General features: G+C 35.9%; 5 protein-coding genes across 7 annotated transcripts; 2 read left to right on the forward strand and 3 right to left on the reverse strand.

The window, feature by feature from the left end:
- Positions 1-9500: 9500 nt before the first annotated feature.
- Positions 9501-10859, reverse strand: Smp_031220 (solute carrier family 35-related; the record flags this gene model as incomplete). Its single annotated transcript, XM_018800069.1, has 1 exon — positions 9501-10859. The coding sequence occupies exon 1, from the start codon at positions 10749-10751 to the stop codon at positions 9501-9503; it is 1251 nt and encodes a 416-aa protein (XP_018653919.1). The 5' UTR covers positions 10752-10859.
- Positions 10860-45490: 34631 nt separating this feature from the next.
- Smp_139080 (bestrophin-related) lies at positions 45491-57346 on the reverse strand (the record flags this gene model as incomplete). The annotated part of the gene is made up of 4 exons (XM_018800070.1): positions 45491-46274; positions 46395-46480; positions 56585-56955; positions 56992-57346. The coding sequence occupies 4 exons, from the start codon at positions 57344-57346 to the stop codon at positions 45491-45493; spliced, it is 1596 nt and encodes a 531-aa protein (XP_018653920.1).
- A 329-nt stretch (positions 57347-57675) lies between these two features.
- On the forward strand, positions 57676-58437 carry Smp_031250 (hypothetical protein; the record flags this gene model as incomplete). The annotated part of the gene is made up of 2 exons (XM_018800071.1): positions 57676-57888; positions 58384-58437. The coding sequence occupies 2 exons, from the start codon at positions 57676-57678 to the stop codon at positions 58435-58437; spliced, it is 267 nt and encodes an 88-aa protein (XP_018653921.1).
- Positions 58438-70221: 11784 nt separating this feature from the next.
- On the forward strand, positions 70222-111972 carry Smp_139090.1 (putative rab6-interacting; the record flags this gene model as incomplete). Of its 2 annotated transcripts, XM_018800072.1 has the most annotated exons (22): positions 70222-70332; positions 71572-71665; positions 71703-71824; positions 71864-72169; positions 73810-74026; positions 75358-75534; positions 78046-78306; positions 79097-79180; positions 82670-82928; positions 85760-86307; positions 88067-88101; positions 90829-90978; positions 92033-92185; positions 94452-94722; positions 97178-97364; positions 98267-98537; positions 100489-100607; positions 101648-101751; positions 106647-106721; positions 107843-108064; positions 109784-109956; positions 111769-111972. In XM_018800072.1, exons 2-22 carry the CDS (start codon positions 71584-71586, stop codon positions 111970-111972), a joined length of 4020 nt encoding a protein of 1339 aa, XP_018653922.1. In that variant the 5' UTR covers positions 70222-70332; positions 71572-71583. The 2 variants fall into 2 exon arrangements, with proteins under 2 accessions (XP_018653922.1, XP_018653923.1); XM_018800073.1 differs by lacking the exon at positions 70222-70332 and having other exon boundaries at positions 71372-71665; positions 71703-72169.
- A 7353-nt stretch (positions 111973-119325) lies between these two features.
- Smp_031270.1 (hypothetical protein) lies at positions 119326-125795 on the reverse strand. 2 transcript variants are annotated; one of them, XM_018800076.1, is made up of 6 exons: positions 125673-125795; positions 122095-122287; positions 121969-122052; positions 121719-121873; positions 121391-121678; positions 120143-120302 (listed from the first exon to the last, which is right to left on the reverse strand). In XM_018800076.1, exons 4-6 carry the CDS (start codon positions 121827-121829, stop codon positions 120291-120293), a joined length of 411 nt encoding a protein of 136 aa, XP_018653925.1. In that variant the 5' UTR covers positions 121830-121873; positions 121969-122052; positions 122095-122287; positions 125673-125795; the 3' UTR covers positions 120143-120290. The 2 variants fall into 2 exon arrangements, with proteins under 2 accessions (XP_018653924.1, XP_018653925.1); XM_018800074.1 differs by lacking the exons at positions 120143-120302; positions 121969-122052; positions 122095-122287 and adding an exon at positions 119326-119857.
- Positions 125796-144179: the final 18384 nt, after the last annotated feature.

Below are 144179 nucleotides of genomic sequence, written 5' to 3' on the forward strand. Positions count from 1 at the left end.
GAAACCATATTGAAACTAAAGATGTAGTTGAAGATAATAAATATAAATAGTGCTGGTGAGACTTTCAAAATAAGTTAATTAGTCAGCAATATCTCCCACTCTATGCCCTATGATTAATTTAGACGCTGATATAGATCAGTTGTGAATAAAACTTTCTCATTTAAAGGGAGAGGAATCTATTCCAAACTTTCATGCACTTGAAGCTTTCGATCCGAACGACAGTTCAGAATATCTTACAGCAAACGTTTGCTTACTTTTATTTATTCAGTAGTCACAATGAATACTTCCAAAGTCAACAAGTGTTAAAAAACATACAAGATACATTTGTTCGGTATTTGAGGTATTATTGTAAGTGAGAAAAATGGGTTGACTTCTTTCAAAATTCAAGGTGCCTGGTGTAGCTCGCTCTTTAAAAGGACCTAAGTTGTGAATACATGGCAATTTCAAAGTATGGTTTGTTAGCAGAAACTGATCAGTTATGGTCTTCTACGCAGACAAAATACAAACTTTTCCAATCTGTTTAAATAAAGTATGACATGAAAAAATACATAAGTGTTACATCCTAGTGAAGATTAGATTATAGGTAGCTTTTGTGAACTATCAGTGGACTAATATTATATATATTCTTATTGTATAACTATTCAGTTACTGGATTATGTATATCTATCTTCCTCTTATTATAAGCTTCATTTTGACCTAGAGACTATTATTATACGATTTACTGTTCTTAAATCATAGTCAGCTTACTAATTACTGTCTCCCACGATCACAGTCACTTTTTGGCTTGATCTGGTACAGATGTCTTTTCCTACCTTATAGTGTGATGTAATTCATTCGGCTTGTATACAAACCGGGTATGTTTGAAATAAATGATTTACATAGTTGAAGCTGTTATTGGTGTTCTGGACTCAACTGGCACGGCTAGGAGGAAAGAGGACCAATAAGGATGCCAGGCTGCTCATACCGTTCGGACGTCATTGGTTTGGTGCAGTGCTAAAATTGAATAAGTCGTATTCCGATTGGCGAATAAGTGACGTGATAATTAGCCGGGCTTAAAGTGAAGACAATAAATTAACTGTTAAATGAAACAATTTTATTCACTTTTCCTCCTGCCTACTGAGCTGTTCACCAAGATTCACTACTAGGCTTCCTGAGATTTTCTCATTGATTCCATTAATAAAGGTGCGGAGTATTATTTTTGAAAACAAGAATACATTTTCCTTCTATTATTCTTCCAAGTTATGAGGTGTTGTTAAATAAGGTAAACAGCTTGTGTAAATATGAAGGAGATGAAGTTATGGGAATAGTTCCCTTTTATGGCCTACGTTACAAATTGACCTCAATCAAATAAGTATTGATCGGTTTTTATGTTCTAGTATGAGACTCAGTGGTGTGCCATCACGACCCTATCTGTTAATACTTTACAAAACTACAACAGATTGATGTGAATGAAGTTTCATCCATACAACACAATATTGAATCTAAATCATGAAATGTACAGAGCAGTAAACTAAAAAATTACTGTATATAATGTAGTAAGAACTTTACAAACGATATCGAAAATGTGAAGCATAAGGTGATATTATTTTAAATAATATTATGTAATTACACAAGTTATCCTTAAATCTGACTTAGTTTTCTCGACATTATTCCTTTATTTTATTGTTATTGAGTTATTTTGTTCCAGCATTATTTATGGTAGGATTGCGGCTAATATTTTAGACACTATATTGATTAAACTGATTCCTCTGTGATTATCACAAGGGGATTTTTGTCCTTCCTTAGAGACTAGAACGATCATGAATTGTGACCAGCCAGATGGGATTACGTCCACGTCTAACACTCTAACTAAGATTTCAGTTAATTTAATTGCTGAAACTGGACCACCATCCTTAAAAATCTCAGTGGTTAGTCCATCAGAGTTAGACGCTCTCTCTTGCTTGAGATTGTATATAGCCTTCTCAACTTAAATCAATTTTCCATTCAGGATGCTTGAAGATGATGAGTAACTGAGGTGTGACTAAAGGTAACTTGAACTGTTCTCTAAAGTGTTCTGCATATCGGTCCATTCTCCTGGATCAAGAGTGAATGATAGCATCCATTTTTATCTGAGATAGTTTCACTAAGAACCGGAATTTAAATAACCGTTTCCTTGACGGTTTTTCGGGGGTCACCAGGTCAGACAATGCTTTCCTTATGTTTAAAGTTGGTACTTGCTAAAGAGAAACGGTTATCTGAGCATACTTGAAGAAGATGATTACCATTATCTGTTCGCTGAGCTGCAATACTCTATGATCCACCTAAGCGGCTTTCGTTTTGGTTTAGACTACCTATTTGTGCATTAAAATCACACGCCGCTAATAATACATCTGGGCGTCCAGCTTATCGAAAAGTGGGAGGCTTACTGTAAAACCAACCTCTTACTTCATCTGAACTACAATCAGCAAGAGCGTAGACACAGACAAGGAAGAGGCGTTGGCGTGTGTCTCTATCTCTCCGAGTTTTTATTGTACAGTTTAGTTGGACAACTCACAAGTGACTGTCTATTCGAATCCAGTTAGGAGAGTCCGTTGTGCTCTTAAACTTAACAGTATACCTACACCAGCCAAGTCATGGGGAATATCAGGAGGAACTCAAATTACACGAAGGGTAAGTCGCACTAGTTCTTCATGTTGACAGGGTGAGGTCAGATGCATAAACGTACTTAGATCTTGAATGTGTATTCCAGGGATGCAGCATACATCGATGGAACAAGATTCTAGAGTCTTATCTAAAGAAGCCTTTCAGTGGCCCTGTATCTGACTCCAGTTAAGTCGTATGCTGATTGTTATCGAAATATACATGCCGCCAACCTTTGTATATTTTTATTGACTTAATTCGCGTTAGAGAATAACAGAATAAACTATGTTAAATACGAGAATTAATTTTGAATTCGTACATTTCGCACACTCATTAATCCGGACAGACATTCAGAGAGACAGAGTAAGGAAAACAAATCGAGATCGCTTGAGGCTGGTCACACACGGACTTTCTATGGGACGTTTTTGATGTGCTAGCTCCTCACTTGTACAGGTCTTAACACAGAAAACAAAATCTCTGGGCAATGTAACGTGTGAAATTTTCAGCGTCGACCCTTTAAAACCTGTTGTGAGAAGGCAACAAAGGAAACATCGTACTTCTGTCACACCCCTTAACAGTCAGTAATACGACTTCGCACTCGAACCTTAAGATGTTACTTTTGGCCTTATCGTTCCCCAACTATCCTGTCTGGCATGGTAGGGCCGAAAATAAAATACATTCTAGACAACACAGCTCAGTAGAGTCACGACAATGTGGGGATCATACCATCAATATAACGATATTGTTTCAACCACTAATTACAAAATTGCACTCTTTTTTCATTTTTTTGTGACAGGATTGTCCTTCATTGATATGATCCCTTTTAAAGTCTTTCGCATACACAGAAACATCACTGCACAACCACATTGTACATTGCACCAATTCTTTGATAATAGGTGGTGTTTGAAGCTAATTTTAACAAGAAGTTTACGATTTTCTTCGTAGACATTAACCCATAAAACCAATCAAATTCGTTGTGATTCAATTCGACAATAAAATCAAGGATACAGTAACAAAATGTCGTGTAATTTATGGCTGCGATAACTTAGGATTCTACTGGAATCGCACTGAGATTTGATTCAACAACCAATTTCGTACTTCAGCTCTATTCAATTAAGTTTTGGGTAGCCAGATAGTATCACCGGTTGTTATTTGTTTAAAGTTAGATAATAAACTCGTGACAAAACCGCAGTTTCTAACGTGAAAAGCTATTGTGGTGATCGGATACTTTATTGTTCTTACAGCAGAAGTAAAGACAATGTGATATTGTCATTCAGCCTCTTGAATAGTGATTAGAGTGACAACTTATCTCACCGGGACAAGTCAATTTCTAGCCAATGATTAAAAAGGTTAAATTCTGAGACGGAATAAACTCAAGTTGTGAGTTTTCATTCAACTATTCAAAAGCCCTTCCTAAACTTGTGATATTAGCCCTATCGATAGACTCTTTCAAAGGAAAACTAGATCTTCACACAAATATTTGCTATAAGGATTAACAGAAGTCAACCACCTAACATTAAAACCCAAGACTTGTTACGGTTCACAAACTTATTTAGATAATCGAATCTATCTCATGCTACTAACTAATAATACATAGTATTACTCAATACGAAAATCCCAGGGTAGTAGTAAATAAATTTGGGATGAAATGAAGATATTTAGTGGACAGCATTTCACGTACTTCTCATGATATTTTTCTGTTTAATGTACATTTATGACTACCTAATTGAAAAGTAATGTAGTGAACGAGAACACAAGTGGAGACAATTGAAGGCATTTAAACACGTAATAACAGAACACCTTAGTAAAAATCTGAGAACCATACAGCAAATACTTTGTTTGCAAAATGTCAATCAATTATCTCAAACTTGACCGTCCCTTCGTTTCCACAGCAATCTTTATCTGTTCTTGTTCTCTTCTCCTTCGAACTTCTTAACCTTTTGTTGCCAGGTATTTCACTTTTGGTGGATGTACATACTACTTATATCTATCGACATCAGTAGCACACATCACAGTAATACTGATTGGAACAATAGTTAACAAACTCATTTCATATTATTTTAGTCTGTTCAATTTCTATATTGATTTATTATCAGAGTTAAATGTTGGCAGGGAGTGAAAATCTGGACTCGCGATTCAGATGAATGTACTTACATCCCATACCAAGACTCGGATTCAAAACTTTCTCTTTAAACAGAAGAGCTTTTACTACGACGCTACTGAGTCCAAACAGCCAGTAGTTTGTTCAAGGGGCACAAACTTTATTTGCAGAGGTTCGTACTTTCCTGTCATTGATGTACATTATCAAAGAATGATCTAGTGGAGTCATCAATAAAAAACAAATATAAATCTTTACAAATAAACTTTAGGTCGAATTGTCTTAGATTGGATATTACTGTCTAATTGCTTTCTTGCATTACACAAGCTAAGAGGAATTAAGAAAAGACGCTGGAGTTGGATAGAATATATATTGAGGAGATCATCAGACTGCATCATGAGGCAATCTCTATCTTGGAATACCGAAGGCCAAAGAAAAAGAACAAGACCCAAGAACAAATTGCGTCGGGATTTGGAGGCAGACCTCAAAAGAATGAACATCAGTTGCGAACAATCTTAAAAGAGAGTCCAGAACAGAGTTGATCGGAGAATCCTAGTTGACGACCTATGCTCCTTGACGAAGAGTAACATTAAATAAGTTAGTTAGCAAGTAACCTAACGCAATGTAAGTAAGTATGTAATCACATAATCTCTTCCAATATTTATATAATAACTTCTATGTATACTTCTAATTTGTACTACATTTTTGTTTCTTGTTCTGATCACAGATGCACTTGTACATTACGCTGTCTTTCATCGTCATAATTATTTCATTGACAAAGAACATTTTGCTAGGAAACTGCATGAACTTGAATGCTGAACAGTTTTATAGATTGAAAAACTTTTAGGTTTTAAAATAAAGATTTTCTGTAAAAAAAAATCTTGCGTTAAAATGGATTTTTTTTATAAAGAAAAACATAAAATGATTAGGAGATAAATCGATTTCAGCATACCTGTGATGACAATTGACACACAAATGTGGCGTATGAAACATATGATATGACTGATGGGTTAGATGAATATGAATGCTTTAATATATATTCAGATAATTTAAATTAGCTTTCTAATATAACAGATGCTTTAAATGTTTCATCTTTTTTTTCACATATAATTCGAGAATACATCATTATGATAATAAGTCTAATCATATTATATCAGAACTAGGATTAACAACCTAGAATAGAAAATCAGATTAACCCTAGATAATACTTCATTCAACACAGTTTCAAGCAGTTGCCCTCAGTTAGTTCAGAGTAGAAATCATCAATAACAGGAAGGGAAATCATATATTTAATAGTTCGTAGGCTGTGCGTGCTTGGTCACGCTCAGTGGCCAACCATAATTTACTTTCACTACGATATATCACTATATCATTAATTTCATTATTGAGCAATAATATTATTGGCATTATAACTATACTTCGGTGTTATTCCCTTCACTAGTAGACATTACTAATTTCTTTCATCTGTAGTAAATTCTAATATATATTTCATTATCAGACTACTTTTCAATAGGATACGCTGAAATCTATTAAATCATTACAGTGAGTATATATGCGAAGATTAATAATGATTTATAATTTCTCGTTGCTGAGATTCAGGATTGCAAGTGATCACTCTCTGACGTCAAATGAACATCCCGAATAGATTACTTTCACATAACTTTCATAAATGTTGATACATTCAATATGTGCCTAGTAATGGGATTCAGGACGCTCATTTTGTCTTATTAAGGACTAGTCACCGGTATACGCCTTCGTCCCACTGTTTATATTCACACTGATAATCTTTGAGGATGCACATGTGGTAATAGAATGATCAAGTGTAGTCCTGGATATCAACAACAGAAAAGTACTAACGTTTACTAATATTCAACATCATTTCACTACCTTACATTATTCATTTTGAAATTACTTTTCTCTCAGCTGAACAAAAAAAAATTTATAAAGAGTAAACAAAAACAATTTAATTTTTCAAATCATTCAGTTTTCATCTTGGTGTAAATCATTAGAACTGAACAATTATTGCTTTAGTGACCTTATGGAAGAATATATTGATTTTCTGTACGGAATGCGTTTTTTTTATTCAGAAGCTTTACAGACTGAATATATATATATATATCTATTTAAGTATGTAGACAAGCCATTGATTAGCTGAGATTGTTATGATCTTCAGAAATTAATGTAATAATAATGACAGTAATCAAAGATTAGTTTATTATCTACAAACTAAAGCCAATCTGAAATTCACTTAGTATTGTTTGTTTGGATCTTCCCATTGATGTTTTTAGGACTGCAATTGGTCAGTCTCTAATTGGCATATGTGCATACTGTGAGTATTGCCTCGATATAGCCTAAATTCACAAGCATGGTAAGCAAAGATGGATAGTGGCTAGCAGCCAATTTGAGTGAATTTCGTTCACCTTAATACAAATATGAACTTAAAGAATGCACTAAATTGACTGTTCTAATTTGGATTACTCTCACCGTGATAGTCTACACTTATCCGACCGATTGAAGACAGGAAAATGCTAGAATTATTAAGATAAAGGGTTAGGTGGTTGATTAAATATTTGCACTCCATACAGATGAGTATTCTTTCAATAAAAGCAAATGAAATAAATTTTAATGCCAAATTACAATAATATTGAAACATATGTGGGAAAATAGTAATTCTCTAGAAATTCAAAAAAATTAAAGGTGCTTAAGACCATTGAACTTGCTAAAAATGTCCGTAAGTTTATGACTTTGTTTTTGTGAGAATTTGTGAGAACTAAATGATATTTACTTGCTAAGGATAGTGTATTGGAAGAAAACATAAAGCTGTGGTTTTTCTTCTTGAATTTCTCTCACTTTGATTACAAATTCATACCAAAGACAACTTCAAACTAAGACAATTACAACACTCAGGGATTTCATGGATTGGGGCAAAATTTTGTTTTAACTGCTTCTACCTTTTTTCCAACTTAATCCGAAACCAGAAAATGTAATGTGTAGTGCTGTGCTTCGCTAATCGTTCACCTCGATAACCGTTATAATACAAATCTTAACGGTGCATAAAATCGGAAGGCAAAGAAGAAGCGGCAACTACAGTTTTAGTAACAAATGACGCAGGTCAGAAAGTTATAAGCACATGAGTAAATATCAGCGAGCGAAACAAAAACTACACGTATTGGAGATGGCGGGTAAGCCAACTCACTTTAATCAAGCGTTAATCAATATTTATAGTCAGACAAGAGTAAATGACAGACATGTGATAAATAGGATAAGAAGTGTACACACGCATACGCTCATATTTCTATATATAATCGTGATCAGTGGTTAGAGACTTTGAATGATATGAATCAAAGTCGTATGGATAACGCGAGTGTATCCATTCTTTGTCTTTCCCCAAATTATCAAATTCTGAATTCTCCATAGCATTTTTTCGAATTGTATCTTAGATGCCTAACCTTTCCTATTACGGCCGGTACTGTTACTACCTCTACTATTCATGGATTCGGCCTGACAACTTCATCTCTGTGCTAATGGGTATGGCAACTTGAACCGATGTATATACATACACGTTCTACATTGTAACTGAATGACTGACTGTGTAATGATAGTCTTCTCAACTAAATAACTCTTTGAGGTTAATCAAACAGTATTTTTATGAGCTGTTTTATTGTGTTGACTCTGTGATTTTAAAACCTAACCAAAGACACATGAAATCTATTGAAAAAGATGGAGAACGTAATTTTTAATCCTGAACTTCTTCAGCCTCCATTCTGTTCTGAGAAGCCGTCTTTGTTAGAGACACTTTTTTTTGTAAGAAACACCACGCTCCCACCTCATTACCAATAAAGCTGAAGCATGAAATCTCTCGAGAGACCTTTTGTTCCTACATCTTCCCCACTGACTTACCTGAGGTAATAAAACCTTAAGAATTGTTCCAGTCGATATAGTTCGAGTGATTCAAGACAAAAAACTAGAAGCGAGTGACACGTCACGATATATATATATATATATATATGAAATATGTTTTGTCCAAGTATTTCGTGGAGTTAGTCATAAAGATTACCAACTGTGTTAAATGAAACAAATAATTATAACATAATCTAACCACTGTGTATTATTGGTATTTCAAATATTGAAATTCGAATATTAGCTAAGTACTAAAGAAGAGATAGATTATAGCTAGCAGTGAAATTCAGGAAGCGGTTTTCGTCTTATTTAAGACGAGTCGGCTGGATGTAGTTGCATTTCAGTGTTGGTTTTTACATCGAGACTCGAACGCGGTATATTTTGCTTCAAACACCAAGAGCTTTATCCATTCTTTCTGTAAAACTCTTAATGAAATATTTATATTGAGACAATTTGCACAAGTTGTATATATGCCAACTAAGAGTGATCAAAATCCAATCAAGAATATGAACAACAGAATAGCTCAAACCTTTACATATTAATTAGACATAATAAAAAATGGTTTTACAAAATCTGTGCATGAATACATTGCGGAACAGCACATATACTTATACTAAGAAATTTAAGCGTTTTACGTGATGAAAACAACTTTAAGCAGATCACGATTGAACTTTAATTAATTCATGTTTAATAAAAACTAAATAATTCTATACAATCACCGAAATTCATATCGATAAGTTAACTAACACAAAGCAATTCATTCATGTATATATATATATATATATATATATAGAAAAATAAGTAAACATAAATCAGGGGAGAAGAATAACTTTTTTTTCATAAACAACCAAAAATTTCTTTTAAATTTTCATTAAGTCGTTGATTATAACTTAGTTTCCAAGCGGAAGCAATTCGATCGACAATCTTTTTTATCAGTAATAACTGGTTGATTTACATTGAATAGACCAACGCCGAGTAAAATTATTAGAAAACATAAAATGTATAAATAATGAAAACTATGATGAAATATAAAAATATCCATCAATACAGCATAAACATCGGATGTAAGTAATGATAAATTTACTAGGACAGCAGATGAACGCATTAAAACTAGTGGCATTAAAGAATATAATAGAAACATTGACAAAGCATAACCAATGAAACAACCAATAACTTTTGTTAAATCCATAGACGTAACATTAAATAGTATCATGCTTATTGAATGTTTTTCAAGTGAAACAGTATAAATTAATGTTATGATTGATGCTATTAAACCAACACAACCAAGAAATTCTACAATACCATATTTTAGTACAAGATATTGTTGTAGAACATTTGATAATCCATATGAAATAGCTCCAATAATAACTAAGAAATCACCGAATATCATTTGTTCAGCAGTAAATAACTGATTGTTTACAGTGTTATTATATAATTGATTCAAATAGATTTCACTTGTATTGTTATGATGAACAATATTTTGATTTGATGGTTGTATAAAATAATCTGTGAGTATCATACCAGTAGCACCAATTAAACATGAAATTATTCCAATATAATGATTCCATGCATAACGATATGATAAGAAAAAATAACTTGATAATACAACTGTTGGTATAGAGATACAATCTAATGATTGAATACTAGTTACACTTGTATAGGCATATGCAGTTACAATGGACCAATTAGCATGAACATCAATAAAAGCAATTAATGAATAAAAGCTGAAACGAATTAATAATGTTCGAATAAAATTTCTCTCAGAATTAGGTATAATAATAATTTGTTCATTGTCAATAATAGAATTACTATTATAATTTGTAATGGTTCTATTATTGGTATTGTAATTTAAAGTATTACTAATCGGTTCATTTCTACTGTTGGTACTATTATTAGAATGAGATAATTTCTTGTATAGATTAAAACTAAAATAAGGAACTCCATAGAAAAGAAATAATAGAAAATAATGTGGAAAATTTATAGCTAATGGTAAATTTATATTATATCTAGAAAGTACACCATTACATATTGCAGTTAAACCAATTAGTATAGATAATAACTGTCCTGATATTATTGGGATACATGTCTTTTTAAATTGGACCGGAAGAATTTGTTGAACTTGATTTGTTCCCATAATGTAAACTATAAAGTGTGTAGATTACGGATACAAAGTCGTCATTGTGATCAACAAAAAAAGACCGTTGGGATTTCTTTGTAACAGACCTAGTTCCACAAAAAACAAAAATATATATTATCAGTATAGGGTTTTGGAGATTATTGAGCGTTAATCAGGACTGTGAACTGATAAATGCTAGATCACCACTGAAAACTTGAAATCACTGGACGATCGACGATCGCGCAATATCGCGGATTGATCGAAGTAAGACATTACCATTGTTGGATGCCGGCTAAGTGGTCTAGCGGTTAAGCGTTCGCGCACGATATTTTAAACTCCGCCTGTAGCGCCTCCGGGGGCTACTGCCGGTCCCAAACCCGAGTAAAGGAGGAGGGTTGGGCATGGGGTTAGCAACCCAATCCCGTCGAAAACTAACTCTCTAAAATACCCTAACCAGAAAAAAATATTCAAATCATTTACACTCTGCCCTGGGAGCTGGACGATCTTCGCTTAGAAGAGTTATGACGCCTCATGGTGAAAGCCGAGTTCCTTCGGAAGTCATGAGGCCGATGCACCTTCTAACAACCAGGGCGACATTTTTTATAGGTACATGGAATGTACGAACAATGTGGGAAACCGGAAGAGTCTTCCAAATTGCTGCAGAAATGAGAAAATACAACCTGGAGGTGCTTGGAATCAGTGAAACACATTGGACACAGGTTGGACAACAACGACTATCTTCAGGAGAACTTCTGTTATACTCCGGTCATGAAGAAGAAAATGCCCCACATACACAAGGAGTGGCATTGATGCTGTCCAGAAAAGCATAAAATGCACTTATTGGATGGGAATCTCATGGACCAAGGATCATCAAAGCCTCCTTCGAAACAAAGAGAGAGGGCATTACAATGAACGTCATCCAATGCTATGCGCCTACCAACGACTACGATGAAGACACTAAAGACCAATTCTACGATAGGCTGCAGTCGATCTTCGAGAAATGCCCAACCAAGGACCTGACCATTCTGATGGGAGATTTCAATGCTAAGGTTGGAATGGACAACACTGGATACGAAGACGTCATGGGACGACATGAACTGGGAGAAAGGAACGAAAATGGTGAAAGATTTGCAAACCTATGTGCCTTCAATAAACTGGTCATAGGTGGCACTATATTCCCACACAAACCCATCCACAAAACCACATGGACTTCACCGGACCACACCACACAGAACCAAACAGACCATATCTGCATCAACAAAAAGTTCAGGAGGAAGATGGAGGATGTGAGAACCAGGAGAGGAGCTGATATAGCATCAGATCACCATTTGCTGGTCACCAAGATGAAATTAAAACTTAAGAAGCACTGGACAACGGAGCGGACAACATCACAAAAGTTTAATACGGCCTTTCTTCGAGATGCTGACAAACTCAACAAATCCAAGATAGCCCTCAGCAACAGGTTCCAGGCCTTTCATGATCAACTCAGTGGAGAGGGAACTACCATGGAGAGCAACTGGAAAGAGATAAAAGAGGCAATCATTTCAACATATCAGGAGGTTCTGGACCACAAGAAGTACCATCACAAGGAATGGATCACTGTTGATACACTGGATAAGATTGAAGAAAGGAGGAACAATAAGGCAGCAATCAATACCAGCCGAACAAGAGCAGAAAAAGCCAACACACAAGCCGAATACACAGAGGCAAACAAGCAAGTGAAGGGGAGCATCAGAACCGGCAAACTTAAATATGTGGAAGATTTACAGCGGAAAGAGCTGTAAGAGAAGGAGATATGAGGCAATTGTATGACACAACAAAGAAACTCACTGGAGATTACTGTAAAGCAGAACGACAAGTGAAAAGCAAGGAAGGCAAGGTAATCACCAACATTGAAGAACAACGGAATAGGTGGGTAGAACACTTCAAGGAACTCTTGAATCGACCAGCTCCACTGAACCCATTCAACATCGAAGCAGCACCCATGGACCTCCCAATCGATGTTGGCCCACCAACAATTGAAGAGATCAGCATGGCCATTAGACAAATCAAGAGCGACAAAGCAGTGGGACCAGACAACATTCAGGCAGAGGCACTGAAAGCAGATGTAGTAGCGACTGCAGTGATACTCCACATTCTCTTCAGTAAGATTTGGGATGAAGAACAAGTACCAACAGACTGGAAAGAAGGACTTCTGATCAAGATACCAAAGAAAGACGATCTCAGCATGTGTGATAACTACATAGACATCAGTCTTCTCTCAATACCAGGAAAGATCTTCAACAGGGTGTTGTTAAACAGAATGAAGGACTCGATAGACGCCAAATTTCGAGACCAATAAGCTGGATTCCGTAAGGATCGATCGTGTACAGACCAAATCACAACACTACGGATCGTTGTAGAACAATCAATTAAATGGAATTCATCACTCTACATCAACTTCATAGAATACGAGAAAGCATTTGATAGCGTGGACAGGACAACATTATGGAGGCTTCTTCGACACTACGGCGTGCCTGTGAAGATAGTCAATATCATAAGGAATTCTTATGATGGATTAAACTGTAAGATCGTGCATGAAGAACAGCTCACAGTCTCATTCGAGATAAAGACGGTGTTAGGGAAGGTTGCTTACTCTCACCCTTTCTCCTTCTCCTGGTGATCGACTGGATCATGAAGAAGTCAACATCTGGAGGGAAGCACTGGATACAGTGAACAGCTAGGATGCAGCTGGACGATCTAGACTTCGCAGATGATCTGGCTCTTCTATCACATACGCAACAACAAATGCAGGAGAAAACAACCAGCGTATCAGCAGCCTCAGCAGCAGTAGGTAAACATAGACAAAGGGGAAAGCAAGATTCGCTAACACAACACAACAAGCACCAATCGAATCACACTTGACGGAGAAGCTTTGGAGGATGTGGAAACCTTTACATATCTGGGCAGCATCATTGATGAGCACGGTGGATCTGATGCAGATGTGAAGGCGAGGATCGACAAAACAAAAGCAGCATATTTACAACTGAGGAACATCTGGAACTCGAAATAATTGTCAACCAACACCAAGATCACAATTTTCAATACAAATGTATAAGGCGGAAAGTTGGAGAACTAGGAAAGCCATTATCCAGAAGATATGTGTTTGTTAACAGTTGTCTAAGCAAGATACTTCGGATCTGTTGGTCAGACACTATCAGCAACAAGTTACTGTGGGAGAGAACAAACCAGATTCCACTGGAGGAAGAAATCAGGAAGAAGCGCTGGAAGTGGATAGGACACACTCTAAGGAAATCACCCAACTGCGCCACAAGACAAGCCCTCACGTGGAATCCTGAAGGTCAAAGGAGAAGAGGGACACATTACACCGAGAAATGGGGAAAGACATGAGAAGAATGAACAAGAACTGGATAGAACTAGAAAGGAAGACCCAGGACAGAGTGGGTTGGAGAATGCTGGTCGGTGGCCTAAGCTCCATCAGGAATAACAGGCTTAAGTAAGTAAGTAATGATAATTTAGGTCCTGATTTCGAATAACTTGTGAGAGATAGAGGGTGCGCACTGTTGAGGATTCCTAGGTTCACAATGCTGGTCTAACATTCATCGGTTCATGATCCTAATTTTTAAAAGAATCTATAAAGAAAGCTACAAAGTAGAACATGGTAAAAATATAAACCAGTTCAACTAACTACTGTTTCAATCTATGCTACAAAAAATTGAAGAGCAAATAAATATTTTCTGAAGTTTAATTTTTACTTCGTAATGGAATTCAATGGTTTTTCATGAAATAGGAAGGGTTACTATGATCGAGAATTGTCGTGGTATTTAATGCAGACATGATAAATGAACCTAGATGTATATTCATTTTGGAATGCGATATATGACTGAGCATATGACTGCCAAGTGCGTTAATTCAATTCTATCGCTTAACTTGTGATCAGTTTTGTGATTAATTTGAGTGCCTTATATATGTACTTTCGTAAGATTAATTTGTCTGTTTACTTGTCTGTCTATCTATTCGTTATTCATATTCACCATATTGATGAATAGATTCTAGAAACACTGACTAATTGACACTTTGAACAGTTTATATTCATTTCAACACAATAAAGATTAGATTAGTCTAATGCAGTCCTGAATTTTCAGTGTTACTTATATTCCAATACAATTACTGGTACCGGTGCCAGTGTCGATATAAATCCGATTTAATTACAAAGAGGTCTAATTCTGGAGTTATTCCATCACTATTACTATTTCAGTTCACTTGTGGCATCTTGGTACACTGATGTCGACAAAAGACCAACTCCAAGAAGATTGAGTTTATGCAGCTTTGGAAAATAGATTAATAAACCTGTTAGAGCTGATGGGGGTATCATTAGTAAGGTGAAAAAAGCCATACGCTCGGGGTCACTTACGCAAATAATCTGTTGCACACAATAGTGGGGCGTGTGAAATAAATAGGTGCACAATCAAGTCAAGGAGTGGTTTAGTAACCATATTGATTGTATACCGCGGACCTAGTTGCCTATAACATATCTTGTTAGCTGAATCAGACTCAACCCAACACTATTTAAATTGCTTTGGTGAGAATTAATGGAGTTATGCTAATGTTAAAACTTGGCGTAAACAAACAAATTAGATACCAGAGTGATGGAGGCTAACAGTGGATGACCACTGGGAGATAGTAAAAGACATCATTCCGAATACCATCCAAGACAATCTGCCTCAGAGTAAGTACACATGCGAAAAATGAAGATCCTGGGTTAGGCGACGCACGGAACGCTTGCTACGGGTCAAACGGAGAGCCTGGCACAAGTGAAACGTCCCCCTGAGGGAATCTGGTCGCAGCTCTCACCTGACATTCAGGAACAGATGTAACATCAAAGTCTGGAGCGAAAAGAGACGTGTTCAGACCAGGCTAGCAGCTAAAATGCAAGCTAACCCTAAATACCTCTGCAGATTCATGGTCAAAGGATCTGCTCTTTTAAAGGGCCAAATGGCAATGATCATACTAACTTGGAGATGGCGGAGATTTTCAATACCAACTTCGTAGACCAACTAAACCAGGAGCCTGCGAGCGCAGGACACCTCTCAACTCAAGTGCCAGTTAAGGGTCTGGGATACATCCGACGAACTTTCGGGCTAGTATTAAAGAGCCTACAATCCCTGCGCCCAAGAAAGTCATCAGGTTGCAACAACATCCGGCTAATAATCCTGAAACAGTACGCATAAGCCATCCGCACATTAGTATGTTACCTGTTCAGATACTCAATAGATTCACACTGACTCCAAAAAGAAAGGAAGCAAGACACTCTCCAATCTTCAAAGGGAGGGGTAGGAAAAGGTCTATCTTTTTCCAAACTAGTCGCATTATACCAATACTGTCGAAGGTAGTGGAAGGACTGATCGATGAACACACATAAAAAACAGTATCCCCTATGAAGCCCAAAATAGGTTTAGGAGAGGCAGGTCATGAGCACCCAATTTTCTCATAACATGGGAAACTTGAACGAACTGCTGAGACCATAAGATACCGGTTTATGTAATATTCCTTGACTTCGCAAAAGCCATAGACACAGTACCTCATGTACTTCCCATAGCAAAGGTTGAAAAGATAAATTTGACTGACCTACTCTTATCCTAACCCCGGAACTACCTAGAGAACAGGACGTCTCGTACCGAGGTAAATACAAGTGGGAGACCCCAACACCAGAGATTTCACAAGGAACAGTCCTAGGTTCACTCCGGCTGTTAATCTTTATTGACGATCTATTAGATGAAATTAGCTCAGTGGCACTGATTCATGCAGACGACGCAAAGATCTGGAGGTCCATAATGAGCGAAAAGGATTCACTTGAGCATCAAAACGACTTAACAACAATGAAGGAATGGGCACTAGACAATGGGTTTAATGTAACCTGTAGAAACGTTGTATCATGAACATTCTGCCTTATTTGACACAAAGCACTCACACCTTCCACGGAAACCCTCTTCTGATAATCCCCTAAGAGCGTGATCTCGGGGTTTTAACCACACAGAGCCTAAACAACAGTTCGAATTACACAGATGATGCGTTGAACGCAAACGCAACCCTCTGCTTTATGAGAAGATAGATTGGTTCAATCACTACAGAGTTGTTCTTAACACTGTTTAAAACGTACCAAAAGCCCCACCTTGGAGTCCACAATGTTGTTGCACATCTTCCCAAAAAGAGATATAAATCCCTTACGCCAAGCAAAGAGACGGGCAGCCAGGTAGTTGGTGGGTCTAAAGCATAAATCTCACGAGGACAGACCCCAGCACCTGGGATTGTTCTCGCTGAGCTACGGAACAATAAGAAGTGATCTGACAATGACATATGACATACTAAGAACGCCAAGTCACCCAAAGAGCATCATCACTAGGTTCTTCCATATAACCATAGAAAGATTGCACATCAAATAGCAAACACCCAGGTACGCTCTCATTTTTCTTATTAAGAGTTGCACCCATATGGTATGCTTCCCCAGCCGAAATGACCGCAGTCCTTTCAAGCGCTGGAAAAAACATTGTTTTCGAATATGTGTTTGAACTCAAGGAACAACGCAATCTATCAAAGCTAGCGCGTTTTATTCTATTCGTCCAAGGAGCAAGGATCTCTACTTAGAAAAATTTCGTTGAGAGTAAAAACTGAGAAGCAACTAAAATATTGATTTTTCCACTGACAAGAAATTCACTGATCCTAGGAGAACCTTTAAATTTGTACGTCATATAGTACATATGCATAAACTCTTGGAGTTAAAGACAAAATCTTGAACTAAAATATTTCTGTGCCGTTAAGACAAAAGCAAATTTCAACGAAAATATAAATTTCTACATAAATTGCTAACATTGTAAAACACCATTGACTCAAAAGTAATAACTCGCCAAACTTACAAAATACAATGATTTTGAGTGAAAATTGATACCAGTTTCAAACCTTCTTCAAGAACCGTTCAATACCCAATAACTTAAAGTTTCAAAAGGTTGACATAGTCGAGTGGAATAAAAGGAACTTTTATTTGCAAAGCTCCCACGACGATAGTACATTTTTCGCTGATTTCTTCAGTTGGAAACTTCGATATATTCTTCTTTAATCATGAGGACGGGTCAGTCGATTCATATTAATCCTTGTGGTTTATTGCTAGGAAGATTCAAATTTGCCCTGAAAGTGTCAGCAGAAAGTGATGATGTTGAGTGTTCTCGTTGAGAATTCCAGTAATTCACACTCAGAAATGGACCCTCAGACGTGAAAGATTGTATCTCAATTTTTGAACTTCCTTGGAATGTCCTCTCAGGTGATTGGTACCAGATGGAAGGAAAAGATAAAACGTTATCGCCAAAATCACCGTTCACTATAGGGTGAGCTACTCTTAAATCAACTAATAGCATGAGATAAGATAATTGAAATACGTTAAGCCTCCTAGTTTGTCTTCGTCAGACAGGGCAGAGCGACCATTCACCATTTTGGTCCCTTACCGTAGAACTCGTTCTTGTTTATCCGCCTCATAACTGAAACAGCAACCCACTGTTTGAATACCGTATTCCAAACGCGATCTCACAAAAGTCGAATATAATACCCTATACGTTTCTTCGTCCAAGAAATGAAATGAATCGCGGATAGACCATGAAACCCTGCAGCCTCTGGTGGTGTCAACCTTATAGTTACTTGTAATCCTGAGATCGCTGGTTATATTATGACTGCTACATCTTTATAGTCCATTACTTAAAGCAATACAATTTCACTTATTGTGTCACAGTCATTTATTTACATCACTGCACTGCTGCTAAAATTGACTTCCAATCACCACATACACATCCATTACATCAGTGAATTGGGGTCGTCCTCTAGTATCATACCATTTGTTATACAGTGTATAGGTCTCTAAATCTTGGTGTTATCGGAAAAGTGTAGAACGGATGAATTTGCGACGGTTGTTAAGTCATTTGCACAAAGTTAAAAAGGAGGGCCAAGAAGTGTATTCCTTCTACACGGTTTACAATGGCCATCCGAATAATCTTTTCCATTAATTTGACAACTACACTAATCAGGCTAACAAGTCGGTAGTTACTAAATAAATCTCTGCTGCCGTCTTACACACTAGACTGATTATCGCGTCTTTCCAGTCTCTGGACTGATTAAACTGCCACAGATCATAGATCCAGCGACTACATCCAACAGCGCTTTTATAATCCTAGGATAAATATTTTCAGGAACACTGGACCTATCTGGTTTGAAATGTTGAAATAATCTTAAGATAGTTCCGTTCACAATAAAAACAGAATCCATTGACAAGCCACTTCAATCACAATTAATCGTTGACCGTTCTTTATTTCTGGTAGAAAACAATTTACTAAGATATTCTGATAAAACCTAAGTGTCTTCGGCATCATCTTTTGCCGATGTTGACGGATTTTTTTGTAGCAAAGGTGGTGGGATTCCATTACTTCTCTGAGTTCGCCTCTTTGTAAACGAGAATAGCCTATTCAGACCATTTTCACAATCCCTAACCAGCTGTTTTCATATGACTGTCTAATCTCATTAACGCTTTTTAAGCATTCCTAGAATCACAGTCACTGTATCTATACTGTTCTAAGCCTGTAAAGGTGAACATATATTCTAATGATTTTTCCTATGTCTAAGAAGTTTCTTGGCTCCTTAAGTAATCCATGGTGGAAAGTTATTTGTTCTATGCGGTTTTAAGTACAGTATATCCAAGAATTAGATCAACGAGGGATACAACGAAAATAAAGAGGTACACAATGACAGGCTAAAGGTCAACAAAAACCAATCAAGATCGAGGTTGATGGGACAATCTGTGAGTTATATGTGGAGAAATTCGAACACTTTACTTCTACCCAAAGTTTGTACTGATGATGTTGTTCAGAAGAACAGTGGAAGGTCCAAGCCCATATTTATCTAGCCCAGAGAAAGAGACTACAATAAAATAACTCAGTAAATATTACCATCCAGTGTTCAATTAATAAATGTTCAATTAATCAAATCTTAATTACATTAAATAGTTAAATTAACAAAGGAAGTAACTTTTAGAAAATTCACGTCTCTGATAAACCAAAGGTACTATTCCTTCCATTCTTAATAGATAACGTAGAGCTCGTTTGTAAAGTAATACTGAACTGTGTTAGATATTTAAGACAGTAGTATTGAGAATAGTAAGCTTAATAACTTGTTATATCAGTGTTTCTAGTTTTGAGGATGTGCTTCAAAGAACGACCAAAAGCTGTTCAATTTCTGTCAGGCAAAGTATTATAATCAGAGGAGGAATGAAACAATATGGTAGTTGTCGTAATCGTAATGTCGAGGAAAACAAATTGGTGTTGTGCGTGAGAATCGTCGAAACGTAGAAAGAACAACTACAACAGAAAAAAATCAACATTTTCCACCTAATCTATGATGAAAAGAACGGTAGCTGGAAGAATTAGGCAAATAGTTAAATGGGAAAAGTGTGTACATAGAGGGATTTCTATACACACACACACACAAACTTCCAAGACGTATCTTACAGTGTATATTTAGTACTTATCTCTATATTAAGTTTGTACCACCATACACACTTAGTTACTTCATTTTCGATACTTCGATTGATATGCATCACTGTTCAAATCTTGAATGAAAGGCATTTTGCACCTTTTCAAGGGAATTACGTTCCTCAGAAAGTAAAAGTCGTCTTATCACAAGCCACTTGAAGATTTTACAACAGTTGGTACCTCATGATACCTGTAACTGCCCATACTTCAGTGTCGATGTGAACAAGAAATCGTGACATTCGATCTATTGAATGTAAAGCGATATTGGTTCGTAACCATGTGATCTTTGAAGCTGAACATATATCGTTACTGTGAAGATTTATATCCAAATCACAACCTTTATAGAAGTTCGAAAATGGTGAACCCTGAAACAATCGTTCGGTAAGAAACGACTGAGCCTTAATAGAGAGTAGTAACATAGAACTAAACCACAAATTAGTGATGCTAAAAAGTACAAGACACACATAAATTATGGTCAACATAGAAAGGAAATTTATAAACTACAAAGTACTGGCTATTAAAAACAGTAGTTTGATCGCCTATTACAAAGTCAAAAATATTTTGATGAGTTGCTGAAAAAGAAAATTCAAGTGATTAGCAGAGAGAACTTGAAGATGGCGTCGAGTCTCGAATGACTATGATCACCACTACGATAAGATTGCGCACCAGAAAAACGACTTGGTTCCTTTGATAGGCTGTAATTAGTCCAGATAAAGTATATTTATTGGCGATCTCGTGGGATAACGAGACGTGTCAAAGAGTACAGGCGAAAAGGCAGAGCGTAAGAATGTTCGAACGAACAAGATGGACAACGGAACGAGAAGTGATCTTGATACAGTTAAACAACGAGTACAGTAAAACAATCACTGGTACAATTGGTTAAAATAATATTTGTTTCCATTATACCAATCGCGTTCTCGTCGAGAAAAGCAGGTCACTACAAACTGAAAATATGAGCCTGATATTGAGCGAAGACTAAATGAATGAGAAGGTACACAAAATACAATACGAGGAACTATCGATAATACGAGTTTACGAAGTTTGCTATACTGTTGTCACTACCGAAAAGTTTGCAAACACGATCTGTATCACATTTTATGAGACAAAAATCTAGATCCCAACATGGATTCCCATCATTAAAAACTACGACTGAGAGTTCAGGTTAAGTGAAATTGTGGTGTCTGCTGATTCCTTAGTTATTTTTCAACTTAATTTATTACATATAAACTGTTCAGTTTGTGTGGTTTGACGCCATTAGTTTTGGTACAATTATATAGTCGGGTAGCAGAAAAAGATCCCATATTTTAGACTGAATATCAGTATGAACTCTCCATATGGAACGTGAAGACATGTTAGAATGTGTCTTCGCAAGGGCCAGAGAGGAACGATAATACAGCTAACAAGTTAGTATCCCTGTATTCCTAGTAGCACGTGCCCATTAATATAGGTTACGACGGAACTAAGCATACTTAACTCTCTCTCTCTCAAAACTGACAAGTGATGAAACTTTGTGGGATATGTTGTACACCATATTAAACAAAATCCTTTGAAATGCATTCTTAAGACCCTGAGCGAACAGAAAACTTCACCACGTATTGCACTGCGTTTACATGGCAACGGGTGATACGCCTGAATTTCATTTAGGAGTAGGGCGAACTTTCATTACAAAGTGTGTACGTGAAAGGAGAGGTGGCTTACATGCATTCACACAAAATATCCAAAAGTAATCTAACAATAAGCTTGAAACGTTTTGCAGCTCAATGACTAAGTGTTGTGTTTTTGGACTTAATAGATTTCATTATGTGACGAATGATACCGTTCAACTTATGTTGGTAAAACGTAAGAACTTATGAAGACATATACACTGTACAAATTAGCACATAACGAAAGAGTCATAATTGGTAGATAGCGCCAGTAAATACAGTTTACATCCGAGTAATACCTTATAAATAAGTGAAACTCAGACTTTGTCCTTAAGAATCCTAGCAGGTGAAAACGGTTGGTTCTAGAAAGTGTTCTACGAGCACTGAGTTTGCGAATGGTTGGTTGAGCAGATATTAAAGGTGAATTCTTCACCGTCTACTACTTTCAGTCTACACACTATGTCAATAACGACATTGAGGTTGACTTGAAAATTCATAAGCGAAATTAACTTCTGTTGGAAACAGCAAAGAGTATCCTAAGGCAGAATGGGACTTTAAATCTCATCATTGTATTCCCTGAAAGGCAAGGATTATACTCTTGTACATTTGTTGGTCGAGGCTTCCAATCTCGGTTCAGATATACCTAAGCGAATAACTACATACAGGCCTGGAGTTCACTATACGACGAATTCTTTTCCTTTACAAACGGCTTCAAACAGACTTTACGAAGTCAGGTGGGTAGCTAGAAGTTATGTAAGGAAACTAAGGCTTGGTGGAAAGTGACGAAACCTGGACTACGATACCTGAATGAAATGTGACCATAGGTTTTCTGGCGTGAATACATATCAAACATCAATAAAACAACCAAATTAGTTATCTGCTATTTCATTATGACACAGGGCTTGAAAATGATGTTTGAAGAAAAATGAAAACAAAAAGGTTTGAATATGGTATGATAACTGGTAATACACAAAGCTATCCGATTTGTACTGTAGTAGCAACGTATGGATCAGTGTTGAAGTAAGACAGAATACATGCATTTATAGAATCTTGAAAGGATTACTTTGGCATTTGTATAAGCCCTCTTTCCATATATGGTATGTTAATTCCTGCAATTAGTCGATCACGCAACTGCACAAGAAATCGATCACCAAAATTACGCTTGAAAGCTTCTTTCTGAAGTATGAAGATAAATTCCTCAACCTTTTGGTTGTTCTGAAGAATCGTCCAATGAGATTTCACCCTTTCGCAGCATTCGAAATTTGTACACTTTACATGATTTAGCATTAGTTCTTTGAGAGTTTTGTTGGGAAGTGAAGTAGGTTTATCTGGAAATGGAAAATACTTTAGTGAGCTGTAGGCATTCCTTTCGATGAAGGTAAGGAAACGAACCACAGTTTAATTATCTTTAACATACTTGTTGTTAATATTACAGATTCCAAGCCTTTTTTTGGTAGCTATCGAACGGTTCAGAATTTGAATATGAATCAAACTGTGCAAACACAGACCTTATAACGACATCAATGTGATAAGTAGAAATATTCGGATTTCTTCGCCAACTAAGAAATCCCGAAATAGTGCAATTTAAGGCAGGCAGAAATGGATGAACATAACTAGACGTATTATACTCCGAATTCGTATTACGCGCCCGATATAATACATAGGAATCACCAGCTAGTACAAATACCACAACCGCCGAAGCTCAAATAGGAATCCGGATTTCTGTAATCAATTGTACATCTCCTTAGGTTCATCATGTGTTTGACCGGTTGTGCATCGGTTATACACTCTGCATAATCTAGAATTTACTCATTAGTATTGCAATTAACAACGGAAGTTGGAACGGACTCATCTGAGTACTTATAACGTATTCGGTTGCTGTAACTGGCTTGCATATGGACCATGGATTTATCAACCTTTCTAGCAGACCTTTCGTAGGTTGTGAAAAATCAGTTTGTTGATAGTGTGTAACATAAGACAAATCGATACTACCAATGTCAACAATGAAATTAAGAAAAAAGCCATGAGACAAGTATAGTCGCTTACGGAAGCGAAATGATATACTTGAAGTTGCAAATGAGGATAGTATGTGGTTACTGGAATCACAGAACTTCAAAAGATCTGAATTACAAGGCTGATTATCATTATTTGCGAAATGTACATTAATCGTTTAAAAATCCCAATCATATTAAAAGACTAATATTTGAACGAAGAATATGCTTTTCGATAAATCCTCTTCAGGTTCTACAATTATATATCCAAATTAATAATCCGAAAAAATGGCCAAGTTAAAGGCAAAGTACATCGTTTAATGCATGTAAATTTAGGAATGTCAAATCAAATAGAATAAAATTGTTAATGTTGATATGACTCATATAGAACGTTAACTTGAATCTGTATATATGTAATGTGAAAATTTAAGATCTGTGATCAGAATATAAATATGGGTCAGATAGGATGACAGAGAGCTATGATAGTGCAATTACAATTCGATCAAATGGAAGACTACATTGTGTGAAAAATTAGTAAGACGTAATGAGGAGGGATCAATGCGATGTGAATGAATCATGTTTAGGGGGGATTAATAATGATATTTAACCAATAATAATAATAATAATAATACAAAGATTTGTGAATAAAGATAAGAGAGACAATTACATTTGACTACGAAAGGTCGTAAGTACATAGTCAAATTAGGTCATACAATAGCTAAGATGATTGTTCATTAATTGGCCTTGTGGTTGGCCAAGGGAGGAGTATGGGTTGGAGATATTTCTTCTGTACACATAGCTCCGGTTTCTTCATTCTAACGGCTACTGCCTCCGCCGTTTGAAGGACTTTAAGTCTGACAAGCTTAGGCAAAAAGTTACTGACCCTATAAATAATTGAAAAAGATTGGTTTATACTGGCACTATGACCAGTTTGTACTAAATGGGCCAAAATCGAGCTGTTTACTTTCCTCATCAGACCTTTGCTTAGCCACTCTGGGAGGTGTTCACGAGCACGAAAATGTAAATTCCTAGAACTTCGACCAATATAACTTGCTCCACAGGAGCAGTCGAACTGATAAATATAAAATGAAGTGGTCATTCTAGGAACTTCATCTTTAAGCCTCGGTGTCACCATTGGACGCGTAGAAAACACTAAACGTAGTTCACCTGCGTTGAAAGATTTTTGGATAGATCTGCGTAATCTCTGAGCAAGTATTTCGCTAGCGGCATCCCCCCTGAATTGTAGGCGCATGAACAAGGACTTTTTCTTGACCGTTTGGAATTCACTTTAAAGATCATATATTTAATTATAAACTTTCTGGGATACCCGTTCTCCCTCAGAGCATTATGCAATGTGTTTAGCTCATTGTCAACTACATCCGCCGAACATATAGTGCGTATTCGATAGCTAAGGGTTTTGATTAGGTTTCGTTTGTACTGTAGAGGTACAAAGCTAAGGAAGTGTGTATACTGTCCAGTCCACGTACTTTTTCTGTTCATGTTTCTTCTTAACGATCCATCTGATCTCTTAGTTAAGAGGACGTCCAAAAAGGCTATTCGGCCACCACTCTCTTCCTCCGATGTAAACTGGATGTCTGGATACACTTCGTTAAACTGCCTAAGCACATCTTGTTGTGAAATATTATCTTTACACAGGATGAATGTGTCATCCATATACCTGCAGTAAAATTTGAATTCTTGAATAATCTTTTTCAGATGACCGTTCTCTAGTTTAGCTAGAAATATATCAGCTAGTATAGGGCCCAGAGGTGAACCCATTGCCACACCATCTGTTTGTCTAAATATTTCACCGTTGAATTTGAAATTTACATTCATGGTGCATTTCAGTAATAACTCTTTCAAGACATTAATCGGAACTGTAGTTTCAATTTTATTTTCAATCAGTTGTTAAACGATGTACTTTGCCTTTAACCTGGCCATTTTTTCGGATTATTAATTTGGATATACAATTGTAGAACCTGAAGAGAATTTATCGAAAAAATGTACATTAGTTTTACAAACCAACTTGATATATCCGATCTTGTCATAATAGAGACATTAGGCATGGCGAGATACACATGGATCACATGAATGACGTTTACTGTCATAACCAGACGAGAATAAATAAATGGTAACCGTTGGGAATAACTTACGGTCTAATATTATACGTACATTCTTATTATATGACTATTAAGTAACTATATTATGTGCATATTCATATTCCCTTTACTATGAGCTTTTGTTTGACCTATTGACTGTTATCATACGATTAACTATTCTTGAGATATTCTTAATTTATTGATGACAGTTTCTCACAGACACAGCCACTTTTGGCTGGATCTTGTACAATTTTCATTTTTTATTTTATGGTGTGATGTGGTTGACATATAAACCTAGTATATCTGAAATATATGATTCGTAGTGCGGAAGCTAAGGTTGATGTTGTGGAATTAGCAGGCAGGGCCAGGCAGATAAAGGACCAATCGGAACTCTGGGTTACTAGCACTGGTGTATGTGTTTCATTAATTTGGTCGTAAAAGTCAGCGTATCCTTAAATTTGGCAGTCGTATTTCACGATATCGTTTAACTAAGGACATAACATTTACCATGTGATCATTCACTATAGGGGATCACTTCTTTGTTGACTCGTTTGCGATTTTTCGATGAATTGGTTCCCGTGTTTCTATGAGCACTGGGACCGCTATCAACCAAACAGGAACTTCAGCCACGAGGAATGAAGGAAATCTCAGAAACTCCCGCCTACCAGAAACCGAGCTTACTCACTGCCTCATCGTTATAAATGCTGTTTTAAGTTCTAAAAATGAACTTTTAGTTTTTGAATCAATTTTTTTCCCAAATTCGTAGTTTTTATCCCATCAGTCGAGCTATGACGAAGTTGTGTCTGGAACTGCACTCCGAAATTGCGTTTCCAGATCTGTTTCTGTAGTTAAAGTATGAAGTCTTTCGCTTCCAGGTAATTCTGTTGTACCATTTTATAAGTTTTCGATCTTTCTCTGCATTCTTAGCTGGCACACTGCATATGACCTGGTAAAAATTCTTTGAGAGATTCACATGATAATAAGGTCGGTTTGTGTGAAAAAAACAGATTACTTAAGCAGATTCTTCGCATCTTTGTCAATGAATGTCCGAAAACGGGCTGCAATCTATCATCTTCAATATTTTTCTCAGTCAAGTAACAGCTTTCAAATTGCTCAATGTAGCAGTCACAGACCACTCCGCATGAATTGACTTTAAATTGTCCATGGCTTGGATGGTGCTCGCAACGACAGTGTGATAATCAGAAGCCAGCTCTCTTGTTTTAACAAGGTTGGTAAATGTGTAAAGCCAGTTGATTACGTACCATGATTTTATTTAACCACTCGTCAATCGATCTGGATTGCTTGAAGGATTTGGTTTACTTTAAAATAGTATCCAAAATTATGGGACAATAGTTAACATCATACATCCCGGACAATCCGCCTAGGATTTAACTTCTAACACTCTGACCAAATACCTGGAGCTGTACGAAAACAACAAGAAGTGAGCGCAAGAAAATCCACTGGTTTATACAAGCACATGGTAACGATATTAGATATTGGTATCAGTTCATAATCTTAATTTTTCAGAAAATAGTTTGAGCTATGACCTGATTAATCGAATTGTTCTGCTTATTTCAGAGACAAAGGTTAGACATTTTTTGTTGTAATAAATTACTACTGTTTATCTAAGGGGACTGCTATTTTGTTTGGCGCCGTTTGATTGACAAAGTTTGTAAAATTGATAGTATAAACAAACTGTCTAATGAATAAATAAACGCTTTTAGTGGTGCTTAGCACTTCAATCAAAGCCCGAACTCACGCATAAACTTACTTTTTGATAAGCGGTGGAGATAAATTAGGCAAATATTTATATCTACAGAAAAAAAACAATTCGTGATGATTTAACAGTTCTCAATTCCTATAAGTGACTTCTTAAATTCAGGTGACCTGAATAATTTGACTTATTGATTTAGCAAATAGACCAGGTAATCACTAAAAGCCGTACATCGCTTAGAACATTGTCATCATCTACATTATAAGTAAACTAATAAGATTCTAGTCAGAAGACATCGCTGTTCGAATTATTCAAGTTTTTATGCTAAAAGGCACAGGCAATTCAATAAAGATTGTAAAATGAAATTTATATTCCTTAATCTTAAACTGCTTTTATTTTTAACAGAGACTGTAAAATTCTGTTAACGTCTACAAGACTGAGATTATCTATCTCATTTGGCACATGACCTCAAAGTAGAGATGTGAAAATGTTATCAAAACTCAAGTCTTGTTTGCTTTTGGTATTACAAGAATTATTTTAGCTATTCCTGGAGGTTTTAATTTATTGAGAATCCGCCAGCCAGCCACACCTGTGTTATTGTTTCCATTGGAACTCAAAATTATCACCCATTAGCAACAAGGACTTTCCAGTTCAGTGTCAAAACAGAAAAACAGTAATAACTTTAACAACGATCAACAGCTTTCAAGAAGGTGTTCATCATGGCTCAGGTGTCTTGTTAGTAAAAAATAACCTATAAGCTTTAAACTAAGCCTGAAATACATGTTATAAAAAAACAGATGTATATTTTTCCTATTCTAAAGCCGACACGGATTCGCTTCAAGGAAACTCAACGTGTACATAAAAAACAGCTCAGAATCTAAAGAAACAAAGACATTTATCAGCAGAAACATTCGAAATAAAGCCTTTCAAACATTTTAACCAAAACAAAAGGATAAAACGATCGTGACTATTAATGCTAATGAAAAAAAGTAAGAGTTATTGTGCATAAAGAATATTGTAGTGTAATAGTGATAAGACATTTCAAGGTGGAGAATTAATTGGTTACAAATAAGATAAAAATAATAGAGTTGGTTTTTGATGCAAACTTACGTACGATTCAAATTGTACCTCGAATCATGTGTGACGTGGTCCTCATGGTAACGAAAACTTCATTAGCCTAAACTTCGATTTATCTCACCATGAACTTAACACACTCCCACATACTCAATATCTAAATATCTCATTTCTGTACTATAACCTTTTAAAAACTGGATAACTAGTTCAATCACATGCAAATATCTATCAAGGAGATGTCTATTTTATATCTATTTATTTATGAATTCGTTTAAACTATTTTTAAACCCAACTCTTTTCACATACTAAAAATAACTGCATATGAAACCAACCACATGTAAAAAGTGAATAAAAACATAGAATCCAAATACTCTGGAATCTCTCAAGGCTACCAGTTTAATAACCCCTTACTTTTGTTAAATTGATTGGTTTATTGAACTGAATCATAGGACAGTCTGCAGATGAAAACAAAATTATACTATACTAATGACTTTGAGCGACTTAGTTAGTTTGTCACGGACTAGATGATACAATGAACAATTTACTACATGAAACCCAAAAATTTAAAATGTTCAGTCAATTTCTACACGATTAACAAATTTATTAAGGTTTGTAATAAGTTCATTGGTACTAAGATCAAAGCAAGTTCGATTTCAAATCTCTTCCGTATGACTAGTTTACTTTACCTTTAGAAAATTTGATAGGTCGAAGATAGATATTTAGTAGTAAACACACTACCTGAACAACATGTGGTGTGGACTACAGTTGTAGGGTCGGTGAAAAACTTTTATGAACAATGACTCAGTGATTGTAACTAATACGCTTCCCAATTATCCGCATAAATGGTAGTCCCCGATTGCAAGCACCATACATAGATCAATGATTTCTCTGTACCGGTTAGGTTATAGTGTATGAGGATCTTCTGAGAATCTAAAAACACTCTTGACTACATCCTAAATCACATCAAGTATGCTCAATGATTAATTATCATTTCAGATATAATCTAAGTCAGGAGCAAGTGTTCCTCGTAGTTTAGCTTTCACATCATGTCGTGCTCATTATTTGGTTGCACAGAAGATATATTTATCAACTTTAAACATCTTAAGAACTAGATATGAGGAATTTCCATGTAGCTCATAATAAGGTACAAGCCATGAATTCTAAATCTGGTTGGTTCTTCGTTACGGAATAGTTATACCTATACCTATATCACTGGAAGATCGTTTAGTTATATACTTATAAAGAACACTCAATCTCTCTCTTGTTAGTCAACATATTCAAACTCATAATCTATAAATCAATTCAGTATCAAATTATTCTTTGCCGTAAGTGTTTTTCTCAGTAAGACAGCCAAACTTGTAACAAAAAACTAAAACAATCAATCTAAAAAAGAATAATATGTTAATAATTTTGCACTTAGGTAATTCTCCACTTAGTATTCTTCTGGATCAATGCTGCAATTTTAATTTGTTGTCAAGGTACAGCTGAAAAATTACAAAACATACTAAGATGATATTCATTTGAAGCATTTCCCTAACTTCCACACAAAACTGTATTATTATTTTAGACTGAGTTGGTCATGATAGATTTCATCACTGTAAAGTTTTCTCTAAAAAATCTTGTGTTCCATTAATGAGCGCATAGGTTAAACAGAAATTTCTCAAACTTGAGAATCTATAAACTGAATGTACCATACAAGCTGAGATGATGGTGGCTGGCAGTGGGATCCAGGACGCTAGTGTCTTCCTATTTGGGATGAAGCTGCATCCCAGAGTTGATATTCACTCAGAAACTCGAACCCAGTACCCTTCGCTTCAAACGCCATCGCGTTATCCACTTAGCTACTGAGTCCAGATAGCCACTGCCTTGTGCAAGGGGTTGAAGCTTAATTCATTTACTTATTGGTTGCTTGAATCTTCCCATTGATGTTTACAACTGTTATTGATCAGACTCTTATTGGCATATGTGAATCTTGTACGGATTACCTTGATATTGCCCTCAGTCACAAGTATTATAAGCAGAAATGGATGGAGGCCAATAATTTCAATTTCAGTTCTAAACATCAGTGGGAAGGTTCAAGTAAACAAAACAAAAATGAGTCGAATGCACCATAGTTAGACATGCTATTTTCACAAAGCGTCATAATAAAGTTCAAAATGTAGTTGTAATACTTTATAAACTCTTGAATCCTACTAATCTAATGCGTACAACCGAATATTCGTATCATGACATTTGATTAAAATTAAGCTACAAATAATATACGCTCAGTTAATCGTTAAATCACATGGTAACTCATAATCGCTTACATGTATATGCACGTGTGTACACACTTATATGTGTTCATTGATGTTATGTTCCGATGTCACTGTCACTATTCAGATTGCGTGTCACATTGCGCAAATTATTGATTCATTGAAGAAGCAACTTCCAAAGAGTGATAAAACGTCAAACATTCTTGTTTTTTTTCCATTTTTTTAAAATTTGACTGATATATATCGATTTCGTTATCAACAAACTCCCCAATGTTCAGTTGTAAGATGTAGGAAAAAAACCCTTTAATATATTTAACCTATAAATGAATATACTTATTCACAGAGAATCATCTCATGTTTCATTTGATTGAACTGGTTTTAATCAATAGCTTCTTATGATATGAATAGCTTAATTATATATCTATTCACTGTATTCTACAAATGTTTATCATTGATTTTGGGAAGAATGAATACTTACTAAAGTTTACATTATAATTAGAGTCGACGTGTTTTACTGAATTTATGTACAGAAAAAAAATTCAAAGTTGGATGAAAAGTCAAACCTATTAAGTCAGTTAGTAAGATACCTTCATCTTATGAATAGATAATTATCAGTGTGGGGAGATTGTTAAGTTTTTGATTGGGGTCATAAATTGATCAATGTTAGACCACTACTGAAAACCTGGAATAATTGGACGGCCGTTTCGTCCTAGTGTGGGACTCCTCAGCAGTGCGCAGCCATAATAATACCCATGATAATTATTGTTTTAGGATAGTTTATTAAATCCTCTTAAACTATAGCACATTACATTACTTTCATTAAAGTACTACTATAAATTAGCATTAAAGAAGATTTTTTCACCGAATTAGTAATTGTTTTCTGAAAAAAGCCTATCTGACTTGTCAAGTAATAAAAGACAACTCCTCATTCTTACATATTCTATCCTACCATTTCCTATTAAATCCAAACAAAAAAACATTTAAGTTTTCTTATCAAAAAGTTCCATTTTAGGCACTTCATGTAAAGTTCATATTTAAAGGGTCATACAATATCTGTTAAGTAATGTCATGTTCCGAAAAAAGGCTATAAAGTACAGCGACAAACTATTCCGTTTTTGATGCTTTTCACAGGCACTTAAGTCCTACTGTTATGTACTATAGGACTGATCCCTAGGAAGAGACGATAGAAGTGGATAGGACATACATTGAGGGAATCACAAAACTGCATCACAAAGCAAGCACTAACCTGGAATCCTGAATATAAACAGAAAAGTAAAAGACCAGGCATCAAAATGATGAATAGCAACTGGAAAAGATTGCTCAGGATAGAGTTGGATGGAGAATGCTGGCGGGCAGCCTATGCTCTTTCATACGGGGTAAAAGTCGTAAGTGAGTAAGCAGGTACTTAAAATTTATCTCCTAATAATAAATTACACATAAGCCTGTCAATCTCAAAAGAAAGTTATTGCGAATTTCACAAAATAAATGTTTTTTTCGTGCTGTAGTGAACAAAACACTAGTTGGGGACAATCGAATGTATTTAAGCAAAGATTACAGACTATCTCAATAAATTCTGATTACCAAACAATGAACAGTCAATTTGCAAATTAACAACCAATTGTTTCAATCTTCACTGTTTCTTCTCTTATTCCATTGCTCATGCATTTTCCAGACGTTTGCGTTTCATTTCAGTTCTTTCCTCATCGGTCTTCTGCCAAAATACATTCTATGTCTGACCCACACCATATACTACTTATATGGATATAAGTAGACCACACCACACTCGTCCCCCCTTTAAAGCATTCGTTCATGCGGTGGTTCTGCTCGCCATGCCACTATCTTCTTTCACTGCAGTCTGTGCCAAACTCTCCGTCAGAATGTCGAGTCTGCGGCGCGCTGACCTTCATAGCTCCGTCGACCTGCCGGGGCACCAACATCCGCATCCACCCGGCACCCGGGACGTTCAACACCCGTACTCCACCGGCCTGCTGAGCCATCTACATCCGATGTCCGCCCAGCAGCCGCACGTCCCACTGCTCCTCTCCGTCGACAGCACCCGCTACAGCCAACGCCGCCCCGCCAGAACACTCCACTCGACGCCAACTCTCCACACCAGACTGCCCCAACTAGCACCTCAACTCCAGACCCGCAGCGGCGTCCGCAGAACAGCACCCTTCCTCCTTCTGGTTGGCAGCGACACCAAATGTAGTGAGCAAAACACTGGTTGGGGACAATCGAATGTATTTAAGCAAAGATTACAGACTATCTCAATAAATTCTGATTACCAAACAATGAACAGTCAATTTGCAAATTAACAACCAATTGTTTCAATCTTCACTGTTTCTTCTCTTATTCCATTGCTCATGCATTTTCCAGACGTTTGCGTTTCATTTCAGTTCTTTCCTCATCGGTCTTCTGCCAAAATACATTCTATGTCTGACCCACACCATATACTACTTATATGGATATAAGTAGACCACACCACAGTGCATCTTAATTTTCGAAGAATAATATTCTAGTTTTTGACAGTTTAAATTTATTGGCATAACGCTCTAGGATTAGCTTTGCATGCTTATTCAAGAACATACAGGCATAGTACACTCTCCTAAACCTTAATATTCAGCATTCTATCTTGTGCAGATCTTTAAAACTATTCACTACTAAGCTTTTTCAAACTATTCAAAAAGCAACTATTTGACTCTTGAACCTCTAATCATTCACTAGAAGATAATATACCTCCCTATGTATTGGGTTAGTAATCTATGAATTACAGAAGAATACTTCGTGACAATCACCTTATCCTAAACTTTATTTTAATAAATATGATGGTGAAACTTATTTTTTTTATAAACAAAAACTAATTAAACATTAAATAGACAATACTCTGGTTGATGAGGCATGTTGTCATGAGAATTACAGCTAAGTTTAGAAAATATTTTAGTAAATTATGATTAAATAATAAATTGACAAATTAATCTCTTACAATAATGTGCCATTTTTACAATCGATAATGTATCTATATATATATACATGGCTTAAAGCCAACAGAATGTATAGTACATGACAGATACAGTTTTTGGATCAGATCTATATATATATACTCAATAAGTATCTTAAAAATATTGACTAATTTGGCTTCTTCTCTTCTTTTTTTTCATTTATGAAAATGTGTAGTTGCTATATAGATATAACTCAGTAATTAATTATGGAGAATGATGTAAAGCAAAGAGTAATGTATAAGTATATATATGTAAATTAGATTAAAATGATCAGAATTATGTTGAAAAGTAGAAAGTAGGTAAGAATTTACGATGAATTCGCTTGACCCTAAATGTACAGGTTTTACATTATCTATTTTTAAATAATCATTGAATGTATATATATAGTACATTGTAGATTAATGTTATGTATCCATTAAGGAATGGTGAATCATGAATATATAGTAATGATTGAGTGCTATTTAATACACTAATTTTTATGTAACACTTGTGGAAAGACGAACCAATACAACTGTATTAATTTGCATAAGTTTTATTAATTTCTAATTAGGTATTTATCAAAAAATCGTCAACATCATCTGGAATTCATACGACGAACTACAGTGTAAAGTCGTTCATGGAAGATATCTGATAGATGCATTCTAAGTAAGCACCGGAGTCAGACAAGGCTGCTTACTCTCCCCTTTTTTCTTTCTTTCTTCTGCTGGTTGACTGCATTATGAAGACCTCGACATCTGAGGGAAGCATGGAATACAATGGAAAGCTCACAATCAGTTAAAATAATTGGACTTCGCAGATGACCTGGCACTACTATGCCATACACACGAACAAATGCAGATGAAGACAACTATTGTGGCAGCAACCTCTGCATAAGTAGGCCTCAACAGACACAAAGGAAAAAGCAACACCCTCAAATACAACACAGAGAACACCAACCCAATCACACTTGATGGAGAAGCTCCGAAAGAGGTGGAAAAGTTCACGTATCTGGTTAGCATCATCTGATCTGATGCAGACGTAAAGGCAAGGATTGGCAAAGCAATGGACGCATCCCTACAGTTGAAGAACATATAGGAAGCAAAATAACTGTCAACTAATTTCAAAGTGAGAATCTTCGATACGAACGTCGAGACAGTCTTATTATACGGCGCTGAAACTTGGAGAACTACTATAACCATCGTCAAAAAAGTACGAGTATTTATAAACAATTTTATACGTAAGATACTCAATGTCCATTGGCTGGATACTATCAGCAACAGTCTACTGTACCAGAGGACAAACCAGCTTCCACCTGAGAAGGAAATTAGGAAAAGATGTTGGAATTGGATAGCACATACATTACGGAAATCACCCAACTGTATCACGAGGCAAGCGTAAACTTGGAATCCTGAAAGTAAACGGAAAAGAGGAAGGCCGAAGAACACATTGCATCGAGAATTGGAAGGATACATGAAAAGGATGAATAACAACTGGAAAGGATTGCTCAGGACAGAGTTGGATCGAGATTGCTGGTGAGCGGCCTATGCTCCTCCATGAGGGAAAGAGGCGTAAGTAAGTAAGTAAGTATATATCAAAACTTAAGAAAAAATTAAATTATAACCATCAATAGATACGCTGAACTCAAAATCATACACTAAATGTTGTTCAACATATCCCATAAAGTTCCTTTCATCATAAAGTATTTATGAACGATTATTAGACACAATGTAACTACTTCACAAACAGATTAGTAATTAGGTCAAAGTGTTAAAATTTACGCTCAAAACAAAAATGAAAAGGGGAATGAATGATTATGTTATTGACCTAGAAAACTATAAAAAAGACAACCTTAGAAACAAATATAAGAAAAACTAGTAACCGAATAAATATTTAGATAAATAAAGACGGTCAGTCTGAGAAATATGTAAGTTAGTTTAAAACAATTAAATATCTCATAAGTTTGAAAATGTCCCTTCTGCACCATAAATTAATATTAGTAGAATGACCAACTTGATTGTCCAGAAAATCAAAGTGCATTAAACGTATTCCTTTTGTTTGATTAAATAATATATTTCATCGGTTAATTGATATTAGGGACTTGCACTTATCATGATTAGAGAATTGACTATTCAACTATGATTCTAAGTACTTTTCATCAATAATTAATTTATGATAGGCAAATATAAATGCAATTACTGTTATATGAAATAAAAAGACTGTCGATAGTTTTAATTGGATGAAATGTCACAACGTTGACTTTAATTTAATATCAAGTTCTAGTTTATGTTTACTCCTTTTGTAAGTGATATTCGTCACTGATTAACGTAATTGAGGTACCATCCAAAAACAGAGAATGTTACAAATCTACATCGTCAAGTGTGGAACTACTCAGAAGTATGCAACCACAGCTTTACTCAGGAGGTAACCCATAACTTTCAAGTCTCGTGGCGAGTATTGGAGCATTAGACTACTGAGCTGCTATATTATGGTACACATTTTCAACTTCAATCAATTCACTATATAACGCAATGAACATCCAGTCTATTTAGTTACGACTATTTCCCTCTCGACATGTCTTAACTCGTGATATATCACGAATTGGTAGAGGTTGGAAATGTTTACTGGTGAGTAACGATCCAGTAGTCTAATGCTCAAGTACTCAGCCTGAGAACTTGTGGGGTCAAGATGAGCATAGCTGAAGAGTTCCAATATTGGACAAGAAAGTTATCCATCCCTCTCCGTTTTCAATCGGACACTAACCGAGGTCATTCTGTGAAGATTGTTACCCATGAACAAAATCGTCATCCACAACATATTTTCATCTGTACTAAATTTGTTTGTTTTGTTCGGTTTACCAAACTAGTCATATTAATATTTTTATATAATTTGAAAGTAACTTTTCATCACAAGCTGATATCATTAAAATAACGAAATGAAAACCAGGACTCTTAAGCAGTCCTTTGTCATGATAGATAACAGAACAGTAAAATATCAGGGCCATTAGGACGACAGAATTTTAAATCCTCATGGTTGACAGAATCAAATCCAATCTTTTTGTAATACAACCCAGTTGATTCAATCCAGAACGCAAGTATCAGCCTCCGTTATATCCAAATCATATATTTCAAACATACTTGGTTTATATACAAGTAAATTCAGACCACATCACACCATAAAGTAGAAAATAACATTTGTATAAGATCTAGCCAAAAGTGTCTGTGATTGTGAGAAACTGTAACTAATAGATTGAGAATAACTTGAAAATAGTAAATCATGTAACAGTAACCAATAGGTCAAATAAAAGCTTATAATAAGAGGAATATAAATACATATGGTTCAGTCTCTTAACAGTAATACAATAAGAGTATATGTATGATATTAGTTCACAAATAGTTCTCAGAAGTTACCCATAATTTAATCTTCACTAGGATATAACATTTTCAAGCTAAAAATAATTTATATTATTTCGACCCTTCTAGCTTCAACTGATTCATGATTTCAATTATAAAATTACTGAAATCTCCACAAAACCCCTTCTGATAATAATCGTATGCTCACTAGTGACTAGATTCAAGAGATATTTCCTGGAGTTTTTTATTTATTTTATTTTATTTAAACACATAAATATTGGTACAAAAAAGCACCAGATCAATATGCGCCGCACAAATCTCATTTGATTTGTGTGAGGGCTGTGATACTGCCCAGGTGCCCAAACCGAAGCAGGTGGTTTCCTTAAGGGACCACACCCCGAGCCTTTGACCTGAAGGCCTAGTCCACGAGGCAGTGGAGCATCTTAAGGAGATGCAGTCCCATGGTAGCCGGTGACCAACAACAGGTTCATACGCCATTTGTTCCTTCAGGATACTGGAGCCAATGTGCACCATTGATTTGGAATCAGGGTTTTCCAACTCCCCTAGGTGGACTCGCCGTGTCCACCAACCCGGTTAAAGCGCCGGACATTCGCTTTTCGTCTTCTCACTTTCGTAAACAACAGTAATGCCACGAGAAGGCATTGAGTAGGACTTCCCTGGCAGAGGCTATATATTCGCGTGGCCATGTGAGAGCATTTCGAGAGGGAGAGCTGACTCTCCCTACTCTCGGCCGTACCAGGGCATTTGGGGGCTTCCTGGAGTTCTAGTGAGAAGCAGTGACCAATGAAGTTGAACCAGGTCTGTTGTGAGATATCAACTCACTGAAGACAATGGTGAACGGCTGCTCAGTTTCGTGGATTGGTTGAAGTTAGACATTAGCACCGTTGGATGCCGGCTCAGTGGTCAAGCGCTAGTGCGCGAGACTGGTAGGTCCTGGGTTCGAGTCTCGCGAGGCGGGATCGTGGATGCGCACTCCTGAGAAGTCCCAAAATAGGACGAAACGGTCGTCCAGTGCCTCCAGGTTTTCCATGGTGGCCTAGCTTCAATTGACTCATTATTTCAACTATAAAATTACTTTCTGAAATTGTTTTTCCCAAATTCTAATAGAAATTATTTTCAGTAAATGATTGGCTGACAAGAAATTTTGTAGCAAACATAAGTTATTGTATTCATGAAAAATAGAATTATGATTAGGGGTTTGTACAAAATTATTTAAATTAAAGTTCCATTCCTGTTTGAAACTAATCGGATTGATGTACATTTATTCCAGTGTTGCCGTTTACATTGAAAGTCAAAGCCTTATTGATAATGATCCAAAAGTCAGGTGGAATTTTTATTCACAGCTGTATATTTTTTAGTAAAAGCCTTATAACAGCTCAAACAAAACTGCCTTTTTTAAACTATATTAAAGTTTTATATTTCAGTTATAGCTCATAATTAGTTACCTTAACCAATTAAGATTACTTAATGATGTTATCAATAAGCACATAAGCGAAAGGTAATTGCAATCACTTTTAAATAAACAATGAATTCACATTGATAACACTAGATAATGATTATAGTGAATTGAAATTAAAATAAGGCTAGAAAATTTTGAATGTTAAAATTCCATCAAATATTTGGTAGTAGTGTACTCGCTATTTAATTATGTAAGAGAGTCCCTAATTTGAACAAATTAGCTATCCAGTGCCTGAATACTCGGATATTTTATTATCATGCTAATATTCATCCCTGACGATAAGTCTATTAAATTAGGACGGAACTACTTTCATCATGATAAGAAAATTTTTTACTTCTGCGTATTGTGATCTCACCCAAGTATTCAGCTGTTCGAATAGTCTATTTGAGGTCAGATAAAGACCAAGATAAATTTGACATTGAAAGGAAAGTGATGTGAAGTGTCTAAATTGTTCTTTACTCAGTTAACAATTCACGGTACCACAGATATTCATCTATAGTAATAGTGATAGTTCGGTGTCATATAAGAATGCTTTCGGTGTTTTTTTCTCTGAATTAAATGGATAATTCAATGATAAGACTTTCATAATGCACAATGTGGCCAACACAAACATCAATATTGATTATTTTTCTATTAGGACTCTAGTACCTTGTCGATTAATGAATTGAAGCAGTATTAGGGTTATTACAGACTGCATAAATGATTCATTTGTCTGTTTGATGGTCTAATTTCTAACCTTGAAACTGTTTAATATTTACCTTATTTACCCGCAAGCTTAAACATTATCTTCGTGAATTTTGTTTTCTTGTGGATTCAAGACATATTTGTCAGTTAGTAGGGGTAGAAAACAAACAAAAGGTATAAAAAACAAAACATCAACCATGGTAACGGGATCGTTAACTGCGAAAACACAAGATGCACCACCAGAAAAGGACAATCGATGGAAACAACAAGTGACACTATTTTATCAGCGGAAATTATGATTGATAAGGGCAACAACATACATATCAATATAATGTAGCCTTATCAAAAACATTATTCAAATCATTCACCATCTCAGTAAAAAATTTTATTCCACCCCTATACAAAGAATTGTCTAGTTAAAATATTTCACATTATGGAGTCAGGTAATAATTCCACACTGAAATCCAATATTTGTTATATTTTTGAGATAAATAACAGTCAGTATACACAGAATTAAGTGAAATTGAGGAAAAACAAAGAATTAATCAAGCTGATGACTAGGAAAATTTTGGCTTCAAATTGAAACAAGAATAGTCACATAAAAAGTACAACTATATAGTTTTCCTTCCAACCTACGTTAATAAAGTTGTTATCTGACACATTACAGGCACTTTCAGGAATAAAGCATCCGTCTGGACTACCATTCGGTGTTATCAAACTAAATAAATTTTCTGATAGTGTTATTTAGAGAAGAGATAACATACAAACGATAGGTGTATAACTAAAAAATTATGAATCCTTGATTTTTGGAATGGTTTGGATTATCTAGTTGTTGATATATTTTTTACTGAGATTTGATCAGTCTTATTTAGCATATAGACGTCCTGTGAGGACTGTCAAGACTGATCGAATTTCAGTAAAAATATCAACGAGATAATCCAAACCATTTCAAATTGAATTAGATCTCATACCCGTCGTACGAGTGACTATATGGGCTCAGGAGCTAAATGGATAATGTGACGGCGTTTGAAGCGAACGGTACTTGGTTCGAGTTCTGGGATGAACATCATCTCTGAGATACAGGTATATTTAGCTGACGAGTCCCAAATAGGAAAAACCGCGCGTCCTGGATGCAACTGCTAGCCACGTTCCATTTATTCTATATCAACTTGTGTCACAATGGCTATAACAAGGCAATCCTCACAAGATACCCATATGCCAACCAAGACTGATGAAATTCCAGTTCAAAATGTAAGTCCTTGAGTTGTATTGGAACTCGTGTGATTTGGTCGTAATTTCAAAAGAGTAGTCGTACAATTTAGTCAGAGTATTGATTATTTCTCTTAGACTATCTGTACATTGCCAATGACCCACTATTAATCAATGACACGATTATAATGAGATAACAGTCGAGAACAACACTTAACACTTATTGTTCCAGAATGCGATTCTCGTCTGAGAGATAGAATAGAACACATCATAGCAAGTAGGTAACTTATAAGTATACTGCTTGAGTTTATAAATCAACTCATATAATAATATATAAAATCTTGACCACAAATAAGCATAATTAAATGACTATATATGCACAACTAAAGTATACGTGGAGGAGAATTAAGTGACAGATCCATAATTAATTAACTTAGGGAAGCCAGTCTATGAGACTTAAGTAAGGTTACAAGTAAAGGGAAGACACAGATAGAATAAACCAATATTTGGTAATTTTGCAACAAAAATTTAAATAACTGCTTCAAGATGACAATTACTTCACGAATTACTATGCTCGCTTCAACTAGAATTCCGACAATTCACTTGATAACACTCCATTTTATTATTATTACTATTATTATCATTTTTATACACTACGTCACTTATCTTCCTCTATTCCCATCGAGACCCGTCGGTCTACTCCGGGTGACCGTGAGTTTGACCACAAACGACGGCTGTTACGTAATGAAATTGGGCAAAACTTGCGTAAGGACCGAGAAGCCTGGTGGTCGGAGCATGCTAATGCGCTGGAGGCAGCAGCTGCATCTGGTAACTGCCGGAAGCTCTTCCAACTCATCCGATCCACTGGCAGCAAGAAGTCTGGTGTGAGCGAAACAATCTGTGAAAATGATGGGATAACAGTCACCAACATCCGTCGACGTCTTGGACGATGGGCAGAATTCTTTGAAGGGGGTTCGACTGGTCTGCTGCTCCGGCAGCATCGATCAGATTGTCCTGCCCTCCATGGCCTGTGACGTCTGATCCGTCAAATGAGGCGGAAGTCCGCAAGGAACTCCAACTCTTGAAACGCTAAAAATCCCCGGGCCCAGATGACTTACCTCCGGCTCTTTTTAAAGATGATGGTAACTTTCTGGTTAAAGAACTGTTTGTGTTGTTTACAAAGGTTTGACAGTGTTCCAACATCATGGAATGAGTCAATAGTTGTCCCTATCTTCAAAAAGGGTTCATGTTGTTCCTGTAACAACTATCGGGGGATAAGTCTACTCCCGATCGAGCCCAAAATATTGAGTTCTGTCATACTTCGTAGGGTGTTCAAAACACGAGGACGATCGACTTACGAGGAGCAGGCTGGTTTTCATTCTGGTCGAGGATGTATTGACCATATCTCCACCCTCCGCCGAATGTTAGAACACAGTCATGCTTATCACAGGTCAACAATCATAGTGTTTCTTGACATCAGGGCTGCCTTCGATTCGTAGGATGGGACTGTTCTCTAAGATTGTCTATTAAAGAAGAGAATTTCTGAAAATTTTACTAACATCTTGAAAGTAACATATACTAACACCTCAGACAGAGTGAGGAAGTACAACCACCTATTTCCACTGTTCGATTCAAGCAGTGGAGTTAGACAGGGTTGCCCAATCTCACTGTTCCTCTTCAACTTTGCCATCGATCGCATTCCGAAAACGGCTCCGATAGACGTAAATAAGGGTGGTGTGGATCTGTTGCCTGAAGAAAGATTTCTCGACCTTGAGTATGCGGATGATACTGTCTCACTGTGTGATAATGCTCAAGCCGTACAATCTGCACTTAATCAGTTGGCAATGAGTGTCCATAGGTTCTTTGCACCTTCGAAGTGCAAAGTACTTCTTCAAGACTGGCATTTTTGTCATAGAAAATCACCGTAAGACGAATCTTAAGAAGTGTGATTGCGCACTGTTGAGGAGTCTCATACTAGGACGAAATAGATGCTAAATGAGTTTTTTGTTTTCAGTTGTTATTTAACTAGGGTCGATTTTCAATTCAAACTATGAAACTGGACAATCTACGTAAGCCTCTTAAGCCTTCATCTTCGCCTGCACGGATACCAATTAGCAATCAAACACCATGACATATCTTCGCTTATATCAATGCATGTGGACGACTTTGAGCGTACATCCAACTGGGAAAATGTTGAGATCTTAGATATAGGGAATACTAAAACCACCAGGGAATTTTTAGAAGCTTGTTACTCAGGTCAATCAGCAGTCAACAAACACACCGAAATTGACACAATCTATCAACTGATCAGAAAAATCAAGGACAAATATAGAACCAAGAATCAGATCAACGAAAGATATAACGAAAATAAAGAGGTACACAATGACAGATTAAAGGTCAACAAAAACCAATCAAGATCGAGGTCGACGGTACAAGCTGTGAGTTATATGTGGAGAAATTTGAACACTTTACTTCTACCCGAAGTTTGTGCTGACGTTGTTCAGAAGAACAATGAAAGCTGCGTGACCAAACCACCCAGCTCAGAGAACAAAGCTCCACCTAAATAAACCTAGTGTACCCAACAATAACCTATGTGCAGCACTCTTGATTATTGATAGGCAGACGGACATTATATCTGCACCACAAGTTGAAAAAGGTTTATCAGGCTTTTTGAATCTCTATCAAGATTTCATCAGCAACCGACCTAACAGAGATGATGTGACTTTCAAGATAAGTGTAGTCATCAACACGGCAAACTTTACTTCATACGATTAGACTAGTCGGTAAATTTGAAGTATACTGGCGAACAACCTTAAGGTTATAATCCGTTTTGCCACTCAGGAGACAGAAAAGGTAAATGAACGACATACAATCATAGGACATAAGATTTTAGGATTCTTACATTACAACTAATGTTAGTTCGTCATGGAAACCCTAACCCTGATTCCCAACACGAACTTCTAACCCTATTTTGATATTCGCGCAATAACTTTGAAGCTGCTTTCTCGATCCTCATTGGTTTGGCAGTATATTTTGGGGTTAGCCAAATAGTCATAGACGCAAATCAATTCTGAGACGACATTTTAGATTTGGATGATGAGAATCACATCTTAAACATTCTTTTATTACAGCTCAAGATATTCAGAAAATTATATTTATTTCAGAATCTTTATCAAACATTTCTGTGTCATCTGAATACTTCAAATCACTCAAAAGAACTCCGGGTAAAAGAATAATCCTTTAGAAGTTAAACAAATAAAAATTTACTTCTAAGAGTATACCTACAGTGAAAGTGAATAGTAATAAATAAACACACCCTTGAACGTCTTTAATTCTTGTGGAAATCCTATCACTACTTATCCTGAAGATGATTCTCAAGTTGCTTTACCTACTAATGAAAAACAATTACCTCAGTGAATTTAAACAAATAATATTGAGTGTCTTAGGAAATTTATCTGATATAATATAATCACCTGAATAGATTATTTAACAGATTACAATGTTTCCAAATAAAATCCAATGATGCGTTAACTGTCTAATCTGTAATGAGTACTTCGAGTTTACCGAATTAATTGTACGCTACATGAAGATGGGGTTCGGCTGTGAATGAAGTGCTCGGGTAGCATTAGAAGCATAGTGATTGTCATTTCTCGATTTCCCATATTGCGGAAGGATACTTATTCTTGAAGGACCTGAAAAAGAGACTGAGTAAGGGGTCACCCCAGAGCCCTGGGGACAGCTCCTTAAAACCAGACTTACATGGGTGAGTTGCCAGTATTTTTGCATATGTTAGCTGCATACTTTTCAGGCCTAACCATTAGTAATGGACACTTATGAAAGAAGGTAAGATGTGCTGTTTGACGGGTCGACCTTTTCTAGCCACACTATTTCGTTATGAGGAGGCATCACCGCTATTTATTTTGTGTTAGTACCTTACTCCCATCAAACTCCTGTACAACCATCAAGATTCACTTTACCCCCTGACTTTAAGCTAGCTGCTTTTAGTCTTACCATTCTCCAACCAACCTACATTGTGTGGCAGGAAATGAAGAAACGAGTGTTCCAACTAATATAGTACGAACAATTGGGTTATTACGATATGCAAGGACAGCCACCCCGCCAGGGTAGCAGCTACGATCGGGTTGTACGCCACACCAATATAACCAATTCAACGAACAGCAAAGATTTCACAATTAAATTTCAAAATCAATTTATATTATACACAATGTACGGTTTGAAAAAGTCTCTTTATATCACTAAACTATGTAAAATAATTTAAAAAATAATGCCATTTCTAATTTTTTTCACAAAAATTACGACAGGATGAAGACAAGGAACACTTAACAGGAAAGGAATGTGGAATGATTGAATAATTGCTTCTTTCCAAATACGAGTCTGTTTAAGAGGATGAAAGCTATGTTGAAACATGCAAGTTAGGGATATTCGATTATTTTCAGTTTAAATACAACTGAAGTTGAAAAAAAACATATATATGATTAGTAATAGTAAATCACAACACAGTCATACGGTTGTAAAAAGAAAAACAAACACATGAGGTATTGTTTGTTTATTTGTGTCGATGTTTTATATGATAACTTTATAATAAGCATACAAAAACCAAACAAATGCTTGAATGGAAAATATTAACAAGATGAAAAAAAGGTAGGCAAGGGAAAAAATTTGGAATATAAGCAGTTTCTTTTTTGTATTCATTTTTTTAAGCATCTTTAGAATTAAGCTTATCTTGACTTGATACTACACTAACTGAACGATCTGGACTTTCTGTATTAAGATTAGTTAATTCATGAATAACTGGAGTATTTGATCGACTGAGTGACAATTTTCTAATTTTAGATCCTAAACGGTGAAGTGATGATCCTATTGAAGTAATTAATGTATCAGGATGTAAATGTGGACTCTGTTGATCAGGTGTTAAAGAGTGTAGTGAAGGAGACAACTTTAAATTACCTTCTTTTGTAGCTCCAGCTACTTCCAATGATCCAATAAAAGCTGTATGTGATGGTCTACGTTGACGAGTAGGTGGTAATTCAGGCCAAGGTGTTTCATTATCCATAGGTGATTCAAAAGTATGAGGTGTTGATAGATAATTTTCATCATACGAATTAGGTGACAGAAAACTGCCTCTTCGACTACCACCGCCTTTTGACTTTGTACTAATTTTCCTTTGACGACTACCAGGGATATTAAGCCGACTATAATAATCCGAATCACTGACAGCAGTACCATCAGTATGATCATCATCATCAGTTTCAATATCGACTTTACAACCAGATTTTACTAATTCAGGGATTAAATTCGGATCGGAAATACATGTATCTACAAAATATAAACTTGTATTTAAATTTCTTTCCAATAATGGAACAACTTCAAAATCATCATCATCTAAACCGAACGGTGAAACAAGTGATTCAGCTACTTTAAGCCAGCCATTGTAAAAAATAAAAGAAAGAATTGTAAATACTGGGATATTTGGTAATACTCTAGGAAATGATATACCATTAGTGACATTTGTATCATTGGCAGGATTGTTGAGAATACTACTACTGAAATTATTATTATTGTTGACAGATGTTAAATTAGATGAATTGACTCTGGTTGACATATGCGGTAGGATTGAAGGGGCATCAATAAACTGATGACCGAAAATTGTAACAGCAAAATATATGTACACAGCCAGTGCTACAACCTGTGAAAAATGAAAGTGAAGATTTACAAAATCTACAAATTTATGTTAAACCATGAGTTTACTCTCAAATAAGAATATTAGTAAACAAAAAAGTCGACAACCAATACCAACATAATTTTATGGTTTGTATCATGAACTGCTCTTAGATAACCATTGAAAACTGAAAAGTATTCGATAACTGTTTCGTCTTAGTATATGAATTCTCAGTAGTGAGCACTCACGACCCAAACAATGATTGAACCCAGAACCATTATCAGCATCCGATTATTTACATTACTAAATTTAATCAATCCGCAATACAATTTTCCTCACTCACTATTTGCATCTAACACAATCTGTACATTATGAAACATATGACAAAAGCCATCTGCTCAGTACAAGAAAACATATATTGGTGAGGTTTGGGCAGCATACATAGCGTACATAAGTTAATATATATAAAACTTAATGACCAATATATCCTGTGTCAGAAAATCAACGATTTAGTAGGGTTAGTAATAAATGAAAGGAATACATTATTACATCATTTTTGAAGCTAAAAACTTATCACAACCTGAAATATTTGATCGAACAATTGAAAAACAGTGGAAATATAACTTTACACAATCTCTGGAGTTAACAGTAAAAAATGTGAGCCTGTGAAAGAAGAGTCGCGTAGACAAAATATTCTGTTTTAAACAGTTGCATTACGGTTAGACTAGACGATTTACAATATGTAGATATATATGAAGCTGATTTACTGATATATACCTCTAACCCCAAATATCAACACTCAAGAAATAAGCCAGAATAGGAAAACAATGAATAGGCTTCTTAAACATTGCTACTAACGGCGGTGATTACAATCAAAACTCAGTATTTATGCGACTGCCTAATGTGGTGTTGAATATCACTATCATGAATCCCAAAATATAAATTTTCGTGCATGTTTTAGGAATACCAAGGAACCAGTTTGAAATGCCCTCTAATTGTCTAGTAACACGAGAACTGACGTAGTGTCAGATCACTACACGGTGATTGTCAAGACAAAACTGAAGCTAAAGACGCACTGAACAACTGTAGAAACAGCATTACAAATGTTCAATACAGCCTTGATTCGAGACACTCATAAACTCAAAGAGTTTAAGGTTGTTCTCAGCAACAAGTTTCAAGAATTGGGAGGAATAACAAGTGCCAACATACTGGAAAGAAGCATACATCATCAAGATACCGAAGAAAGGAGATCTGAGCAAGTGTGAAAACTACAGAGGCATAACACTACTACCGGTCCCAGGAAAGGTTTTCAACAGTGCTGTTGAACCGAATGAAAGACTCAGTAGATGCCCAACTTCGAGATCAACAGGCTGGATTTCGTAAGTATCGATCATGCACAGATTAAATCGCCACACTACCGATCATCGTTGAACAACCAATTGGATGGAACTCATCACTATGCGTCAACATCTGTGACTATGAGAAAGCATTTGATGGTGTGGATAGGAGGACCTTTTGGAATCTTTTCTCTGCTATGGTGTACCTGAGAAGATTCTCACCATTATTCGAAATACGCTGCACTACTCTGCGAAATGGTGCATGGAGGACACCTGACAGATGCATTCCAAGTAAGCACCGTAGTCATACAAGGCTTCTTACTTTCCCCTTTTCTCTTTCTTCTGTTGGTTGACTGCATTATGAAGACCTCGACATGTGAGGGGAAGCACGGAATACAATCAGTCAGTCAGGTACAACGTAGGACCAGGCACATATATGCATCGGTCCAAGTTGCCATACTTCATTAGCACAAGATGAACACCGAATTCACAGAAGTAGCTAATTTAATGGTGGTAATATATTAAAGAAAGATTGTGTATAAGGATACAATGCAGGGAGAAAGAATAAGTTCGTAGAACGAAAGGTATAGAGCAATCTTAATCTCAAGGTTTAGGGGAAGATAAAGAGTGTATACACCTACGCCATTGTGATCGATTCTGAACCATGTCACCCAGTCTCCAACCATTGGTTACGATAGTCACACGGACCCCAACCAAGTAGTTTGCATCTACCAACATGGTTCAGACTAGAAGTTAATGACTTCAAGCACTGATGCCACGTTTTGGTTCGGCAGGCCCTAACTTTCTTCCAACCATCCCCAATACTAGTCAGCATAGCGCGTCGTGGTAATCGGTGTTCAGGCATACGTAAAACGTGGCCCAACCATCAGAGTCGATGAAGACTCATGACATCATCAACTGATTTACCATCATTCCCTAATGCCCTCTGTCTAACCTCATTATTACTTACCCGGTGATCCCAGCAGATGCGAGCAATATGTCTAAGGCATCCGTGGTCCAATACTAGTAACTTACGAGTATCTTCTACTCTTAATGGCCACGTTTCGCAGCCGTAAAGTAGAACAGAGCGAACTGCTGCGCAGTATACTTGTCCCTTAATTGATAGACGGATATCTCGTCTTCGCCATAGGTGACGTAAGTTGGCAAAAGCCAAACGGGCTTTTTGATTCCGTACAGAGATTTCGTCAGACACCAACCCATTAGGGCTGACCAGACTTCCAAGATAAGTGAAGTTGTCGACGCGTCCGACCACTTCACTTTCTATCCTTAGTTCAGGTGTTGATACAGGCCTATCCCGGAGTAACAATTTACATTTAGAGGGGGAGAGATATATCTTAAACATCCTGGCATTGTTACTTAGTTCTAACAGAGACTCTGCATTTTGTCAGCGTCTTCACCAAACAAGACTATATCATCTGCGTATTCTAAGTCGATAAGTGGACCTCCTAGTAGGAGATCAATTCCTGAAAATTCAGTCGACGGGAGTGTTATTTCCAGCAGTAGGTCTATGATGAAGTTAAACAAAAATGAGGATGGTGGACAGCCTTATCGGATACCACTTGGTGTTGTAAAATCGGATGACAGTTCGCCATAAGCTCTCACTCGACTGGTAGAGTTCGAGTAAAGAGCCTTCACAAAGTTTGTGTACTTCTGAGGTACACCTTTCCATGACAGACACTGACACAGAACCACTCGGTCTACAGAGTCAAATGCTGCTTTTAAGTCAAGAAAAAACTATCATTGCCGGACGCCAGTAAGCATGCCTGTGTTCTAAAACATGACGACTAGTGAATATGTGGTCGATACAGTCAAGACCAGGTCTGAAGCCAGAGTGATTTTCTCGTATTTGCAGCTCACGAGTCTTAGTTAGGCGTCCGATAATTATTGAGGCTAGTATTTTAGACGCTATATTAGTCAAACTAATCCCTCTATGGTTATTACAGGGTGATTTTGACCGCTTCTTACATATTGGGACAATCAGAGATTGTGACCAGTCGGATGGGATTACGTCCAACTCCCATATTTTAGCCTACAGACTCTGCCTCTTTTGCTTTCGTTGCCCACCACTGCTCACGATCGTTCCTTAGACTTTTGGTTAGCCTAGATCTGATTAGCTTTCGCTCTTCATGTTCAGAGCCTGATGGGATGAGTTTATGAGGATCCATCAAAGAAATAGACTTAGAAGAAATCCAATCGATTTTTTGTAACCCTTTGGTTTAGATTACTAATAGATGTTACTGCTGTTTCCACAGCTGTTCGTATATCTTTCCAAGTAGCATCTGAGTCAGCCTCGTTTACAGAACTGCCTAGATGTGAACTAAGTTGTTCCTGGAACTTACTTTTGGCTTTCTCTTCACTGATTTCAATTCTAATGGGTCTTCTTAGTGTAGTTTTTCTGCGTCCAGTGAGGCGCAAACAAATGCGTGCTCGTATTAAAGCGTGATCAGAGTCTGAACATGTATACTAGAACGAGTGACAATCTTCTGTCGAGCCTCTCCAACGATGACTGATGGCAATATGGTCTATTTGAGTTCATCGTTGGTTTGGCGCAGGTGGTCGCCATGTTAGACAATGTCTCTCCTTATGCTTAAAATTAGCGTTTGCTAAAAATAAACGATTGTCTGAGAATAGTTGCAACAGACGATCACCATTAGTTGTTTGCTGAGCTCACTTACTTACTTACGCCTGTTACTCCCAATGGAGCATAGGCCGCCGACCAGCATTCTCCAGCCCACTCTGTCCTGGGCCGTCTTTTCTAGTTCTATCCAGTTTTTGTTCATTCTTCTCATGTCTGTCCCCATTTCTCAGTGTAATGTGTTCTTTGGTCTTTCTCTTCTCTTTTGGCCTTCAGGATTCCATGTGAGGGCTTGCCTTGTGACGCAATTGGGTGATTTCCTCAAAGTGTGCCCAATCCACTTCCAGCGCTTTTTCCTGATTTCTTCCTCCAAGGGAATCTGGTTTGTTCTCTCCCACAGTAACTTGTTGCTGATAGTGTCTGGCCAACGGATCCGAAGTATCTTGCGTAGACAGCTGTTAATAAACACTTGTATCTTCTGGATGATGGCTTTCGTAGTTCTCCACGTCTCCGCCCCATACAGTAGAACTGTCTTGACATTTGTATTGAAAATTCTGATCTTGGTGTTGGCTGACAATTGTTTTGAGTTCCAGATGTTCCTCAGTTGTAAATATGCTGTTCTTGCTTTGCCGATCCTCGCCCTCACATCTGTATCTGATCCATCGTGTTCATCAATGATGCTGTCCAGATATGTAAAGGTTTCCACATCCTCCAAAGCTTCTCCGTCAATTGTAATTCGATTGGTGCATGTTGTATTGTATCGGAGAGTCTTGCTTTTCCCTTTGTTTATATTGAGACCTACTGCTGCTGAGGTTGTTGCTACACTGGTCGTTTTCTCGTGCACTTGTTGTTGCGTATGTGATAGAAGAGCCAGATCATCTGCGAAGTCTAAATCGTCCAGCTGCATCCTGTGCTTTCCTCCAGATGTTGACGTCCAGTCGATCACCAGGAGAAAGAGAAAGGGTTGTTTGCTGAGCTAGAATACTAAAATACCCATCTAAATGTCTTTCTGTTTGGTTTAAGGTACCTAATTGAGCATTAAAGTCACCCGCTACGAGTACTATGTCTGAGCGCCTAGCTTTTTGTAGAAGTTCAGAGAGCTTTCTGTAAAAATCATCTTTCACTTCATCCCGGCTGCAGTCAGTGAGGGTGTAGGCACAAACGACGAAAAGACAACGACGTGTGTCCCTATCCTTCCAAGTTCTTACGGAGCCGTTTAACCGGACAGCATACAGGCGACTGTTAACGGGGACCCATTCTAATAGTGCTTGTTCTTCCCTCGTACTAAGTGCTATGACTACACCTGCAAGTCCACCAGAACTAGCCATCAGGTAGCTAGATAAACGGAGAGTGTATCTCGTTGGCTCTTCGTTTTGGCGAGGTGAGGTCAAGTGAATGATTACACTATATGCGTTTTTCGGAGACACAGCATACATCAATAGTACACGATTCTAGGGTTTTAGCCAAGGAGACCGGCTGACCGATTTGAAATAGGATACGTACGTTGAAGGCTCTAATGTGTAGCTTGGAGCGAGGTTTTAGAAGACCTGGGAGTGTTTTGCGCGCTAGAATCGTTGGCCATGGTGACACTTGAGAAGGAAGCCGAAAGAAGTTTAGTGTTGAAAGCTGATGTAGGAGGAATAATAGAAACTGAAGCAGGTTGATTATGAATACAGTGATCTTGAGTGGTGTTAGAGGTATGAGGGCAGTTATCATTTCCCGGTTGCCCACACCTTGGAAAGGTTCTTCTAGAGGTACCTGAAAAGGAAATTGGGTTAGAAGTGGTCTTAGTGACCTGAGAGCGTGACCGCAGTGCTCAAGGGACAACTGCTTGATGTCGTCCACACGCGACCTTTTTGTGTTAGCTCCGTACTTGTTGGGACCTTACCGCCGGAGACGGATATCCGTGGGATAAGGCGAGATGTGCATTTTTAGGGTCAACCTTTTCTAACCCCACCCCTTCTTGTGGGAAGGCAGCATCGCTGTTATGCTGGTTGTCTGAAGGAAACACCTTACTGCCGTCACACCTCTGTACAGTCAGCAGTACGACTTCGCCTTCGGACCTTGGGTTCGCTGCTTTTAGTCTTACCGCTCTTCCACCGACCTGTCTGGCATGGTAGGACCTTGAGGAACGATTGTTCCAGCCAGTATAGCTCTATTGGTTCATCACGATAGGCAAGCCCGACCACCACGTCAAGGTAGCAACAACGGTCGGGTTGATGGTATCCGGTCAACGAACATTAAGTATTTTGCGTGGACAACTGATTATGAATACTTGTACCTTTCTGACGATGGTTGTGGTAGTTCCCCAAGTTTCAGCTTCGTACATTAGAACTGTCTAGACGTTCGTATTGCTTTGCCAATCCTTTCCTTCACGTCTGCATCAGATCCTCTTGTTTATCAGTGGTGATACCCAGGTACGTAAAAGCTTCTACCTCTTCCAGAGCTTCCCCATCAAGTGTGCTTAAGATGGTGTTTTTTGTGTTGTATTTGAGGATCCTGACTTTTTCGCTTGTGTTTGTTGAGGCCCACTGCTTCAGAAGCTTTTGCTACACCGGTGTGTACGGGATAGGAAAGCTAGATCATTTGTGAAGTTTAAATTGTGTGGCTGCATGCAAGCTGTCCATTGTATTCCGTCCCTACCGTTTTTGATACCTTGACGTGGTGGTCGGGCTTGCCTATCGTGATGAACCAATAGAGCTATACTGGCTGGAACAATCGTTCCTCAAGGTCCTACCATGCCAGACAGGTCGGTGGAAGAGCGGTAAGACTAAAAGCAGCGAACCCAAGGTCCGAAGGCGAAGTCGTACTGCTGACTGTACAGAGGTGTGACGGCAGTAAGGTGTTTCCTTCAGACAACCAGCATAACAGCGATGCTGCCTTCCCACAAGAAGGGGTGGGGTTAGAAAAGGTTGACCCTAAAAATGCACATCTCGCCTTATCCCACGGATATCCGTCTCCGGCGGTAAGGTCCCAACAAGTACGGAGCTAACACAAAAAGGTCGCGTGTGGACGACATCAAGCAGTTGTCCCTTGAGCACTGCGGTCACGCTCTCAGGTCACTAAGACCACTTCTAACCCAATTTCCTTTTCAGGTACCTCTAGAAGAACCTTTCCAAGGTGTGGGCAACCGGGAAATGATAACTGCCCTCATACCTCTAACACCACTTAAGATCACTGTATTTCGGATACCATCAGCAAGTCTACTGTGGGAGAGGACAACTCAGCTTCCACCAGAAGAGGAAGTTATGAAAAGATGCTGGAGGTGGATAGAACATACATTACGATAATCACCAAACTGTATCACGAGGCAAGTGTTAACTTGGAATGCTGAAGGGAAACGGAAAAGGGGAAAACCAAAGGACAAACTGAGTAGGGAATCAGAAGCAGACATAAAAAGAGTGAATAGCAACTGGAAAGGATTGCCCAGGACAGAGTTGGAAGGAGAATACTGGTGGGAGGCCTATGTTCCTTCACGAGGGGTAACAGGAGTAAGTAACAAATAACAGCCGTTAACAGAAACTTGTTCTCGGTAAGTCTTACTAATTAATTGACTAATGAAGTTTCGCAGAGCAGTTAATGAAGTTATAAACCTCTATTAGCTGAATTGAATGATTAATGTACTACGTATACATAACTGCTGTGCGCTCAAACATGTCCCCATAGAACTAGAATGGAAGACGTCATATGGTTGCAAAACAAAGAAATGGAACCCATGAAGTCTAACTGTTGGTTTGAGCCATTTACGGAGCTATATGTTTACTACATAGGGATTCGATGTATAGCTGAAACCCGTGAAATGTAAGTGAAATGACAACCTACCAAACGCTGCAATGTAGATAAGTTGGTTTTCCGTTTTGTCATACGAGTTATTAGATTTAAACTTATTTACATTGTGATTTCCTTCTGGTTCATTACTACCAATGGTCCTACTATGAACCATAGTGATGTTTTTCCCTCTTTATCTCTTAATATTATGTTATAATGTGAGACCACTTGGACTAATGCACTAATGTGTGGTGACAAACGTCTTTTGTCTTTCGGCTAGAACATGGCAAAATATGGCATACAGTTTATTTTACTACCTTACTAACAGTCTAACTATGAAATTAAACTTGTTCACTGAATGTCAAACAACACTTCGAAAACATCATGTTCGTTGAAGCTTTATATAACAGATGTATACAAAAGTACTTTTGGTCTGTATGTCTTTTTAGTTGATCAACATCAAAATATTTCAGCGTCACAGCGATTGATGGATGCCGACTTCTTGAAACTAGAACTTTCACTTGGGAAAAGATCAGCAGAATAGATGTGGTTGGCAAAGTAATTGGTGCAAGAAGTATTAACACATCTAACTTATATTGTTATACTAAACAACAACGTAAAACAGTTTAAACCACGTTTGTGTCTGACAATCATGTGAAAAACCTTGGTGATACGCCCCATAGTATTTAGAAGACGTCTCATTGTCACTTTTCGTCTAACAGAGAAATCCAATAAGAAAACATTAAAATGGTTTATGCTTTACATGACATGAATAAGGAAATATATGTCTCGAAATAAAAGTATATGACAAACTCAAACAAAATTATTGAGAAAGGACAACCAACCCAAACAACTGTTGTCACTAACTTATGGAACATGGATTTATGATCGCCTAGCTTGGAGGTAAAAGGATTTCAGTAGAGTTATACACCAAATGAGCAAATCCTTTGGAAATAATGTGAATAAAAATGTACCAAATAAATAAAATTATTCTGAGTTAATTTGTTTTAGTCTGGTGAACAGAGTACACTTGATCAACATACTCTTAAACAAGACTTAAACTTTTCTTGTCACAAACTGGAGCAAAATGATCACTGGTTTCTATTTCGAGTCATATTTTACATTTCACGACACTAATCATTTTGAGACTATTCACAGAATTGTTATATGATAACAAATGCGATTGCAACGACCATCCTATACTTAACGGCGTTATCAAAGCTGTTTAGATGAGCGTAAAACGCGCCTAAGACACCGAACCTACCATATCAAGGAAAAGAAACCGATAGAATCATTGTCTTTTATATCCCGAAGGGGTTGTTACACATGGGCATTATTGGCAAGGTGTTGACATCAAATGTGAACACTTTTTCGAAAATAATGATGATTCCACATAAAGTTAAAAAAGAACTATGAAGGCTGGGTCTCATGGGTTTTAAGAAAAACTTTCGTACAGTAGCGATGTATACCCGAATTCTCGTGAAAACACTAAAACTAAGAAAACCCCAAAACTTATCAATATTAATATCTGACAAAAAGTTAGCACGATAATGGACTCCTACTCATTTTATAGACTTACTTTGGACTTCAATGATGCAAAGTGCTTGCTATACAGGGCGAAATTACGATACGATAATGACATAACATCCATTCATCATTTAAATATTGTTCCAGTATTCATCATTAACATACTGAGAGTAGAAATGGATAGGTTACACAATATTTTAGGGTACGCACAAAAATATTGGCAACATATACCTGATGATTTTTAAGTATCAAGTATGTAACTTTCCATACGCTTAGTACCTTTGAAACTTGATAGAACTACATGGTTTACAATTTGGCGCAAATTAACAAACTGTACTTTTGGATTTTCTTTGGTTTCGCTTATGGGTGATGTAGTTATATCTAGTTTAAATAAGTGTCGATCATGAGGCTTCACTAAGAATGGAATAGTACTCAATACTATATCTTGTTAGCATCTCTTGAATGTACTTCAGGACTCATCAAAAAAGACATCCCGTAACAATTCGTTTTACGATTTATGCCAGTAACTTTTCATTCCACTAAATGGTAAATCTTAATAGTGAACAATGAAATTGCAACCAATTGTTTACAACCGACCACAAAAGATGAAGTAGCTTTCTGTTGTATAGAAAGTGTGGTGGAATTGTGTAAGAATAGAATTCATTAGTAAAGCACAAAGGAAACTGGCCCTATTTCTATCAAACCTTTATTTTATTCCATCATATCTTGCCAGCTTCTGATAGACATTCCGTTCTCTTTCCTAGGTGTTGTCAGCATAACAACTATACGGAAGTGAATTAATTTTCTAACCAGAATAAATAATTATATAAGTAGCACTACAAATTAATTGGTTATACCCGGAAATATAGTACGAATTATATGCAATTTAAAGACAGTACTCACCTGATTGTAAACTAAAGGTACATTCACCCAGTCATACATACACAATTTATACAACTTTTCCCAAAACTCTACCACCTGACCGACTAATGCATCCACGTGTCTTTCTTCGCGTATCATATTTTCTTCGTGAGCTTTCGTAATCAGAGAAATGGCCCATACCAATGGAACGAAAAAATTACTTGTTGATTCTTCTAAATTAGAATAAATTTCTAGTTCCTGTTCAGTCATTAGGCCGCATATGACCAAACTATCAAGAGTTGGGAATCGTTGTTTCATACCGATAGATATTGAGCAAAAGCATAAAGCAGAAGCCAAGTTGATGTAACGGCTAATGGTCCTTCTGAAAACCAACGCTCTTTCTTCACCATTTTCTAGTTCTTTGTGATCTTTGGGATTAGGATTTTCACCTAAATAGGCTGATAAAAGTAGGCATATCGCATCAGGAGTTGGTAAGCAAAGGAACTGCTGCAGCCATCGACTAACTACCAAGTTCACATAAAATGCCAAAACGAAGGATAATGGGACAGCATTTGTTACACGTCCAGCGATGTAGCATATTTGTACAAAAAGTAACCTGGCATTTCGATATTCCGGTTTATCTGGTATAGAGTGATAAGCGATTGCTACAGCGGCGTAAAAGAAGCAGTAAACTAGTAAACCGGGCCATACTAATTTATAAAGACTTCCACGCCATCGAAAAAGTAGACGGAAAAATGATCCATACTTGACGGTTGCTATGAGACTGCCGTAGCTGACAGTCATTGTTTGCGCTAAGGCATGATACTAATAAGCAATACAAATGTGGAATCAATTTTGACCTTGAAGTTGAAATTAAAACTAGTGCGGAGTTTTGATTGGATGGTTTTTTAAAGTAAACAAGTGGGAGTTGCTTTCTTCTCTGATTGGCTCGTAGAAAAAGTTGTACACATTTCCGCATTATTGCGTTGTTAGTGTCTTAAGTCAACTGCTTGCAAATGAAATGGTTTAATTTTCTTCTTGGATTACTTTTGATATCTTTTGATATCTCTGACTGTTTTTCTGTGAATAATCTAAGCTGCTATGAGTGTGAGATAGTAGACAGAGAACGTAAAATGTCTCTTTGGCCCTGTGATGAATCGAATGGACCGTGGCAGAAACTGGATGGCTGCAAGGCTTGCATCAAAATTGAGGAAGTCCAGAGAATCGACTTCCGAAAACCTAGATGGGGACAACAATACCATGAAATAACAACCGTTTCCAGATTATGTCTCAGAAAGTTCGAACCATCATTATCAGATACTTGCTTTCAGAGGTATGGGAAGTTCGTCAACACAAAAGCGTTGTTACTGTTCCACGGATTACTGTAATGATGATTCAAAACTTTATCAGTAAGCTCAAAAGCATTGTCTGCTATATGTAGTCTTTCTCTCTTAATTTTATATATTCTTTGATCATATCTCGTTACATGCACCGACCCGTTTTTCTACCAGTGTAGTGTAATGTGTATAAGCTGATTTTCTAGTAAATTGTATTCGATGTGTATAAAAGCCGATTATACGATCTCAAATCACAAAGCAAGTGTACAAATATTTTCATGCAACATATTGTGTACATTCCTCCCTAACGATTATCACACTACACATTGGATATACTGTAAATGTCTTTTATTACCGATGTTAGTTGTGTTAAGTACATGAAATTACGTTTTTATACTTGCATAATATTTCAATCAAAATATGAGTAAACGGAAAGCAGCGAAAATCTTATTTATGTAGTTTTAAAATTTTCACTTATCCTATAATAGTTCTTCCCTTTTAAAGAAAAGAACACTTGTTTTTCGAGTTATTTTAACCATCGGTATCACATTTCTATAATAACTGATGTCAAACTATCTAAAAATATAACGTCACTCATCTATATTGTCTACGAAATATGGGTTTTTCTAATGGATTAAAAATGTTAGTTTCTAATGAAATCAAATAATCGAATCATTGTTATCGAAGTGTTAGCTGGTTTGTTTTTCGTAGGAAAAATGCTTATTGACGGCTTAATTAATGACGTTTGCACATATTATCACTAATAGTTACTGATTATATTGGTTTTCATTTACGACACGTTAGGTTAAATTAACCATAGGTTGGCAAGCGAAAATTGTCTCTGAAAAAACCCACATCTATTTATTCACATTGAACAAGTTCAACTAAAACAAATTTCTAATTCTTTTAGGTTTAAAAATATGTTATTTTAATCAGAGATAACTTCATTTAAATCGTTTACCATTTGATAAATAAGCGTTCCTATCTAGCCCATTAAATTTAGTCACAAAACTATCTCATATATAGTTATTACCATGTGCATAAATCGATTTCTAGGCAACTTGTACAAATTTCTAGATCTCATACCTGAAGTTATAAAAGAAAATTCTAACTTGTGGAGTTAGAAAAGTGGAGATTGAAGCTGAATTTAGATTTAAATCAACTAAATGTATCTTGCTCACTGTAGGTCTTGGAGGTCCTGGATTCCTTCCAGTGGTGGTACTGAACTTTTTCAGGAAAACCTTCTATAAACTATGGTTTTGTCGAAGCATATCTTGTACTGCATTGATTTTCCAAGTTTAGGCTAGACAAAGTGGTCAATTGTATTAAAAGTGTTCAAAAACCGAGTTCAATTTGTGCGTTTACTTAATTTTGAAACTTATAATTCTTATAGGATTATATCTCACTCAAAGTTACTGTATTTATTTAGGCGGTCAAATTAGTATCTTAAAGATCCCAGAGAAGTATTTTAATAGTTTACCGAGTTATAACGGCCCATTTTTCGACTAATGACTTTGGCCGTTGATAAACTTTGATGTTTAGAATCTCTGATTCGCAGCAGTGAGTTGGTCTTTCCAGTGTTAACATACAGGCTTATTATACATATACTATTGTGTACTCCGTTGAGATGTTTTATAAAGTTTGCTCGCCACTATGCTTTTTTTATTCGTGAGTGATTTCTCGTCCATATCTAAAATCTCGATTTAATATTCTACAGTACATATTATGTTTATCAAACGTTTAATCTATATCTATGTACTGATCTACAACGACATAATTGTATTTGCCTGTTGTATTATCTTTACATTCTTTCACTTTCTTCTTGAATAGACTTAAATAAGCATTCGCCTTTTTAGCCTCTGGTTTGTAATCTTTGATAACTGGTACTTTTCATTTGTAATAATTGCTTCGATAAAGTTTGTTAGTCTAAAAAATGGTATTCATGATTTGTGGGACAAGAATAAGGCCTGCCAGTCAGATCTTAATTTTCTGGAGGGTGGGTGACCTACAAAATCCATGTCTTGCAATCGATTGTAGTCTGAGCTACCGTTCTCCATATTTATACATACGTTGTTATTCTGAATGAGTGTATTCTAACATAAAGAGTAAGCTATTCCGATGGCCAGCTATGATGTCAGTCTAATTGAATATTAGTATTGATAACTCGGTCTGAAGAAAAGCTATTGGTCATTAATAATGTGTCGCTGTGTGTTGTCCGTCGATCATTATTCGAATCACTGTATAACAACTACAAAATATCCTCTAAATTAGTTCAAAACTTTCATTGTAACTTGATATAAACTATCTACCAATAGATTTCAATGAAATAGAGCCTTTTTCACGATTTATTGAATGAAATCCGAGTTGCGTAATAGTTTATAATTTAATGTACGGCAGTATTCTATTCATCATGTGATAAATTAATAGACCAAGTATTAATCATCACTGATATGTATATTATTCAGATTTTAAGTAGCTCTTAACGGATCGATAGTAATTGATTGGCTCGTATTAGAAACTAGAAAATGTTATCATTTAAGAACTCTTCAGTACACAAAAACATATGTCATGTTACTGTTAAGCCAAATATTTTAGGTTTCTTGGTCATTTGGCTTCTACTGACTTATGAAAATTATTTTCGTCCTAACGACACTTATGGACCACTCGTCCTCCAACTGTAAATGTTGCACTAAATTTTCCTGTCTTAGATTTGCATAGTATAACCACTAGAAATACATATTTTTATCAAAATCTTACGATCTATAATGAAGTGGGAAACTGCCGAATCTAAATGACACTATCACAGTGGCTGATAGGATTTCCTCCTAGTGTGATACTTTGGATAAACGACAGATAATTATATTAGAAACTCATGTTAGTTTACACAACACAGAGAATAAAACATGATAGGAGATAGACTGGTCATAAACTTGAGTGACAAATGACCATTTCTGAGAAACCCTTTTTAGAATAATCACAAATCAGATGTATCTAAGAGAGGGGTTTGTTGTGATATTACATATTTTAAGCTGAGAAATATTTACTGTAACCGGTTATTTGGCACTGAATAAGACGGTTGTTATTATTCCCGACGAATGAACTTCACTAACCATGTGTTCTCACTGTGGCTTCAAGAGTTCACAAAATCAATTAATAATTAATTCTGAGAAACCTCGTTCTACGACGAAACAGTTGTTCGACGCCACTTGGTTTTCCTGTTGAATGTAGTCTATGGTTTAAACTGTCCCTGAACTGAACGATTTCTGAAAATTTTCTACCCTAATGATAATCATGTGGTCACCAGTTGAATTCGCTAGGAGGTTTTGTAACTTTGGCCGGTGGAGTTCATCCAGGTTGGCAACGAGTTAAGTGCTATTTTCATTCAAATAGTAAACTGAAATCACATGTAATTAGTTAAACAAATACATCCAGATTTTTTCACAGGAACAAAGTATCCAGAGATTTTTTGTGAATATCAACAGAATCTACTACTTTACGTGATTCAGGTTAGAACATGTCATTCTGATCTTTGCCACAAGAAAATTGATCTCATCCTCAACATTTTATACCATTACTAAAATAATGAGAGATACAAAGTAGTATATTGTCCTCGGATATTTTTGAACATATACCATACTCTTGTGCACTGAACACTTATTCACCAAGTTCGGTACAAATAAGTGATAGATCATGACTGGACTACTGAAGATCAATGATTGTTTTTCCGATTTTTCAATTTGCGCTACTTTTATTCCCTTCTCGTAGAGCTTTCTTCACATTTTACTTCTGTTTGAGATATTTTGGTGAATATCTGGTGTGAATAAGGAACGAAAGAAGCCGTAATTAACAATGGAAACTGTTTTTGCAAACACTATTTCACTTAATTCAAAGTTCGTAAAATACTAACTTTTATTTTTGCTTTTAGTTTGTTGTATAGCTCACAGGCTTTTGTTTGATATATGGCTGACTGCCATGCCTTTTTTTATCCCAAAGTTATTTTACTTTGAAGGTAACCTTTTGTAATCTATTTTTCTATCCTAATACTTAGTTTTGGCGGTTTTACTTTTTTAACTGTTTGTACACTACGGTCGTGGTAATAATCCGCTTATTCATACCATTTTTACGTTAATCTGAATCAGGGGTAAATTGAGTAGTGTCCATGTCGACTCGTCTTCTCTGCCTTTCTTACCTGTCAACCAGTCAAGCTGTAAAATAGTTTTCTTCTTTCTGCTCTCAATACCGTTTGAGTCTCACGCATTGCTAACCCCAAGGTCTAACCAGTTAGCTGATCATGTCAACGCCTTAATCTAGATCAAGACAAGTTCTCTCCTGTATATTATTAGGCAGATAGATCAAGGACGTAACAATATATTGAGTGCACTGCTCATTATTAGACATCTTCAACACATAATCTCGCCAGCAGCACGTAAGAATAACTTTTAATGTCATTGTTGAATATTGACTTTTAGTACTTATACAGGTGTGCGGGTATCTCAGTGCAATTAAAGGCTCCAGATTTGATATAATTTTGGCTTAGTATATATTTAGTTACCTCACCTTTGTAGTGCAAGAACAGTTAGGACGATAAGCAAATTATGATATATTCTGTAGAATTTATTTATAAAGATGGTAAAAGAATGCGTAAATATGACTTAAAAAAATAATAATCCAAATAATTGCAACTGATGGCAGATATCTTCTTGGATCAGTTTTAATACCCCTTCTGAATTTAAACATCAGTTGAGTAGCTTCACCGAAACTTTATGACAACATACTTATTATGTTTATCTGTTATGTATTTACTGACTGACTAAAAGAATTTACGACAACTATGACCATTATGTATGAGCTGATTTCATCATCAAAATGTGTCAACTTGTGGTATCATTTAAGTATAAACCCAAGATCTATTCGTAGCGAAATCCGTTAAAATAGATTATTTGTGAAAAGAAACAATCAACAGTTTTCTCAGTATTCCTTCTGTAAGTAGCTCAGTTGTATTTCAGCCAAAATAATTAACCAGTGTAAAGATAAACTATGAACATTAGAAACTCAATAAACAATGAAACTTTCATAAATGTCATAGATTATTCAGATAAATACGATTATTAAAGGTATCCAAATTGACTTTTGAACTAAGAACTCTTGAAATAATGCAATTTAGGGCAAGTGGAAATGGCTGAGCACAAATGGACGTATTATACTTCGAATTCGTAATAAGCACTCAGTTTAATGCAAAGGGACCACAATTTAGTATAAATATCACGACCGCCATAGCTTAAATAAAAATCCAGATTCCTGTACTCAATTGTGCATCTCCTTAGGTTCATCATGTGTTTGACCGGTTGTGCATCGGTTATACACTCTGCATAATCTAGAATTTATTTATTACTATTGCAATTAACAACGGAAGTTGGAACGGACTCAGCTGAGTTCTTGTAACGTATTCGTTTGCTGTAACTGGCTTGCATATGGACCATGGATTTATCAAGCTTCTAGAAGGCCTTTCGTAGGTTGTAAAAAAATCAGTTTGTTGATAGTGTGTGACATAAGATAAATCGATACTACCAGTGTCAACAATGAAATTAAGAAGAAAGCCATGAGACAAGTATAGTCGCTTACGGAAGCGAAATGATATACTTGAAGTTGCAAATGAGGATATTATGTGGTTACTGGAATCACAGAACTTCATAAGATCTGAATTACAAGGCTGATTATCATTATTTGCGAAATGTACATTAGTTTTACAAACCAACTTGATATATCCGATCCTGCCATAATACAAATCTTTCGCATAGTGAAATATATATGGATTATGTGATCAACAATAAATAGTGTGTCTGCGTCTGTAAACTGCTTTTCAAGTTATCAGTGAATTGTTTCTCATGTTTTCACGAAAGCAGGGATCATCTTTAATTAAACGCCCACACATTTGACCTTGAGTAAGAATGGGATTAGGACAACTGAGGTAGTAGAATTCTTTGTGTCCTGGAAGCCAGTTTTGTACAGTGCATCATAATTAGTACATGCAGTTCTAGCACCTTGGAAGGAACACGGCGTTTGTATAGGCCCTTTTTCTCGATTTGCTATGTTAATTCCTGCAATTAATCGATTACGCAGCTGGATTTGAATTCGACCACCAAAATTACACTTGGTAGCTTCTTTCTGAAACTTGAAGATAGCCCTCCTCACCTTCTGGTTGTTCTAAAGAATCGCCACAAGAGATTTTGCTTTCACAGCATTCGAAACTTGTGAATTTTACCACAATTTTATCATCTTTGACATCACTTTTGTTCATATTCCAGATTTCAAACCTTTCCATCTAATTATTGAAAGCTTCAGAATCTGAATGCTTATCGAACTGTGCAATCACAGGCTTAATCGTGACGACAATATGATAAGTGGAAGTATTCAAATATATCTGCGAACTGAAAATTCCCGAAATAAAGCAATCCAAGACAGTTAGAACTAGATGAGCACAAATGAACGCATTATATATTGAATTCTTAGTAAGCGGGATTGATGAATTCAATAGTGTTAGGACCGCAATATTCTATACATTTGCCAAATATGCTGAAAAAGAAACGAAAAAAAGTCACCCGGTTAAACGTTTTTGACTTTTGTTGAAATGATCTTGAGAAGCCAAGATGACGGCAGCCATTTTATATTCTTGTATCACTAGTTGGTATGTTTATTTGTAGGCTCCCTGGCTTTTTTGATATCTTAAGAGTCAGACGTTCTAGATATTTTAAAAAAGAAAACTTATATTGATGGATCATATACAATAATCTTTTGATGTGCATTTTGTAGCCAAATAATATTTTTCCGTTTAGTGTTTAGTTCTTTCTTCCCATGGTCAGTACTAATGGTCACTGGAAAAAACTCAACTCCGGTTCGCGATTTCGAAAGTCCATTTTCGCGGCTAATCATGACAAAGTATATATTATCATTTCCTCATCTTTGTAGGCAATGGAGGTCGGTTGGGTTCGTTTTGTGTATTTACTCGATGGTTGTTTGGTATCACTGCAATATTTAATCCCTTGGAGTGCCGAAATTCTGTAATTAATTCGATCCTTCAAGTGCTGGCGCTCATTTTTCGAATAGGTTTTGTTTTATCGGTTTTTGTTACTGCCACTGAAGTTAGTGCATTCCTTTTGGTTTCCCTACGTGTTTTATGTCAGGAGATGCTAATCCGTTTTGTTTTGAGTGTTTTTCGTAGATATGAAACACCAGCGTAAGTGGTTGTTTACCGAGGATCAGTGTTGCTGAGGCCTGTGATTGTCTAACTTCCCGCATACTCGCTCCAGAGTGTTGCCTATGACCTTGTGGAGAAATATAAAAGAAAGTAATTACGTTTGTTATTTTTCATTTTATTAAATAATTAAATCGAATGTTTTAAGCGAAGAAGAATATACACAACTGTGATTTACTAACATTTTCATGCATATAAATTAATGATTAGGTTAGCTCTTACAACCTATACAAGGCATAGCATGTTCTAAATGCCGTATAGTACAGCTTTTATTGTTTTGCATTCATTTATGCATTCTAATGAGTGTAACGGAAGGACAAGTAAGGAGCTTTAGCGTTCAGTAAAATATTTCAAGCACATAAAGAGATTTTCAACCCTCATCCACAGGCCCTTTCGTTCAATTAAAACGCAAAAAATTCCTCTTGTAGGACAGTACACTGCTCTTTTCAGACCAAGTTACAGATCAATCAGTTGGTTATCTAGATGTCTCTGTTAACGTTGGAGAAACTGAACAAAAATGGTAATCTTTAAATATGGTAAATGCTAGACGTACGGTCTATAAGCACATATTGAACACGCTTATCACTTTTTTCCAAATCAAACACTGCCTCTTGATGTAAATCAATGGCAGCGTTCAAACTACCTCCACATATGTAGGCGGACGGAATCGAATCAATATTGCCACTCAGGGCAGGTTCATGAGGGAGTCTCTTTGGTTTTTCTGTCGTTTTAAAAGGGATCAAGTTATTATTATGCGTCTACAATGCTAGTGCGTTACGTGTAGTTTATTGTTATAATGAAATAGTGATACGTTATGGTGAGGGGAATGAGATAAATACGTTGCATTGTTGCCACATCTCCACCATTCTCCATGTACTGCACAAGTTGTAAGCTCTCAACCTCAGCTTCTGGGAGCTAGTCGCACTACAGAGACTCATACTGGCTGTTCTCTGATTTCGACGCTCAGGCACAATAATGGAAATGAAGAATTAAGCAACTCTTGCTACTGAACTTGCGTGCTTCATCACTTCCCTCGGGTGCTGTTGTTGTATTGACTAAACTGCATTATACAACAACTAAGTTTACTAATTTGAAGAGTTGCTATAATCAGTGTTTCACTTGAATTGGTACATTATGTAAAATAGCTGACCATAGATAATCAAGCCCCTGAATCCCAAAAATTTATAAGCTGATAAGACAACTGAAAAAAGGTGAATGATATTGTTTCATGACAGATTACAGAAATTTAGACACCGAAACATGAGTAAAAATGCAACTGTCATGAATTCAGTTTTAGCAGTAGTGCAGTGATGTAAATAAATGGCTGTGACAAATCATATCACTAGACAATAAGTGAAATTGTATTGCTCAAAGTAATGGACTATAAAGATGTAGCAGTCATAATATAACTAGCTGTAGCTGTAAATAAATCCCCGAAATCAATAGCTTTGTAAGTGTTCGACATTGCTTGCTGATCACATTAGTTTTAGTGGACTCACTAAGCTGAAGGCACTCGGTCATGCATCCGTACCAGACCACGTTTCAGAACGGCGTGCGAAAATTCTCCTACAATCATTAGCCAGATTAGATCAGTCACTTCTTGATATGTTGATAAGCCATCAAATATATCTTCCAACCTCCTCGCTTCTGACCTGCAATTATCCGAACTGCAAATCCACTGACACGAAAAAACTCGGGAAACTTCTCAGCCGGCACGCGTTAACGGCAACCGTAGCCGGCGAACATACCCATCTGTTATACGTAACGGATATGACCACGAAATTTCGCTACCTCATCGATACCAGCGCAGAAGTTAACGTTCTTCTTGCTAATTCTAACGAACGGCTTCACGAGTTGGTTTTAAGCTTACAGGTGGCAAATGGAACACCGATCCCCATATACGATAAAAAGTACGTTTACCTTAACGTGGGTTTACGCAAACCTATCCACTGGATTTTTGTGGTTGCAGGTGTTTCTATGCCAATCGTTGTTATAGACCTTCTACAACACCACAATCTACTTATTGATACACGCAAACGAAGGTTAATAGACGGTAACGTGTAACTCCTTTTTCTGGTTGCAAATTAGCTCCGGTCACAGTTAGGAACACCATAGACCCATTAGGTCAACAATTACTCGATAAGTAATCTGAGATATATCAACCGCAACCGAAATTGATGTGTGTAACCAGCAATGTTACACATCACAGCTACATGACCATCTGTATTCTCGAAAGCACGCTGACTGACTCCCGAAAAACTGAGGTTGGATAAAAGCGAATTTGACCGCATAATAGAGTTAGGAATCATTCGACCGTCAAATAGCCCATGATCATCTCCCTTGCACATAGTCCCTAAAAAGGACAGCAACGATTGGCGTCCGGCTGATGATTATCGGCGTCTGAATGTGAAAACCGTTCCCGATCGTTACCAGTTGCCACACATTCTTGATTTGACAGCTACCTTAAAAGGTACAACTGTCTTTTCGAAAATCGACTTGGTTAAAGCCTATGACCAAATCCCTATGGCTACTAACGATATTCCAAAAACCGTGATCATCACTCCTTTCGGACTCTACGAATTTTCGCGAATGCCTTTCCGTCTAAGAAATGCTGCCTAAACCTTCCAAAGGTTCATCGATGAGGTTTTCCGAGGTCTCAACTTCGTTTATGCGTACGTTAAATACTGCTTGATTGCAAGTCCGGACAGAGAATCTTATCTTCAGCATCTGGACATTGTGTTCGAACGACTGCAAAAGCATGTCATTACTGTAAACATTCAGAAATGCAAAATTGGAACTGACTCGTTAGATTTCCTAGGACACACTCTTGATGCTCAAGGCGTCCGACCTCTTTGAATCAAAGTGGCAGCCATTGTAGATTACTCAGAACTGACCAGGATTGAGCAGATGAGCACATTTAACGGTATTGTAAGTTTCCATGGACGGTTCATAACGAGATGCGCATCCTTCATTAAGCCGCTAACCGACCAACCAAGTGGAAATGCGAAATCTGTTAATCTGGACGACAATGCGCGAAAAGTAATCTTGACAGTTAAGGAACTTATGGCAAAGGCAATGATGCTGGCACATCGGGACACTCAAGCGCCCATTAGTATCGCAGTAGACGCATCCGACTCAGCAATCGGAGGAGTCTTACAGCAATTGGTTAACCACTCTTGGCATCCTTTAGGACTTTTCTCGAGACGGTTACTAGACACTTAATCGAGGTACAGCACTTTCGGTAGGGAACTCCTAGCTGTGTATTGTGCTGTACGACATTTTCAACACTCTATCGAAGGTAGGTAATTCACACTTTTCACTGATCATAAACCCCTTACTTTCTCTTTAAGCTCATCTTCAGACAAGTACTCGCCTCATGAGTCTCGACAACTGGACTACACGTCGCAGTTTACTTCAGATATGCAACACATTTCTAGAGCAAACAATTTAGTTGCAGACGCCTTATCTCGTATAGGTTCCTTGAACAGTTTCTAAGGAATCGACCTTCTTAAACTCGCTCAGCTTCAAAAAGAAGATACTGAACTTCAGCACCAGTTACCCTCAACAACTCTAAACTCCTGATGCTCGTTTCGACCATGTTCATCTGGATTTGATGGAATCTTTACCAGATTCAAATGGATACTCTTATCTTTTAACATGCGTGGACCGTTTCACTCGATGGCCAGAAGCAGTACCTATTAAGGACATTACTGCTGAAACAGTGGATCACGCCTTCGTCGAACGATGGGTAGAGAATTTCGGCTGCCCTTCAACCATCACTACAGAACGCGGACAACAGTTCAAATCTGGACTTTCCCGTTGTCCGACCACATTATTAGGAATCACTCGCTTCCGAACGACCGCCTACCACCTACATGCAAACGGTTTGGTAGGACGTTTTCACCGACAATTAAATGCTTTGCTATCAGCTGCAAACGTTTCACAGTGGACCGACGCCCTTCCACTCGTCTTACTAGGTATCCGCAATGCAGTGAAAGCTGACATTGGATACACTGCAGCTCAACTCTTTTATGGAACGTCATGCATCCGTACCAGACCACGTTTCAGAACGGCGTGCGAAAATTCTCCTACAATCATTAGCCAGATTAGATCAGTCACTTCTTGATATGTTGATAAGCCATCAAATATATCTTCTAACCTCCTCGCTTCTGACTTTTGATTTCACTGGGTGGGTGCGATCCGATCATAGAAGTTGTTACTGGTAAAGTGTTGGCAAACTACAATACTGGTGGCATCTTCACAGCGATCTCAGGAGAACAAGTAATTGTAGGGTTGACACCACCATAAGCTTCAGGGTCTCATAGCCTATTCGTGATTCATTTCATTTCTTGGACGAAGAAACGTTTAGAGTATTATATTCGACTTTTGTGATATCGCGTTTGGAATACGGTATTCAAGCAGTGGGTTCTTGTTTCAGATATGATGCGGATATACAAGAATGAGTTGAAAGGTGAGGGACCAAAATGTTGGAAGGTCCCGCTGCCCTATCTGACGAAGACAAACTGAGAGGCTTAACGTATTTCAATTATCTTATCTCATGCTTTTGGTTAGTTTAACAGTAGCTCACCCTATAGTGAACGGTGATTTTGGTGGCAACGTTTTATCTTTTCCTTCCATCTGGTACCGATCACCTGAGTGGACATTCCGGGAAAATTCAAAAATCGAGATACAATCGTTTACGTCTGGGGTTCCGTTTCCCTCAGTGAGTGGTAAATTACTGGAACACTCAATATCATCACTTTCTGCCGATAAACTCAAGACAAAATTGGATCTTCCTAACAACAAATCACAAGGATTAATAAGAGTTGATTGACCTTCTATTCTTATTAGTGAAACTGATCCACGCCATAGACCAAATCGTTTACTACCGTTGTCACTGAAGGATACGCGATATTGGTCTACGAGGCGGGATACTCGATTTTTTAGGTTGAACAATGAATTATGTCGAGATGTGAGTTTTTTTAACCTTAGTACAACCTTCTAGAGTTTATGTAGGACTGGTGAGACTATAATTTATGGGCGAGTCAAGCAGAGGCGTTTATAGTTTCCAAGGTCGCGGCGCCAATTTCAGTACCTGATGCTCATGTACAATCGATTGACAAGCGATTTTAGAGAAGTCGTGACAATTAAGCGGGTACAATAAATGGGACTACTAAGAAACTCCTTTATTTGTAAATGAGGTAATCAGTTGGCTTGTAGACCTTGTTCAGACTACCGTGATGATGTTGTCTTTCGATGTTATATATGTTTGAGGAAGAAGTCAGGTAGTATAGGAACTTTTTTCTCTCGATCCAGATTGAGACTAAGGCAGATTGTAATAATTGCTGTGAACTGTATAACAAAAGCACCAGTAACATTGTCTGCAATATTCGCAGATGTTACTGAAGCTTCGGCTGTTCAGTGGTATTACTATGTGTGGATATATGTGTAATGAAAAATGACAAACTTACACAACCGGAGTACACACGAACAATATTAAAGCTATGTGGTCGAGGCTGAGAGAGTTTTTACGACTTTATTATGGCTCCTGAGACCGAGTGTAATGTGGCCATATGAATGAGTTCCTCTACCTTATGCATTACGATTTTAGAACCTTTGAACCTCTTTTTAACCTTGACAAGTTTGTGAACCATGTAAAAGAATTGTAACCACTCTAATTTGGTGTTGTATAATATATTTTTACCCTATGCTGACTGTTAGCTGATTGGCTAATATTTCTCAAGTTCACTTGAGATTCGTTCATAGGCCGTCCATAAATTATAGTCTCTCCGGTTCAGGTTCTTCTTACGTAAAAGAAGCAGTCGGTCGTAGTTCCCCCATAAATGTCTGGAATTATGCACCGTACACTGACAGCACGGCATGCTATGATGTGCCTTGATGAGAGTCCTGATTGCAAGGACTCTCTAGACTAAAGATGTTGAGGAGATAAGGACTATCACTCTTAAGTAGAGCCCCATTGGTAGTTTTTCAAGGTAATATTCCTTAGGTTAGAAGTTTTGTCCGTTTATCACGCTCCCGAACGTTATTTTCTGCCATCGGATTGTCGGCATTGAGGCTTGCGTGTTGTTACCCTAATAGGGTAAGATGGAGCAGTGAGACCATAATTTATACACGAGCTTCGAGTGACACTAAGGTGACCCTAAAAAAAGTCACCTAATTTTTAGGGTTTAAAGAGGATCACAAATTAGTATGAGGAATTAGGATAAGGATTTAGATTTAGGGTTTTCATCACGAACTGATATAAGCTATAATGCCAATACGATACTTGGCCGTGTGGATGGATGAAAATTGCTCACAACTCCGGGACTTGCTATCTGTAATTTCATTGGTTCGTCCATAGGTTACGCTCTCACCAGCGACACATACTTGCACCCTCGTTAATGTTTGTATGATAATCTGCTACTTGATTTATTTTACAGGACTCGCTAGCTATGTGCTCTGCAGAGCAGGTAATTGATTACTTTTATGTTTGCGGCGTAGATTATGGAGTTGGCCTAGAGAGCTTTAACTCAGGTAATATTTTGTTTAGTATGTATTTGATGTTTCCTAGGTGAAAAACGTGATGTTTGTCTTGATATTCCTCCTCTAAAGCGGCCCTACAAGTGCCATGTTCTTCAACATTTTCCTGAATATTCTCCAAATTGTCCTTTTGATGAGGAGTCCACTGCACTGGTATTAAAAGTTATTAACTCAATTATGATTGCTTTGTAGGTTACGATGCCCCAAGGTCTCAATATATTTAGTCAAAGTAGCCCATTATTTAGCCGGTTTCATTTGCCTCAAAGACATACTTTTATAATTACTAGGGAAGATGGTACTCGTGTTCATGGCTTAGCACTGCTTTTCTGCGAACTCGTTACACATGAAGGCTTTAAAGAGGCAGTTAGTTCACTACAAATGATATACGCTGCAGATCTTCAGTCTCTTAGGCTCTCATCGCCTACAATGGACGGGCTTAATCCAGGGGCTATCAAGGAATGCTTTGCGGGTGAGAAAGATTCGCTCTTTACTACAAAGGTAAGTATTGTTGTTAGACGCTAGCTACCAAATGCATTTTGATTAGTGTTTTGTGACGTGAACGATCTACAGTCATGTCATATCCTTAGCATTATTTCCTTACACTGTTTTTAGCATTATATATATATATATTGGGGAGACTAACACCTTGTTGTATTGTGTTTGCTTTTGTGCCATATTTTTTCGGTGTTCACTTTCTGATTCATATTTATCACAAGAACTTACTATGACTGTTCCTTTAGACTGCTGCAGCTAACATTACTTTGATGGCCTCATTTAATATGCAACAACCCTCATTTCAAATATTCCATCCTAGTTGTAACTTCTTGTTAACGTGATCACTAGTCGCTTTCTTAGCGGGGGTAATAAAGTGACCCATCCACTCAATTTAAACGTTAAAATTTCAAATTCGTATTTGTTGAGGCATTACAAATGTAGTTCTCTTTTAATTTGTGGTGATCGCGTTCCTCCCAAAAAAGAGCTGTCTCATTATCGTATATGATTTTCTTCCTGCAGCCGATTTAATTTATGAAACAATAAGTACGTGCAACTTTGGCTTTAAAAACCTCTAAGATAAACACATATATTCTTATTACTATCGTGCTTCTAGCTAAGCTTAAAGTAATTTTATAGATTCCTGTCGCCCAAACTTTCAGCCAAACATGTTTTCGTGGAATGTTTCCATTGAAATATTCTGGTACCTACTTTGGATCAGTTTCGAAGTCAAAGCTATAATTCATTGAGAACGGCATACTTGAGCTAGTCTAAAAAATAACGAAAAACAGTAGGTTTCGTCAAACTTAAGTGAAGTCATCGTAATTCAGATCCATAGATATTTGATCTGTAATCTATGTACTTAAAGCTTTAATTGGCGGAGTGACATTCTGTGGCCTATAAGTGACTGTTAGTACATTTGTGTTGTTCTCTTGACATATTCTCTCATATTTGAATGTTGTTTTACTTTACTTTTTCCAGTATCTGGAATCTGGGGGTGGTGAGTTTGAGTCTTACATTTGCACGCGAGAAACTGCTTTCTTGAATAACAGATTGACTGGTTATAGTTCTTTTCGTGTAACTCATTCATATATGAGTACACTTGATTCGCTTCAGTGTAGTCAATCTACTTACCTTGTATATATTTTAGTATTTACAGACAATATTCGTATCTAATCTTATATTGTACTTGATGCTAAGTTGTATGATTAATTCACTGTAACTTAGTAACCGATTTGAAGTCCTTGCACTCAAATTTGAGCCATATTTCAGATACTTACTAATGTTATCCTATTGTTCAAACCGGATATGGGACTGGGTTCGGACCTGGATATATGTAGTTAAAAGTTATACGTTTTGAAGACTAACCCACCTCTAAATGATACTTGTATAATGAACTAATGAAACACGAATTTTCCGTAGCAACATGGTTTTGATTTAGGCAAGGTTCCCAGTTTATCTAGCAATCACGATTCTGTTTCACCAATAGTCACTGGTATTATTTGACCATTTTGCATCCGATATATTTACAAAAAAGTGATAATTTTGGATAGTGTAATAAGAAGATAGTTCCTGTTATTGGTAACAAAAGTTATTTTGTATATGTGTGACATAATTTATCGACAACGATTCCTTATTTCTTACAGGCTATCGGCCTTTTGTCCCGTCATCCGTTCATTTTCGGTTTGTTTAACTGGTTGGAAGATTTGTGGGCTATGATGTATATTTCTCCTAATACTAAATGTATCCAATCCACTTTGGAACAATGCATTCATGATATGTTGTTTGAAACTAAACTTCCTACTGTTGGTCAGTATGTAACGTTTTCCACTCCATTCAGGACTCACTATGGCTATTGTCCTGGTTAGTTAATGATTTCCTGTATTTGTTTTTCACTTTCACCATTGTAACGCTGTTTAGTCCTATTGAAGTAGGAATCTGTTCCAATCGTTTGAACAGTTATTTTTTATCGGTGTGTGGTTGTGGAGGTTGTTGAGTTTCACTGAAATCATAAATCGATCAATTAAACTCAACAATCTCCACAACCCTATACTGATAATTATCACGTGCTCACTAGTTGCTAGCATTTAGAGGGAATTCTTGTAGTTTCAGTGAGAAGCCGTGACCAGTATAGTTCAACTGTGTCGGGTGTGAGGCAGTTACCCACCGAAGATGATGGAAGTTGGCCGCACAATATCGTGGAATGATTGAAGTTAGACATTTACACCGTTCGATACCAGCTCAGTGGTCTACAGGTTAAGTGCTCGCACGTGAGACCGAAGATCCTGGTTCCTGAGGAGATTCATGTTGGGACGAAAGGGACGTCCAGTTATATATATATATGATCGAGTGCGCGAAGTTCTGAAGTAGCTCATGGATTAATATGCGTAGAGATATTGGCGTCACGATCATGGTCACAGTGTTATTGACCCGGTTAGATTTAAAGAGGGATTAATGTTATAACTTGTGGCCTGGATGCCCTATTGATGTATAACGTGACAATACCGCCAATTGGAGAGCAGTGAATTATCGATCGGACCAATGACACAGGAAACCCGTACGAGCAGTCTAGAGCACTTGTCGGTCCTGCTTTATGTCTAGCCCAGGCAGTTTAAGTCCAGAACACCAATCTCAGCCTCTGCAGTATGAATTATTATATTTCAAACATACTGAGTTTATATACCAAACAAACCGATCACATCATACCATAAAATAGAAAATAACATTTGTACAAGATTTGACCAAATGTGGCTGTGAATAGGGGGAACAGTGATTAATAGACTGGGCATAGCTCAAGAATAGTAAATTGAGTAATCATAGTTCATAGGTCAAAATAAAGCTTATGATAAGAGGAACACGAATATGAATAGTTTAGTTACTTAACAATTATACAATAGGAAATATACATATTACATTGGTCCATAAATAGTCCTCAAAAGTTACCATTCATGATTCTTATCGGGACATAACAATTAACTAGTTAGCTGTCTCGACAACACAGTTGCCCCTATTATTAATAGTCCGACCATGTAGACCTCACAGAAAATTCCATTTATCATTTGTAAATCCATAATAGTTTCAATTGTATTTAACACTATTTTTGACCTTTTTAATAATGTTTTAAGTGAATAATATTAACATCAGTTTTGTTTTTTTTTCCTTGTTTCTTCCTTTCTCACTTTTTGTATATTCAGCACCCATATCACCTATAACAAATTTAATGAATGGGCAATTAAACCAAAAATATTATGTAGAATTATCATTATTTGAGTATCCTATTGAAGAATTATTTGAATTGATTGATTTGGATAATTTTATTCGTTTATTCACATGTACGCTTCTTGAATATCGTATAATTTTATTCTCAAAAGGTAAAGTAAGACAATAAATGAACTTTTTCGCTTGTTATAAATATATTACTTATTTAAAACAATCTACCCAATGCTCAATTTATTCGAAATTATCAAATCAAAACTTGGTAATGATACCTACAAACTTTTTCGCTCGTTGTCTACTGAGTTTATTATTCCACCAAACGACTTAAAGACCGGTTTTAGTCTGTGGTATGCTATTTTTGATGGTTACGTTTTTGCGTATATAATCTATTTTAATTGAACTTGAGGTCATGCCAATCATTCGTGTATAGATACAATAGTTATTGTAAGTGGAATTGAGTGCTATGTTTGAAAAGATTACGAGTTCATCTAATCTGAGAACGGAACTAAGACTCAGTGAAACAATGACCAGCCCCACTAACTAGAGAGAGAATTCCCGGTTCAGAAAACGAAAATGTATTCCACAAGCAGCCATAAGCACGAACAACAACCACAAGTACAATTCAAGCGTATATATATAGCATAAAAATGTCTTTTGGAAAACGTTATAAAATAACATATTAAAAGTAACAACGAACCAATGACATTTAAGGTCCTCCCAAGTGGGGAATACTACATGAAGGTGAAAATGGGCGCTTTTGGCACGAAAGAAGAAATTTAAATTTCCAAAATAAAATTGCAAAAGTAAGACATTTACCAAGTGAGTTCTGGGGATCTAACATCCCCAACATTAAGTATCCACGTAACAATTATCAGTTCACACTATTAACAGCTTAATATCATGAACGTGTATATGGCTAGTAACTTGTGATTTTCGTTTGGTTTGTATACGGATATATCGATAGAGTAAAATTGTTGAGACACTTGTCGAACGTTATTGATATGGAGGATTTGTGAAGATTATAGTTTTTTAACAGTTGAAATCACGAACCGGCCTTAGTTAGACAAAGATTAAAAACTTGGAAGCAATGGACGCCCCTTTCGTCCTGGTATGGGATTCCTCAAAAGTGCGCATCCACGATCCCTCACGCGGGAATCGAACCCAGGACATTCGGTCTCACGTATGACCACTTAACCCCTAGACCACTGAGCTGGCATCCAACGGTGCAAATGTCTAACTTCAATTAATCCATGATGTTGCGTGGCCATCTTTCATTGTCTTTGGTAGGTAACTATCCCACACCACATAGTCGAACTATACTGGTCACAGTTTCTCACTAGAACTCTAAGATTCGCATCTTGCAGGGGAGTTGTCGTAGACTGTGGATTAATTAAGGTTATACATCAACACCGTTGGATGCCGGCTCAGTGATATAGAGGTTAAGGATTCGCTTGAGGAATCATGGATGCTCACTGCTGAGGATCCTCGTACTAGGACGAAAGGGGTATCCAGTGCCTCCAGGCTTTCAGTCCTTGACTAGCTTAGATCTGTTCGTGATTTCAGTTGTGAACAAACTTGCCGAATGAGTCAAGCCGTCGACGCACCTCAGGTGAGCGTTATTCGAGCTAATTAATTGTAAAAACATTCAAGAATTCCATAACGAAATTTGGCATCAATGTTTAAAGTTCGTCGTATTCATATCATATCCATTTCTAAAGTTCTGGAATAAGAAAGAGATTCAACTGCTCATTAACGTAGTTAAGATGCCTTGTAATTATCAGTGTGCAAAATTGTTTTATCTTGAGTCTCAGGTTTTGCTTATCCAGAAACTCATATTATCACTTTGATTGTTGTGAATGAGACAGGTTAATCGATATCTAGAGAATACTCGTCAATAAGAACACTAATGTTTCTCTACCCCGCGTATACTATTTTGGCTATCGCCTAGCTTTCTCAGCTCTGATCATTGCTACGCCCCAACTGAACGATTCACATCGAGGCTGAGACAATCTTAACTACTATTCGTTGACTGATATATTTGTCTTCTACTATAGTCTCGAGTCCGATGATAGATCATATCAGTCATTGTTGCAGTTGTACATCTTATATGAATGAACTTATACAACAACGTAGATTAATTTCCTGATATCGCACCTACATGAATATGTGATTACAGTGTAAGTATAAAATAGAAAAGAACAAAGGAAAAAGGTAAATAATTCATCAGTCATCGTTAAGATATAGTAAAACTTGGACAGCAACGGTTAGTGGGTCCACTGGAAGCTTACAATAAGAGAAACATAAAAATGTATTAATGCTGTTATCTAATAGTTATACAACAAAAATATGTATACTAATAACCCGTAAACTCGCCCCCAAAGTTACACATTCTTCGATATTCGCTTCACCACAACACTAATTAAATCATTTGCCTTCGGTTTAGTGTTTTTCTTGACTTATCTTAGATGTCAACTGATTGAACACTAGATTGTTTATCCAATAGTGGTTTTTTATGAGTCAGTCAATATCTCTTTTCATTTCATCAAATATCTCGACCAGCATTTAACGTAGTTTATGTAATAAATGTTTTACTGGTGAGTTAGACAGCTATGTTTTATGTTCCTTTCACTTACATATAATCTATTTTTCCTCCATGATTTTTTTAGTGTATTATCGTCTGATGTTGATTGCTGAATGTGTTACTTGTTTGTTATTACCATTTTATTGGCTACATGTATATGCTCCAATATTACCAGTATCACTAACTCATTTTGTCGATGCTCCTGTCCCATTTATCATGGGTATTAATATATCAGATCCATGTAATAATAATGATCATCAAAATGAGAAATACCCATTTATTAAACAATACGATTCAGATAATCATACACAAGCATATTTCTACTCTCCTTCAGTTGAGCTAGCTAGTGAAGTATGTGGGATTCCCATGCTTTTTTTCGCTGTTGCTGATATACGTGATTTGTGTATTTTTCTCTTAACATTTTGAATATTTTGTACAGTTTTGTCTTATGAATTTACAAAACTTTCCACATTATGCTATTAAAGAAATGTTGGGATCGGGATTATAGTATCAACAGTGCTAAGAAAGTCTAAATATAAGGAACGGTTCGAAAAGAAGGTATTTATAAAGATGGGTTAGAAATCAAGATTTGAGGAAGGATAGTAAACAAATGGATTTCTGCTTTTCACTCAATGTATCCGACTACTTGTCACGGTTATTGAACTGATTCCAACCAGCTAGATTACGTCTACCGACATGGTTCATACCAACACCCAGTGATTTCATGGGCTGATTTCAATTCTTGGTTTTACTGCCTTAGCTTTATTTCATCTTGCTCCTACTCCAGTCATTGTTGCGTGTCAAGTCAGTGGGTGACTAGGGATACGTAACACATGCGCCCAGACACAATCATTGAAGATTTACAACTTCATAAAGCGAATTTTCATCTTGACCTAGTTTCATACATCTAACCTCAACACTGTTCACTCGTTAGTCCACAATACGTAAGTAGTGTTTCGAAGACACGTGATTAAATACTTGCACCCTAAGTATTTTTCTACTCTTATCCATTAATATTTATTTAGAGATAAAAACATAGCATTGTGTGTTCTTTTTTAACCTTTTCTTTTTTCAATCCTTAAAATAGACAAACGTCTGTTATGTTTACATTGATGAAGGAAGAGTTATTGTGCCAGATGAAATTCCTGAATTTCCAAATGGTCAAGATATCAAACAATCTTTACTAGAGATTTTAAAATTAGCTAAACATCTGTCAAGAAGTATGTTTATTTGATTCTAATGCATAGAAATTGTTTTCTAGACATTATATATAAATATATAAATATATATATATATATATATATATATATATATTATGGGCTAACAATAGTTGGGTTTGGTATGGTGAATTAATAGTTTCCACATAATCATAAGTTATGATTAATAAACCTGTGATTTTACTCAAGCCATTGAATCAATTTACTTTGCCGTCGAAAATTCTCCAGACTCCTACCAGTAAATGAATCTCATAAAATAAAAAAAATTCTAATCCAGCGAAGGGTTCTCTTTTCGACAAATTCATCTTCAAAACTGTACAATCTTAAATATAGACTTACTTTTTAGCTTAATAATAATCATAATAATAGTGATAATAAAATTCTGTTAAGCATGCCGGCGTATGCTACTGATATCGACAGATATGAGCAGTATGTAGCACCAATCGAAAGTGAAATGCATGGCGTCAGAAGGTTAAGAAGATCAAAGAGAAGAGAACAAGAGCAGAGAATGGTTGGTGTGGAAACGAAGAAACAATGAAGTCTGAGACAATTGATTGGCATTTTGCAGATGAAGTATTTACTGTATAGTTCCCATATTTTGCCAAGATATTCTGCAATGTATTGAAATACATTTTATTGTCCCCACTGGTGTTCTCGTTCACCACAGCAACAGTGAGGTAGAATAAACAAAAGTATTGAAACGTTATTTTTATCAGTGAAACTGATAATAGTTTTTATTGTTAAAGGCTTAGATATTCATCATGAAGATAGGTAGGGAAATTATAATTGGAAAAGGAGGTTCATTATGATAAGCTAAGATGTTGAAATCAAGATTATCTTCAATCAGGAGAATCATAGAAACGGAAAAAAGCAGTTGGATTAAAACATCTATTGAGAAGATAGAAAGTAAAGCAGATGGCTGCGAAAGATTAAAAGTACGAATAATAAAGAAAACTATGAGAGATTAAGACCAGGGTGGAAGAAGTTGTACCAGTTTCTTTTGGACGCATAATTCTGATTCTTCCAAGTGTATAGCTGGTGCCTCGGCAGTGTTAAGAAGATGCATTATAACTGCCTTTGGTAGCCTTATAATTACCTTTTAGATGACTTTGAACGCAGAGTTCTCTTTGATTGAGTGACCTGTATTCACAAAGTATTTGATTATTGAGCTGTTTCCGCCTCTTTTTAGCTAAGCCGGGTAATGTTTTTGAATTCTTTTGGATAAAGTACTCATCAAACGACCCACATACCTGGCTCCACATGAGGAGGTAAATTGATAAACCAACATAGAGATGGTCAAATGAGATATTTTGTTCTTAAGATTATTGGTGAACATTAATCGGCTGGAGAACACTTCGCATAGTTGCTGCGAAGAACATTCTTTTTAGCGAATCGGAAATTCTCCTGTTTAAAATGTCTTGTAACCATATCACCTTTAAAGTCGATGTTCATATAGAGTGTTTTTTTTATCAACAGAGGTTATTTGTCTTTTAAGCGGTTTGGGTTTTATATTGTCAATAAGTATCGTAAGATATCCATTTTCGATAATTGTTTTCTTAAGGAGGAGGCTCAGTTCGTTATCTACGACCTCGGAACTACAAATTCTTCGTATTCGCCTAGCGAGTGATATGATTAATTTTCACTTTCGACTAATGAGGACCCAGCTGTGGGAACTTGATAGTTGGACATTCCACAAAGGTTTCCTGTAAATTGATCTTTGAGTTCCGTCGTGTTTGCTTGTCATTTCAACATGAAAGTGAATACTTTGTTTTCAAATTCAAGCTTGGAATTTATTGCTGAGCGACAGTTATTAAATGTTTTCAGAAGATAATTCAAATCAAATTTGTTGTCACAAATGATAAAAATATCCAGCTTTGAAAATGAATTTACCGAAAAGAGAACTCTTCGATGAGCCTATCTTATTTTATGTCTTAATAGGTATATTTCTTTTACTTAAAAATAAATTTCAGTTTCTGTGATGGTGTGAATCACTTGTTAACCAATTTCTAAAGATCTAACATTTACGATTGTGCTTGAACTTTCGTCAACGGTGGTCTCAGTGTTATAATATGATATACAATGCTAGCTTGTATTTAGTCTTCAAATATGAAGATTAATTATTTGCGTTTGGATAAGGTAAATGTCTTATGAATCTATGATACTCGTTTGATCGTCCATGAATATACAAAAACATGCTTTCTTTCGGCTCCAACGGACAGTCTGTATAACTTTTAAAAGTGGTATTAATTTATTGTATTTGCAAAGTGATATTACGTTCCTTAGAGTGAACTTTTAGATTCCTTCCTCAAATTACAATGAACATGATAGCTTTGCATACTTTCAAATAATGTTAGTTTTATTATCTATTTAGATGTTTAGTTATTTAATATATTTTGTTACTTTGATTTATAATTGGATCTAATATACCGAGGATTAATATTTTTTATTCATAACTACCAATTAGTGCATATCGGTTCTTTTTTTAGGTTTTAATACTCAAATTACAACCGAACAGAATACTGTTCAGCATTTGACAGACATTTCTCAAACTACTACACCTGTTAGTTGTACAACATCACATACGGCAGCTCCTGTACCTAGACCCAAACCCCCTAGTTCACTGATAAAGTTCACTGGACTTCAACGAGTAAGTATTTTATGCTACACTGATCATGATGATAGTTAATGAAATATGATAGTATTTTCTACTTCTCGAATTTAGAAATGTGATAAAGTCATTGGACTTGTAAGTTAATTTCGTGTTTTAATTTTCGCCGAAAATCAATTAGAATACGGTACAGTCTCTAGAAGAGACAATGTAATGTCACTAAAAATGGATTACTATTTATCTTAACCAAGTAGACCTCTTTGGGTGCTATACAATAGTTAAGATGAATAACATTCGTTATGCTGATGCAAATATTGTCTACCTGGTTTGTGAATTATGACTCTGCTAATCATACTATTCTTGTTCATTTTTAAGTTGAAAGATTTTAAAAGTGAATAGAAATTTGTTTGTGGTTCTTTGATTCACATTTTGTCTATGATACGATTGTATTAAACAAGTTGAACGATTAGATTCAATATAACTCTAGGTATGTCTATACATTGTTAGTAATAAACTAGCCCGGGGAAATTATTAAAAACAATTATATAATACAACGGTTTTCTTTATCTTGAGGTGAATTATTAAGGATGAATGAAAACAAAGAAATACCTAATACATTTCATATTTCAACCTTATTCTCTTCTAATTCATTTCTAATGAGAAGGCGGCAGTGATAATTATATCTCATCTACTATATGGTGAATAGCGCTTATCGCACGGTTGTTTTATTATATTTGTTTTCGAATAAATTCTTTTATCCTGTTTCGTCCAATTAAATGATCAGTTTTAAACTGGTAATTGGTTAATTATTTCTGAAAATTGATATAAAGGATAAATATCTCTCGACTGATCACCTTTTCTCCAAATTATGAGCGTAAATAAAGTACAAGGTACAAGATCTATTGTTTCGGATGTCCTCACGGACACGCATAATATGTTCTTGAGTACATTGTATGTGGTAGTGTTCCAATCGCTTGAAGTGTTAAAGAACACTATTAGAAATTATGAAAAGGCGACGTACTCCCATTATGCAGTTCGCGATTTTCATTTCTGTAAGAATCAGAAGCCGTATATTAGATTTGTATGTTGGAGAAACGGACGTAGAACATCTTGTGGATCCTCACAGCCGATTAGACAAAGGAGGTAAGTTGAATAGTGCTATTATGTTTTTCATAAAGGGCTACAATGAACAATCAATGTCCAGCCCTGACCAATTGTAACCGTGCGATTAGTGATATTCGACAATGTGTAGGGGTAAAACTGCATAAACTCGATGCTAACTTGCTACAAACTTATTCACAGCTCTGTGACAGACTTAGATTTTTCCATTATCAGTCCCTAAATCACATATCCCCGATTTGTTTATATATTAATTGGTACCTTAGAATACCAATCACTTAGCCCCCTCCATCTAATTATTCTGTTATTATTTACAGTCATTTTCATATGCATTAGAATTTGTAAAATTACTGTATGACACTTAACCACTTGATTAGTGTATTTTTCTGTTATTTACGTATAATAGTGTTGAGCCATCGTGAAAGACTTATTGAACAGAAATATATCTTTGGTGTATTCGTCGTTTGTTAAATATCTAAATGTGAATGTTTGCTTTGTATAAATGACTGAATAAAATAGATACTCGCAGACATGATCTAATTGTTATAGTATTCTTCTTTGAGCTGTTTATTTACAGGGAATGCATATTGACCACTGACTGGCGGCCAATGTCATGTTTGTCTATTCTTATGTACTGGTCGAATTCTATCAATAAAATTGTAATGTAAGCACTAAGTCACTCGACATCATGTTTACTACCTTTTGATGTCAATCAGTAATCGGTAGGATACCGTGGCCCTATGTTTTGTGCTAGTTGGCACTTGTTAGCGCAACCTACCTGCAGCTTTATTGGAACTTCTTTTGCTAGAATTAATAATTTATCTTACTAAGGACTTTCAGTTATATATCCTGTGTATGATGAAGTATAAAAATTTGTCTCTACAGCATATATTAGGAATTATCTCGTTATTTATGTACTATAAGATCAATCTTTATTCATGAACCTTAAGAAACTGTTCTGACTGAAACAATTTCTATTAATCAATCTACTATGGTGCTGAGTGTTTTTATATTTTTATCAATTTATCCGTATTCATAATTTTTACTTCTTATAAGGAAGTATCTTTGGCTCGTTCCAACCATTCACAATCAGTCTGTGATCAAGATGATTCGTCTATGGAGAATAGGCAACGACAAGAACAATTCTACATACGCAACAATAATAGCAGTAATGTTAGTGCATCGGACAGCAGTTGTACAAATCAAATAAACTATTTTGAAGTCTGTTCAAAGGCAGCTAAACAGATTATTTCAAAAGAGGTAAATATCTAACGGATTATGATTGTTTTGTGTTAGAAATTTTCATTTTATTACTTACTTACTATGGAAATTTGGGTTTTAAACAACCTTGTGTAGAACTTTAGAATTATGTTTTAATTTACTACATTTAACGTTCTCGTTATGTAAACTAGAACAATACTGTTTTCCAATAGGGATCTTCTTTAAGCCCGACCGAAGCTTCTACCTTGATATGATGGTTGGGATTGCCTATAGTGATGGCAGCCAAGCAAAATAGGCTAAAGCACATGTTCCTTTAGTTCCTACCGTGCTAGGCAGGTCTAATAGAAAACGGTTAGGCTAAAATCAACAACTTAAGATCCGAGAGCAGGAATATCCTTCCACGGTGTAGGCAGCCGGGAAGCGAAAACCACCCTCACACCTCTAACAACACCCGAGATCCACTTGCTCACTATCATCAGTCAGTCACAACGTAGAACTTCGTACGTACGTACATCAGTTCGAGTTGCCGTACCACTCACTATCATACCCCTGCCTTACCTCTTGATAGCTCTCTTATCCCCACCAGCTAACCCTTTTCGCGAATCCTTATCACCACGCGCCACCAATGTTAACGATTCAAGTTCACGAAATGTTATTCTCGGTCTTGTGAACTCTGCAATTTTGTTTCTCCTATTCTTAACAGTTCTCTTCTATTGATTGCGTCATAATCTCTCTCGCTCATCGAATTACTACAAAAATTGAACTCGTATGATTTTCCAAAGTAACTTTAACAAAACTTTACCAGTGAACTGAGTTACAAGACTACATAAAACATTTGTAAAATAAGTGCACCTTAAAGAAAAATGTTTGAATGTGTTATGGTTCGGAATAGAAGCCAATGATGGTCCTGCTATAATTTCCTTTTACTTCATAAAATTTATAGAAACTTCCTTAACCGAAAGAATTCTTTTTGGTTATGTTTTTCTTAACTAGATCGACCCTCCCATCATCCACTACTTCCGTCCACTCGATTTTTTTACAATATTCATTTATTTATTTATGATTACGCTCCCTCTCCTTGGTCCATCTCTTCACAATCTCATCTTATTGTGTGGTGCATATTTATTTTCGTGCCCCTATGTACCGATATTTTCATGTTTAAAAAAATAAAATAATCACGTATCGGTGTTCATTACTTCAAATTTTCTTTCTATTCCGGTAAATTTATGATGTGACGCAATCCACACCAATTAGATACTAAATCTTACTAATGCATTAGTTGTATTTAAACACTAATGCTTCTTATCCTATTTATTTATTGTATTGTATCATGAAGACTGTTGTATTTTAAGTCCTGCGACACAGATTGTCTTTGGTTAGATGACTAACGGAACGCAGGAAGCAATAGACTGCTGTTTCGTCCTAGTATAGGATTCCTGACTTAAGTAAGATGGAACCCGGGATTTTTAGTTTCTGATTACAATTACATGAATCGACTTACACCATAGAATTCACTATTTGACATCATATTACACTTTTTGATTAATCAACCTTTGTGTGAGACAAAATTCGTCTTTGGTAACTTGAACTAATCACTATCTTTTCTTCTTTTATATTATACAGGTGTATTCAAGTTATACCAAATTATTACATATAAATGCAGCTATAAGAAATTTATTTCTTTCCAATTTCACAATGATATTTCAAGATTATGAAAATTATTTAATATTAGATAGGAATGGGCAAAAACCAGATAATATTGGAAATATTTCCTGTGGTCTACATGGATTTGATAAAGTTGGCTTTTTGAGTGATCAACCAGAAACGCACTTACCTTTTTTAAGTGCATTTCTAGAAACTCAAATGTTTGCCAGTTTTTTAGATTCACGTATAAAATGGCATAATTTATCACAGAATAAAATTATGCATAGTTCTAATTCACCATCAGTGCATTTAACTGTTTTTCATTTATTGTTATCGAGATCACGCCATGAACGAAAAACAATATTTCGGTCTAATAATAGTAATAATAATACTTTAATGAATACAGCTTTATTACCGGAAAACATTAACTATGACGTGGTGTTTGATTATAATCAACAACTTCAGCACAATTCAAATTTCCCTGATCTCAATGCAAAACCAATATTTGAAAATGTAAATTGTCAAACTAGTAATAATGGTGAGTTTAATTGCCTTATTGATTTATGATATTGTTGTAAAATTGCACATAGTTTTATTGAGATTGGTATTATTTAGAGGTTTTACTCGTCACAGATTGATAATAGTCGCATTTTGTTGCAAAATTGATTAGATACCACCTACCTAGGGGTTCAAATGGATGAGCGTCCGCTGCGAGGCTGGTTGGGTCATGCGTAAGTACTGCTGAGGGGTCTTATGTCAGAACGAAACATCTATCCAGTGCTTCTCGGTTTTAAGTGGTACCTTAACTGAGATACATTTGTGACTGATATGACGTACAAGTACATATGACTGAAATTTTAATAACTACATAAAATATGTTTATCATTTCAGAAATGAAATGGTTGAAGTTTCTTTCATTGAAATTTCATATTTCTCTCCACCTAGTAATTGTAATTTCCAGTTAACTACATGACAAAGATGCTTGGCTAGGGAATCAACTCTGTTATCATATTGGCCTTCTTTTTAAAGATGATATGTAGTTGGTAGTTTAATTTGTACAGATTAATCGTTGAATTCTTACACTGGAAAATTTGCATCAGTTATCTTATATTCTACTTTTAAGCCCCGACTTTTTTAATAGTTAGTCGTAAATTTTTTTTAAGAGTGATGGTCTGAAGGAGGTCGACAGTAAAACCAGCACACCTCACCTAGTCCCACGGATATCAGTTGTCAGTGGTAAAATCTGAAAATCTCAGAGCTAACACACTAAAGGACACTCACGAACGACCATATGTGAACGGCATCATGGGGTTTTCTCTTGCGCTGCATGGTCACGCTCTTAGGTCGTTAAGACCACTACTTATCCAGTTGTCTTTTGAGACACCTCAAGAAGAAATATCGTTCCACACAGTAGGGAACCTGGAAGTGATAATCACCCTCCTGCCCTCCTTCAGCACTAGAGTTAATGAGAGGTATGCATCAGAACCATTGTTGTAGTCATTTTATTAACCTCAATTTTTTTTATCTTTCTGTGAATATTGAATACCTTATTATTTCCCATAAAGCTACCATATGGAGTTTGTTTTGTTTCTATATGCTTTATATTTATTATCATATTTATTGCTGCTCTAACTGGTGTGATAAAATGTTCCAAGTAATCACTACATATTTAACTATTATGTACTTCATTTCTAACTAGAGATTATAGAGCTCATTTTACTTAACTAATTCCTTATTAAATTTAGATCACTTACCAGACTTATTATATGATATTAAAACTGAATCAAGTATCACTACCAACAACAGCAAACCATCTACTCATAATCAATTATCATCGAAATCAGTTCACTCATCTGAATGTGTTCTACCATCGTCATCATCACCATCATTCAGTATAGTTAGTGAACAACAATTTGGTAAATTTCCAACATTAAATAACCACATGCTACGATCGTATGCGTCATCAGTTGCAGAGATAATGATGTCTCCAAGTCATAAACAGTTTTTGTCCAATTCTGTTGGTAATAATAGTAGTCAACAATCAAAATGTAATAAGTGTTCGTTATTATCCACACATGGTTCCTGTACATCATCTCCATTCAATCACTACTGTCCTAATGCTGTTTCACAATCAGATAAAACTAGTCGACATACTATATCCCCAACAGCCAATATCGAGACAGCATCTCCATTATCGTCGTCTCAATGTTTATTAACAAGTAATCCGGTTGGTTGCATGTCTACACCGATTAAACGAATTGTTCCTTTATCTTCTATCACCAGTACTATGAATACAGATGCTTTAAAAAACTTGAATAAATCAGATAACATGGTAAGGCTTTTTTTCTTTCTTTTGACTATTTAACTTAATTTTCTCAAATTTTTTTTTATAAAAACCGTTCCTACTGATGATAGCTGCATTTGGTGCTCTCTTTTGTTGTCTAACATTTACCTCTCTTAAATAAGCATTAGCAACTTGTTTCTGTTTGATGTGTTATCTTTCTTGTTTTTAGACAGTTGCTATCAAAGAATTTACTTCAAATGACAAAAGATTTGGTTTCTGGTTTCTAGTTATGTGTTTCCTGACTTAATTTGAATGTTTATTTGGATTAAAAATGATAGATAATTATGAAACGATAGTCGAAAGTTTCATCAGTTCGATGATCTACCCCTAATAAAATAACTAGTAAATGTCACATGAAATGTGCTACTGTTTTTGATGCTCGAGACTATCCACAATCTCTTTAATGTTTGTTGTGCCCAGCTAATTTCTATAATTTTTATGTTTATCTAGTGGATGAGTAGTTCTACAAATTAGTATGTAATTTTCATTGAAGATTTCAGTTTAGGGTGTTGGGAAAATATCCATAACTATCTACCATGGACATATTCTCCAATGTAGTACAACCTGACTTGCTTGATAAGAGATGCAAATACAGTTAACATCGGAGCTTGAAATGAAATCACCAATAAAAAGTACGCTTTATCCAGTGATTATCTGGTAAATGAGTCTATAAGTTGGATACAATGCAGTAAGTAAAGATTGGAAACACCTAAGATAATTTTAGCCATGTTAGACTTATGTATCCATCGAGAAGCATGGTATACAATAGCTTAAGCATAATACAAAAAGTTTAAATTTCAATTTATTGTTATTTATGTTGACTATCAATTCATGTAGTATATTTGTCTTTATCAAATTTAACCGAAACGATCGACAAGATTAACGGAATAGATTTTTAATTGCAATTTTTCATTTGAGGTTTCATGTCCCAAACTCAATTAGGTTAAACGACTATCAGCAGTGCTATCAAGCACCGGACAGCTTTATCGTACCTATTGTTAGACTCTTCAGCAGTACACATCTATGATCGTATCAGGAATCACTTTAGGAGCTCCAGACTTCTCGGGAAGCGACTAAACGTGAGACCACTGAGTTGGCATCTCATAGTTTCCATTTGTAACTGCAATTAATTTCACGACATGGTGTGACTGTCCATTGTCATTAGTAATATTATGGTGTATGCTACTTATGTTGACAGGTATAAGTAGTATGTGGCACTAATCGAAAGTGAAACGCATGCCAGCAGATGATTGAAAGGCTCAATTGAAGAGAATGGAAGGGGATACAGAAAGTAAATGTAATAACAACAGAATTGAAAGAATCATGAATCATGTAAAAGACAACTGAAGGAAGATGTGCAAATGAAGTATTTGATGTGCGGTTTTCATATTTTACGAAAGCACTCTGTAACTTTGCATTGAATAATAAATTGGTTATTCCCACCTGAGTGTTCATTCACTACAGTATTTGCAGCACACCTGACTTGGTTGAACTCTACTGGTTACAACTTTTCATTCAAATTCCGGGGATCATTTCTTGAAGTAATTCACTAGTAAACACAATGATTATCATGATAAGATGTTATGGATGATATATTGATAACTGGAAATTTTTTACCCATGTAAATTGGCATATGACGGTCTGTCAAGTATTAAGCATTTTATTTATGTTACTATTGTACATAGCTCATCAAACATAAACTATACATCTAAGTAGTTTTAAAATTTGCATTGCTTTCAATTAAATCACCAAAATTTTTTGTTATCACTAAACAATGATCATGAAGAATTGTATGAATGTAGTAAAGTTAAGTAGATAAATACAGAAGCGTGTGTATTTTCATTGTAGCTCCATTTACTAAAAACAACCCATATTTAAACCAACTAATCACTGTAATATCGCTTCAAGTAAAAGGTCTATTAAATTACTTGATTCATTTTATGTAAGTTGTTACTATTCCCGATGCCTTAGTAGTTAAAATACACTCGACTTCGAATCATCGGGGTAGGTTGCAGGTCTGAGGTCTGTCTCATTCACTTCGATTGGACCGCCAAACGATATTGGTGAAGTAGTGGTTCAGTAGTCAGCGGGGTCGACTTTCAGCTACTAATTCACAGGCTAACCCGACCTCTTTTTATTTATTTATTTAAACACATATATATTGGTACAAAAGGGCACCAGGTACATATGCGCCACACTATTTGTGTGTGTGGGCTGTGATACTGCCCGGGTGCCCAAACCGAAGCAGGTGGTTTTCTTAGGGGGCCACACCCCGAGCCTTTGACCAAAAGGTCTGATCCACAAGGCAGTGGAGCATCGTGAGGAGATGCAGTCCCATGGTAGCCGTTGACCAATGACAGGTTCGTCCGCCATTCGTTCCATCAGGATACTGGAGCCCATGTGCACCATTGGCCCTCACACTTAGGGCTTGGTTTGAATTCGTATCTGGTACGTGAGATTATTTAAATTTGGATTCAGAAATCTGTTATTAGTTACATTTTTCTTAACTAATCGCGTTATACACTTAATACTAGTTAGTGTCGTATGATAAATTCCCAACTTCAATAGCTATTTTGTAATTACTTATTATTATATGTGTTCGTTTCGATCGTATGAAGTTCTACCAATTTTTTTCAATCTCACTGAATCAGGTAGTTAAACTTAATATGATTACTACTAATACCTTATTTTTTCAAATAAAATTTTATTTTTCAGAATTCTAATATATCCAACGGAAATAATACAAAATCACTGAATCGTTGTTTTGTGTATACACATCATCAATTCGCCGATTTACAACGTAATGGAATGGCTCAAGCTAACTGGGATTTTGTTGATGCATTACTCGAAGAATGCAAGCATAGGGTAATCACAATAACGATATCCTTTTTTGTGTTTAGTTTATTTCAGTATTAATAGTTGGTAGGGGCGAAGTTATTTTGTGAGTATAACTGCTATATGATGTACAATTGATTGGTTACTGGATAGCAACCATTGTCTTTTTTGCCTAGTTTTTTTGGTGCCAATTGAATTCTGTTGGTCACGTAAATTAGTGGTCACATTTCAGCTTGATCAACAGAGTTAGTACAGTATTAAAGGACTAAACGTATATGAAATCGATCAATACTCAATGATCTAATGGTTGCAAATAACTCAGTCCTTAAAAAGGCCAGTCTTGACCCAAGTAACTCAATGGTGATGTCTCAAATTGTGAAGCTGAGTAACGCGGGTTTGAATTCCTCAAGAAATATCAGTTACTTCAAGATAACAGGTACTCCTTATTGATGAGTACCAACTAGATTGAAACAAATATCAAGCACAGCTTCCTGTCGACTACCTCCAACCACCTTACATCTGTAAATGGTCTGTCTGTTGTTTTCTGATAAAAATAACTCAATTTCCAGCAGATTTCTTGATTTAACAGTTACTACTCTTGTCTGGTTGGTACTGTAAATTATAATTAAAACATATCTAGGCCAATTCATTTATATCTAGATTTTTTCTGTCGATTGTTTTCAAAAAGACGATAACTTCAGTGAACAACCATGAGCTCCATGATCCTGAGGGAACGAATGGAGTATGAACCTGTTGTTAGTTACTAACTACCATGGGAGCACATCTCCTAACGTTTCCTCACCGCCTTGTGGATTAGACTGCTAGGTCAAAGGTTTGGAGAGTGGCTTCCTAAGAAAACCACCTGATTCTGTTTGGGCGTCCGGACAGTATCCCAGCTTTAACACAAACCACTTGATTTATATGGCACATATATATGTTTGTTGCCTTCTTGTACCAATGTTTATATGTAAATAAATAGATGTTCTACCTTTAGTGATATTTAACCTTTGGCTTAATAACTATCAGAATATTTTATCATTTAATCTCTAACACAATGACATTAATTTATTCATGTGTCATGTAGACTAAACGAATGGTTCTCAAAAAAATTGGTCAAGAAGCAATTGAAATGGGACACTGTGATCCAAATATTTCTGTAGTTGAAGAAAATACATTAGTCTCTGGTTTATGTGATCTTCTGGAACGTATATGGTCGCATGGTTTGAATAAAAAAATGGTAGGTAAAACACACACTTAGATTACATTTTTATATGTTAATGTGTATATATGTTTACTGTTAATAATGATAATTTATTTCTCATACCTTAAATTGTAAAGTTTTCCATGTGAATTGATTTCAATGAATAATGCTCCACCAGTTTCATAGACTATTTCTATTTTAACGCTTCTGATTTGATTCGCGAATGAGAAAAATCGAGACTAGATGTAGATTAAACCAGTTTACAGGATAATATAGTCAATAGTTTTAGGGTAACCGATACGAAAATACTGATTGGGATCTTTGTTTTATGTGTGATAATTGAATTGTTAACAGGAAAAGTCAGTGGAATCCGTAGTCGACGTCTATTCTAGGCTCTAAGATTATCGCCTTGAATCAGAGTTTGAGAAACATTGTTTTTGGAGCCATCGGCTTATTGTGGTATTTCAACTATTGATTTTAAGTGCTAATTTAAAACTTGATGAAATATTAATTTTCTAGCAATATTCTTCGGATGATTTCTACCCTACTCCTCAATCAGTTTTGGGAACATAGTTCGACTACCCTCAAGAACAACGTTCTGACGAGATTTCTTGTATATGTGATTGAACAAAAGATACTGAGATGTGAATAATAATCCGTTCAGGAAATCTTACGAGTAATAAATTCTGAAACTAAACTATATTTTTTTGTTGTCCGTAAGGTTGCCAAATTCTTCCTACTCGATAGTTCGTGCTGCCACATGAATTCTGAATTTGTGTGAGCCGAAGTGAAACACCTAAACAATTGATCGACATGGTTTCTTATATTGCATACGATGAACGTATTATCAGTATTGTCATTTGATTGAATCTCCCATTCCGGTATTTCTTGATCGTGCTAAAGAAATACCAGGAGGTATCGGACCTAGTGAATTGCCTATGACCTATACCTGTTTTTTTGAAACCGCTTTCCATTAAATTGAAACCACTCATTTTTCGTTTATATCAACAATAATCGTTTTTCGTTTCTTCGGAAGATCAATCTTATCAGTGCAACATCGAAAGAAACGATGAACACATTGCATACTCTCATCAATTATATTAATTACGCTGTCACAATGCATCATAAATAAGAAATCACGATCTACAAATGTCTATGTTCTTAGTGATACAAACTGAGTAACAGGTACATAATCAGTTAAGCGTAATTCATGGTCGGTAAAAAGACATCAATAGTCAGTCACTTGAATGAATAAACATGCCATAAGCCCAATATTTTTGTAAATGCCCAATATAATAATCCACCATAGAACAATTCTGAAAGTTCCACTTTATATTCCATCGTATCTAACAGCTTTCAAAATGATATGTATAATATTTTTGTTCACTACGACAAAGCACATACTTAAATTTGGATAAAGTTAGATTGTTTTTAACTCCTTGTAAAAAATATGTACCTATGTGTTAGATGATCAAAATTGTAATTATTTGTTTAAATTGCGAAATTACGATAAAGATGATTTCATTATGTCCAGAAAGCAAATAATCTAGAAGAAATACTTGTTCTGACACTACCGAATACATCCAAATCGCATTTGCTGGTGAAGTGAGATTGATGGTACTCATTGTTTTGAATATTTACAAAATTAATTCTGATAAATTTGACAGCGTAATGATTTAATTATTTTTTAAGCTGATTTTTTCCATGGATTATGTAAACTGAGAACCCATTAAAAACTAGAAATAACTGTGGATATGTTTTGTCTTAAAAACCTCTCAGCAATGAGTATCGACGAACACATCAAGAATCAAATCCAGGAACTCAGGCTTTACGTTCAGCATTTTACTTTAGAAGCAGTGGGTTTAAGTTTAATAGTCTGCATCACTCAGTTTAACAGATCTGCAATGTAGGCTGACATCGCTCTATGTTAGTAGTTAATAACTACCTCCTTCCCCTGACATGGATATATACGCCTGACCTAAAATTAACGAACAAGCTGCAATATCTAAAGCTTCTGTGTTCGTTGGATTCCTGAAGAGATCATGGATCATCTTTTGTTTACAATAATTCTCTGAGTTGGTTTTAATTGACGACAAAAAGAATTTCACCTTCAATTAATCTCCATAAGTTTTACAACCAAATATTTGATTATTTAATGACATTTGTGATTAAAAAATGTATTTTATGTCGATCTATTTTGTAATTATACCATCATAAGTAAATAAAATGCTCATGAACTTTAGTTCGTATAACATTTTTTAGATTTTTTTTGAAAATTTTTGTGTATTCTTTTTTGATAAAGGGTAAATCAGCTTTATGGTCACATTTAGTGTTATATGCTAAACGTGTTGAATTAATGAAACAAACTAATAAAGAATTAGCTATAAATGATTCTGAGTTACTCAACCTTGAATCATCACCTCCTACGTCATCATCGTGTAGTAGTTCGCCGCGTATATCTGACTTACGAAGTGTTAATGTGGGCAGTGAGAATTCTCACCTATCATCGGATTTGTCAACATTATCACCTGATTTACAACAAAAGTCATCACACACCGATACAAATTATTCAGGTAATGTGTGGTTAGTACAATGTGTATTTATCTATTGTCGTTTTTTGACTCATATGATCTGCATATTTGTGCCAGTCAGTCTTAAGAAACGTAAAATCTACGTTCATGAATCAGTTCAAGTTACCCAAACTAATCAACACAAATAAATGTTCCAGGTTCTACGTCACTTATGGCTGACTGACTGGTAGTGATGAAAGCCTGTGTACTTATTATCCGTCTTTTGTAAAATGGTATAAAGCTTTTTTGTAAAAAGATGTTTTCGAAAACTAACAAGTCTCTATCTGCCTTCTTATTCTCTGGCTTCTTGAGTTAATGAATAGTATAAACCGCTATTCGGCTATTATATCAGATCGACGATTGAAGGAATGCTAACTACTAGAACTAATTTACGGATAATTCTTATATGTAGTCTTACTGTATAATTAATAACTAACTAGATTACTATATCTGTGTATTTCGTTTATCATTAGCTTTCGGTTAATCCATTAACTACTATCATATGACATACTATTCCTCATTTGTTGCCGATCTTATTACTCATGGCCTCTGCTATATATAACCTCTGGCTTGCCTATATATAATTGTGATTTTTCTTTTTATGGTGTGTTGCTGTCCGGTATGTCTGCATATAAACCGCATCTATTTGAGATATAAATTTGGTAGAAGCTGATTCCTGTCTTTTGAACTCAAGGTAGTGCTTAGAGAGAAGTTTTCGAATAACAGACCAGTAGGAACTTAGCTGTATTGGCTTAAGGTCATTGATTCTGGTCGGGCCAGTAATTGGCCAATTCGGGGGGATAAGTCTTTGGAAGAAATAATAAACGTGAAATAGATTAAATTATAATTCGGATTGGTGACTTTGTACACAGCATCAGTCAGCGGTCTCGAGATATAACATCGGTCATCATTATTTCATCCATTCATTCACTCATCGTTTACTCGATTGAAAATTCCACTTTTTCTGTGTTTATAACCAACCAAGAAGTGTTCTATGTCTATCAAAATTGTATCACACGAAGTCAATTTTAGCAATTATCGGACTATAGAGATTTCTTTGTCATTCTAGATCTATCAATTTCTAAAATATAATTCCAAACCAATAATGCACATGTGCTCCAGGATCCTGAGGAAACGAATGGTGCATGAACCTATTGTTGGTCACTGACTACCATGGGAGCGAATCTCCTAACGATTCCTCACTGCCTTGTGGATTAGACTGTTAGGTCAAAGGTTTGGGGAGTGGCTTCCTAAGAAAACCACCTGATTCTGTTTGGGCGTCCGGACAGTATCCCAGCTTTAACACAAACCATTTGATTTATATGGCACATATATATGTTTGTTGCCTTCTTGTACCAATGTTTGTGTGTTTAAAATAATAATAAACTATACTCAGGCATATATTTAGACGAAATTTCTGCCCAGTGCTCTCTGTTTTCTAGTGGTTGTCTGACTGAAATCGGCCTGTAATTTGACACTAGTTCAACAATTTCTGTCTAACTCTTATTAAAATAGTGTATTTTTTAATATGGCTGATTCGACGATAATTTGTTCTAAATCTGTTATATACTTTAGAATCATTCTGGTTCAATATATCTTTTCTTTTGTTTAACTGCACTATGTCACAAAGGAATTCGTATTTCCAAAGTACATAATATATCAATAATTGACGTTAGTTTTGCTTTGTTTCTGTTTGGTTACCATTTAGACCTATTATTTTTATCTCTGCTGCTTATAAATGTGTACGAACTCGGTTATTGGGTGTATTAGTCAGATTTGCATTAATGTAAGCAGAAACGCAATATTCCGAGATTACTTCACAATAACCGTAACAGTACAACTTCAAATATTCTTCATGCCATTTTTATAAATGTTAGAATCATAGGTTAATAGGTGTTTCATCCAAATGCATACCAAGGTTTCATCGTTTCTAACAAAATATACTAACTGTTAGATTCTGTCAACTGGTTCAAAGTATATTTAGTATTTTTGTAATCACTTCTTTCCCTTTGGAATAAATTTTGTTCTTCTTGTTCATTTATTTTCTTAGGTTACAACTCGTTAAAACGTGTCGGCAAGTTTTCAAGTGATTCAGTACATATGATGGAATCTAGACAGTTATCTAAAACAACTCCATCTTCTCACCGATTTGTACGTTTTCCTTGGCATGATCCATACTATCCATCCACCACATCATCTTCATCTACTTTTTCACCAAAATTATTATCTAGTTTAACTAGTTGGGGAACGAAACTTCAAATGTTAGACTTTCATGTTTCTTCTAATCGTGTTCAATGTGCTTCATCTCGACAGAACGATCCCAGTCCAATTTCATTTCGTTTAGGTCAATCTTCTAATAACAATAATCTTGGAAACAGTAGTAGTAGGAGCAGCAGTGTTGGTAATGTCAGTGGATCGCTCATTCCAACTAATATAAGCGGTGCTAGAATGATTTTAGATTTACGTAAAATATTTGGGTCAACATTCATTGAACATTCATTGATTGATGATATTCATTCAATTCAATCAATGAAAACTGTTAAAACAGATATTGGTTTCGCCAGAGCATTTGTTCGTTTAGCTTTAGAAAAGAAGTTGTTATCCTCACATCTTACTCGTCTGTTAATGGATACTAAACTTTTAAGGTATGACTGTTTATAAATAGGCTCTATAATATTTCATATTTTGTAAACATAGTAACTGGTTTTTAAAATTGTACTACTGCTCATTAAAAAAATATCATTTCACGTTCTTGTGTTTGCATCGCACTTTTTCCAGAAGAGCTAATCCAGAACTTGGCATTATTTCATAAAGTTATTGATTGTTGCCCTGAGCCGTGTCGAGCCATAGGCGCTGACTTACCAGACTTGGGGTCTACTCAATTGTCATGACCAATATTATTTGGCGACCCTCGTTGACATGGCTCAAAATCAGTCACAGTGTCATAGATGCATTTACCAATTTTGAGTCTTACTTACCCCCTCAATACACATACCTTTTTATTTGTCTTTTCAATATCACTACCATCATATTATTTTGATTCTTTTACTATTCATCTTGTTAGTTTTACCTGGTTGTCCCAAAATAGTGTTGTAACTTGGGCTACCATAATTATAACTAGCTACCAAAAAAGTAAGTGGAATAAGTTTAGAACCCGTTGATAAGCTACCTACTCATCTGTACAATTCCATCTACTTAGTTATGTTCTATAATTCTTGTGTGCAAGTTAATAATGTTGTCACTCTACGTTTACTCAAACCAAAAAACGAATTTAAAGGGAAATGGAAAGGAAATCTGCAACCTAGTGGTTGTAGGTCAAGTACTCTAACCAAAAAGTCATCATCTATTGCGATTACTAGAGAAATTTACTTGTTAATATAACATCGAAATTAACCATGATTTTTGTATTTCTCCCTTTTTTGGTTAACAAAAATTCATTAAAGTGTTCATTATATTTATATATTTAACCTTTTGTGCTAATTTGTACTAAAGACAATTTAACTATCGTATCGCATTCTATTTTACGTGTATTTTGCTTTCATATTAGGTACTTATATACAAGATATGCTTTTTTAAGATGCGAAGAAGAACGTGAACAATTCTTAGTACATTTATTATCATTAAATGCTGTCGATTATTTTTCATTTACACGAATGATTAATCAAACTGAAATTATCTACGAAATATTTATATGTAATGGTCGAAAACATAGTAGTGGATCAACATCGACAGCAAATGCATGGATTAAAATTCATGGACATTTTGGATCAACTCAAGTGATCAAGATTCCACACGGTCACAATCTTATTGAGATCAAAGTAGATATTTCTTTTTCTTTTGTTAAATGTCTACCAAATCTTTGTTTTTTTTTTGTCTTGTGAGTGTTAATAAGTTTTCAATGAAACAATTTGAAATATATTTCGATAGTATATTTCCAACTTCATTAAAGATTTAAACTGATAATGTCTTTGTAAGCGGAAACCTCGTCTCGCTTTTTTCGAAAAAATACCAATTTTTTATTGATCGAAATCAATCTAAACATAAAGCTAAATGTTAGTTAGAAAACCTGTTTATTGGTATACAACGTTCAGTCATTCAAGATCACTTTGATGAAGATGAAATCTAATGTAATGATTATTTCTTTATTTAAAAACAAACATTGGTACAAGAAGGCACCAAACATATATATGTGCCATATAAATCAAATGGTTTGTGTTAAAGCTGGGATACTGTCCGGACGCCCAAACAGAATCAGGTGGTTTTCTTAGGAAGCCACTCCCCAAACCTTTGACCTAACAGTCTAATCCACAAGGCAGTGAGGAAACGTTAGGAGATGTGCTCTCATGGTAGTTAGTAACTAACAACAGGTTCATGCACCATTCGTTTCCTCAGGATCCTGGAGCACATGTGCATTATTGGTTTGGAATCAAGGTTTTCCAACTCTAGGTGGACCCCCTGTGTCCACCAACTTGGTTAAAGCGTCGGACATTCGCTTTTTGTCTTCTCAGTTTTGTAAACAACAGCTCCGTCTTGAAAAAGTGGTGAGTAGAAGTCGTTTAAGTAAGCATAAGTTATAGTTTTAACAGTTTTGGCAACGGATTGTGACGATAATTCTAAAATATTTAAGCTGATTATAAAGAAAAGAATATTTTGGTTTAACTCGTTAGCCTGTGATTCTGATTCAAGTGGAAATGGATTAGAATATCCCGTTGCATATGTTTTGACTGAATTTCGATCATCAGCTGGATATACTTACATTCCAGAGTTGATTTTTGCCTCGGGACTCGAACAAAGGTTATATCGAGTTAATCCTTTCGAGATAAAAACATGCCAACAAGGACTGATCTAAATTCAGTCAAAACATCAACAGCGAGATCTTCCAATCTATTTTCAATCGAATTAAAATCTCATACCTGTTGCACAAGTAAGTAGCTATCTCAGTATCAAATGATAACACGATAAGGTTCTGATCGAACGGTACTGGCTTCGCGTCCCGAAGTGAACACCTACTCCGGGATGCAGTTACATCCAGCTAATGAGTCCCAAACAGAACAAAGCACGTGTCCTGGATTTCACTGCTAACTACGTTCCATCTATACTATACGAATCTGTGGTTCTTATTGTTTGAGTAATGAAAATTAAAAACTTGGAATGGTTATTAAAGCAGTCGGAGGATAATCACTGATACTTTTTAAATAATGTGTTTAGGTGTAAACCCATCTATTGCTATGGCTTCCGTGAGTCTTAATTAGTCGAAATTAAATCGTTTGTTGTAGGTCTATACACTTTATGTCTTCCCTTAAACTATGAGATTAAAATTGCTTCATAACTTTCTTTCTTCCTGTACTATATCTATATACAGAATATTTCTTTTATATATTACCACCATTAAATTAACTACTTCTATGAATTCGGTGTTCATCTTGTTGTGCTAATGAGGTATGGCAACTTGGACCGATGCATATATGTTCCTGGTCCGACGTTGTAGCTGACTGACATTCATAATCCATTTATCGCATCTACTATATGTTCTTTATTCAGCAAATGACAAGCCATATAGACCGCCTTCTGCCATCAGAATAATAAGTTCTTTGTAATGTACTCAATATGTCTGACTATCCTATCCTTTCCGTGTACATGCTTTTACATTTACATGTGATAGTTATTTATCTGCCTTTTATTCACTTTATATTTCATCTCCGTCCTACGTGTCAATGATCATATTATTATTATTCCTTTTGTTTTAAATCATATACTCGCACTAATTAGAATCGTAATCTTGGTCTATTGTCTACATTACAAATTGGACATGATAATACTGGTTCAGCTCCGAAATGGTTTATTGAATTCATTATTGTTCATAATCGTGTTACTAATCATTTTTATTTGTAAGTTAATATATTCGATAGATGTATTGTGAAATTGTGAGGTACTCTTTTTTTCTTCCTCATCAATTATTTTATTCACAAAGTAATTTAATATAACATCAAATATATTTGTACTTTGTATTTGAATCATTGATACATCGGGGAATTTCACTTCACATGAATTGTTATCATCCATTACACAGAAAGTTTTCTGGTTAGTGTTTTGGTCTGGTATTTTTTAACAAGGTTGTTTTCTACAGGATGAGGTTGCTGAAAGTATAGACTAAATTATAAATGTAGACATGTATGTAATACACCAGGAGATATGTCCGTTCATAAACTTACAATATAACTAAATATAATAATTTGTTAAACACCCGCTGTTAAGAGATCTCGTTAATTACTCGAAGAAAACCTTCAGAAGCTGGTAAAATCCTGTATATCTATGGCTTGCAAACTATCAGTCAATGAAATATTATTTCTCTTTGTGTAACTGATATAATTTTAATTATTTTGTACTTCATATATATTGCAGTTTTTTATGCATCCACAGTGTTTTGTAAGTAGACTACATTGATTACTTATTATAATTTTAAATCGCATGAAGGATTGAAGCCTAGTTGTACACACGCAAAAAATCCACGAATCAGTGGTAGTGTGGTCGATGTTACTCACAAGAATGTTTGTTAGCAGTATGTAGTGGAAAGTGGCGTCGAAGGTGCAACAGTTGTGAGAATTGCCAGTAAATCGAAAACACGGCGTTGGCAGAACGCTTGGAGACCAGAATAGAAGACAGTTTGGATAGCAGAAAACACCGAAAGATGCGAATAGTCGATTGAAGGCTATGTATATGTATTGTATAAATACTTTTGTAACTTCTCTCAATAAACAAACATTCCGCCTGCCAATTGTCTTTTTTTACAGTATTATTACATGCAGACGCCGAGTAAGATATCTGTAGATATAAAATCAATTCTACATTGGTTTAGTGTGTTTTGCTTTCCTTACACATCTTAGTTTCCTTATTTTTTCGAAATGTGTCGAAATATATTAATTTATAGATTCCCATGTTATCAATGGTTCGGTTTAGGAGTTGAAGATGACGCATTAGAACGTATTCTCATTGGTGAACAGATCCGTATTGCATCAAATGATCCATGTAGGTGTACATCCTTTGTTTAATCTGTACATTTTCCTCATATTTTTGTAGTATATGAAGTAATTATTATTTAATTTTATTTCGATTTTCATTGTTTATTTCGCATTTTCATTTGTTCGATACGTGTTTTCCACTGCCCCAAAGCCTTTACTTAGCAGAAAACAGTGTAATGAAAGTAAACATATCAGTGTCTTTAGATAAGTTGCTAAGATTGCTAATTATAAACAACCATTGACCCACATTAATCAAAAAGTCGAGTGTGTACACTTATGCTTTCCAACAGCCGATTGATGAGAAATTTCGAAAAATGTTCTAAACACTAGAAAGAGGGTTGGAAATAACACCTTACCACAAATAGAAAGCATTTTGACGAGGGATAAAATAATGAATCATAAATTTTCTAAAACCATTATTATACGTCCACACAGTTTGCATATTTATTGGACAGAATATGTATATCCATCTGACTTCTAAGTTGGATAGACAAAGCGACGTATATCATTAGAAATGTTAAAAAAAATTATCTCTACGTACCAAAGAATATTCTTCGTTGCTTTCAGACTAATTTTCGTTAAACATGATTAATACGGTGGTTTTTCAGTTGTTGTTTTTCTAAAAATTAGTCTCCATTTTTGAAAAATTCGGTAATAATGTCTTTCATTTCTTTATTTTTCTATACAACAAAATAAACAATATTATTTGTTGGTATATCTATTTTCAATTAAAGATACCCGTGTTGTAAGTTGTGTGTGCCATTGCTTTGTTTCATTTTCTTTTTAACGCTTACTCACCATTCATGCACTATACTCCCTTAGTAATCTTCCTTCTAGTCTATATATGTATGTTGATACACTTATCTAATAAGATTTAACCTGAAGTGATCATTATTTGCTTTTGTAGTTTACGATGAAAACAGTTAACACTCACTCACATTGATATGTCTTTGTTTAACACTATTTTGGATTGCACTTAGCTTGCTTTTCCTTTTTAATTAAAAATTACGAGCGTTTTTACAGTTTTTCTACGATTTTCTTTTTCCATTTTCGCTATTGGTACAATGGATGGTTTAGAATCTTTTTCCCTCACTCTGTGGTATACTACGCTAAATTAAATGCTTGAGCGGTACACAATACAGAGACCAGATCACATTATGTCTCAGATCCAGGATTCACGACTCAGAATAGAGGACCGTAATAACACTAGATAATACTTTATTCAACGCAGCTACAAGCAATCACACTTAGTAGAAATTAATGAGAAAAAAGGAAATCACATACTTAATAGTCGTTAGGGTAACATCTGTTTGTCCACACTCAATGAACAATCACGTTTTACTCTCACTGTCACAGATCAGGTATAATGGTCGTTTTAATCAGTTTTTTTTAAGGATTCTGTCTAAATAACAATTGCTGTTTTTTTTATCCTACCTTAATTTTCTAACGGTAAGTCTTTAATGTTCTCATTTGTATTACTAAATAGTCTGTGTATCGACTTATAAACAAAAGTATATCTTGGGAATTCTCGTGTGTGTAAGTGCGTACATCATTACTAGTTTCATATTTATAAATGTTGCAGACCATATAGGACAAAATGTAATGTCTAGACACATGGCCTCTTAAACCACGGGTGATAATTCTTTCTGTTTAGAAAGCATTAGCTTAAGCTTATAATATATTTTTCTCTACTGGCATTAATCTCAAACAAATCATGTGTGTTTTTGGTGATCAACCTCTAATTGAATTTACTATTTTAAAAAATAACCCTTCATCATTTCATACTGATATTATTAAGGTGGATGACTGAATTTGTTTTTTTCTACATACATACCTGTTTATTTATTTATCTGTTGAGATACGTAAACATTGATACAGGGAGGCACCAAATATATATATATATATGCACCACACTTCGTCATTTGATTTTTATGAGGACTGGAGTACTGCCCGAGCGCCCAAACCGAATAAGATGGTTTTCTTAGGAAGCCACTCCCCAAAGCTGTGACCTGGCAGTCTAATCCACAAAGCAGTGAGGAATCGTTAGGAGATTCGCTCCCATGGTAGTCAGTGACCAACAATAGGTTCATGCACCATTCGTTTCCTCAGGATCATGGAGCACGTGTGCACTATTGGTTTGGAATCAAGGTTTTTCAACTTCCCTAGATGGATACTCGCGTCGAGCATTCACTTTTCGTCTTCTCAATTTCGTAAACAACAGTGAGTAAGACTTCCTTGGAAGTGGCTGTATACACGTGGCCGTGTGAAAACATTTCGAGAGAAAGAGTCTACTCTCTCCACTCTCGGTCGTACCAGGGTATGTCGGAGCATCATACCTGATATATTATACTTATTTCACATATATGCATAATACGAAAAAAACAAGAAGAAATTCCGTAGGTTTTTCCAAGAAATTATGTGGTACTCTTTCGAATTTAAATTTATAAAGTCATTTCGTTTGTCATAGTATTTTAAATAATTTAGTTAGCTTTTTGATCTTTTCAATCATTGAAGAAAGTCATTGAAAGGCTTTCTATAATTGGAACTATTGTAATTACATCTCAAATCTGTCCACGTAATTCGTCCACTTTCAAAAAGCTATCTAATAAATATTGCCACTTACAGTGTTTTAATGGTTAAATCACTTTCAATCAAGTTTATCACGGGTTTAAACCGCGACGCACATAGTACAGTTTGGGCTGCCGACTAAAACTACTTTTCTTCAAACCATAAAAGTATGGTCAAAATTGTGATGGTCAAAGTAATTTTAAATTATATCACTTATAGATAAAGCTAAATAATACCGGAACATGTTTAAAAAAATTTTCATCGCTTTGCGTTCATGAACCTTGTTAAACTTAATATCATAACAGTAGAGCCGTGTGGTACGCGCTTTGGCAATTGACCCACCAATTCCAATCTAGTTGACTGATCATTTCAACCCTATCTAAATAATGATATCTTCTCACTTTTGTGTACTTACTCTTTATTAGTTTAACCTCATAAGTTAAATTCCTAATCTAACCTCGAACTTGGTGTTATAATATATCGTGAATTAAGTTCTTGATGGTAGTAGGTCTGTTATCTCAATGTTAACAGTTTTGTTGAAAGGATTTCGTGGAGATTAATTCAATTCATAGGTTGTATTTGTCCCAGATTATTCTCAATTCAGATACCATTGAAAATCATATGGCAATAAATATGTCTCATCCTAATATAAGACCGCCCATCAGCGCTTACCCATGACCTGTCCTGTTATCGAACCCAGAACTTTCAGGTCTCTTGTCAAATACTTTACCGACGAAACTACTGTATCGCCATCCAGTAGTACAGTTTTGACGTCAATTCGTTGTCGTAAATCGAGTGACGTTCATCCGGTGCGATTTATGATAACTTTCATCCCTGATGTATCTGAAGTCAATTGATCAATTCTCTTTTTTCTCTCATTTTAATCACGTCTACACAAACATTTTTTTAGAGGTTACACCTAACCACGTTTAATCGCACTAAATTATAATTTTCAATATTCATTTTTTTTAATTAACTCAGTCAGTCAGCTACAACGTAGGACCAGGCACATATATGCATCGGTCCAAGTTGCCATACCTCATTAACACAACAAGATGAACACTGAATTCATAGAAGTAGTTAATTTAATGGTGGTAATATATAAAAGAAGGATTGTATATAAGGATATAGTACGGGAAGAAAGTTATGAAGCAATTTTAATCTCATAGTTTAAGGGAAGACAGAGAGTGTATACACCTACACCGTTGTGATCGATTCTGAGCCATATGACACAGAGTCTCCAACCATTGGTTATAATAGGCACACGGACCCCAACCAAGTAGTCTATATCCACCAACATGACTCAGAGTAGAAGTTAGTGACTTTGTGGACTGATGCCACGTTTTGGTTTGGCTGCCCTTAGCTTTCTTCCAACCGTCTCCAACACTATTCAGCATTATCCGCCGTGGTAATCGATGTTCAAACACACGTAACACGTGGCCCAACCACCTCAGTGGATGAAGATTTACTATTACTTATTCGGTGCTTCCAGCAGATACCAGCATTTTTTATAAGATATCTGTGACCAAATACTTGTGACTTACGAGTATCTTCTACTCTTAATGGCCATATTTCACAGCCGTAAAGTAGAACAGAGCGAACTGCTGCGCAGTATACTTGTCCCTTAATTGATAGACGGATATCTCGTCTTCGCCATAGGTGACGTAAGTTGGCAAAAGCCAAACGGGCTTTTTGATTCCGTACAGAGATTTCGTCAGACACCAACCCATTAGGGCTGATCAGACTTCCAAGATAAGTGAAGTTGTCGACGCGTTCGACTACCCCACTCCCTATCCTTGGTTCAGGTGTTGACTCAGGCCAGTCCTGGAGTAACAATTTACATTTAGAGGGGGAGAGATATATCTTAAACATCCTGGCATTGTTACTTAGTTCTAACAGAGACTCTGCATTTTGTCAGCGTCTTCACCAAACAAGACTATATCATCTGCGCATTCTAAGTCGATAAGTGGACCTCCTAGTAGGAGATCAATTCCTGAAAATTCAGTCGACAGGAGTGTTATTTCCAGCAGTAGGTCTATGATGAAGTTAAACAAAAATGGGGATGGTGGACAGCCTTATCGGATACCACTTGGTGTTGTAAAATCGGATGACAGTTCGCCATTAGCTCTCACTCGACTGGTAGAGTTCGAGTAAAAAGCCTTCACAAGGTTTGTGTACTTCTGAGGTACACCTTTCAATGACAGACAGAGTCTAATTAACTCACTTTGTATTGTATTGTTCGAATCATGAACAATTTATTCACATGTTTATTACTATTCTTATCCTCTATATTTATTATGGAAGATCTTCTATTCACAACTCCATTAGCGTTATCATCAGATCCCACAGAATGTTTACAAACTTTACCCAATCGTTGTTTATCACCATCACTGTCAAGACGAAACTCGGATCAAAGTAAGTTAAAATTATAATTATAAATTATAATGTATCATATAAACCTCTGTAATTTCATGAAATTTGATATTTTACTAACTATAATGATGCATTTTAAGCTAAAATTTCTTAGTTCCATATATATTTCAGTAAGATTTACCGCTAAAAGTATAGTGCAGGAACGAGCTGATCAGGTTCTAGGTGAGTTTTTGGTGAGACTATAATTTATGGACGACCTTTGAACGAAGATAAAGTGACCTTGAGAATATCCATCTTTTTATAATTAAAAAAGGGTTATAAACTAGTGTGAGGAATCGGGATTAGAATTTAAGCTTAGGAGTTTAGGTTCACTTAGTATTGTTTGTTTGAATCTTCCCATTGATGTTTTAGGACTGCAACTGGTCAGCCTCTAATTGGCATATGTGCATACTGTGCGTATTGCCTCGATATAGCCTAAATTCACAAGCATGGTAAGAAAGATGGATAGTGGCTAGCAGTGGAATCTAGTTTGACGCGCATTTTGTCCTATGTGGGACTCGTCAGCTGGATGTACTTGCATCTCAGAGTTGATGTTACTGGGTTCGAGTCCTAGAGTGAACGTCAACTCTGAGATGCAGGTACATCCAGCTGACTAGTCCCAAATAAGACGAAACGCGCGTCCTGGATTCCACTGCTAGCCACTATGCACCTTTGCTTAGGAGTTTAAGGTTTTCATCACGAACTTACATCAGGTATAGTACCAAAATACTATTTAATCATATGGACAAATGAACTTTCGCTCTAAAATCCAAAATGTACTACTTTTAATGTCGTTGATTCGTCCATAAATTATAGTCTTGCCCAATTTACGCTTGTCTACATGTTTGTTAGATCATGATGGTTTGGTTTTAGGATAACTCTTGGTTTAAATAATTTATCCAACTGGTCATATAGTTAGGTCAATAGTAGTATAGAGGCGCACAGTACAATGCTGATACATTTTCCTAGTATTATGTATATAAATAATCAATGAGTTTTGTTTGTTTATTCTTTACAATCTCATGTCTACTTCTTGGTTAAAATGTTAATTTTACTATTTCATACTACAGTTGGTTTAATTCAATTTAGTAATTATAAATTGTTTTTAATTATTCTTTAATCAGGACATTTAAACTCTATCATAATACATGAACGTGTAGCTAATGCAGTGAATTGTTTATTAAAATTCTTCTGTAAAACAAATAATACTAATACAATGACAACTAGTTTAACATCATTATGGTGCGGTGAACATGGTCTTGTACCAGCTTTACATTTAGTTTTCACTTATGGTTTTCGTTCAAGTCGTATATTTCAACGAAAAATCTATGTATGGGATTATTTTGGTATGTAATAGAATTCATCAGTTCACTTTTATTTACGTTTATAAATTTTTTGTCTCAAATTTATAAAAAAGTGTTTTTATTATCATAATGAGTAGAAAAATTAAATGTTCCAATGTTTAATGACTCAATATAACCCACTATTTTCGGTGAATAAAGAGTTTATTTCATTTAATTAACGTAATTGTGTCAAATCTTATGTTTACAGAGTTGACTTGGTCATAGATTTATATATTCATTTATTTTTGGGAACATCAATTTCACTGAGTTGTATATGTTTTGATTTTGAAGCTCTCATTGTCCTGAACAACAGCAGTCCAGTGTTAATGATGTTCAAAGAACTTAATATCATTAAAAGAAATTGTTTGAGCTACAAATTTTCATAATCCCAGAATGTTCGTTTATATACTCAATAATTATCAGTATGAGGATTTATGAAGGTTGTAGTATTTTCACAGTTGAATTCACGAGTCGATCTAAGCTAGACCACCATTGAAAACCTGGAAGCACTAGGTTGTGCAAGAATATGGATCGATTGAAGTTAGACATTAACACTGTTGGGTCCCGGCTTAGTGGTCTAGAGGTTGAGCGTTCTCGCGCGAGACCGAAGATCCTGCGTGTGGAGTCGTGGATGTATACTGCTGAGTCCCATACTAGGACAAAACGGCCGTCCAGTGCTTCCAGGTTTTCAACTGTAGTCCAGCTTAGATTGACTCGGTAATTCAACTGTAAAAGTACATATCGATAATTTTCTTATCTCATTTAAAACATATCTACATTTGTTGTTATAGTACAAGAGCATATTGAATTTATACACTAATTTTCTCTTTCATTTATCATTTATCACATAAGTTGCTAATAAACAGTTAATATCATTAGATATTAGCATATCACGTAAATGGACTGACGCATCCATCCAGATAACTATATATATATATATATATATATGCATGAAATAATCTTTCAGACTATTTACTCCAGCGACACAACTCTTACCTGAAAGAGATTAGAGACGTTTAGTTTTGGTTGCATAAATTAAATTTTGAAAGTGATAATACTTCGAGAATTGGGAAATTGTTGCATCTAACCAGTGGCACCTTGCGGTAACTACATGTGGTTTCCAACAATTTGTTTTGAGGGAATTCTTTCTCTTTAGTTTTAAACTGCAAATATTCATACCATTGTTTCATATACACAAAAAGTACAAATCATAGTTGAGGTTACGAGCATATATAACATGATTGCTAAGTTACATTTGAAATAAACTGACCAGATTACCTTGAAGTTCTTTACTTTTCAAATAAATTTTCGTTTTAACACTTATAATAATAGAAAAAGTTGCTAACGATTTCTTGGCGAAACTTCAACCTACTAATGTTGAACAACAGAACCAACAACAACAACAACAAAGTATGGATTTCCGAGTACCAGAATTGCAAACTTCCAGTAGAATTAACCATTTACCATTCTCTGCTAATAGTCTACCACGTTCATTAACATTGAAACATAATTGTTATAGTCAAGGAAATAATAATCATAAACATGAAATGTTACCATCTGTCATTAAATCACACAGATTACTACGGCATTCACCATCATTTTCTGTTGTTAATGAAGTTTATACAAATTATAATCATAGTCAATATGAACAAAACTATGTTAATACACGTTCTAATTTATTCTCATTTTCACAACCTGCTTCACCTGCAGTCTCTCGTCTAGTTTCAACTAGTGATAATTTGAATACATCAAAGAATCAACCTATTGATATTTTAATAAATAATAGATTAGCTTCAATGTCCAATTCTGCACAGCAGTCTGCATTACAGTTTACTATGTATGTACAAAATATCACGAATAATAGTATAACTTTTGGTAAAGAGGGTAAATTCCAGGTGAGTGTATATAAGTGCGTCTAATTTGTTCCGTTTATTGAATATTTTTTAGATACACATACTTCAATGTTTTATATCATTTAATTTATTCACAAAAGTGTAAAACAATTTATTTAAACATATAAACATTGGTACAAGGAGGCACTATATATATGCACCACTCCTCGTCATTTGATTTTTATGAGGACTGGAGTACTGTCTGAGCGCCCAAACTGAATGAAGTGGTTTTCTTAGGAAGCCATTCCCCGGGCCTCTGACCTAGAGGTCTAATCCACAAGATGGTAGGGAAACATTAGGAGATGTGCTCCCATGGTAATCTGTGATCAACAATAAGTTCATACTCCGTTTGTTCCCTCAGGATCCTGGAGCTCATGTGCACTATTGGTTTGGAATCAGGGTTTTCCAACTCCCCTAAATGGATCCTCTATGTTCACCAACCTGGTTAAGGTGTCGGACATTCGCTTTTCGTCCTCTCAATTTCTTAAACAATGTCCCCACCCCGAGAAGGCAGTGAGTAGGACAATTTAAATAGTGAGAAGCGTTATTCATTTAAATCATTCATAGATTCATCATATATAATCAGCCAAAAAATTGCATAGTGTAGTTAGTTCGACTGGTGATTTTTGAATAGAAACTGTTAGTTGAAGTTTATAAAAAAATATTTAACGGTTTAAAGTAAATTGGTTTTGCTTTTGTCTGCACTATTACAGTAAATTGAAAACTGTATTAATAAATATTGTTACCCATTAGTTTCCAAAAAACCTAGATATTCCACTAATTGGTGGACTACGCTTTTCTCTTCATACAGTTCACATTATTCATTTCAGATTTTCGAAATGATACTATAGTATGATTTCATCTGCTTAGAGAATTTCTTAACATACTTTTACTACAAATAACATCAGTATACACCAGTTTACAAGAAATCTTAGCCTATGATATTACACGAATACAATAATCAGCTGTCGAAACTAAAGAAAAATAGTTCTGTATCGGAATTGAAAATCCCAATAGAATACATTGAAATAACTTAATTATTTTAGAAAATACTTGATGTTATTGAATGTTAGAGTTTGATCTTATTAGTGCAGGCCCGGATGGGGGATTGTTGAATTTTGTAGTTAATGTCATAAACATAACACAACTATACAACCTTTCGAAATAAAAGGGAAGAAAACTTTTTTAACCTCTAAAAGTCAAATTGTGATGCCACAACTGTTTATTTTGTAGTTTGATTATCTTGGGAAGTAACTTACATGATAAAGCACCCAATCAGAGAATCTGGTCACTATGCTTTCCTCATACTGAAACGCTGCGACAAAATTAAATGTCATTTCCTATTTCATTTGATAGGAAATATTATTTTGGAAGTGATTTTGTATTCACTCTCGATAGTTTCCTTCTGATTGAAGGTCACTCGAATGTTGAAATAGATATCAATATCAGTAGAAGCGGAGCTCGGGCATTCGCAGATGTAAATTATGCCAAGATCTAATTTTCCCAATCAGAATAAAATCTGAAAAGCTCTGAGGACTATATTTTATGGACATTTGATTTTTTTAATTATATCAATACTGGATTGTAGCTCACTAACCTCATCTTTCACAACAAACGAATGTGATTAATAACGTATTTATCGATCAAAAGACTAATATTCTAACTGAGAATATTTAATTTAATTCCTATGTTGGGCATAGAATTGCTTAGTTTTTGACTGTCTTACACATCAGAACAAAAGTGTTTGTTATAATTGTTTGTTTCTGCTTCATATTACTCGTTTCTTCCTCTCTTTTTCTACTCCACTTTTTTTAGCGTTTTATTTGTCATGCACTTCGCGATCATCTACTCTCTGATTGGTTATCTATATTGGCAATTAGTCCTATCACTTATAATATGTATGAACCAAGAAGTTTTTTATTAAGCCATGATTTAAGGAAGATAATACAAGATTTGTTAACTTCACTGGATGAATTTCATTTGACGTTTGAACCTGCTCTACTTGGTAGTGATATTTAAAACTAGTTTGTACTTCTTTATATTTATTTACATCCGAACATCGTTTTCAGGTTGCATTCTATTTTAATATTTTCTTCTCTGCGAATTCCTCTTTCATAGTATCTACAGTTTTATTTATTTATTTATTGACTTATTTATTTATTTATTTAAACACATAAACATCGGTGCAAGGAAGCACCAAATATACATTCACCACACTGTCATTCGATTTTTGTGCGTTGGAATACCGCCTAGGCGCCTAAACCAAAACAGCATTTTGGAAAGAAAGGAGAGAACGGCGACGATATGAAGTAGAGATGGAAACTTTAATTCCTATATATATTTGTCATTTTTTATTTTTGTTTATTCACTAATGTGGACAAAAAATATGCATATTCTTGTTGATCACAAAACTTTGCGTTTTCTCATTTTGCATATTGACGCAATTTATTCCTATTTCTTTCACTGTAAACCATCATAGTCTCATTATCGTCACGATTGACGTTTAACTATTACATAATCACCATTACCATAATTATCATTTATTGTTTTTTTTATATCTTCGATCTATTTTTTATCAACTTTTCTTTCAACAAAAAAGTAGAGATCTCTGTTTCTTTTTTAAATTGTGTTCAATTAGTAGAATCGAATGATTCCACAACTTCGACATTAAATATAATTTAATGGGTTGAGAGATACAACAGCGTTAATTCTTCATAATATATATTCCTCCTGTTGATGAACTTTTATAAGGAAAGAACAACAAAATTAGCTGTTTGATGAAGGACGATAGGTGAGACAATTTTACTCCATATGGTGTGCTCTAAATCTATGAACCGAATTCGTTTTTGTTATTAAAGAAAATACAGTATGTATTCATTTGACACACAACCCAAAATTGTTATGATTCATGTTATATTCAATAATCCTTTATTTTGTTACATTTTTTCATTACAGTCCTTTATGTAGTGACCATTTCACATACACAATTTCTTTATGATTTTAATACACTTTTCTAGTCAATTTCTGTATTGTGTTAGAGTTCTTCATTTTTATTTGGAGATTCTTTGCAATATATGAAATATTTATTATTATCGGTGGTGGTGGTAGTAGTAACAGTAACCAGCATGAATCACTATATGTATTTTATAGAATTTCCTTTTTTTTTTATGTTTAACCTTTTTAATGCCAACCGTCAGGTCTTTTTTCGTCTTAAGAAAATTTACAATAATCATTCAATTTGAAAGAAATCCAATAAAACAAGTAACTTATTGCACATGAAACACTTTTTTTCGATCTACAACTCGAACATTATTAAAGATTCTTTTTTCACTTACTGAATTGAATTATTAGTGAATTCGTTGTCATACTCTTTGACTGACTAATCCCAGTTTTATGTATGTTATATGCAAATGTTTTAATACTTAGAAATAGTTAACTATTAGCCTCATAGTGCTCAATACATTTAGAAGAATTTTAGTGGGTTTTTATTTGCTGAGTTGAATAGTTTGATCGTAATATTTTTATTGTCCTGCAAGACAAACTATTTACAACAGTAGCGATGGGAACTTCAAAAACAATTGAGCTATGTGGAAATATTTCCAAAAGTGACGACTAGTTCGTTAAGTTGATGACACGGTAATTCGGCCACGTAGTCTCAGATTTGAACCTTGCTCCAGATATTTTGGTTCGGTCAACTGTGTGATCGTCTTTAGCCATGACAAAATGTCTTCTCGAATAAACGATATAGGACGTGGTTAGATGCTGCCACTAATTGTACTACCTCTATTTATTTTGATTCACTTTTACCTTAAGCTCGGCTTTAATTATGTAATCGTTTATCATTAAGCGGTAAATTGGATTTGTTTCATGATACCTATTTACTGACGATTATCATAGTTTGCAGAAATTCTCTAGCCTTTGTTCTATGAAAATTTAAACGTTATCCTAATAGAACATGTGTGTTTGCATAGGTTAATATGACTCAAGATACGTGTATGCTACTTACGTTCGCAGATATAAGTAGTATGTGACTCCAGTCGGAAGTGGGATGTCTGCGAGAAAAAGGTCGAGAAGATTGAAATGAAGAGAAGAGCGGAGGAAACAGAAAACAATCAACATAACGGGGATGGAGGGACAATGAAGCTTGTAACGGACTATTCAAAAAAATGTGCGAATGATGTATTTAATGTATGATTTTCACGTTTTGATAAACCACTGTGTGATTATGCATTAAACAATAAATTGATTGTCCTAACCTAATTTCTCATCCTCTAAACTATAATACGTATATATGGTTTCCTAAACAGTACCTATTTCCTGAAGTCATCAGAAATCTTTCCTTAATGTTTCTTAATTCCTCGTGCTATAGTGCACAGCAACGTAGCTGGACGAAATCGTTTTTTAGACTATGAATCTGAGTTACTATGACTGATTTTAAGTCATATCAATTAAATTATAAAGTCGCAAGCTATGGCTATACTACAGGTCTTAACTAATCCGTTTTGCTGAGGTTTCCTGGAGATTAATTTGATTTATAGGCTTTATTGGTTTCAGATCAATCAGTTGTTCTATGCGTCATAGTTTCGATTGTTATTCCAACTGAGACCAATCTGTGAGGAATACGAACTGTAACACGTTTTCTTGAAAAGTCTAAAGGAATCCTATTTAAACGCGGTCAATCGATTGTGAAGGGAAAGTTGATATGTAATCCAAATATATTTATTTGTCATTGTGTAAAATAAAATAAACAGATTTCATAATTTATCGGCGTTTAATTATAAGAAAACAGTGAGTATCAAGAAATTTTTACATAATAAATAGTCTTGCAATTAAACAATAACTCGTGATTATTTCTTAACTGCTATTTTCATACTGTTTTTTTACTTAATTTATACATCGAATTTCAAATAGGGACTTTTAATGGTCTCAGTTTAACCTCATGTTGGCTTGCATTAAATTTATATAGTATGAATAGGCAAAGAAGTATACTCAGAGGTGGATAAAAGAATAACATCAAGATGCTCTGGCAAAAAAAGAGTATTTACAAAAATATCACCTTGTAAACACTCTTTATCGTATGTTTATTTATCTTTATAGTTTACATCGCGAAATGATCCCAGTTAATTAACAATTAAAAACAGGATGTACTGAGCACCTGCTTTGTCCAAAGTATAGGTCACCTCAGCAATGTACATCGACAACTCGCTAGAGGATCAAACTTCGTGGCAAGCTCTTAAAGTTTAATTTACTGTGCAGCTATCCAATATTTTCGCTGAGACATATTATTAATTGCTAGTAACCTGCGCACGTCCTCTTCTTTTAAAAGCCTACAGTTTATTCACCCTTGAATAGGTAGAAGGAAACCGAACTGACCAGTTTGTATTCATGTTGAGGTTTAGTTAGATACTGTTTCCCTCGAGCTTTTATGACTTTCATAGAACAAAGTGTTTGTGTTAAATAACCTACGTAAATTAATTAGCAAGACGATATATATCTACAGCTTTGATGACAAAATTGTAAGGAAATAAGGGAGCCGTTAACAAAACTTGAATCAATAGTCCCTGGATCATTTGGAATATGAGACCCGACCGCTAACCGTCTATCATATTTCACACATAGGAATGACTTATCATTTCTACCTGAAGTTTGTGCTGGTAATGTTGTTCAGAAGAACATTGAAAACCTCACGACCAAACCAACCACGTCAGTGAACGAAACTTCATTGAAAACATGCTAAAGACGATTTAGCGGAGAAAACTTTATTTTCGACAATGTCGTTTACTTAAGCCGTACAATCGCATGTCATCAAATATTCAATACAAATAGAAACAATTATGGTCGTATTTAATCCATAGTAAAGGTCAACACGATCTTTAAACATTTTAAAGGGAGTGCATTAATGTTACTTAAACAGTCAAGCCTGTTTACACTGTTCTACGAAAACCACACTTTTGTTAATCTGTGGATGAAAAAGATGTACACAACAGAAAAAGGTGTTTCGGGTGCGGATTGCCATGTACAGTGATCGGACTCTTTTTTCCCCAAGAAATTTCGATAACCAATTGTCTTTTTCTGCCAGTTTGCATGGATTAAGTTAGGATATTCTCACCCAATTCAATATGACACATAGTTATGGTGAACTTTTGACTTTTTTACGCAACAAACACTCCGCACTCGCTCATTTCTTTTTGGAAATTAACTTCACTGATTTTTATAAAAGAGATCTTGGTTGACAAATTTGTATTCCACGCCACTTACCTCAATATAGCCCTTTTCACAAGTTTTATATAAGAGGTCAGTCTTGGTTAATAGTGGAATCCAAGACTAACATTTCGTCCAATTTGGGATTCGTCAACATCTCAGTGTCGATGTTCACTTTAGGACTCGAACCCAGTACCTTTTATACCAAATCCCGAATGCTGAAAAGTCTTAAACAAGACGAAATTCCCTTCCTGGATCCCACTGTTAACCACCAGTGGTGTCTTCTATAGAAACTTAAGAAAAATGATTATATCGAGTAAATCCTCACAGGATACGCATATTTCATCAATACAAGCCTAAATAAAACTGGTTCAAATCAAAATATTTATTACGATCGTGACCATGCTAATGTCGTGTCATTTAGGCCAAAATTGAATGTATGTGTTATATATCATATTAGATTATATGTTCTTTGAGGAATCGATGTACACTAAGCAGTGAAACAGATATTCTTTTTCTAACTCATTTACATCTTAAAAGTATATTATTATTATTTCATTATTATAAATAGTCCACACAACACTGAATTTATTTGAAATTATTGAGTCAAACTTTGGTAATGGTACTTACAAACTAGTATTATTGTAATTCATTTTATCTAAAAATTGAATTTGCATAGTTGAAATCATGAGTCGATTGAAGCTAGACCACCGTGGAACACCTGGAAGCACTGGATGGCCGTCTCGTCCTACTGCGGGACCCCTCAGCAGTGCGCAACCACGATCCCGCCTCGCGAGATTCGGACACAGGACCCACCAATCTCGTGCCAGAGCACTCAACCGATAGACCACTGAGCCGGCGTCCGATGGTGTTAATGTCTAACTTCAACCAATCCATGAATTTAACAATGTGAGGCTGTTATTTTCTTATTACAAAATAATTATGGTCATTATAGCTTAAGAAATTGAACAAATTACGAACAAATCATTTGCAGAATTAATTGTTTAAGACAAGGTGGATTAACTCCACTGAAAGTACTATTAGCTTATCAGGATAAACGATTTGAAGTGGATCAACATTTTAATTATATAGCTATTTTCATTGTGATGTTATGTGATTGATTATTATCAACATATATCTTGGCACAAATATGCGCTAGCTCAAGTTGCTTTACTATATCACCACGACGACATGAAATTTACAAAATTAGTAGCAAAAGAATCGGAATCATATAACAGTAATGATAATAACAAAGACGTCTAGTTCCTAAACTAGCTAATACCCCAGTCAGCTTAACCGCTAAAACTGGAATGTCAACCTCAAAGACCTCCAGAGTTGATTTCTCAAGCCTTACTGCTCTCCTTTTCAACTTATATATGATTTTTTCGACCTTACTAAAAGTTGAAGGGGTCTTGGGCTGATTTCTCATTGAGGTTATTTGAGAATGCTGGGTAACTTGAGATTAGTCGAACTGTTCTTCAAAATGTTCCACCCATCGGTCTATTTTCTTGGGCTGAAAATCCATAATGGTTCCAACTGGCAAGAATGCTTGAATCAATTTTCACACTAGTTAGCACATGTTATAAAGGCACGCCTGAAGACTTGATGGAACTGACGCTTCTTGTGTCTTAATTAGGAATATTGCCACTGAGTTCTTGTCACCTCAGTCGGCCATGATATAGTGTCACTGATATTATCAGTTATATTACAGCTTGTTCAGCAGCATTTGATCAGTGCTAAAGACTAGACATGGAGTTGGCCACTACTAAGTGACCAATGTGTGTGTTATCATTTCCCTGACCTTGAATTCGGTTATCATTTCCCTTAGTGGTTGATAGTTTATTTCTACGTCAATGAACCTACTTCACGTAAAACGGCCTGAGTATTTAACACTTATTGTTTTTCCACAAGTCTTTATTCATAGCAGAGCAGTGGCTTAGTGCTTAAAACACTGCTTTCAACAATTCAGTCGTAGGTTTGAGTTCACCGATAGTCACGCAAACATTATAATGGCCCAAAGCTCAGTAAATAAATCTGTACTTGGTAAATAAGCTGTATTAGATTATCCATAAAGAATTCTATTCATTATGTTGTTCATCTGGTCATTTGTGTACTTACCTCAACGGTTGAAGGTACACAGGTATAGAAAACACTGATAAAATGGATGCTCACATTTAAAAAGTACAGTTCTTTGTTGTTCATAGTATCCAATTACTGATCTATAACCGAATCCGCCTTTAATTTGAGGGTAGAAAAAAATATCTGTTTTCTTCATTTACCATCTTACGTATTTGAAGCTTACATTGGTCATTTTCAGTTAACCACACTTTCAAATTCCGTTTTCGCTTTCTGCACTTTTTAATTGCATAGTTCGTTGAAATCAGTCTTAATGATTTATTAGCTGGAGCACCGGTTAGTATAAAAGAAAATCTTATCATTAATTTAGTGTACAGTTATGTGATTTTATAAATGCGTTTCAGCTTGAAAATAAGCATAAGAATCGAATGAAATTAAAACAGTGAATGCATTTATACTAGTTGCGGGTTTGTGGAAACTATCGAACGTTAAGTAAATAACAAACCGATCGAAGTTGAATAACTGTTGTAAACCTGAAAGGACTGGACTGAATAACTTAGATAATTACCCAGATCTAACTGACATTCAAGATGGAAGGGTTGTAGCCCACAAAATGTAAATAGTCATTTCTATACTATTCAGAAATATTTGTCCCCATATCCATCCACATGAATTGTACGTCTGAATAAACCACACTGGGTTGCTTTAACAAGGTGATACCTCACTAACAGATCCATGAATTGGATGAAGTTATACACTTACACCGATGGGTGCTAACTCAGTGTTCGCACGTGAAACCGAAGACTCCGGGTTCGATTCGCACGTGGGGGATCGTGAATGCGCCCTTTCGAGGAGTCCCTTACTAGGACGGAACATTCGTCCAGTCTTATCGGGTTTTCAATGGTAGTCTAACTTAGATCGATTCATGATGTTAATATATTTTGGCTGAATCGGTTATATATACAACATTATTCTAAATCTTGTCAAACATGTGGAGCCTCTTTTGTTTTACAACAGTCGACTAACTGTGCATATGATTAGTGGTGAACTAAATTTAGATGGATCATTTGTGGATATGATTCTAGAAAACAGTTAGAAGACGAAGACAGTCTCATATTTTTGAGCTCAAGAAATATTTCTAATAACGGAAGCGGAGATGGGGCAGTTGTATTGTTACAAATAGGGGAGAGGAGTAACACGAATGTACCATAAGTTTCTGCAAAATGAAGTTTATACAAGAGTTCGCGTGTTTGTTTGACAGATTACGTATTCAACTTATTGAAAAACGTAAGTTTATTCAGATTATATGTATGGATAACACAGAAAAACAATCGAAGTGTTAAATTAAATTACAAATAAGACATCGATGAAAGGACAACAAAATAAATGCATTGATATTACAATAAGAAAAAGTCATGATTTGTTGAACCAAAATATATAAATGTCATTCTACTTTGTGTGTATCGTTTTCCGTTTTATTGGTGTTGTTGCTATTATTATTATTATTACTATTATTATTAAAAGCGTTCATTTTCTGCAATTCCTCCTGTAGGAGAACAATTCGTCTTCTTATATCATTTTTAATATATTCATTATTTTCCGTCACCTCTTCATTCTTTTGAATAAGCTTGGACGAAAAGTTGACAGATAGAAGAAAGACAAACATACAAACGGTAATAAAGCCGTAAAAAGAACACTAATCAGTGTTTTTTGAAGGTTACGAAACCAGCAAAGATTTGTTACAGTCTAACAGGCAGGGAATTAAATGCAAATTAACCATGCACAATTCCATGTAGTATAACATTATGGATTATACTTTAGTATGTGTCAAAGCTAGTGATGCTACCTGAGCTGCTCAAATTGAAGTAACATTTCAAGCTTGTGACTTATTGATTGAAAATCAAATGTCTTGACCACAATTTCATCGTTTCACAAGTGGTTTTTCTGATAGTATCAGTTAAGGAAACTACGCAGACAAGTAAAGAGATACAATTAACGTACGTTCAGACCGTAGCACAACCGCGTGTATCATTACACCACACCTCTGTTCTGTTGGAATATCAAGATTTGTACTAGAAATTCGTTTGGAATGCATACAGAATGATTTAGTATGATGAAAACAATTTAAAAAATAAAGGTTTATTCAAATTTAAACTTTTTGTATCGAATACTATGTTTTTTCATGTGGTAATAACACTTGGATTATCAATTTAATCTCTGTCTAGACTTAATAATGAACAACAAGCTTAAAATAGGTGTTATTCATATGATACATCTTCGTTGCTAATGATTTGTATCTGATTCCTAGCAAATAAACCCAAGATGTGTCTACAACAAGCTACTGTAATTGTTTTCATTACGAGGTATAATCCAACTTGGACTTCATTAGAGTGGTCGTTTTGGATTAACGAAACAAAGTAATAATCTTTTATTCCAAATCTTTGAATCAGCACCTTAGTAACTTTATGCTTATTACCTGAGTTATACGCTAAAATATCATTGTTAAATAGCGAAGAGAATTCTATTACGTGATATACTGCCACCAACAAGCAAATAAATATCTTATTTTCACTGCAAGTGGAAAAACTTGAAAAAAGTCAAGTGAACTTTTTATACTCCCCCAACTTAATCAATCAGGAGAGAAGAACAGAAATGGCCAAGTATCTTTTTAATCACGGAGTAATTCGAAGTGAAAAATAATAACATGAATAACATTGTTGTTGGGGCAACTACCACAGAGAACTTCCACCAAAGATATTTCTATGGTTATCAATCGTGAAATTGAAGAGGATGATGGAACTTTATAATCCTAACTCCAGTAAATAGGGGTGATCGCATTTCCTCACTTTCCTGGTGCTTTTGTAGTAACTCATTTACGAAGTAAAAGTTTATTTACTCTGCTTTAGGCTATACTGTTTATGTGAAGATCAATGATATTACCCAAATGGCGAAAATAAAGTAGGTAAAGTGGGATGTGAACCTGAGACCTAATGGCCGAAACACAAGGTTTTCAGGACCTTTAGGCATTGTAAATATTCAGTGCTGAAAGAATTTCACATGTTAACTAAACGGGATGGGCTCGTAAATAATAAACTCCCATCTGTACAAAGGTATGGAAATAATGAATAATTATTGGTAAACTTAGCCAATGATAACTTACTTGAATCCGTATAATAAATCTGCATGTTAGCATTAAGCATAAAACAATAAGATTAGAAGCTTCTTTTAGTCCATCTGCTACGCGCCATATACTAAATAGATGGAATAGCATAAGACCAAGTAGTATAACATTGCTGACATCCTGTGCAATCCCAGAACAAGCTGCAAGTACAACACCACCGACAACTTCAGTCGTTCCATAAACTCGTCTAATTACATGAGGATTCGGATTCCAACCAGTAAACGAACCAAAAGGAAATGTCTTGAACATCCTAATGAAATTTTTTCTCTGTTAAACAGATTAAGGTTTTTTCTTGAAAACAATTTACCACACTGCGATAAAGCTCATCAGAAAATAATGGGCCAAGTTTTAACGTCCCAAAGAATATGAAAAATACTCCTACAGCCACAGAAATTGCAGTTAAAGCAGTATTGGACATTTTTCAAGATAACGAATGCACCAAATTCCGAATAAGTAATAAATCTGAAATTTAAAGGAAAAAAGTTTATCGGACTTGTGATTTGGATTGAGACTACGACTAACTTTTTCAACAGAAATGATTTTATGCACTTAGTTACCTTTATTAACTAGAAAAGAGAGCAATGATTTGAGCAGGATGACACAAATTTGTTTGATTTAGTTTGATTCTTATCAGCTGCTCACTATTTTCTTTTAGTTCATAATCTTAATTTCAAATGACTGACCTTGATTCGCTTGATCCTTAGTTGTCGTTGACTTGTATTTTATTACTTGGTTACATAACCACCTAGTTTCAGCTCTAAGTCTCCTTTTAATGCCCGGACTAATGTATTAGGACCTTCTTTTACATTTTTTTATTTCCAGTATTTTTTATTCGAATCTTTGCTACATCAAGCTAAATTTTCATCAGCTTCACTTCTAAAAAAATATGTTAACTTATTTGAAAATTAGTTTCAAAGATGTTACGACTTGTAAGTAGCGTAACGAAATAAAACTAATTCATGTCCATTTGCTAGAGCTGTTTTTTCTTCAAGGAATAATTCCAACATCAGGGAAAATCGCTTGACAAGGGACTCTGTTAAAAATGGAACTAAGAATAATATCTGGATTTACGGGAAATAGTTCTGTTTCTTTCACCAACACACTGGGTGTTATTTGCTGTTGCAAAACATTTGCAAACGATTTGCTGACCGTATTGCTAATTGCTATTAAAGTGCAATAAAACCACAGTAGGGTCTATTACGATTCACTTTCCGATTCATGAGTGAGGTAGTGACTTAGTAGTTAGAACACTTGATTAGTGGCTATTAAGCCCTAGATATGAATACAACTCCATTTTTTGTGTGAGCAGCTGAGTAGTCAGTCACTTACGCGCAACGCAGAGCCTAGTGTGTGTGTTCATTGGTCAAAGCAGTCACACCCCCTGATCTCCGCGAGATGTAACTCTTTAAGGTGAATTCCAGAGTAGTAGAAGTAGTAACAGTAGTGGTAATAAAAAAGACTAGGTATCAGAGATATCCCTTAATAAGATAAAAATAAGTGGAATAAAAAAATTAAGGGGAGTTGAAAAGTCTAAAACCCAGGGGGAGACAAGGAATGGATGCACCTGCGCCATCCCAAGGAATTTTGACCCAATCATTCAAAGTCTCTGACCACCGAGTACGATAATCACGCGGGCCCAAACCAGATAGTCGACACCTGTTGACATGGCTCAGTCTAATTGTCACTGACTTTGTAGACTGGTACGACGTCTTAGTTTGGCCTCTTAGCTTTCCTCCACCCTACTCCTACACTACACAACGTCGCCCATAGAAGTAGGAGGTGGTTGAGTATTCGTAGCAAATATCCCAGCAACCCCAGTTTATGAAGATTTATTGCCTCATCAATCGACCTGCCGTATTTACCTAGTGACCTATCTGTAACTCAGTGGCCCCAAAATACACGAGTAATGCTTTGGAAACATTTATGATCGAATACTAATAACTTACGAGTATCCTGTATTCAAAAGTCATGTTTCAGATCCAAGAAGTAGGACGAAACAAACTGCTGAACAGTAAACTCGTACTTTAGTTGGCAGACGAATATCTCGCCTACATCACAAGTGACGCGCGTTGGCGAAAGCCAGATGGGCTTTTAGCATTCATGCGTAGATCTCATTAGACACAAGCTAATCAGAATGGATGAGACTTTCAAGATAAGTGAAGAGAGTGGATAACAGTCCTATCTTCTTCCGAGATGGCCTTACTAACAGTCTAGTTCTAAGTAACCCTTTCCTTTCGTTTTAGGACTCAGACAGCTGATATTAGCTCTTTTAAATAGCGACCGGATTGATGTATCTTTTTAACTCTTGGTCCTTGATAGCATGTTGTTCAACAATGAATAAAAAATCTGAACTCAAAATAAGCGTCAAACAAACGATGAAAACAATTTGGATGGTTTACACTTTATTTGCATTGGCAACTAGACATCATGACTACAATAAGCGTAACTCAGCAGCTCATGTAAGTAACGTTTGTGGCTATCATAAATTCTTTTTATAGACATTGGAAAAAATCAGTACAAACGTATCATTTTAGCAATCCTTAGTGAATCATATATGATAAACAGACAGGTTAACGAACCCACAGCACCAAGTTTGATGAAAAATCCGGACAGACAGCTGTGAGGTGAAGTACAAGAAGGCTAACCATCTACTGAGATTGAGCGTACGTAATAAATAAAATAAAATACGTAACGAACATGGCAAAAAAGACCACACATTTTGAAGAGTAATAAACAAAATATAATTCATCAGTAAAGGGTTGTGGAGATTGTTGAATTATATTGAAATCGTGGACCGACCAATGTCAGACCACAACTGGAAACCTGGGAGCATCAGAAGGCCAGTTTATTCTAGTGTGGGACCCCGCAATAGTGTGCATCAGTGACCCCGCACGCGAGAATCGGAACCAGGACCTCTGCTCTTGTGTGTGAACTACTAACCTTCGAGGGTATCCTTAGATTCGATCCTCAAATTACCAATCTGGTTGTATACGAATATTTGGATTACGAGTTTTGTATGGTTTATTTAGTATAATGTCCCTTGCCTCGTAACTTCCGAGTACTAACTTCAAGATCCTTCTTGGTTAGGCGTCACCTGCAACCCATTACTGAGCCTGATTACTTTAGTAATATAAACTGAAACCTCTTTTGGTGGTACATTTCTGATGGAAGATTTCAGTAATCTTAGACTATGTGCATACCTTTTAGCAGGATCTTTTTTGACTTCTTTAGATATCAAATAATTAAACTAGGGATGAATTCGACTTCTTTGGAAGTCGTGTTTACGGTCTTCGGTCGTGTTGTCATTTCCCGCCTGTTAACTAATGGGAGCTTTTCTTTAGTTGTTTTCGGATCAGAGTCGTTTGATTCGAGCAAATTACTCACAATAACATTTAATGAGATCGAACATTTTCCAACCACGCTAGGGTCATGTGGTCTTATTTTTAAAAACTTGGCGGAATATTCTGACTCAGAATGGGAACCTACCAGAGACTTATCGGACAAACGGGTGTCGTCTGCGGTTATTTTTCTTTCCCTTGTTCGCTCCCCCACTATCGTCCATTTCCTCTTAGTCAGGACAGCCAGGTCGGAACCACTTGGGACTGTGACGGTTTTATATGATACCACCTTAGGATCGTGACCACAAATATCCAATGATATTTCACTCCCTAACTGTTTTGTAGTAAATTTAACTTTTGGATGTTTTGCAGTCGAGTATTTTGCTCTTTCCGTAACACCACTTACTACAAACAGATTCTTAGTTGTCAGTACTCATGTTTCCAGGTCAGCCCTCATCAGCATTCTCGCTTGCCAACACAAGAAGGCTAATTGCCTCTTGGTTCAGTAATGTTATAATCGAACAGCAAAACATACAAAGCCGATGGGAGTAAAACATTGAATATCTTTTGCATGTGGTGAGATTTAAACCCCATTTTTGCAGTCATCACGATGCATTTCTTCCTCCAAATGAGAGAAAAAATTCGGATGTTTACATTTATGAGTAGAGCCGACTATTGCAAGAAAATTTAAAGGGAAAAGTCGGCAAAATACAAAAGCTAATCACTAATGTTATAATCAACTAAAAAAGTGTCACACAAGATTCTTAGAAAATTCAAAACCTTGACCAGAATAATTTAAGACAAGTTGGACCAATTATGCTTTTGATGCAACAAATACATGAAAGCAACGTTAGCTCACAACAAGTGCGAAATCACTGACCATTTTTAAATGAGTGCCCATCTAGCACACATAATGAACTTACATTTATTAAGGAAAGCAATTGACAGCAATTAGCAATAACACTAGCCTCAGATTAAGACAATCTTGGAATCAAAAGTAGAAGCAGATAGTTCAGCCCGTTACAGAAGTCGTTTCCAAAACCAGCGGGTAATCATGCAATTCAAGAGTTCCGCTTCAGAATCAGGGGCACTGTAAAAAACAATTTCTAACGTTTTCGCGCAGGTGGGGCGTACTGTCGTGTGCATCTTAGAATCAACATTTTTCTGTTTTTGGCAATTTTTGTACGTTTTAAACATTTTAAGCTCATACTTTGTGGCAAATAACAATAGTCTATTCTAGGGTTTATGCTCCATTTGTGAAATTACCCAATATAAAAAGTTCATTACGTTGATATAGGAGTTTTATAAGTATGGCTATTTGTTTTTACGACAATTATGTTAAGGTTAGTTCCTCGTTTCTTAAAACCGAAAATCTACACTATGATCAATTACTTTTAGATCATTCATATCGGACTTAAGAACTTTCGTATGGCACCATTTATGGATCATTTTGTTCAAAATATAGATTACATGAGGATAACTCTGCCAAAATATCTCCTCGAAACTGCATTAACCCCCTGTCATATGAACAAAACTTATATAGAAACCACCGGTCTGTTGATTATGATATGGCCATAACCCCCCGTGGTGGGCCTAGCGGTAACATTTTCTTATGTCGGTCGATTATTAGCGATGCTTATGACCTGTAGGATATGTACACCTGTAAGATAGAAAATATCCCAGATCCTGAGTAGATAGAAGTAATTAAAAACTTACTACAATATGCATATTAACATCAAGTTAGACAAGTGGTTAGTATGTAAGACTCCGATTATATCGCCAATTCAAAGTAGCCAATCTGATCCTAGGACTCCACCATGAGTGTTTTTGCTACTTTTTTCGTCCTTTTATGGCTCTATTATCACCGATCGACGTACACCCAGTACCTGAAGTTATGAATGAGGTCATAAAAAGCGTTCAAGGTTATGTATTTGATCAAGTCAGGTGATGCATCCAACTCCTGGAAGATTCACATTGATATTATTTCTTCAAGTAACGTCCCGTTTTAATGCGTCTTCGTGCCCAACATGTCTACATTGTTTACATGTTTTTCCTTCTACATAGCCGGTATTCTCTGCGAGACCAAACACATGGAACCGAACATTCATTACTTGTATCTGGACATTTTATACAAATAGTGAAGCGATCTCTTAGTTTTGACTCCCATTATCTGTTTGTTCTTAAAAAATGGATTCTTTGTTTCTGACTTTGAGATAGCTAGAGAGGCAGGTGAGTAAACACCTGAAATTGCCACATATATTCAGAGTATGACGACACCTTTACTCGTATCACCTTTTTAATCGAAGGATACCGACACAGTCAAATCAGAATTCAGAAATGATGAGGTCCGAAAATATTCTTGGAAAGCGATCGATATGTCAAGAATCGTATTATCTAGGCTGGTTAGTAATTGCATCAGATGTGTGGTACGGCGTGCCTACTCGTGATCTAGTGCGTATGCGTAATCGAGTACTCTCAGCTAGGGTGTGACCAGTAAAACTGACTAGGTCGGCATCAATGTAGAAACGTATAGAAATATTTAGCATGGCGATTTATTGCTGTTACACACTGGATAATTAGATAGAGCATTGGAAAGTCGTATCTCACCTACATGGCGTTAGGTATCCTGTTCGCGGCACTTGTATCATTTTCTTACTATCCATTCTCTTAATTTCATTCCTACATAGACACGTACAGCAAGTCATGTGAGATAATTTGCGGAAAGAAGGTAAATGTTGCCGAGATAAAATAGTAAGAAGGCTAAAAACTCAATGAGTTAATAATTCTTAATTAGGCAGTGAAAACCAAAATGAAAGGTTTTGTCTAACAAATTGACCGAAGTGGTATTCAGATGAACGTCGATTCTAGGAGAACACTAATGTAATAAGTTGGGTGGTTAACGGTTGTCCAAAAACATCTCGATAATGTCGAAACATTACAGCTTAAGTACTTATTTACCCTCTTATTTGCGTAAATATTATATTGCCTATTATTTCCCATCAAATCGCGAAAACCTTTCTGTTTGAAAAAGGAGACCTCGAGCTCCAAATGTTTTGTTCCACGATCTGAATAAAGATACACTGAAAATGCTATCCTGGATTTTTCTATAGGTGAAACAAGAGGTTACCACCAACAAGAAAAAAGTAGTAACAATATTTTGGTCAGAAGTATACTGTAATATTCATTCCATATTTCCAGAACAGTTGTATTGATGAACTAGTCTTATGTAATGGAACAACATAGCTTTCTTGATTAAAAAAGTGTGGATACTATCATTTCTGAAAAGATTCTCTTGTTCACCTAACCTTTTTAAATACATCTAACGCGAGATTTTCTCAAGTCCGTTACAACTATCTACAGCTTGGTGCTATAGTCTATCAATGTCCAATCTCTGGGTATAAAATTTTGAGGTGCCGTTCTGAAATTCAGGGTAAAAAACAAGCAGGTGAGAAGTCCCAAGCAATTGACTGGGCATAATCACCCTATATCCTTAGATACGATTAGGGGATTCAACTTGACTCAACTGATCTCATATCCTCTAGAAAGTCAGGGACTTCTGGTGTAACATGCAAGATCTTGACTATTCGTCTGTTTTGCTCACTTAACTGTAACTTCTGAAGTAGTATAGACTATCAATATTGCTCCCCACAAGTACTGGCAATATGTCTTAGCAACAAAATGTCCTTGCCCAATGTAAATTTATCTTACAATCCGACACTGCAGATGATCTTCATTTCCGGCGATCATCTTCGACCACCACGTTGGTTCAACCCACCTGAAGATAATGATTTTTGAGACGGATAAAGCTTGATGTAACTAGAAAAATAACAGTCCGGTAGCAATCATTAGTGCTACAAACTTCACCAAGCATCATTGGTTATCTGTCAATAGACGTTTTTAAAAGTATGAAACCGAGTCCCTAAAAGAACGAGGCTTAACCAGAAATAAAAACAACGAAATCACATGCTTAAATCATCGGGCATACCTGTACCTCTAGTGTCCAACTTTACTAATCAGTTATCCAGATAACTTTATATCCCTTAAAAGGAAGAAATCTGTTCTTAAAGTAACATGCAATAACCTTGGGGCCCACGACAACGTTAATAAATTGAAAGCGATAATAACTAATCAGGTAACAGCAAATGCTATCGCAAAAATAAGAAATAGAGAAAGGTCACCAAGGGATAAGGATAACCATACTATTGGTATGTTCAATAAAAAGTAAGGGATTTAGTATTCATATGTATTTTTCCGTTGGTTTAATATATCAATGTTGAACATACAAGTATCATTATAACTGAAAACTTCATATTATTCATTTGAAGTCATCTACAAATGTCTTTTGGGAGCACTTTATGTGATGAACTCGAACTCTCCGAATGAAGAAAGCAGAAGGGAAGTCGCCAGTGAAGACTATGTCCATATAAGTAACATTCACTTGTTAAATGACATTTACCCCATACATAAACGTACGTTGGTTTGACACAAATTCAAGTGAAATCATCGGGCGCAAGAGGTCACCAAGAGAATAATAAGAGTCCTCTGGGCATTGATAAACTAAAAGATAAACTAATAGAATGCTACAGCAATTGATCGGAAAATACATGTAATGATATCAAAATGCTTGATTTTATCTTCAGCACTTGCAAAATGAGAATTTATATACATATTATCCGACAGTTGGACAAGTTGTAGTTGTGATGGCGCAGAATGGACATTTTGCCGAATTATATTGCAACGTGCGACAATAAATGGTGGTTTGCAGCTTAACGTATGACCGGTGGAAGTATCCGGTGCTTAGATTGATAGTAATTGGATATAGGAGACTATCAATTTTGTCACATTGTTGATATTATCACCATCTTTAGTCTAAATTAGAAAGTCAGCTAACGTTTGTGCTAGTATACTGTGTGTATAGTAGCTTTTTCATTAGTAGGCTAACCGAAGAAACAGTAGTAAAACCGTGGAGAATAATTCTAACCAATATTCCAGCTAATTCGTTATTGTTAACAGGGTTTATTTAGCTACTGGAAAAACTTTTCGACCTCATTAGTGCTTAGACGTCATAGGATTTAGTGAAACTACGTATACATATGAGCTGTCATCAAAAATCCCTTTAATACTTAAAAATACTGATACTTATGTGAATTCCGGACAGACAAATAAAGGGAGTTCATTGATCATGAGTGCATCTACGAGGGAAATGCTCTAAACTCAATGTTCGGGTACATGATAAACCAATTATTCATACGCGTACTTACCGCTTGGCGGTTCATGCGAGTTCTCTAGAAGTACTAAGTTTGGCACAGGGTAGAAATCGACTTATTTAAATGAAGTAATTATAAGTTGTTAAATTTGGTAAACCTTATATTTTGCAAATGTCGGTGACATGATTTTGTACATTTTCAGCCGAATAAATCTCTACAAGGTGATAAACACTAAGCGCTGCCTGTATGATTATCAAAGGAAGCAAAGTTGTTACCAAGAGGGGTGCAACCTCCAACTCATGTCTATGACAATGGCATGAAATTTGTCAGTTTGGGAGCAACTTCAAAAGTGATATTTTCAGATTACAGGAGCTTTTCTCGACCGTCTACACTGATGATTTTAACAAGTGATTGTTTCGCTAGACCTCCAATTAGACTAACAAGGTTTTAAGCTACTTACTGGATGGGCAAATGATAGAAAGACATACTGACATCATCTACAACAGATAAAGTTAACCACGAGAAAACAAGAATAATTAACGTTAATTATAAGTTGATTTGTCAACTGTATTTGCTAGTCGTTTCATCAGTTTTATCAATCACAATACGTGATTATCGGGTCATGATAATGTTTTATGAAGATATTCACAAACCAACATGCAGCCCGCGGCCTTAGCTGTGCCAAACATCTTTTTAGACAACTAACGTGTTAGTTGTGTTATTACATGCGGTGTCCAAGCTTGATACTGATACATAAACCTACTGTATTATGGCGTCTATATGAACTTATAGTGAGTATTCCAAATACGGCTCACCAGTTTGTAGTGGATGTCGAGTCGAGGACGGACTATGATCACCACTACAATTCGATTACGCGCCCAAAAACGACTTGGTTCCCTTGATAGCCCGTGAATCAGAAGGCTTTACTAGTCCAGATCAAGTATATTTATTGGCGATCTCGTGGTATCGAAATAATACCGAGACGTGCCAAAGAGTACAGGCAAAATGAGCAGTGCGTGAGCAAGTTCGAACCAAACAAGGCGGAGAGCGAAACAAGAAGTGAAACTGATACAGTTAAACAAATATAGTAAAACAATCTCTGGTACAATTGGTTACAATAATAATAATTGTTTCTATTATTCCAATCGTGTTCTTATCGAGACTGACCGGTCACTACAGGAGCCCCCCTCTAGAAAGGGTTTACACTTTCGATACGTAGCGGTTTCGTTCGTGGGACTGATCGCGAAACGTGCAATTGTAGGACGAAGGCGTTAGCAGAACAGGAAATGATCGTTGATCCTCGAGTTGCCACCAAAAGTCTTTGACGTAGAACGGTACCAGAAGGAACGTACTGTATTAATTGCTTGGATTAGCATGCTACACCAGAGTGGTTCGTATCCAGAATCTGAAGGTTGCGATCGTAGAGGTCCGGACCAGAAACGCTGCAGACGTAGGACGAAACCAGATTGAGCCAAGGAACCAGATGCGACCAGGATAACCATGTTCGGGACCAAATGTATACTATACGTATTTGGAGCCAGAGAGGTCGACTGAGTGCGTTGACTAGAGCGTGGGTGATCAGGCCAGCTTTCGCCAAAATTTACTGAAGTCGACGATACCAAAACGGCGATGGTCGGAGGCGTAGGCTCGGGATAAACAAAAAAAGTTGAGAGAAAGAGAGAAAAGTGTGGCATTCGTGTAGTATAGGGTTAGGGTCCTATACTGTATCCGCAGTTGGTTATGAGGTTAGTCGAGAAAGCGTACGGGTAAGCGTACTCGGCGACCAGAACGTGAGACGGTAGTCTCGTTCGAACCTCGTGAGCCTGCAATCTCATCCGCAGTCAAGGGCGGTGTGGTCTGCTGGTCTGGACGTGAGACGGAAGTCTCGTCCGTAGACGGGGCAGATGACACGTGCTGTTGACTGGGACGTGAGAATGAGGTCTCAGAAGCATCTAGCGTGGGATCCGAAGTAGATGTAGAGATCCCGCTAGGAGCTTTGATGGGTCTAGCATTAGGTCTCGGCTTATCAGGTAGGGCACTGTCATCGACGTGTGCTGGCATGAGACGATCAATGCTGACTACTTTGACGCGGCCATGTCGATCAACCTTGAAGGTCTTTTAGTGACGGGAAATCACGTGAAAAGGGCCTTCGTAAGGCTGATTGCTCAGATTGACCGTAAGTTGTCGTGTACCATAGTTAGGAATGACTGAGTCATCCGCAGCGCGTAGTCGAAGCACTGTAGCTTGAGACTTACTGTTACCAATAGGTACGACAGAAACTTGGGCACCCGTATCCACAAGGTACCTAGCGTTAGTGCGATAATCGTGCACGTAAAATAAACGGTCAAACTGAGGTGAAGGGCCGGTGAGTACGGCCGTATTTACTCACCGGCTCGGGAAGTTCCCGCCTTGTATGGGCAGGGAGCTCGACAATGACGGGCGCCGGCCCCGAAAGCACGGTGAAACCAGCACCAACTCGAACTCGCTTCCGAAACCACCTTCTGGCGTGGCTTGGAAGATGCCCGCTTGGGGCGAGTCGTTACGGCTTTTCGAGATTGTGACCTGGGTCGGGGGACGTAGGAGGCTGGCACATTTGAGCGGTCTCGGAAACTGAGACGAGTATGGATACATCTGTCCCTATCTTCATTCGCCGAAGGTCGTCTAGCATCGAAATCCATGTTTGAACGGGAAGTAGAGGCAACAATATAGTTGTCTTTGGCGCTAGCACGTGCTAGAATTTTGTCTGCTATGAGGGCCACCTTGTTCAGTGGGGTGTCCTCGAGCAGGACCGTAAGAGTTGGTTGGATACTAGCTGGTAATGCCTCGAGCCATAACTCTTTGACTATTTTGGAGTCGGCTGTCGAGTTTCCTGCAAGGGATTGCAGGCGCGTGAGGTGGTGGCTCGGCTTAGCATCACCCATAGGGTGACGTGCTAATAGAGTCCTCAATCGTTCCTCTCTTGATGGGAGGAAATGTCGAAGGATGGCATCCTTAAGACGGTCGTAAACGTTCGGAACGTTCGGGTTGAGGACAACCTCACGAACAGCAGTTAAGTGATCCCCAGGCAATGATTCCAAAGCATAGGCGTACTTTTGCCTTTGGTTGGTTATGCGGCGTATCTCAAATTGAGATTCCAGTGCCGCGAACCAGACTTCTGGATCATGAGGGATGAAAGGAACCGGTCGAAAATTAATAGCCTGTACCTCGGAGTCTATAATATTTATACTATTCTTATCGTTATCCACCATAGTAAGTTGCCAAGATATTATATATTGAAAATATCAATACGAATATATGCAACAGAAGTGGATAGATACACAGACTCACCGAATTGATCTGGGTTGGAAAAATGGCCAAGTTTGAACTGTGCTCGATGAATTGGATTACTAGTTGTGGTTCACCAGATATTGTGCGTGTTCCAAATAGGGTTCACCAGTTTATAGTGAGTATTCCAAATACGGCTCACCAGTTTGTAGTGGATGTCGAGTCGAGGACGGACTATGATCACCACTACAATTCGATTACGCGCCCAAAAACGACTTGGTTCCCTTGATAGCCCGTGAATCAGAAGGCTTTACTAGTCCAGATCAAGTATATTTATTGGCGATCTCGTGGTATCGAAATAATACCGAGACGTGCCAAAGAGTACAGGCAAAATGAGCAGTGCGTGAGCAAGTTCGAACCAAACAAGGCGGAGAGCGAAACAAGAAGTGAAACTGATACAGTTAAACAAATATAGTAAAACAATCTCTGGTACAATTGGTTACAATAATAATAATTGTTTCTGTTATTCCAATCGTGTTCTTATCGAGACTGGCCGGTCACTACAAACTAATGGTTCTTTTGTAATGATGGCTGCTTGATTTTGAATTCCAAATACAATACATTCGTTCGTGTTCATCTAATACTTCCTGGTTAAATTGAGTTGTTTCTAAGATTACTAGTTTATACACTAATTCAAATACTCTCAAATATCACATATATGCAAATACCAAACAAGTTACTGGGTAGGAAAACTAAAAGTAAGGGAGGAAGTTTACTGGGCACTCATATATATATATATATATATATATATATATATATATATATATTAGTTACGTTTGTTTACCCTCGTGGGCCATAAGCTGCTGACCAGGAGTCTCGAATCTACTGTCTTTTGATTTCCTTCCCAGCTGTTTACAAGTGTCATTCATTCCTTCGATGTCGGTTTCTGATTTTTGGCATATGTATTCTTCGATCTGTCTCTTCCTTTTAGCTCAAACATACAATTCTCAGAGCTGAACATACAGTAACTGAAAAGATTAGCACTCAATATTTAACAACATTGAGAGGACCACAATTTGTGTACGCATGGACACTTGATCAGTATATTATGACTCGGCCATTAAGGCATGGTCACTCTATGTAACTCATTTCTTTTAACATCAAATATATTTTCTTATCCCCAGCCCAAATGTGTTTTTCAGATGTGATAAACATCCTATTGCTGTCTGTCACGTAGGACGAGTCAGTACAAATAATGATTTGACTTCCACGTAAGGTCTGATAGATTAGGTAGTCATATTATAAGAAATCTAAAATTGTGGAACAGATTTATCATTTAGTAGCGAAGATAAATGCACTTTATGCCGGCTTATGACCTGATTCCGCATTAATGAAACCGACTAAGGAAGCGTAACGTGTTATCAATTATCATATTTACCTTAACTTTGTCGACTGATTTTTACTTATGTTAACCCATTATTTCATTGAGTTGTTGATTAATTCTCACGTTTATTGTCCTCTTTGGTCGTCAAGTAGTATTCATAGTCAGCTTGATAGCCCGATCAATACTAATAACTGATCAGCTGTAGTTACTTACTTACTTACGCCTGTTACTCCCAATGGAGCATAGGCCGCCGACCAGTATTCTCCAACACACTCTGTCCTCGGCCTTCCTTTTATTTCTATCCAGTTTTTGTTCATTTTTCTCATGTCTGTCTCCATTTCTCGGCGTAGTGTGTTCTTTGGTCTTCCTCTTCTCCTTTGGCCTTCAGGATTCCATGTAAGGGCTTGTCTTGTGACACATTTGGGTGATTTCCTCAATGTGTGCCCAATCCACTTCCAGCGCTTCTTCCTGATTTCTTCCTCCGCTGGAATCTGGTTTATTTTACTCCACAGTAACTTGTTGCTGATAGTGTCTGGCCAACGGATCCGAAGTATCTTGCTTAGACAACTGTTAATAAACACTTGTATCTTCTGGATGATGGCTTTCGTAGTTCTCCACGTCTCCGCCCCATACAATAGAACTGTCTTGACATTTGTATTGAAAATTCTGATCTTGGTGTTGGTTGACAATTGTTTTGAGCTCCAGATGTTCCTCAGTTGTAAATATGCTGTTCTTGCTTTGACGATCTGTGCCCTCACATCTGTATCTGATCCACCGTGTTTTTCAATGATGCTTCCCAGATATGTAAAGGTTTCCACATCCTCCAAAGCTTCTCCGTCAAGTGTAATTTGATTGGTGCATATTGTATTGTATCGGAGAGTCTTGCTTTTCCCTTTGTTTATATTGAGACCTACTGCTGCTGAGGCTGCTGCTACACTGGTCGTCTTCTCTTGCGTTTGTTGTTGCGTTTGTGATAGAAGAGCCAAATCATCCGCGAAGTCTAAATCGTCAAGCTGCATCCTGCCTGTCCACTGTATCCCGTGCTTTCCTCCAGATGTTGACGTCTTCATGATCCAGTCGATCAGCTGTAGTTATGATTAGTTATTATGCTTCATTAAGAAGCTTTGGTAGTGTTTACATGCTATAGTGGAATAGGTTCGTCAAAACATCAGCCCCTAGGAAATATGGTTCCTATACATAATAAACAGCATCCGTTAACTGTTTTTTTTTAATTTTCCGTCATCATTTTTTCATGCCTTTTCGTGTAGCAATGTGTTACTTATTTATATTCAGTAGTTCATGTTATATTCGGTCATTTATGAAGGTGGAAATGGATGGTTTGTCCTAATAACTAACTGTCCTAAATAACAGTTTTATCTAACGTGTTGATTCATCTCTTTAGTAGTAATAGCGTTTGTTCCACCCATCTTATTATTAAATCTCTATTATCTGTTGCATTCATTGGAACTGTGAATATTTTCGAACCTCTGTCTATTTAAAATGCAGGGCAATTGATTTATTCCGTTAACTGCTAGCACTTGTTTCATAACTATGCTGTCCTTTAGTTTGTAGATACCCTTTCTTCGTGTTTGTGCTTTGATGAAATTACCAACACTAAGAAATCTATATATTCTCTGTTTCCAAAGCGTACTACTAGTGTTATTTTCTGTAACAGTATCACATTCCAGACCAATTCCATCTTTTTTTTCCAGAGTTGACAAGCCATACAATTACTAGGTTAGAATCCTCGAAATTATTTCATGGTACCTAACACAATAAAATATAATACTCAGAAACAATTTTAATGGTTGTCAATGTAAAAACATATTTTCTATAACTTTTACAGGTAAATGGTCAAATATTACACCCCGACTTTAGTGAAACTACTTTGCTTGTTAATTTAAATTTAATCTTTATTGAACTGAAGAGGGATGACTATAACATGAAGGAATTGAAGAAAAACAACGTTGCTAAATGACTGACTTCATACTAAACACTGGTAAAACGAGGATTCAAATATAGACAGAAAATAGATTTAATGATAATAATGATTAATTGATCAAACACATTTTCAATAAGGTTTTTCATTGGTTGAATAATTTTACTGAACTGAGTTTTTATTTTGTTGCTACAAAAGTTTAAAAATACATAACTTTCATTATTTTTCCGAAGATGATTTTCATTAGTTGTTGAAAATTCACTAAAAACTAGTTGGTAGTATCCAGTTGTTTTGTCCTTAATCGGAACTCTTCAACAAAACATATCCGTTCCATCACACTCTGTCTGATCTAAAACTCTTAGGCCTCATAACAAAAATTAAGTGACAATCGAACTTCAATTAACTTTTTGTTTCAACGCAATCCCCATTCAGTATCAGTGATGAATTACTGTGTCACTTCTAACTTGGCTGTATCAGTCACAACTTCCTACTAGAAATTCAATAAATGTATATTGAATCTATGAGCTAGTGACCGTTCCACTCCCACTAAGCTTTGTGGTGTTGTCAAGTCAATTATTTCATCCACATGTTATTTTTTAACAACCAACGAGGCAAAATGTAATACTGAAGTTATCATCTGTTATGCCTTCACGTAATCTCAATCATGACCCATACTATTTACGTATTGTCTCACATAATCAGACAATGCATTTCCACAAAATGTTTAATACAATCTCCAAGGTATTATTGCGGATTCCTTATGAGATTTCAACTCATTATTAGTTTATCAGATTGCCATTTATTTAGATGAATTGTTTATAATCAGAAGACGAAAAGTTCAAAGGCGTTGAGTTGGTTTGCTATGTAAGCGAGTCACGTTTCTGATTGAAAGTTTACCTATGCTACTGCTATATCTAGTATGGTTTCAGAAGCTTCCTCCAAGGGCCCAAGGACGTCTGAAGTAGTACAAATATTCTTGTTTTTCTGTACTCAAACTAGCCTTGGAGTGGAATGTTCTTTTTACATGTCAAGCCTTTTCTCTTGTGCTCATGTTACCGTGTAGGTTCAACTCAGGGTTATTAGAAGCATCTAGAAAATCGAATTGAGCGTTTAGTTGGAAGGCTTATCACCTCGGTTTCTCACTAAAACTCTGAGAGTTATTTCCCCTAATTAGTCACCAGTGGATATTTGATTGTTGTAATATACCCGTGTAATACACAATAAATTATACGAATTTTTTATACTTAAAGTTCTTATTAATTCAGAGGAGAATAAAATGTATGCATATTTCCTCATCATAATTTATTATTCTCAAAATCATTGGTAGAACTTTCGCGCTTTGAATCGGCAATATAATAAAACTGTTGAGTTTGTATTCGTTAAAGCAATGAGAAAACGAATGATATATGATTAACCATATATAAATGGACCCAAATGTGTGTTTTGTTCTGATGAAATCGGTTCGAAATTGGGTTTATTGTTTATGCCACTGTGATCTATTAGGCTTGTTCCAGATTGATTAATTATTCACACTTCTGAAAATGTTTACAGGTGGAAAGTTTTACAATAAATCGCTATTCTTTAAGTTTCACAGCCCTGGTGTTGGTGTTAATGAAATCATCAAGCAGAGTTTGTAACTAACACTGCTCTTAATTTCATACAGTTGTTTACTTTGATAAACTTTCTTGATTTGCTAAATATTCACTATTTATTTCTCATATTTTTGACTTGGTGTTTTTCTCATCAAATCTCCTCTCTCTGTGCTCATCAGCTTTATAGTTGACAAAGTCGCTTATACTGTCTAGTACAATGTCAAGCCCAATTATTCTAGCTTCATGGCAGACCAGTTTATTCATTGTACTTTAGTTACATTTTGAACGTGTCAATCATTCACTTATTAAGCCTGACTGTTTTTATATGAGAGTGTATGTGTATCGTTTATCCCATTAATTGCGTATCTGTAGCCTATTTCTGTCTGGATGTAAGTATTGAGTAAGGCATTGTCAGAACGAGTTGGCCCACTTGCCTTAACCGCTTCACTTCCCCACATTTCATTTTAAATGTCTGTCTGGACAAACGAGTTCACAGAGTAAATTCATCCAACCCAAACTCCCGTCACGCAAACGGGGTTAACTTAGCTAATATACGGAATTAAATGGAAGATTTATGTTCATAGCATATTCATACGTTCATCCAAATTGAAGTCAGATCGATGAGCCACTAAACGCTCTTTTCTTATTGGTTGGTACGATACTGTCAAGCCATTCACAACCAGCTTTCATCACACGATGAAAATCAACATCACTTTCATCCGCAATCTATGTATGATGTTTTCTGAACACTAATAATGACGTTATTTTGCTAGTAATTTTGTTATGATTGTAGTAATTTGTAGTATTTAAGACTCAACCAATGTGATGTTCGGCATTTTCAATTCATAACGTGGATTGACTCAACTTTAATATTTTGTACATTGTAACACGATAATAACTTTGAATTTGTAACTATGACGCCTGATAAAGAAGTCATCAAAAACGATCGTTCTCTCTAATACTCTTTGCTTTTTTAAGCATTGCTTCTTTTTCTACACATGTATTTGATTCCACCTGGTGAACGTGAAATATGTCCGAATCCTACCAATTTACTTCATTTCCAACTTTCAATGAATAATAGGCATTTGTTTGGTTTTTCCAGTTCTCTCTGTTAATTTCAATCTTTGTAAATATACAGCTTGTACAATTAGTCTAGTTCAATATCTAGCTGCATAATACTAGTTCGTGGGATAGTTTAGTTATAATGAATTTTATGAATTAGTTTAATCACTTGTTATTAGATAATAATCAAATTTTTTTCAGACTGCATGTTATTCTCACTAACGCTTGAGACATCTAAAGCAAACATCTATTTGGAAATATTTTTCCTCTCGTTTTTTAATCATAAATCATAAATGAAGGTTAGACTATATGAGGTATACTAAGTGGTTTATGGCAGTTAGATGACTCGCCCCTTATACATACGAGGCATATATAAATATATATGTATACATATACACACACCTATCGTCAAACTTTTCCTCTAACCCTCTTGCCATTACCAGACCAACAGAATACGACCGATTCATGATGAAAAAAATTTATCCAACTAAACAAAGGTTAAATTGTCTAGCTCCCTATTCTTTATTCTTTCCCCAATCATTGATAGTCACGCGAATTAGCATACATACACAATCAACATACTAATAGTAGTCATAACGTCTATGTTAGGCTCTCTAAATCAGATCATATTTATCTACTGTTTTCAGGAATTTAGGCATATGCCGTGTAGATGGAAGTAACGCTCTAAGCACTGTCAATTGATAGTAAGTTTATTTGTGTTCTTTTTTTTTAAATATACAAACCATATCACTCCGAGTTTAACAGTTTTAACACATTCCCTTGTAAATGGATTGATTTATTTAAAGTTTGTTTCCAAACTATGAGAAAAATATTCCCCTAACCCAATTGTAAATTCAAAGAAATCCACGTACCCGATATAGAAACCTTTGAAACTGTCTCTACAAGTTGCATTCCTCCTACATTTTCTTGAAAAACTGACCATGAAAGCATTAAATATCATGTATAACTAAATGAAACTGTTTGCAACTGCAGTGTTTAGTAACTCGTCGAATAAGGTTTATTATTTGGAAAATTATAGATGTTTGTATGTTCTCAAATGTCCAGCATGTAGACAACTTCAATGTTTCGGATACATTTCATATTAGTGAAATGTCACTTTGTAATAAAATTTCAAACACTATAAAGTAGTTAATTGAAATACTTCTAACTTTACTCCGAATCAGTTAAGCTTAAATCAAGTTTTCTAACGAAAAATACCACTGTACAGCACGAGTATTTTAATATTATCAACATTATAACGGGAATGTGTTTTAGTTCTATCAAGTCATGTTCATTTCGAATAGCTGGAACTTTCAACTTATCTGTATCCTTCCCTGCTGTATTTTTACTATAATAAGGTTAGAAGAGCTATTAATTTCATCAATGCAAACTTATAATTTAAATAGCTTACCTTGCAACTATAAAACCATGATTGTAATAATTGTTAAACCTTTACTAAGTATTAGTAATGTGATTCAGTTTGATTTACGTTACACGATGTTTAAAAAATCCTATTCTGTAAAACGCTGTTTAACTATAGATTAGCATTTTATCCATCCATTTTTTTCAATTACGAACCTCATTTGTTTATCATATTCTCCTATGTGATATTATACTATGTACAGATATAACTGCGGATCAAATTTACATATTCTCGATTGCTCACATAGTATCTTAGTACATCTGTTAGTTTTTTATGTAACATTTGACAAATTTCAATTATTTACACCTCTGACTCAAGTTTATACTATAGACAATTGAAGATGAAACATGACCTTCACTACACGTTTCTCCAAAGTTAACGAATCTAGGATAATAAACCTGATTTGTTCCAGAAAACTATCCTCTTACATATATTTAACTGTATTACTGAATTATAAAAGATTTTGTGTTGAATGTTTTTCAGTATGGGGATTTGTAGAGATTGTAGTATTTTCACAGTTGGATTCACGAGTCGATCTAAGCTAGACCACCAATGAAAATCCGGAAGCACCGGACGGCCGTCTCATCCTAGTATGGGACTTCTCAGCAGTGCGCATCCACGATCCTGAACTCCGGGCTTGAAGCGGGACCTTATTACAATGTCCTAGGGTTACATTGTTACACACATCCAACTGTTTTACAATTTTTATCATATCTAGTTTATTAGAAACGTTGTTATACTTGATAGTACTTCTTCAAAATCCAATCCATTATTCAGCAAGTAGTTAATCTATCTAAAATAATACTTAAAATACGGCATTGTCAACAATTTTCTCATTAAAATTGTGTCATTTAAATGTTTTTAATAAGAAGTGAGATATGTTTTAAAAATGTCTTAGAAATATCATTAGTATATGGAGTGCTTATGTGTAGACTAACTTTTGAAAGCTAAATAGTGTTAAAATAGCTAACAGAAGCCAGAATACTGAGACGAAATTTGTAAGCTACTAAGAAATTATTGAGTATAGATATTTTCTATCTCCTTTCTTTACTTTAAACACTAGTACTATGTGAAGATGGTAATTTATGTAATAATGTAGGGAATCTTCATGGACAAAGGTAGTTAGGACATGTATTACGTATGTCTTATCACCGCCTACATAGGTGAGAGATGACGGCTGGAGTATTAGTATGTTAGAAGAAAGGCAGAAATGGTCAAACCCGAATGTGACATCAGTCCATGACGTCATTGACAGGTGAATTGGTTCACGTTGGTGGGTACAGGCTACTTGGTTGGTGTCCTCATAACTATCCTTACCAATGTTTAGAGACGTTAGGTAACAGCTCAGAATGGATCATTATGTCATAGATGCCTTCAATTTTTATCTTCCTTTAGATTCTGAGTTTCGAAATTCCACTATTTTTCATTCCGTAAATTCGTTCTTTCTTCTCTAACCATATTCTTTATATTTACTATTTTCTACTAACATTGATGCAGTTACTATTCCTATTACTGTGGTGTTTATTTTGGTAACTTCATTTCCTATGCTGATACCACATGATAACTTGGATCGATACACATGTATGTCAAATTCGACGCTACTTATAACTGACTGACTGAGTAAAAGTGACAGAAACTAATTTAAACCCACTTTAGATGCAAATAAAAAAAGCGCTTATGTACTTTGCAAATAAGTCATATTTGTTGTGATATTGTATAATTCAATAAATGAGACCATAAAACATAATTGACTACGGTGACTAGGACTTATGGTCCTTATGTTCTGTAATCAAAATGCTAGTCAGATTGAGATTTAACTATGTACGGTGTATGAAACCGTTCTATATTAGTCTCAGTTGTTTATGGTAATGTTTGTTATCAGGATGATAGTGTAGTTGAAAAGTTAGAGGTGAATAATTTTTCATATAGGTGGGTTTGTGGAGGTAGCAGAATTTCCATAGTTAAAATCATGAATTGATCTTAGACCACACTGCTTCCAGGTTTTCAGTGGCGTTCTTACTAGATAATTCACTGAAAACAAAAAAACTGGATTACAACCGAATAAGGGCTTCAGTTGTTTACACTCACCCAGATCTTGGATGCTTATTATTGCATTTCATTCAACCTTCTTCGGTGTTTTACAACATAATTGTTCGAATACAAAATACGTTGATATGTAAGGTTTTATTTTGGTTTATCTATTTGTATCTCTGAATTCTAGTGAAATAGAACATGCTACTGTTGTGACCAACTTAAGATTTAACAGTCCAGTATTTAACAACATTAGTAATTTTGCGATAAAGAGTAAAAATTATTTTTTCAGATTATCAGTGTGTAATTTTCTTCATTCCCACCTAGCTCAGTTCCTGTTCAAAGTTTTCCACTAAGTGTTGTATTTTAAACCCAAGAGTGAAACCTTTAAGTATTGTGCTCAATGTAAATAATTTAGGAACTAATCTAGGAGGATTTTTTACTTGCAATATGTCTATCAAGTTTCTTTAGTTCATAATAATAATAATGTAAATGCACTCAAACTAAACAGTATGTGATAATACACAATGTAATGTTATTAGCTGTTTATGCTGACAACTCCAAATATAGGCTTACCCAAAAAGATAAATGTTTCAGTTCTGTTAATAAACGTTTTATTTATATAACGTGTAAATACTTCACAAAAACGGTTCATCTTGGTTCATGAGAAGTCGGTTTATCTAAATAAGTCTGGGAGATATTTTCTGCGACACAACTCTGAGTGCTTCAGTTTAAACAAACAACAGCGTAACAAATAATACTAATAGTCTAGTGTCCATTCATAGCTTGACTTCATATTATCTTCGGATTTGATATCAAGGACCGATCTTAGACAACCAGGAACTATTGGACGGCTGATCTATCCCATTGCAGGATACCTCAGCAGAGCTTATCCACTATCTCACCCGGGATCAGATTCAGAACCATTGTAGCTTGTGGTTAGACCATGACCTTCAAACTATCGAGTCATTATCCGATGGCTTATATTTCTGACGTTAATTAATTCATGATATTACCCAACCATCTTCTATTGTCTTCGGTGGATGAATGCCTTATACTCACGATAGTCAAGCCCTCTGGTCACGGCTTCTTATAATGATTTCCTAAAGTTCCGGTGAAAATCTATATAATATGGAGCTAGTCAAACTTTAAGTCAACCCAATGTATACTGATGACATTGAATGGGTATCTCAGTAAAATGTTAACTATAGGTCTTCAGTTTGATATTTTTTACAACTAGTATTTGGTGCTAGTGATCAATCCTAGATTAGCGCTAAGCAACTGTCCAACGCTGTTTAAGTTTTTACTGGATGTCTTAAGAAAAATGAAATGACTATAAACGAAACTGACTAACTGATCACAGATTCTTATTTTAATAATACACCTATTGTTTAAGCAGAGATGGATAGTGGCTAGCAGTGGAATCCAGGACGCGCGTTTCGTCCTATATTGAGGCTATATTGAGGTAATACGCACAGTATGCACATATGCCAATTAGAGACTGACCAGTTGCAGTCCTAAAAACATC

The sequence above is a fragment of the Schistosoma mansoni genome, chromosome W (assembly GCF_000237925.1).
Source record: "Schistosoma mansoni strain Puerto Rico chromosome W, complete genome".
In the NCBI taxonomy this organism is placed as follows: Eukaryota; Metazoa; Platyhelminthes; class Trematoda; order Strigeidida; family Schistosomatidae; genus Schistosoma; species Schistosoma mansoni.

Coding starts and splice junctions, on each gene's coding strand:
- Smp_031270.1 (XM_018800074.1), bottom strand. CDS start 121,829: ATGTCCAATACTGCTTTAACTGCAATTTCTGTGGCTGTAGGAGTATTT. Junction 121,679..121,718: donor ATGAGCTTTATCGCAGTGTG/GTAAATTGTTTT, acceptor TCTGTTTAACAG/AGAAAAAATTTCATTAGGAT. Junction 119,858..121,390: donor GATTTATTATACGGATTCAA/GTAAGTTATCAT, acceptor TTTTCGTCCAAG/CTTATTCAAAAGAATGAAGA.